This window comes from Chenopodium quinoa, unplaced genomic scaffold, assembly GCF_001683475.1.
Source record: "Chenopodium quinoa cultivar QQ74 unplaced genomic scaffold, ASM168347v1, whole genome shotgun sequence".
Classification (NCBI taxonomy): Eukaryota; Viridiplantae; Streptophyta; class Magnoliopsida; order Caryophyllales; family Amaranthaceae; genus Chenopodium; species Chenopodium quinoa.
Window position 1 is genome coordinate 1,595,014 of NW_018743919.1, and position 143,602 is coordinate 1,738,615.

The 143,602-nt window shown below is 36.0% G+C and overlaps 11 protein-coding genes and 2 long non-coding RNA genes across 18 annotated transcripts; 1 reads left to right on the plus strand and 12 right to left on the minus strand.

Moving 5' to 3' along the window:
• The first annotated feature begins 2,407 nt into the window (after positions 1 to 2,407).
• LOC110687178 lies at positions 2,408 to 7,479 on the plus strand. The gene is made up of 6 exons (XM_021863792.1): positions 2,408 to 4,222; positions 4,550 to 5,620; positions 5,717 to 6,040; positions 6,278 to 6,426; positions 6,607 to 6,827; positions 7,034 to 7,479. The coding sequence occupies exons 1-6, from the start codon at positions 2,408 to 2,410 to the stop codon at positions 7,477 to 7,479; spliced, it is 4,026 nt and encodes a 1,341-aa protein (XP_021719484.1).
• A 10,373-nt stretch (positions 7,480 to 17,852) lies between these two features.
• On the minus strand, positions 17,853 to 18,524 carry LOC110687179 (cysteine-rich receptor-like protein kinase 25). The gene has a single exon (XM_021863793.1). It carries the CDS (start codon positions 18,522 to 18,524, stop codon positions 17,853 to 17,855), a length of 672 nt encoding a protein of 223 aa, XP_021719485.1.
• Positions 18,525 to 23,205: 4,681 nt separating this feature from the next.
• Positions 23,206 to 29,011, minus strand: LOC110687301 (cysteine-rich receptor-like protein kinase 10). 2 transcript variants are annotated; one of them, XM_021863934.1, is made up of 7 exons: positions 28,030 to 29,011; positions 25,197 to 25,334; positions 24,977 to 25,098; positions 24,618 to 24,828; positions 24,252 to 24,489; positions 23,965 to 24,115; positions 23,206 to 23,867 (listed from the first exon to the last, which is right to left on the minus strand). In XM_021863934.1, the coding sequence occupies exons 1-7, from the start codon at positions 28,853 to 28,855 to the stop codon at positions 23,538 to 23,540; spliced, it is 2,016 nt and encodes a 671-aa protein (XP_021719626.1). In that variant the 5' UTR covers positions 28,856 to 29,011; the 3' UTR covers positions 23,206 to 23,537. The 2 variants fall into 2 exon arrangements, with proteins under 2 accessions (XP_021719626.1, XP_021719627.1); XM_021863935.1 differs by lacking the exon at positions 28,030 to 29,011 and adding an exon at positions 25,670 to 27,110.
• Positions 29,012 to 33,403: 4,392 nt separating this feature from the next.
• Positions 33,404 to 42,155, minus strand: LOC110687308 (cysteine-rich receptor-like protein kinase 10). The gene is made up of 8 exons (XM_021863941.1): positions 41,291 to 42,155; positions 36,536 to 36,546; positions 35,898 to 36,036; positions 35,673 to 35,791; positions 35,007 to 35,217; positions 34,653 to 34,890; positions 34,374 to 34,524; positions 33,404 to 34,284 (listed from the first exon to the last, which is right to left on the minus strand). The coding sequence occupies exons 1-8, from the start codon at positions 42,111 to 42,113 to the stop codon at positions 33,970 to 33,972; spliced, it is 2,007 nt and encodes a 668-aa protein (XP_021719633.1). The 5' UTR covers positions 42,114 to 42,155; the 3' UTR covers positions 33,404 to 33,969.
• A 1,119-nt stretch (positions 42,156 to 43,274) lies between these two features.
• On the minus strand, positions 43,275 to 46,255 carry LOC110687180 (cation/H(+) antiporter 25-like). Its single transcript, XM_021863794.1, has 3 exons — positions 46,019 to 46,255; positions 44,539 to 45,546; positions 43,275 to 44,441 (listed from the first exon to the last, which is right to left on the minus strand). The coding sequence occupies exons 1-3, from the start codon at positions 46,253 to 46,255 to the stop codon at positions 43,275 to 43,277; spliced, it is 2,412 nt and encodes an 803-aa protein (XP_021719486.1).
• A 2,234-nt stretch (positions 46,256 to 48,489) lies between these two features.
• On the minus strand, positions 48,490 to 52,209 carry LOC110687311. Its single transcript, XR_002504419.1, has 2 exons — positions 50,298 to 52,209; positions 48,490 to 49,480 (listed from the first exon to the last, which is right to left on the minus strand). It is a non-coding gene; the product is annotated as an uncharacterized LOC110687311 (long non-coding RNA).
• Positions 52,210 to 52,705: 496 nt separating this feature from the next.
• On the minus strand, positions 52,706 to 56,517 carry LOC110687303 (cysteine-rich receptor-like protein kinase 10). Its single transcript, XM_021863936.1, has 7 exons — positions 55,520 to 56,517; positions 54,587 to 54,727; positions 54,372 to 54,490; positions 53,819 to 54,029; positions 53,483 to 53,720; positions 53,192 to 53,342; positions 52,706 to 53,088 (listed from the first exon to the last, which is right to left on the minus strand). The coding sequence occupies exons 1-7, from the start codon at positions 56,367 to 56,369 to the stop codon at positions 52,789 to 52,791; spliced, it is 2,010 nt and encodes a 669-aa protein (XP_021719628.1). The 5' UTR covers positions 56,370 to 56,517; the 3' UTR covers positions 52,706 to 52,788.
• Positions 56,518 to 65,116: 8,599 nt separating this feature from the next.
• LOC110687307 lies at positions 65,117 to 65,983 on the minus strand. The gene is made up of 2 exons (XM_021863940.1): positions 65,586 to 65,983; positions 65,117 to 65,492 (listed from the first exon to the last, which is right to left on the minus strand). The coding sequence occupies exons 1-2, from the start codon at positions 65,724 to 65,726 to the stop codon at positions 65,292 to 65,294; spliced, it is 342 nt and encodes a 113-aa protein (XP_021719632.1). The 5' UTR covers positions 65,727 to 65,983; the 3' UTR covers positions 65,117 to 65,291.
• Positions 65,984 to 78,906: 12,923 nt separating this feature from the next.
• LOC110687297 (cysteine-rich receptor-like protein kinase 25) lies at positions 78,907 to 86,388 on the minus strand. 2 transcript variants are annotated; one of them, XM_021863927.1, is made up of 9 exons: positions 85,334 to 86,377; positions 82,805 to 83,492; positions 81,945 to 82,030; positions 80,856 to 80,993; positions 80,630 to 80,751; positions 80,312 to 80,522; positions 79,933 to 80,170; positions 79,688 to 79,838; positions 78,907 to 79,585 (listed from the first exon to the last, which is right to left on the minus strand). In XM_021863927.1, exons 1-9 carry the CDS (start codon positions 86,130 to 86,132, stop codon positions 79,229 to 79,231), a joined length of 2,790 nt encoding a protein of 929 aa, XP_021719619.1. In that variant the 5' UTR covers positions 86,133 to 86,377; the 3' UTR covers positions 78,907 to 79,228. The 2 variants fall into 2 exon arrangements, with proteins under 2 accessions (XP_021719619.1, XP_021719620.1); XM_021863928.1 differs by lacking the exon at positions 78,907 to 79,585 and having other exon boundaries at positions 79,720 to 79,821; positions 85,334 to 86,388.
• Positions 86,389 to 89,102: 2,714 nt separating this feature from the next.
• LOC110687310 lies at positions 89,103 to 93,169 on the minus strand. Of its 4 annotated transcripts, none has more exons than XR_002504418.1 (7): positions 92,478 to 93,169; positions 92,333 to 92,399; positions 91,281 to 91,460; positions 90,816 to 91,166; positions 90,481 to 90,563; positions 89,525 to 89,863; positions 89,103 to 89,431 (listed from the first exon to the last, which is right to left on the minus strand). It is a non-coding gene; the product is annotated as an uncharacterized LOC110687310 (long non-coding RNA). The 4 variants fall into 4 exon arrangements; XR_002504416.1 differs by having other exon boundaries at positions 89,103 to 89,863; positions 92,478 to 92,626; positions 93,020 to 93,168; XR_002504417.1 differs by having other exon boundaries at positions 89,103 to 89,863; positions 90,816 to 90,891; positions 91,005 to 91,166; positions 92,478 to 93,161.
• An 11,815-nt stretch (positions 93,170 to 104,984) lies between these two features.
• LOC110687304 (putative receptor-like protein kinase At4g00960) lies at positions 104,985 to 109,036 on the minus strand. The gene is made up of 7 exons (XM_021863937.1): positions 108,075 to 109,036; positions 107,296 to 107,427; positions 107,065 to 107,183; positions 106,667 to 106,877; positions 106,334 to 106,571; positions 106,071 to 106,221; positions 104,985 to 105,974 (listed from the first exon to the last, which is right to left on the minus strand). The coding sequence occupies exons 1-7, from the start codon at positions 108,889 to 108,891 to the stop codon at positions 105,645 to 105,647; spliced, it is 1,998 nt and encodes a 665-aa protein (XP_021719629.1). The 5' UTR covers positions 108,892 to 109,036; the 3' UTR covers positions 104,985 to 105,644.
• Positions 109,037 to 113,290: 4,254 nt separating this feature from the next.
• Positions 113,291 to 128,998, minus strand: LOC110687181 (putative receptor-like protein kinase At4g00960). Its single transcript, XM_021863795.1, has 8 exons — positions 128,766 to 128,998; positions 127,751 to 127,821; positions 126,989 to 127,117; positions 126,765 to 126,892; positions 114,538 to 114,748; positions 114,216 to 114,453; positions 113,734 to 113,884; positions 113,291 to 113,634 (listed from the first exon to the last, which is right to left on the minus strand). Exons 1-8 carry the CDS (start codon positions 128,996 to 128,998, stop codon positions 113,335 to 113,337), a joined length of 1,461 nt encoding a protein of 486 aa, XP_021719487.1. The 3' UTR covers positions 113,291 to 113,334.
• Positions 128,999 to 130,086: 1,088 nt separating this feature from the next.
• On the minus strand, positions 130,087 to 135,167 carry LOC110687309 (cysteine-rich receptor-like protein kinase 15). The gene is made up of 9 exons (XM_021863942.1): positions 135,006 to 135,167; positions 134,164 to 134,857; positions 132,982 to 133,121; positions 132,655 to 132,783; positions 131,769 to 131,899; positions 131,432 to 131,642; positions 131,095 to 131,332; positions 130,776 to 130,926; positions 130,087 to 130,635 (listed from the first exon to the last, which is right to left on the minus strand). Exons 1-9 carry the CDS (start codon positions 135,127 to 135,129, stop codon positions 130,327 to 130,329), a joined length of 2,127 nt encoding a protein of 708 aa, XP_021719634.1. The 5' UTR covers positions 135,130 to 135,167; the 3' UTR covers positions 130,087 to 130,326.
• Between the last annotated feature and the right edge of the window lie 8,435 nt (positions 135,168 to 143,602).

Here is a 143,602-nt window from a genome sequence, read left to right on the forward strand (position 1 = left end):
ATACTCACCAATCTCCTTCGTATGGTCGATGTACATAGGGGTAGCTCGCCCTATGAGATCGATTAGGTGGATTACGAAAATTGTAAATGGGTTACTCGTTGTTGGATTCACGAAGTCCAAGAGGCTAAATAGGCTAGCCACGCTTTCTTGGTCGTAAATGCATGCCATCAATCGAAGTTTAGACACATCTACTGTGTGTTAAATGGTTCTTTTCTTGTCGATCATGTATGGCTTTGTTGGATCATAAAGGTAGTTAATTATAGGGCAAGTTATGCTTGTCACAATAATTATTAAAAGCATCATCAGTGAGAAAGATGTTGTATTTATGATCTGCATGCATAATTAAAGAAAATCCATCCTCATATATATTCCGTAGAATATGAGTATATAAAGCAAAGTCTAGTAGTATCATTGTTATGTAAAATGAGCTATCACTATTCACTAATGTTGCTTTTGTCAATTGCAAGTATTATCCTATATAATGGGGAGTATATAATAAGTAAAACACTTTTGAATGTTTTTTCAAATCCACATAATTTTGAAGATAAATTTGATGCATGTTCATTCACATGTAAAATCAAAAGATAATTATTACCAGACACATAATCACTATAAGTATTGAGTTATTGATGAAAAAAATCACTCTAATTATTACGAGTATTTTGTTCTCATTTTAATGATTATTTTCTATTTAATCATTTAATGAAGAGCAAATACTAACCTTGGATTAGTTGGGTGTACGCTGAACCCGAGTGTATATATAACAAATTCTAGCTAAAAGCTAATTGGCAAAGAGGGTCGACATTTAATGCATATACTTTTCTATTAATTTAATTTAATTAGTATCTTTATCGTGTAAAGTATTCAAAGAGCAGCCCATAATATTCTTCTTTATTCCATTTGTTGCAATGTTTTTTTTAGAATTTTTGCCATCCTTGTTTTACACTACTTGCCCTGTATAGACAGTAATAGCCTTATTTCATGCTTGTTTTTTATTAATTTATTTATTTGCAAATAGAATTTAAAAATTAATGAACTACGTAATTAACCTATCATTTTTTTTTTGAGAGAGAGAGAAACTTACAAGAATATTAGAAATGATTCTAGGCTGTTTGAGAGGCTTCAAGACGAAGCGCAAAATGTTGCTAACAACAAGAACCATACAAATTTCTAAGAGGAGAACTGTTGAATTGACTACCTTATATTTTGATGATTGACTTACGTAAAACAAACTCCGACTAATGATGTTTAAAAAGTCTTGGTTAAGCAGAAGATTCAGGTTTGAAGTAATATGTTCCGGAGTAGGAACAACAAAGTTTGGAAGACTTGATGATGAATGCAAGCTTTCAACATGTCCTCACGACTCTATATACTTAGTTACTCAGTGTACGAACTTAAGAAACAAAAGTGTTGGAAGGAACTAAGAAGAAACTCGAAGTTCCTGAAGGAACCTGAAGTTCCTGAAGGAACTTGACGGATGACTCAGAAAAGTTTTTAACAGTTTTCAAAATCCTTAATTTAAGGAAGAGATAAAATCAGTTTGAAAATATTGGGATAAAATCAGTTGAAAAGATTTATTTTATAAATAAATAAAATCTAAATAATTCTTTAATTTAAAAGATAAATTTATTTTAAATTAATTAATTGTTTAAATATCTTTTTAATAAATAAATATTTATCTTTTTAATAAATATTCTTTTAAACTGATTTTGACTTGGTAAAATTCTGTTTGCTTAAAAACAGGATGCACGTTGGACTTGGGAGTCAAGTTAGTGAAATCATGTTTCTCAACTTCCTCCACTTACATCCCAACTTCCCAATATAGGTGAACGTGGGATTGAGGGGGAAGTAGGAACATGATAGAAGCTTGGATAATCTCCCTATAAAAATAGATCAACGTGGCTTTTTGAAAGTGTGGAAAAACAATTTAAGTATTCTGAGCGTAGAGTTTCAAAGTGTTTAAAACGAGAAGTTCCTTCCATCCTTAGTCTCTTAAGTTCCTTAGGAAATATTTGTAATCATTGTGTAATTCGGATTGGGTCGTGAGAGTTGTAAAGTGTGAGACTTGAGAGAGTTCTTTACACTGTACAAGTGATTCGGAGTAGAATCACAAAGTGTGAGAAACTGTGATTGAGGGATCACAGTTGGATAACTTGAGTTCCCCACGGAACTTGAGTCTAGGCAACGTATTAGTGATTGTAAATCATTTTTACATAGTGAATTTATTCATTGCCTATCTCAGTGTCTTTTCTCTTAGTAGTAGATTTAATTCCGCAAAATTTACCATAGTCTACATACACTACAATTCACCCCCCCTCTTGTAGTATACATTGTTCTATCAATTGGTATCAGAGCAAGGAACTCGGAAAAGCAGGAAGCCCTGTCGAGTCAAGTTCCTGGAGGAACAATGTCAAAGGACGAGAGACTAGCTGAAGGTTACTTTACACAAAGACCACCACTCTTTAATGGGAAGTACTATGCCTATTGGAAGACAAGGATGGAGATGTTCATACAGTCCGAGAATTATCAAGTCTGGCGAGATATCGAAGTAGGAGATTACGAGGTAACCAAGACCAATGCAGAAAATGAGGTAATTCCTAAACCTATCTCTGAATATGATAGAAACGACTTTGAGAAGAAAGAAATTAATGCTACTGCTAAAAAACTCCTAGTTTGGGGTTTAGGGCCAGATGAACACACTCGTGTTATGGGATGTAAAACAGCAAAAGAAATATGGGATTTACTAGAAATAACCCACGAAGGAAATCATGAAGTCAAACGTTCTAAAATTGATATACTGCTTTCTAAATATGAACGTTTTGAAATGGGTTCAAAAGAAACTATTCAAGAAATGTTTACTCGTTTTAAAAATATTACTAATGAATTAGTTTCTCTTGGTAGAGTTGTTCCTATGGATGAACAGGTACGCAAAATTCTAAGAAGTCTTCCTGAAGATGAACGGTGGAGATCCAAAGTGGCTGCTTTGCAGGAATCAAAGGACTTTACAACTTTTAACCTTGAACAACTTGCAGGTTCCTTGATAACTCATGAGCTTCACCTATCAAACAAAAGTCAAGAAAGCTCAAAAAGCCGAGGAATTGCTTTAAAAGTTGCCCAACCAAGTGAAGAGGATTCCGAATCTGGAGAGGAAGAAGCGGCTATGCTAGTCAGGAAGTTAAAAAAGCTGTACCGCAACAAAAGGTTTGGTGACCAAAAGAAAAGGAACTTCATGAAGAACCAGTATTCCAACGAAACAAGAGGATGCCACAAATGTGGGAACACAGATCACTTCATCAAGGAATGCCCTCTCTGGGAATCAGAAAAAGGAAAAGGCAAAATGAAGGAACACGGAAAATCTCATACTCCTAACTTTTCAAAATCTGATTACAGAAAAGCCATGATAGCTGCGTGGGGAGACACAAGTTCCGAGGATGATGAAGAACCCACGGAAGAAGAGACTGCAAACCTGTGTTTGCTGGCTAAACACAGTGAATCTGCTAAAAAGTCAAAGGAGGTAAATCTCGAACCTAAATTTCTGAAATCCCTATCAAAAGACAAATTAATTTCTTTACTCATAGAAACATTGGATGAATATAAAGAAATATGTCTTAAATTTGGACAAAATGAAAAAGTTCTAGAAATCTATAAGGATCATATGAAATATTTGAATAGTTCAAGAACAGATGTTCAGGGAATATTCTTTGATTTGCTAGATAGAAACACTATGCTTAAAGAAACACTAGAAAGAGTCAAAAATGAAAATATCATGTTAAAAGTTGAATTGACTCAATATAAATTGCTATGCACTAACATTGATTCTAATAGTGCTCTTCAATTGCCTTTAGTAACCTTTAATGATGATCTTAAAAATTTGAAAAAAGAATTGCAGGTTACTAAAGACAAAAATGAGTTCTTTGAGAAGGAACTAGAGAGAGCAAGAAACAATGAGAGTGTAATCCACATGGGAGTTCCAAAGTGGATACTTGAAGCTCAAACCAGAAGGACAGAAGGTTTGGGTTTCAACCACAAAAAGAAGAGTAGTGGTAAAAAGAAAAACTATGTGGAACTTCCTAGTGAGACTGTGTGTTCCTTCTGTGGCAAGTCAGGACACAAAGATACTGAATGCAAAAGAAAGGAACTTAAGTCCACTAAAAATATAGCTTATGTATGGCAAAAGAAAAATGAGTCTGTTGTATCAACGAAGGAACCCATGAAAGATGGGGTTCCTAAATCTAACCCTTAGTTTCTTTTGCAGGTCGTAGTGAGGGGGAACAACCAATGGTACCTCGATAGTGGTTGTTCCAAGCACATGACAGGAGATGAATCAAGATTTCTCTCACTGACGGCCTATACAGGAGGAACTGTGACCTTTGGTGATAATAAGAAAGGCAGCATTGTTGCCGTAGGAAAAGTTGGAAGGTCAAGTTCCCAAGCTATTGATAACGTTTTTTTAGTCGAGGGCCTCAAACACAGCTTATTAAGCATATCACAATTTTGTGATAAAGGAAACTCTGTAAGTTTTGATTCTGAAAAATGTAGCATCATTCAGAATGACACTGGGAAAGTTTTGCTGGAAAGAACTCGGAAAGGAAACACTTATACTGTGGATCTCAATACAGTTCCGAGGAACAACTTAACTTGCCTCAGTGTCATTGAGGATGATCCTTTACTGTGGCATAAACGTTTTGGTCATGCAAGTTTTTCTTTGATTGATAAATTAAGAACAAGGAACTTGGTAGAGGGACTTCCTTCAATCAAGTTCCTATGTGACAAAATTTGTGATGCTTGTGTGAAAGGAAAACAGGTCAGATCATCCTTTAAATCCAAGAAAATGGTGAGTTCCACGAAACCTTTAGAATTAATTCATATGGATTTGTGTGGTCCTATGAGGATTCAAAGTAGAAGTGGAAAGAAGTATGTCTTAGTAATTGTTGATGATTATTCTAGATTCACATGGGTAATTTTTATGTCTAGCAAAGATGAGACTTTTGATGAGTTTGTTACATTTTTCAGGAGAATTCAAAAGTCCACCGGTCATCAACTGATACACGTTAGATCCGATCATGGCACTGAATTTGAGAATTTTAAATTTGATGATTTATGCAGGGAACAAGGCTTAAGTCATAATTTCTCAGCTCCAAGAACTCCACAGCAAAATGGAGTTGTGGAAAGGAAGAACAGAACCTTAGAAGACATGGCTCGAACCATGTTAATAGCCAGCGATCTTCCAAGGAACTTCTGGGCAGAAGCCGTGAATACAGCCTGTTATATTATAAATCGTGTCATGCTAAAGCCTATATTAAATAAGACACCCTATGAACTTATGAAAGGCAGAAAACCGAACATATCTCATCTGAGAGCATTTGGTTGTAAATGTTTTGTGCATAATAATGGTAAAAGGAACATAGGGAAATTCGATGAAAGAAGTGATGAAGCCGTATTTCTTGGATATGCTACTAACAGTAAAGCATATAGAGTTTACAATAAACGTACTATGTGTGTAGAGGAAAGTGTGCATGTTATATTTGATGAAACTAATCCACTTCCATGTACACAGGAACATGAGGACTATGACTTTGAAATTGGTCTAGTACGCTCTCAAGAACAAGAAGAAGATGCAGTAATTCCAAATAAGCAGCCAACTTGATTAAATGAAAATCATGAAAATCCAGAGAAGGAACTCGACATACTGACTGAAGTTCCTTCGATAGAACAGCCTCAGAATGAAGAACCTGCCAAGGAACCAATAACGCAAGAGGAAATCACTGAAGAAGAAGCAACTGGGTCAGGAAATCAGAATAGTCGAGTTACTATCCAAACCTTCCAGCCCAAACCTTGGAAGCACCAAAAGTCACACCCAATGGACAAAATTATCAGTGACTTATGCAAAGGAACTCAGACTAGATCGCAAATGAGGAACTTCTGTGCCTTCAATGCTTTTCTATCTACTTTGGAACCTTGCAACCATAAAGAAGCCTTAGAAGACCCTGACTGGATTATAGCCATGCAAGAGGAACTCAATGAATTCGAAAGAAATCAGGTATGACATCTTGAACCTAAGCCACTAGATAAAAAGGTCATAGGTTTAAAATGGGTCTTTCGAAACAAACTTGATGAATATGGTACAATTGTGAGAAATAAGGCTAGGATGGTTGTAAAGGGATATAACCAACAGGAAGGTATTGATTTTGAGGAAACATTTGCTCCTGTTGCTAGACTTGAGGCTATTAGAATTTTAATATCTTTTGCTGCTTTTATGGGTTTTAAACTGTATCAGATGGACGTAAAGTGTGCGTTTTTGAATGGTTTATTAAAAGAAACAGTTTACGTCAATCAACCCCCTAGATTCGAGAATCCAAACTTTCTAAACCATGTTTTTAAACTTGATAAGGCTCTCTACGGACTAAAACAGGCTCCAAGAGCATGGTATGAAAGATTGTCTAAGTTCCTTTTGGAAAATGATTTTAAACGAGGAAAAATTGATAAAACTTTGTTTTTAAAATCTAAAGGAACTCATCTTTTAGTTGTACAGATCTATGTTGATGATATTATATTTGGTGCAACTAACGAATCTTTGTGCAAGTACTTTGCTGACTTGATGTGCAGTGAGTTCCAAATGAGCATGATGGGGGAACTCAATTTCTTTTTAGGACTGCAGATCAAACAAACTGAATCAGGAATTTATATACATCAGCAAAAATATGTCAAGGAACTCCTGAAAAAGTATAACCTTGACAACGCAAAGACTAACCACACTCCTATGGGAACTAACTCTAGATTAGACGAAGATCCCTCAGGAACTTGTGTGGACCAGACAATGTACAGAGGTTTGATTGGTTCCTTACTATACTTAACTGCAAGTAGACCTGATATTTCTTTTAGTGTTGGTCTCTGTGCTAGGTTCCAATCCAATCCAAAAGAGTCGCATCTAACTGCCGTGAAAAGAATACTGAGATACCTTAAAGGAACGACTGACTTAAGTTTATTCTACCCACTAAGGATACATTCGATCTCAAAGGATTTGCTGATGCAGATTATGCCGGAGACTTAGTAAATCGCAAGAGCACGTCAGGTATGGTTCAATTCTTAGGCTCTTGTCCAGTTTCTTGGAGTTCCAAGAAACAAAACACTGTTGCTCTATCCACTCCTGAAGCAGAATATGCAGCTGCTGCTGCATGTTGCTCCCAATTAATATGGATAAAGCAACAGTTGCGTGATTTTGGCATAATTTTAGAATGTGCTCCTATATACTGTGATAATACTAGTGCTATATGCATCTCAAAAGATCCAGTACATCATTCACGTGTAAAGCATATTCATATTAGGCATCACTTTCTAAAAGACAATGTGGAAAAAGGCTCTATTAAATTAGAATTTTTACAAACTGAATATCGAATTCCTGACATTCTAACAAAGCCTTTGAGTAGAGAAAAAATCGAAAAGATGCAATTGGAACTCGGAATGATAAAGCTGAATTGAGCAGTTCTTCTTGGAACCCCAAGGTATGTCTTAGTGAAACGACTGAGCATTGCTATATATAACCTTGGTGTGAAAAACACAATCTCGAATCTTGCAATGAAAGAGTGTGTAATTCTAATGAGTGTGTGATCATGTGATTATGTCAATAAAGAAGACAAATTAAGCCATATTATTTTCCAAGTTTTTTTTTGAAAAGCTTTGTACAGGTCAACTAGTATTTTACTTTGAAGTAACTTACTGGAATTTTTATTTATCTTTAAATTTTTAATTTTATCCTTTTACTAATTTCATCTTATAAATTCCAAAACAACAAAAAGATTTTTTATTTTCTCAATTAAATTTTATCTTATTTTTTTTCCTTATTTTTCTTTTTATTGTAAATAAATCACACAACCTTTCAACCTCCCCACTAACACACTTTCCCACATTCACTCCCACATTAACTTCCCCTAATCCGTCACTTCACCACACCCCTTGAACCGTCACTTCTCACAAACCTATCAACTTTCCCCATTACCCCTCTTCAATATTCACATCATCATCTCTCATCACCCGTCACTCCCCATAAACCCATCCTCACCTTCAAGTTCCCACCAACCTCAATTTATACACTTCTCCCACTTCTCCTACTTTCTCAAAATTCACCCAACAATGAAAACCAACATCACATCCAACCCCTTAGAACGACGATCCGGACGGAACACCCCATCAAAACCCGTCCCTCCAACTATGATAATCCCTTCCTCCTCTCAAGCTCCAAAACGCAAGGCTACACAACCCAAGGAAAAACCAGAAAACACTAAGGCCCGTCGCACCTCGCACCATCGAAGAAAGCCCGGCAAACCCAAAACGACAAATTCTTACTTGGGTATGCAATTGATCACTCATGGTGCACGGATTGTAAGTTTTCCGAAATTTTAGAGTTGTTGGATTATCAAAATTGGATATATTTGTTGGATGTGTGTTCAAAGTTTCCAATTTATCCTACATTAATGGATGAATTTTGCTCCTCTTTTGTTTGCGTTGATGGCGTATGTAGTGCTACGGTTGGTGATGTGAATATTGAGTTTGATGCAGGTTATTTGGCCAAGTTGTTTAAAACCCCAAATATTGGATATAGAACCTATGTCAAAAACAAATCCAAAAACACCGTTGATGGCCACAATGAAACCGAAATTGTCACATTTATTGGTGGAAACCCGAAAGTTACTACAACTAACCACAATGCCTTAACTCCTTTGCATAAACTATTGTTCAACATCATTTGGAGAGGAATTCTTCCTCGTTCGCAAAAACGCAGTACTGTAACCCTGTTAGATGCATCCCTCATCTTCTGTCTAGCAAAGAAAGTTAGCATTAATTTTCCTGCCTTAATGATAACCCACCTAGACCACTGCATTCCCGACCTACACATACCCTATGGTTCCCTATTGACAGTGGTGTTTCAAGATTTGAAAGTTCCTTTGCCACAAATCGAGACATACACTCTCAAACCTGAACACATCCTTCAAGAAAAATCATTGTTAAAGCTGAAATTAAAAGTGGTGAATGGGAATGTTTGTTTTGCATCTGATGTGCAAAGTGATTCTGCGGGGGAACACAGTGAGGGGGAAGTAGAAAAGAAAGAAGAAGACCGTGAGCAAAATACAATTGATGAGAAAGAAACAGAGAAAGATAGTGACAAAGAGGTCGAAGTAGATAAGAATGTTGGGGCAGTAGAGAGTGAGAATGAGAAGGAGGAAGAGGATGATCAAGAGAATGAGAAGGAGGAAGAGGCTGATCAAGAGAATGAGAAGGAGGAAGAGGTTGATCAAGAGAATGAGAAGGAGGAAGAGGATGATCAAGAGGAATTACTGCAAGAGTTACTTCAGGAAGTTGGGGGCTCTGTCAAACACACCCCTGTACCAGGCAGACGAAGGAGAAGTATCAGACTTGCTACATCCAAACCCAAACCCCTGCAATCTGAGCTAGTTATTGTTGATTTGGATGATGATTCAACCAAAGTTTCTGAAGGAACTTCCACCCAAGTTCCTCAGGGTCCCTCCTCATCCGTTCCAGAAGGAACTCCATCACCACCTCCAGTTCCATCCCCTGCTCACCACACCATACCATCTCGACATGCTTCCCAGCCTTGTACTTCTGGTTTCGGATTCAGTGCTTTAAGCTCTGGTCCAAGTTCCTTGCAAATCCAGGAGGAACTTAATCTTTTGTCCACTACACTTACACAGAGTATAACTCATCTTTCTTCCACACTGGATAACTTGGCTACTAAAGTTGAGGGGTTGCAAACTCAGATGATTTCTCTGGAAGATAAAATAAACACTCATATGGACTCCTCAACCCAGGAAGTCAAAGCTACGGTGAAGGAACAGTGTTACAAGACCATTCTCAATGCAATCAAAGATGTTCCCTTACCATGAAGCTACTACCATTTCCTAATATTTGCCAACCATACCTACCCTACTATCTCTTGTGATTTTTGAACAATGTTCTTTTGTTTATTTTGGATCTTTTTTGGTTTGTTTTATACATTTCGTTTTGGTTCGGTTTGAAATCAACTGGCTTGATTTGTTTTTGAATGAGATATTCTCATTTTGGTTGCATATGAACTGTGTGCGCATGCTTAATCGTTCATGAATTCAGATTTACTACTCCCTCCGTAGTTTAGTACTATATATAGCATGCTCTTTCTATCATTTTGATAATGTCAAAAGGGGGAAGAGAAGAACAAACTCAGAAAGCTGGACTCAAACCGATTCCTCTTCAAGTCTTCATCGTTTAAGCAAAGGTATAAATTTCATAATTTATTAATTTCATGAATGATGCAGACTTCTTAATACTTAGTTTATTTTACTGTTTTGTTTATATAATTAGTTTATTCAGTTAATGGTTACGACATTTGCCTGGATGATTATTTTGTTTTAACCGAGTTTGTTTTTGTTTGTCATCATCAAAAAAGGGGGAATATTGTTGAATTGACTACCTTATATTTTGATGATTGACTTACGTAAAACAAACTCCGACTAATGATGTTTAAAGAGTCTTGGTTAAGCAGAAGATTCAGGTTTGAAGTAATATGTTCCGGAGTAGGAACAACAAAGTTTGGAAGACTTGATGATGAATGCAAGCTTTCAACATGTCCTCACGACTCTATATACTTAGTTACTCAGTGTACGAACTTAAGAAACAAAAGTGTTGGAAGGAACTAAGAAGAAACTCGAAGTTTCTGAAGGAACCTGAAGTTCCTGAAGGAACTTGACGAATGACTCAGAAAAGTTTTTAACAGTTTTCAAAATCCTTAATTTAAGGAAGAGATAAAATCAGTTTGAAAATATTGGGATAAAATCAGTTGAAAAGATTTATTTTATAAATAAATAAAATCTAAATAATTCTTTAATTTAAAAGATAAATTTATTTTAAATTAATTAATTGTTTAAATATCTTTTTAATAAATAAATATTTATCTTTTTAATAAATATTCTTTTAAACTGATTTTGACTTGGTAAAATTCTGTTTGCTTAAAAACAGGATGCACGTTGGACTTGGGAGTCAAGTTAGTGAAATCATGTTTCTCAACTTCCTCCACTTACATCCCAACTTCCCAATATAGGTGAACGTGGGATTGAGGGGGAAGTAGGAACATGATAGAAGCTTGGATAATCTCCCTATAAAAATAGATCAACGTGGCTTTTTGAAAGTGTGGAAAAACAATTTAAGTATTCTGAGCGTAGAGTTTCAAAGTGTTTAAAACGAGAAGTTCCTTCCATCCTTAGTCTCTTAAGTTCCTTAGGAAATATTTGTAATCATTGTGTAATTGGGATTGGGTTGTGAGAGTTGTAAAGTGTGAGACTTGAGAGAGTTCTTTACACTGTACAAGTGATTCGGAGTAGAATCACAAAGTGTGAGAAACTGTGATTGAGGGATCACAGTTGGATAACTTGAGTTCCCCACGGAACTTGAGTCTAGGCAACGTATTAGTGATTGTAAATCATTTTTACATAGTGAATTTATTCATTGCCTATCTCAGTGTCTTTTCTCTTAGTAGTAGATTTAATTCCGCAAAATTTACCATAGTCTACATACACTACAATTCACCCCCCCTCTTATAGTATACATTGTTCTATCAAGAACAGTGAAGGAAAAATCAAGATGATTATCACCATGAAATACTGAAAAGGCACGGCTTCCACGGTACCTTTGACAATTTATCACAACAACACGGTCATGATAATCTATCACAACAGATCCGTTTAATTCAGGAACAATTTGGTCCATAACATACAACAACTTAACTAGTTGATGACAATTTAACTTTAAAGGAGGAATTGAAAGAAACAATTTGTTTCAATTGTCTTTCAGTGGATAGGCCGACGTCGACATACATGTGTTTAGCTTAATGAAGATGATTGCCAAATATCCATAATATTATCATAATCATGCATGAAAACTAAGACCATGCGAGGAAAACTTTGCAGCTCTAACAAAACCAAATACAAACAATAAAATTGGATAATAACTTTATGCTATGTTATTTTTCTTTTTTTTCTCTTTACTTCTCTTTTTTGTTCTTCATACACTTGTATAATAATTTATAAAATTTCCTACCAAATTAGAAAGAATAAAATAAACAGGGGATTAATAAGAAAAAAAAAAGGGTTATTTTGTTTTTTCTGTGGGACAAGTCATGAACAAAGTAATCTACTAATTTTAGATATTTTAATCTTAATTTTAATTTTCAAATATCGCATTTATATATAGGTATAATTCTTATCAAACTAGGAGAAATATCAGAGTAGCAAGAACATACATAATCTTATCATCACTATCGTGATCCTTAATCACATCAATCACATAGTTAAAGATAGCATGTCATGACTCTCGAGCTTGTTGTAAAAAATTTGTTTTTATTATTATTTATCATTTAGATTTTTGTTCTTTGGTACTTATTTGTACCCGGAATTAGGAAAGAAACTAATAAAATTACCATAATGAAATGCATTTTACCAGCTTTCAAAATGAAATGCATTTTACCATCATATAGTTTGGTGTTCAAATTATCATTTCTACATCATAATTTAGCTATGTTCAAATTAACATTATTAACACACGATTATTTTACATATGATGAACTTCTCCTTTGAGAGAAGTAAGAATTGAAGTTTATATGCGATAGATACAGGAAAAAACTTGTTTGGACCTGGTTCACAATAATATTATTGTGGACTTATACACGTGTAAATAACGTTGTATTGAACATAATAACCCTAATTTTGACATAGCGACTTTATTCAAAACTCGTGTGACCTTTAATATTATTATGAAGCTGAAATACATATAAGTTAACTGATGCTATGTTAAACATAGTAACCTTAATTTTAACATAATGACCTTTATTATTCATATTGACCAGTATAAAAACGTTCATTTAAAAAAAAAAAGTTAATCTCTTATGATCTTTATACTAACACAATGTCTCCTATATTAACATAATAACCTTTATTTTAACACAAGGACCTTTGTTTTTAATTAATATAGCGACCATAGTGTCCCTAATAATAGTGGTTCACAATAAATTAATGTGAACCATGTCTATTTAAGAATTTTTAATGGATACAAGACATTATATTTATGAACCCTCTTCAATTTCACGGAGTCTAGCTCAATAGTCAAATCTAAGCCTAGCACTGTTTTCCTCTCAAAAACACAACAGTTTATTCTCACTACTGGGATATATTTCCGTGAAATTCTTTGACAAATAAATACTTCACAATGCTTTGGTAATTGCATTACCAAAAGGCTTAATAAAATGACTATAAATATCCAGTAATTTATAAAAAAACATCCTTGAAGAGTTGAAGGCTTGAACTATCTCGGTTCAACTACAGTCAGTGATACCTCATTGACAGATCCTGTATTGGAGTTGCTTGTCGACTGACTTGATGCAGTGTCTCGTCCACCTCTGATGAAAAAACCGGGTTGTTCAGGCTCCGGAAGAGTTTTCGAATGACTATCCAACTTACGAACTACAATTGCCATAGTAGGTCTTTTGTATGGTGATTTTTTAACACATAACAAACCTAGTGGAATCCATTTTATGACTTCAGTTGCTAGATCTGAATCTCTTATTCTTGGATTCACTAATTCCATGAGCGCACCATCTTTCCATTTCTTCCAAGCCTAGATACTCTAATTTTGTTAGGAATAATTGTCATTTTTTTTGTTTATTTTACATCTACATACATCAACAAATTAGTAATTAAGTTTCTTACATAGCTAAGAAGATCCTCCTCTCGTAGCTTAGTTGTTGGAAAGTAGTATTTCTCTTTCCGTACATAATTTCTAAAGCCAGTACACCAAAGCTATAAACATCTTATTTGATTGAAAATCGTCCCTTCAATGCGTATTCTGGAGCCATATAACCACTATAGAAGACATCATTTAGGGTAAGACTGCAAACATATATATACTTGAAAAAAAGTTACCCCTTCTCTTGGTAATGTTGTTAAAGAATATAATCAAAATATTTTTTTTTTAACTTGCTAAGTACCACCAACCCTATTTGTAGTGCCATGAGTCAGCAATTTTTGGATTCATATCCATGTCCAATAAGATGTTAGCGGCTTTGGTGTATGATTCTAAGCGGAGAATCTTGATGGAGATAAAGCATTCCTCGAGCAACTTTTACCATAATTTTGTAACGTACTCTCCAACCTAATTCTCCTTGCCTTTGGGGATCTGCACATTAATTATCATAAACGTATTTAGTATTAAGACTTTTCAATGGCCATATTAAAAATGTAGTCATTGTAACTACTTTCAATCTCAACCGTTTAAATATTAATGATTAATCTTGTCCATTTATATTTTTGACTTCTAAATTATAATTTATTTTTTTTACTACTTTATTTTTAACCAAAAAAAAAAAAAAAAAACAGAAAAATAACTGCTTGTTGCTGCCATTGATGCAGTTCCAAGTATTCAACCTAGCTTCAACCTAAATCTCCATTAAATTGATATGGAGGACCAATTAACATAGATAGGATTAATGTATGTATAACCAAACAAATAAATAGAAAACTGCCAACAAAACTAGAAAAAAGGAATACAATTTTATACTTTGGATATAAGAACTATAAATAATTGGATAGGATAATTACACAGTTCATAAGAATTTAATTATTGCTGTCCATAACTCTCTGTGGTCATTCTTGCACTAATTGATCGATTTTATGTTAAGTGGATCGTTATGTTATTCATAATTTGCAGAAAATCATCATGGGAGTAGTTTATTATGTACAGGATATTATGGAAAAACAGTTAAAGAATTTCTTGGGTATTTTTATGGTCAACTTAAATTAATGGTCCTAATTTACGTAATGATAATCAAGGGTGTAGATTTCGTTTTTGTAGCGATAACAATTTTAATGTAGTCATTGCAAAACTGTCCTTTAGTATTAATTAGGATATTAATTGATTAAATTTGTACATTAATAAACGTAAAAGTCAAAGTAAAATAATTTGTTTGAAAAAAACAGTAGGTAATATTTCCTTGATGAAAAAGTCAACATATCATACCAAATAGAAAATAGTCTAGGCTTTTGTTAGGCACATATCCATATACTAGCAGGTTTTCCTTCCCATCCAAACAAAATCCCAATAGCCTCACCAAATTTCTATATTGAAGTTTGGCTAGCAACAAAACCTCATTCTTGAATTCATGCAAACCTTGACTAGATCCACTAGACAGCTTCTTCACAGCTATTTCTTGTCCATTTCTTAATGTCCCCCGAATAAAAAAAAATGATAGATATTTTTCAGTATTAAATCACGATTCTATAGAGTATTTTCTCTTTAGGATTGATTGCTATAATCACTCTGTATTGTTAGTTACCTTATAGACTACACCAAATCAATTTTCACACGAAAATAAACTAGCCCGAGGCCTTGATGTATGTGTTGACTTGATGGGGTCTTCTCCTTTGACGCAATTTGGGTTGTCTGACTTCGTTTCTGATCGTGTTGTGCCGGTTGCGGCTCTGCGGAAGCGAGACAAGTATGGGGCGCGTTGCAGGACTATTGGCTATGGTTTTCTTCCTTTCTCCTTTTCTTCATTAGGGGAATTAGAGAAGCACGATGTTGCGTTGCTGAAGCAGGTTTCAGGCGTTCGCAAGGACTCAAGATATAGGTGCTCGTGCTGCTGCTCACATCTTCAGCAGGATCAAGTTCGCTATAGCTAGAGGAGTAGGGGCCCAGATTGTGTCTCGACTCCCCACTAATTTCTTGTAAATTGTTTAATAGGTTTTTGTTAATAATAATAATAATAATAATAATAATAATAATAATAATAATAATAATAATAATAATAATAATAATAATAATAATAATAATAATGTTGGGTTGATATTTGTTTTCGGTCTGGAATTTCTGTAAGAAAGAAGGTTAACGTTGGGTTGATTGGAGGGAACGATGAGCTCTTTGACCTACGGATGTATTACTTTATTCTTGGGATAGAGGCCTTGATGTGTGTGTTACTTGACGGGGTCTTCTCCTTTAACACAATCTGGGTTGTCCGACTTCGTCCCTGGTCGTGTGGTGTCGATTACTGCTCAGCGGAAGCGGGACAAGTATGAGGCGCATTGCAGAGCTATTGGCTATGGTTTTCTTCCTTTCTCCTTTTCTTCATTGGGGGAATTAGAGAAAGATGTTGTTGCGTTGCTGAAGTGGGTTCAAACGTTTGCTAGGACTCAAGATATTGGTGCTCGTGCAGCTGCTCACATCTTCAGTAGGATCGGGTTCGCTATACCTAGAGGGGTGGGGTCCTAGATTGTATCTCGACTCCCTACTAATTTCTTATAATTTGGTTGACTTTGAAGGTTTTTGTAATTTTTTATAATAATAATAATAATGTGGATTATAATAATAATAATAATAATAATAATAATTATTATTATTATTATTATTATTATTATTATTTTAAAAATGAATAAATAAATAAATAAAAATTAGTAAATAAAATAAATTAATTAAATGTTATTACTCCCTTTGTTTCTTTAACATCTAGCTTTCGGTTTTAATAATCCCTCTGTGTTTTAATAAGTGTTACACTTTGACCGACATGTAGTTTTAGGCAATTTAATTGACTTAAATAAAATAAGAGGTAAGTGGGGTAGTTGGATTATTAAAAAAAATGTAAAACAAAGATAGTGGAGTTGATAGTTTATTGAAATGTAATGAATGTGAGTGGAAATAAATAATTTAAAAAAAAAGTAGTAGTGGGTTTGGATGGGGACAATGAGAGGAGAAACATATAATATTAAAATGTAACGTTTTGCGAAAAGAAAGTGTAACACTTATTAAAACACAACCGTATTTAATAAGTGTAACGTTTATTAAAACATGGAGGGAGTGTTCTTTTTTATCTTCGAACTTTTGATTTATTCCCATTATGGTAAAGAAACTTTTAACTTTTACTAGTATCATCCTAATCCCTTCATATGGCTCACATAACACAACATTGAAATTAATAAACATAAATAATATAGAGAGAATGAAAAAATAATAATACTCTTATTAATCTCTGCAACTCAACTTAAGGCACACTACCTAGTTTTATAGGCACGTAAAATAACCAACCAAAGCTATAAAATAGGAAGATGTTATCACGATCACATGGTCAAAGTAAATGCATAAATAATCTCTCCACTATTAATCCTCTTAACATAACTACCTAAGACCCACTGAAATACTAATTCCTAATTCTTAGCTAGTCATCGTTGAAAGTAATAGCCACTACTAAACATTAAGAAATTGATTTTTTGGTGTTTAGTAAGTTATAAGGGTGGGTGATGAGAATCGGTTTCAAGATTTCCTGGAATTGAGAGGGGAACTCTAACCACTTGAGCTACACTTCACTCTCAACATTAAAAATTGATAACTTTGAAGGAATAAACTCATCATACAGTACTAATGTTTCTAAATATGGGGATTTTTCTGTGTGGTTGGGGTTACTCGAGTTACTCAGTCAGGGGCTACTGACCGTAACCCCTCGAGTAACCCCTAGCTGAGTAACCCCTCGAGTAACCCCTCAAGTAACCTCTGATCGAGTAATCCCCCCGAGTAATCCCTCGAGTAACCCCTGACCGAGTAACTCCAGCCACACGGTGTGGCCAGCCACGGCACATAAAAAATTGTGTTCTAAATAACGTCATCTCTCCTACCTACAACAACAACAAAAACAAAGCCTTAGCTTTAAAATAATTTGAGGTTGGCTAACATTAACCGTGAATCATGATAAGACTCACTCCTTCATTTTGGGTGATATTAAAACAACATAGGGAGTATGGGATGATATTGACTTACCCCTTGGGTTCATGCTAGATTTTTTTGGCGGGGACAGAGATGTCGTCCTTTGAGTAATTGAAGAAAGGCGACGTTGAATACCTAGAATTGCAGGTAGGCAGTATATAACTACCATCAGTTTGATATTTAAGATTGGAGTTGGTAATCGATAAACAAGTGTAACAAGAATCAGCACTTAAATCTGGTGTGCACTGCACCAACGCGTACAAAGTTTCGGAATCACTAATTTTCACCGCTTTTGTCCCATTATTTTTCCCATCTCCTTTTGCAGTTTCGATTAATATTTCTACCATAGTATTTCCTAATATTTCTTCGAAACGAGTTTCATTTCCTGTTAAATTCCGGTCGTTGGATACTGACAACTCCGGTCCATCCGGATCTAAAGATGTTATTCCGATCATAGGCTCGTTGGAGTACCTTACCATACATTTGTCATACCATATTACTGCTACCTTCTGGCTGGGGCAGTATGCTGGTAGGTCTGTAGTAGTCGCTATAGTAACACAATCACTGCACGAGGTGACATTTTGGTCACCACGGCAGAGGAATAAGCCGTAGACAGTATCGGACGTGGTGCTCCCCGCTGTGGTGTGATAAAAGCCGTTCAGGGAGGAAACGGAGTTAGAGGTTAGGTACTGGAAGAAGGTGTTGAGGTTAGTTTGGTACTGGCTATTGTTTGCAAACATGATGTTATATAAACAACCATTGCCTAAGTACGTTGGTTTAGCTTTTAATACCGGAATCATAAATAACGTGGTGGATAAAAGAATTGCCAACGACGACCATTTAAATGGTACCATTTTGGGTTGTGGATGTTTAGACGTATTCATATTCTTGGTCCTTACGTCAAAACTGAAATCTTCACAGTAAATTTAGAATTTTCTTCATGACCACTTTACTTTTCTATTAGATGGTAGCTGGTATTGGAAAATAATTCTTTAGTGGAACAAATAATCATATCATATATAGGTGACTTGAATAATTACAAATTGTAAAATTAAAAAAGAGAAATTTAATTTCTAAGTGGGAAATCGAATAGAAATCAAAGTTTTAAGATGGAGAATGGCCAAACATGGCCAAATTCTTTCTGGGATACTTGCATTAACTAGTGAAGTGGTGATAAACACAAGCACGCGCATACTGTAACAACCTAACTTTTTCATGTAAAGTCGTTATTTTGTTGTTCAATTGTACTTCGTATTTGATGACTACATATATAATGGTCATAGACTTGAATCATAAGCTTAATCTTTTGGTTAAATTAATCCTTTAATATAATATCAAATAAATTTATCAAAAATAGGTAAATAAATTATATTTTCCTTTAATTTGTTCCAATATGATTAGTTTGACTAAGTAAAAGTGTCAATAGATAATACTTTGAATATGGTAGGAAAAAATAAAAATTTAATGAGATATCATATAATATATTTTTGTGAGGATATCTTTTGGCAAATATTATCTATTGTATTTTAGTTAACTTCCTAGGATTCTAGCATATTTTTTGATTCTATTGTTAAGAGGTGTAACTATTATATATTTGACATTACGATCAATGAGAAATTCAAGCCATTCAATTCTATTTTCTATCTAATTTATCATGGTATCAAGAGCAGATTAAATTTTTCTTCTCCTCAATAAACATCCATGGCCGACGATGATACATCACCACCGCCGCCACCAGAAAAACCCGACCATCAATCTCCATGTAGGGAGGCTTTGGCCGGTCTTATGGGTAATACAAGAGTTCCAGAAAATCGGCTAAATGGTAACTTTGATGATACTTGTTGGATTATCGATACCGGAGCTACTCACCATGTAACCGGAAATAAATCTTGGCTTTTTGACACTTACGCCATTGAATGTCTTGTTGGCTTGCCCAATGGTGCAAGTGTACTCGCAACTTTGGCCTGCTCAGTTTACTTGTCCGATAAAATTACTATCTTTGGCGTTCTTTATGTCAATTGAATTGCAATTTAATTTCTGTTTCTCAACTCAGTGATCAATTAAGAGTTGTTGTGCAATTTAACTCACTTATGTGTGCCATACAGGACCCAATGAAGGAGCTGATTGGAATGGGACTTAGGTGCGACGGACTCTATTATCTTAGCAAACCGGATGTGGTGCAACGTGTGTCTGTGATCGAAAAGCCATCTGATTTGGATCTTTGGCATAGACGAATGGGGCATCTTTCGGAAAAAGTAGTTAAGTTGCTTCCTCATATTAGCAATAATAAAAGTAATTTAGCAAAAGGATGTGAAGTTTGTTATTGTGCTCAACATCCGAGAGATAAATTTCCTCTAAGTGATAATAAAGCTTCTAGAATTTTTGTAAAAATTTATTATGATTTATGGGGTCCATATCAACATGTTTCATCGTGTGGGGCTCGTTATTTTTTTACTGTTGTTGATGATTATTCTCGAGTTGTTTGAATTTATTTGATGCTTGATAAAACTGAAATTTTTCAGATGTTTATGGCGTTTGTTGCTATGGTTGATAGACAATTTAATCAAACAATTAAAATTGTGCAAAGTGATAATGAAATCGAATTTAATTGTTTTCATGATTACTTTGTTGCCACTTGAATTCTTTTTCAAACCTCGTGTGTTGGAACCCCTCAACAAAAGGGGAGAGTAGAGAGAAAACACAAACACATTCTTAATGTTGGGAGAGCCTTGAGATTTCAAGCACAACTACCAATTTATTATTTGGGGGAGTGTGTTTTAGCTGCAGCTCATTTGATTAACCGAACTCCTACTCCTCTTCTTCAAAATAAAACACCGTTTGAAATTCTCTTCAATATACCTCCTTCTTTTGGTGCTATCCGTACTTTTGGTTGTTTGTGTTTCGCACACAATCAAAGACGAGGGGGGATAAGTTTGCTAGTAGGAGTCGTAAATGTGTCTTTATGGGGTATCCATTCGGTAAAAAGGGGTGGAAGCTATTTGATCTTAAAACAAAGGAATTTTTTGTCTCTCGTGATGTGAAATTTGTGGAAGATGTGCTCCTTTTTTGTAGTCTGAAAGATGCTAATGTTGATCCGAATCTTTGTGAGACGGGGGATAATGTTCATGTTGATTTTGCGGATTTTATTGTGAGTGATGATGATTTGGTTGCTTATAATGCTGAAGTTGAGCATGAAATAATTAATAGGGAAGGAAATGATGTGTCTTCACCACAAGTAGATACGGAGACCGTACGATAGCAGTTCACGGCACAGCAGCATGATGAGGCTGCTGCTACTGCCTAGCCACAACCTGTCCCTACCAGACAGACCGTACAGCAGCATGATGAGGCTGTTATTGCGCAGTCGCAACACACTGACCAGCTCGCAGTGCCACAACCACCTGTGTTCGAGCCCATACAGTCACACAATTCCAGCCATGTTTCGCCTAATAATGATGAGATGGGTCGTGGTTTCCGAGCATCCTTCAGTTTTACTTCGGGATTTTGTTACACACACGGTTGTTGCTAAGAGTCCGTCTCGTTCTTCCAATCAGAGTCCAGGTACTCCGTATTCTCTAGCACATTATATAAATTGTAACACTTTCTCTGTGAATTATCAGAATTTTATTGCAGCAATTGTTCAAAACAAGGATCCAACATCTTTCAATGAAGCTATGAAGTATGATGGGTGGCGCAAATCCATGAAAGAGGAAATTTGAGCTTTAGAAGACAATGACACATGGACCTTGGAATATCTTCCCCCGGGAAAGAAGGCTCTTGGGAGCCAATGGGTTTTACAAGACCAAGTTTTTGTCTAATGGGAATGTTGAGCGTCTCAAGTCTCGCTTGGTTGTGTTTGGTAATCATCAGAGAGCAGGCATTGATTATGATGAGACGTTTGCTCCGGTGGCCAAAATGACTACAGTCAGAACTGTTCTTGCCATAGCAGCTTCGAAAAATTAGGAACTCCATCAAATGGATGTTTACAATGCATTTTTACTTGGTGACCTTGATGATGAGGAGGTATACATGAAGCTACCTCCCGGGTTGGTAAGTAAGGATCCCAACTTGGTTTGTAGATTAAGCAAGTCGCTATATGGTTTAAGCAAGCTCCCATATGTTGGTTCACAAAGCTTGTCAAGGCTTTGAATCAGTATGGTTTCCTACAATCCTACTCTGATTATTCATTATTTACATACTCTAAGACTAACATTCAAATAAATGTCTTAGTATATGTTGATGATCTCATTATTTCTGGGAATAATTCCGCTGCACTTACTGTTTTTAAAGCCTATCTTAGTGATTGTTTCAAGATGAAGGACCTTGGTCCTTTGAAATATTTTTTGGGCATCGAGGTTGCTCGTAGCTCTGTAGGCTTATTTTTATGTCAAAGAAAATATACTTTGGATATCATCTCTAAAGCAGGTTTATTGGATGCAAAGCCAAGTGGGTTTCCGATGGAACAAAATCACAAGCTCAGCCTAGCAAGTTGTGCGCCACTTTCGGATCCAGAGCAATATAGAAGGCTGATTGGTTGTTTGATATACCTTGCGGTAACACGACCTGACTTAGCCTATTCAATTCACATACTATCTTAGTTTATGCAAGAACCCCGTAGTGAACATTGGGAAGCGGCATTGAGAGTAGTGCACTATTTAAAGGGCACTTCGGGACAAGGTATTCTTTTGAGTCTGATTGTGACTTAAATTTGCAAGGTTGGTGTGACTCAGATTGGGCCGCCTGTCCTCTTACACGGAGGTCTTTGTCTCGGTGGCTAGTGTTTTTTGGCAAGTCACCTATTTCATGGAAAACTAAAAAGCAGCACACAGTGTCAACATCATCGGCATAAGCCGAATACGGGCCCATGGCGGCTATTACTTGTGAACTTAAATGGTTAAAAGATCTACTGTTGAGTCTAGGTGTTTAGCATCTGAAGGAAATTAAATAATATAGTAATAGTGAGTTAGGTTTGCACATAGCTAAGAACCCGGTTTTTCATGAACAAATGAAGCACATTGAAGTCGATTGTCACTTTGTTCGAGATGTAATTATTGAAGGCTTGATCTCTCCCTCTCATGTTCCAACCAACTCACAGCTCGCGGATATCTTCATCAAGGCTCTCGGCAAATCTCAGTTTGATTATCTTCTTTCCAAGTTGGGCGTTTCCAATCCTCACACTCCAACTTGGGGGGGGGGTAATGAGATATCGTATAATATATTTTTGTGAGGATATCTTTTGGCAAATATTATCTATTGTATTTCAGTTAATTTCCTAGGATTCTAGCATATCTTTTGATTCTATTGTTAGGAGGTGTAACTATTATATATTTGACATTACGATCAATGAGAAATTCAAGCCATTCAATTCTATTTTCTATCTAATTTATCAAAATTGCTCAAAATGATCTTTATAAAAAAGAATTACAATATATCAATCTTTAAGATATTGCAAATTAAACTTTCAATATTTCACATTTTCACTATATATAATAACCATGCATGATTTAACAGGAAACAATAGTATACTGCGAATGCTTAATTGAGGCTACCTATTAATGATTAATCGCTAACATGACGTTCATGGAGATAACTACTGTACTACAACTTGTTAAACCCTAATACTGTATTTAATATTGTATTTAGCTAATGGGCTAATGTATAAGGCCTACTCTCTTCTGTTAGGGTGTATAAATACCTTGTGCAATACAGTAATACAAACTAAGGAAAATCAATTCCTTGATCCATCCACGCCCCTATCTTGGTTCCATTTCAGAGATAGAGACGTCATTCACAGACCAAGGCATAGACTTGCTAGTCGACTGATCCGACCAAACCGGGTTGCCAAAGTTTGATCCTGTCCTATCTTTGATAAAGAAACCTGGGTTTTGTGGTACCGGTAGAGTGACAGAGTAACTATCTAACATGAGGACTATTGTTGCCATTGTAGGCCTATCGTCTACAGACTCTTGAACACATAGCAGGCCAAGGTGTATGCATCTTATGACTTCATTTACCGAGCACGAATCCCTTATATTTGGATCCACAAACTCCAAGGGTGCCCCATCATTCCACTGCTTCCATGCCTACAAATTCGACAATAAAATCAATTTCTCCTTCCAATATCATTAACAATATATTAGAGTGACATACACCAAGAAAAGGGGTAATTAGAATACTCACATAGCCTAAAAGGTGCTGCGCCTCCCCTGATTGGTAGAAACTAGTATTCCTCTTGCCACTTAGAATCTCCAATACTAGTACACCAAAGCTGTATACATCTGATTTAACGGAAAATTGTCCATGCATTGCATACTCCGGAGACATGTAGCCACTGCAAGGAAAATAAATAAATAAATAAATAAAGAATTATGTATATGTTAAGATTTATGTATATTGATTGCAATTTTGTAGTTATGATCTTATCCTTGATAATTAGCTTATAAAAAATGATTCGGAGTTATACTTACTAAGTTCCAACAACTCTACTTGTGTTTCCTTGGGTTTGGTCTACCCCGAAAATCCTAGCCATGCCAAAGTCTGAAATTTTAGGAACCATATCCACGTCTAATAACACATTGCTTGCTTTAAGATCACGATGTATGATTCTAAGCCGAGAATCACGATGGAGATATAGCATTCCTCGAGCAACCCCTTGTATGATTTTATAGCGTCTTTCCCAATCCAATAATGCTTGTTTATCAGGATCTATTTATATAGAATCAAGCCAAAAAAAAAAAAAAAAACATCAATCTAAGTATTTTTATAAAAATAAATCTAATTAACTTCTAAATAGTTAGAAGTATAGAATATATATAGGTTACGGAATATCATACCAAAAAGGAAGTAGTCAAGGCTTTTGTTGGGTACATATTCGTAAACAAGCAGTTTTTCGTCTCCTGCTATGCAAAATCCGAGTAACCTTACTAAATTTCTATGTTGAAGCTTGGCCACCAACAAAACCTCGTTCTTAAATTCTTGTACGCCTTGCCCTGAACCTCTTGATAACCTTTTCACTGCTATTTCTTGTCCATTTGACAAAGTACCCTGAAAGAAAAATGGATTATTAATTAGTATGACAGGTCATAGCGATTACATCAATACTCATTCCATCCCAATTTAATTGTCACGCCAACTTTCCACATAATTACATGGTTTTCGCTAAGTTATGATTAGTATCTACATATGATTTTACCTTATATACACCACCGAATCCACCTTCACCTAACTTATTCTCATCGGTAAAATTCGCTGTTGCACATTGAAGTGAACTCAGATCATACTGTAGGGAATCAGCAGTTGTGAAATCTTCATTTTCTGCACCACAATATAGTAATTAATCGAGTAGCTTAGTGTTATTATCACCAAAAATAATATGATCAACTTTGCTATTGATACGTTAATAGTGTTCTTACCAATTTGTGGAGGTAGACTACCGTATTTCTTGGAACTCTTTCTAATAAAACAAATACCTAAAGCAAGTACTACCAATGATATAACAGTTACTGGAGCAACAATGGCGGCAATAATCTTGTCTGAAAATTTTCTATGTCCTGCGTAGATAAAACAAGTAAGACCGAGTAATTAACTTATGTACGGAGTATAAGAAGTGCTTAATTACAACAAGTCATGACAGTAAGATCCGTTTTACTACTCTAATCAACACGTATTATAAATACGACGTACTTCTAGAGAATATTGTACAAATAATTTAAGCACGTATTATAAACACAACTACACGAATTTTCTGATGATTTATCTTTATTGTACAAAATCATTACGTTATCAATATAATTAAGTGTTAAAATTTTGACATATAATGTCTTAAATTATGACATATAATTTTGTTTTAAAGCAGCTAAAATATAAACTCTTAAGAAATTCGTACCCTTTGAGTTGGTATTGGGAACAATATAAGCCGGTATGAATGACATTACAGCGGTGTCACTCTTGTAAAAGGGTTGGTCGTACTGGTTGAACTCAAACCTAACAATACAACTAGGCAGCATAACTCTTCCACCGTACTGGTGTAGAAACTGGCGATTAGCCATCCTCAAGCACGTTGCACAATCGACATCGTTCAAGTCGGGTGTGCACTGCCCCAGTATATACAACCGCGGCAAGGTGCCTGTACTGCTGCCTACATTAGTCCCAAACTTTGCAGTACTATTTGCAACTTTCGGTACTAATTTCTCGGCAGTAGTAGTCAGTACCTCGACAAAATCTCTGAGTCTCATTAGGACTTATGCTTCGAGGGTTCCCTATAATCCACCTAGGATCGTATTCCAACTTTTGAAAAAACAACACGTTTGAATAAAGGAGCATACAATACTCGAACCATATAACAGCCCGATATTTAGAGGAACAATTTAAGAGAATGTAGTTATGTGCTTCTTCTACACAATCCCTACATTCAGTAGTCGAAGCGTCACCACGACATAGGTAAGCGCCGTAGATTTGATCGTCCCCTTGGCCAACGGAAGAGTTATAGTATCCATTTGCCGAAGAATGGGAAATCAAGTTGGTTAATAGGTCGTTAAGCTTAGTTTGGTAAGAACTATTTGGTTCGAAACTTGGACTATATGTGCAATTTGGATAATAATCGGCTAGGGCAGCCATGGACATAACAAATTGAACAAAAATTACTAGTAATTTAAGGTATGATTTAAGCATATTTCACGAGAGGTTTTGTTTCATTTTTGATTTGTTAATGTTAGAATAATTCGAATGAGCTTAATGCATTTATAATTATAACATTTGATGATTCGATAGTGAAATTGACAAATAATCTGTGGCCAATATTTCTTGCTGTCGACGTCTTTTGTAGGACCTTCATTCTTTGATTCACAGTTCAATGAAGATAGGAACAAGCACTTCTAATGTGCTGATTGGTTCTCATCATGCAATTTCTACTTTGATTGGATATTTTTTGAATGGATTTCAATTTACGATAAGATTTATTGTTTAGCCATTTGTTTACTAGTCTCCCCCCTACCCCGATAGTCCTTTTTTTATTTAATAATTTGTCCTAAAGTTGAGATTTGTTTATATTCACTTACAAAACTACAAAAATAAGTTTCTTTCAAAAATATAAAAATAATAAATAAATAAAATTGTGAAGGTTTAAGTTATTTGTGTTACTTTTTGACCTGAGGTCAACTGTTGGTGGCTAATGCACGAAGAGGCCACAAAATAAGTGATGGATTTGACTAAAAGTCAAATAAATGATGCCAACTACCCACCCGTCTATAATTGAATGCCCTTTCACATACGTAACTCTCCTAAGTGGTCCCACCCTCACCCATACACACTCCATTAGTCCAAATTCTCAATTGAATTTTGATAAGAGTCCGTTCGTGGAAATCTAAGTAAAATTTGATAAATTTCACAACAAACTCCCAAAAATTTGAAAATAGATATTTAAAAAAAAAATTTGGAATATTTTGGACATTTGTATCTACTCAACGACGACGACGACAACAACAACAATAATAATAATAATAATCCCTCCATCCCCATTTGATCCTCTCATTTGGATTGTGCACGTTTGTCAATACAACACTTTAATCATAAATATCGTTAGTTATTTGTGAAAAATATAATAATTGAATATTAATAATCTATTTATTGAGATGAATTAAATAACACCCAACATGACTATGTTATGTCTTATATATTAAGAGAAATTTAAAAGATTCTCTCACCTTATGAATAATGTCAAAATTACAAATGAGAAAATCAATTGTAATAATAATAATAATAATAATAATAATAATAATAATAATAATAATAATAATAATAATAATGCTTGCATCATGTACATAAATTGCAAATAGGATGTATGACTGATTGATTGTATGAATCTATGTGAAATGGATATAAAAACTTAAAAAATAAAGGAAAAATCATGATATACACCATGCCATCGTGATCATGTGTACACAAAGTCTATAAACCACAAAATAACTAAAAATCTAAAATATGGGTTTCCTCTAATTAATCATCATAGATAAAAATAAATAATTCAAATCAATAACTTTTATTAAGATTAATTGAACATGTTCATATGCAACATAAAGGAATGAATGAAATGTTAAAAATTAACAACTCTATCTCCAAAGTAAATTACAAAGTAGTTTAAACACTTTAAAGTGATATATATTTTTGGTAACTCAATAAACCAAGGCCAAAAGCTAACAAAGGTCAAGAAATAAGAATCTAAAGAAGTAGAGAAGTAAAATGACGTACCATTCCCATTATTAACAACAGGTTTAGTATCCGGCGACGGCGACGGCGATGACAACGGTGGCGTGCCCGAGAAATTAGTGGCACCATTATAGAATGGATAAGTCTCGTAGCGTACAAAACAACTAGGCTGCATTACACGGGCACCCATCTTAACGTCGAGCGACCCGATCGCAATCGTCAAGCATTGATTACAATCTGAGGCACTCAAGTCAGGAGTACACTGCTCCATTGCATAGAGCGTCTTCAAGCTGGTAAATTTCGCCACTTTTGTTGCATATTTTTTACCCGACTTACTATTCGAAGTCTCAGCTGCTAAACTATTCATTGTGTTTCCTAAAAGATCAGAAAACGCGGTTTGATCTCCGGTCATATTTTGAGTGTTGGTTAAGAACACTTTAGGTGATTGCTCCATTTTTCCAAGGAGCGATTCGTTAGAGTATCGTAGCATACACTCGTCGTACCATATAACCGCGACTTTTCTGTTGGGACAGTATGACTTTGGTAGGTCTGTTGTGGTTGCGGTCTTGACACAATCGCTGCACGCGGTGATGTTTTGATCACCGCGGCAGAGGAAAAGGCCGTAGACGGTGTCGCTTGTGTTGGTGCCGGCGGATGTGATGTCGAACCCGGCGGGGTTGGTGGTGGCGTTGGAGGAGAGGGATTTGAAGAGTTTGTTTAGGTTGGTGTGGTACTTACTATTTGTTGCAAATATAGTGGTGTTTGAGCAAAAATTATAGAGATAAGTTGGACTGGAAGTTGATTTCGAAATTAAGTGAAGTAAGAGGGTAATTATTATTTTTAATTTGGAATTTGTTGCTAGATTCATAGTATTATTACAGAATAATAACTACTCCGTATAATAATTTTGATGAAGAAAGTATAGTCTTGAACAGGGAAGGAGTAGGTAGAGAAAGGAGGATATGAAATATGAATGTGTGATAAACTGATAATAATAAAGAAATACTTGGTACAATGTAAATGGCTCAAGTAGTAAAATGGCAAAATTAGGCATTGATGAAGAAAGTTGCCCTTTGCCGTAGGGGTGGGTCCTTTGATTTCTTTGGTTGTTTTGCTTTCAATGCTTTGAAATTTCCACAATTTTATATGATGATGTCTCATTCTTTTAGTCAATTTTTCCAAATATCTCACCTTGCTTCACCTATAGGCGAATAGTATTGGTATAATTAACTGTACTTACCACCGAGATATTTTAGTATACGTATTCAAGGCGCCACGGCCCAAACGTATTGGCGTTGGATTATGATGTACACTTTTGCTTATGTAGCTGTAAATGTGCAAATCAAGTGTAGATTTGGGTTTGTGAGCACGTATCAATAAAAACAATATATGAATTTGAGAGAAATTAAAATCGCTCTTACGTATTAGAAACTAGCTAAGAGCGAAAATATGGATCAATCGGTGCTTGAAACAGCTAAATTGGCCAAGTGAGACATAATAATCGGTTTTATTTGCTTACCTTCATTCATGGCTCTTGGCCTCAATATATAATCAGAATACAAGATAATTATGGCAAAAAATCTAAAGAATATTATCTACTTAACATATATCTTATCTTTGCCAACTAAGTATCCTAACCAAATCATATCAAATCCTCAAAACTTTATCATATATCATAACACCCCCCCTCAAGTTGGAGCATGATGGGGATCAAAAACCCAACTTGGACAAAAGAAAATCAAACTGTCGCTTGCCAAGAGCCTTCGTAATAATATTTGCCAGCTGGAAATTTGTAGGAACATATGAAGGAGCGATAGTACCATCTGTAATAGCATCGCGCACAAAATGACAGTCTACCTCGATGTGTGTTGGTTCTTTCGTCGAAAACCGGATTTTAGCAATATGTAAAGTCGACTGACTATCACAAAACAATGGTATGGCTGTGGGATGCTGTACTCCCAAGCTCGATAATAAACCCTTTAACAACTTCAATTCACAAGTTACAGCTTCCATAGACCGATACTCAACCTCTGACGATGACGTAGAAACTGTAGGCTGCTTCTTTGTCTTCCAAGAAATAGGGGATTGGCTTGAGAACACTAGCCAACTCGTCAATGATCGCGCTAGTGAGGGGACAAGCAGCCCAATCCGAATCACACCACCCCTGAAGTGATAAGTCACTGTCTGCTTGAAGCAAAATCCCTTGCCCGGGTGTACCCTTCAAGTATCGTACCACACGTACGCAAGGCTGCCTCCCAATGCTCTGTACGTGGACTCTGCATGAACTGAGATAGAATGTGCACGGAATAGGTAAGATCTGGCCGTGTCACAGCAAAGTATACCAATCGGCCAATAAGTCGACGGTAAGGCTCTGGGTCCGCAAGATATTCACCCGTTGCGTGACCCAATCTATGATGCTGCTGTATCGGAAAATCACTAGGCTTTTCACCTGTCAAGCCTGCCTCAGAAATTATGTGTAGCGTATATTTACGCTGACACAGAAATAAACTCGTCGCACTCCATGCAACCTCAATGCCAAGAAAATATTTCAAGGGCCCTAGATCTTTCATTTTAAAACAATCTCCCAAATAGGCCTTAAAAGCCAATATTGCAGCAGAATCATTCCCAGATATAATCAAATCATCAACATAAACTAACACATTTATTTGAATCTGCCCTTTAGTGAATGTAAATAGTGAATAATCAGAGTAGGATTGAAGAAACCCGTACCCTTTTAGAGCTATAACAAGCTTGGCAATCCAACAACGTGGAGCTTGCTTCAAACCATACAATGGCTTATGTAATCGGCACACCAATTTCGGATTTTTACTCTCGAACCTGGGGGGGGCAATTTCATGTACACCTCTTCGTCAAGGTCTCCATGTAAAAATGCGTTATGCACATCCATCTGATGTAGTATCCAATTCTTGCAGGCAGCTATTTCTAAGAAAGCTCGGATAGTTGTCATCTTTGCTACCGGAGCGAAAGTCTCATTGTAGTCAATGCCTTCGGTTTGATGATTGCCAAAAATTAACAATCTTGACTTTAATCGTTCAACAGCACCGTTGGATAAATATTTGGTCTTATAGACCCATTGGCTACCAAGGGCACGTTTTCCGAGGGGCAACTCCTCCAATGTCCAAGTCCTATTATCTTCTAAGGCTCGGATCTCTTCTTGCATTGATTTTTGCCAACCTTCATGCCTCATTGCTTCCTTTAAAGATTTCGAATCATTACTTGAAATAATTGGTGCCAAAAAATGACAGTAATTGACAGAAAAATTATCATAATTAATGTAGTGCGCCATAGGATACGGGGTACCTGACTTTTGCTGCGGATGCGGTGTAGGCGAAGATGGACTATTGGCAAGAACAGTATGAGTCATATAATCTCATAAAAGAACTAACGGAGTTTTAACACGCAAACCCCTTCCTAATTACTCAGCCGGATCCGCTGACTGCTCGCTGCCTGGAGGGTCGGTACTGTGCGAGTGCAGGGGGCTGAGTGAGCTGTTGTGACTGCCCTTGCTGCTCTAGTTGGCCCTGCTGCCCCGATTTTGCAGACTGATTCTGTGGCAGGCCCTGCTGTCTCGGCTGGTGCTGCTGCTCAGAAGCTGGTCGGCCAGTGGGCTAGGCAGTGGTATTGCCCTACTGATCCGCCAGGCAGTCAGCAACTGATGGGGAGCCATGAGGTGTCGTATCCCCCGGGCTAGCATTATCAAAAAAATCGTCGTCTATCACAACATCATCATACAATGGAACAACCCTTTCTGGCTCGATATTCACCATATTTGCATCCATAAAGGGGAAAACATTCTCAAAGAATTTCACATTGCGTGACACAAAAAATTCCCGCTTCTCAAGATCATAGAAGGACCACCCTTTCTTACCAAATGGATACCCTAAGAAAACACACTTTCTACTACAACTCTCAAACTTATCCCCCTTCTTTTTTTGATTGTGAGCAAAACATAGGCAACCAAAAGTACAAATGAGATTATAAGATGGAGGAAAGCCAAATAGAATTTCAAAGGGTGTTTTGTTCTGTAACAGAGGAGTTGGGGTTCGATTAATTAAATGGGCAGCGGTGAGAACACATTCTCCCCAAAAATAAATTGGTAAATGAGCTTGAAATCGTATGGCACGGGCTACATTTAAAATATGTTTGTGTTTTCGCTCAACTCTGCCATTTTGTTGTGGTATTCTAACACAAGAAGTGTAAAATAATACCATTCAAATGATTGTCAGGAACCTTTGTGTTACTGTCCACTGGTCAGGAGTAAAAATAGAATTACAGGAGTTCGACTCCAAGGCACTGCTACTGCTGCTTGAAGTACCACTGCTGCTGCTACTTGCGGCATTGGTTCGCACTGAACCACAACCTCTACCATACGCACTCCCCCTGCCACGACCTGCACCGCCAGGTTTGGGCTGTTCAAACCAGCCTTCTAGATACCCATGAATCTCATAGAAGCCACTAACATCGTGACCACGCTTCTTGCAATGTGAGCACACCGGTTTGCTCCAACAATTGGAGGCATCGTGACCGGGTTTCTAGCACTTGGAGCCCACCGAGCTATCACTCCCTCTTCTTCTGCCACGGCCAGTGCCCGTGGTGGCTTTGAGAGCGAAACCCAGTGCTTCCAAGGACTTCTCATCGGGGATGGCTTTGGCGAGCCAAACTCGCTCATCCTGAATTACTAATTGGTATGCTTTATCAATGGAAGGTAGAGGATCTTGAGAATGAATGTTAGCACGCAATTGAGCATAATACTCAGAGTATAACCCCATGAGGAATTCGTGGAGTTCAGCCGTTTCTCGTCTCTGAACATGAAGTTCACCCACATCACAATTCGAACAACACGAACTAGTAATAATGGGTTCATGGCGATATAGTTCTTCCCACAGAGCATTCAGCCGACAGTAATATGTGGAGATAGACATGGTCTTTGTCTGTGCACACCTTGCAATGGAGGATTTTAATTGGTGAATTCTCGGACCATTAACCAACGTGAAGCGTTGTTAAAGATGATCCCAGAGCTTCTTGGCATCTCTATATTTAGTCAGGGTGGTTTTAACTTCCGGATCAATTGTATTAGTTATCCAAGATACTAACATTGCATTAATAGTGTTCCAATCAGACGGAGTACAAGGAGGAACTGGACCACGTATCGTACCATCCAAAAAAATCAAATTCCGACAAGCTTCCAATGCCATTCGAATATCAGCAGCCCAATCATCATAGTTATCACCCTTAAGGCGAGTCGGGGTTATAAAATCACCGGGACGATCTTGCGAACCTAGGTAAAACGGGAAGTTAGGTTCAATTTTCGTTTATGGTGGAGGTGGTGGCGGTGGCGGTTTATCACCAGCCATGGCTAAAGATTATGGTTTTTAAAAAAAAATTGGCTCTTGATACCATGAGAAATAATAATCGGTAATATTTGCTTACCTTCATTCATGGCTCTTGGCCTCAATATATAATCAGAATACAAGATAATTATGGCAAGAAATCTAAAGAATATTATCTACTTAGCATATATCTTATCTTTGCCAACTAAGTATCCTAACCAAATCATATCAAATCCTCAAAACTTTATCATATATCATAACACCAAGGTATATGTGGGTTCCGACAAACAAAGATTTATTTGTTTAGAGCAATACAGTGGTGTCTTCAAAAAAAAAAAAAAAAAAAAGGCGCAATGCAGTGGTGATTTAAAATAAGAAGCAACACATTAGTTATAAAAGTACACAATAATACATACAACACTGGTACTAAAGCAAGTCAGCGATGATTAGGAAGCTCTAATTCTTGATCGTTGACTTGTTTTTTTGGAATAATCATATTGTTTGCTCCATGAACACTGGTTTAATTACGACCTAATAATGAAATCTAGATACTAGAAAACTTGATAAGAAATCCTAGAAAGCATCTTGAACATTACAAAGTGTTTGTATTCAAACACATGGCCTATTGTAGCTATCTAGCTTCAGCTTCGGTCACCGATAAGTCATTCATTGACCAGGGCGTAGAGTTGCTCGTCAATTCATCTAAATTTTTACTCTTCATATAGCTTTTGATAAAGAAAGCCGGTTGTTTTGGCATTGGAAGAGTAATTGAGTGACTGTCTAACATGAGCACCGATGTTGCCATTGTAGGTCTATCATCAGTACACTCTTGAACGCATAACAAGCCAAGATGCATGCATCTCATGACTTCGTGTATTGAGCACGAGTTCCTTACGGTTTCATCCACAAACTCCAATGGCGTCCCATCTCTCCATTTCTTCCATGCCTACATAATCAATAATTCATTTGGTTGTTTACTTATTCATTTCACTTAATAGTTGTAGGCGAAGAAGAAAAAGAAAGTATGGCTCTTACATAGCTTAGAAGGTCCTCGGCATAGCCTGATTGGTAGAAGCTACTGTTCCTTTTGCCACTAACAATCTCTAAGACTAGCACGCCAAAACTATACACATCAGACTTAACAGAAAATTGTCCATGCATTGCATACTCGGGTGACATATAACCACTGCACACAAAAAAAGGTGTATTGTATTCATATGTTCTGATATAAAAAAGGTGTATTTTTGTAATATATATATTTATTTGATAAATTAATGTTTTCCAAGATGAAATAAAAACTAAATCTATACTTACTAGGTTCCCACAACTCGACTTGTATTCCCTTGGGATTGATCCACACCAAATATCCTTGCCATGCCAAAATCTGAAACTTTTGGGTTCAAATCTTTGTCCAACAATACATTACTCACCTTAAGGTCGCGATGTATGATTCTAAGTCGAGAATCCTGATGGAGATAAAGCATCCCTCGAGCTACCCCTCTTATAATTTTGTATCTTTTTCCCCAATCTAGTTGTTCTCGTTTCTCAGGATCTGTAGATTACAGGACATATTACACTTATATAATTAGTCTAATAGAATCGATCGTTGTAACATAAAAATTGATTTATTTTCATGAATTCTTAGCTATTGATATTGACTATTAGTACCAAAAAGGAAATGGTCAAGACTCTTGTTGGGGATGTATTCATAAACAAGCAACTTTTCCTCTCCTGCTAAACAAAATCCAAATAACCTCACCAAATTTCTATGTTGAAGCTTTGCCGCCAACAAAACCTCACTCTTGAATTCTTCTACACCTTGATCAGAACTTTTAGATAACCTCTTCACTGCTATTTCTTGTCCATTTGACAATATTCCCTGGAATAAACGTTTAAAGTACGTGATTGTGATTATTAAGAATGACAGTTTTGCATGATATACATAGAAGTTTTGCATGCTTTATGCAACAAAAAAATAAATAAATAAAATGATTCTAAATTATAGTTTCCTTGATGTCAAAAAAAAAAAAAATTAAATAAAGTTTCCAAATAAAATCTCCAATTTACATAAGTTTGACACTTAATTAAATTTTTGTTAACTATTTTTTTTAATCAATCAAATTCCACTATATTTCTTAACTTTTTAATCATTTTTTATCAATCAAACTCCATTTTTTTTCTTTTTCTTTTTCTTTTTCATTTTTAATCAACTAAACACTACATGTATTATTTTTTGTTTGTAAGCATTTGCCTTCAGACAAATACAAAAGTTTAACGTAACTTTTATTTGGGAACAAAGAGAGTATGTAACGTTGAATCAAAAAATATAATTACCTTATAGACTCCCCCAAATCCACCTTCACCTAGTTTATTCTCATCAGAAAAATTGTTTGTTGCAGATTGAAGTGTATCAAGACCATACTGTAAGGAATCAGCTATTGTAAAATCTTCACCTTTAAAAAAAAAACATGAAATACAATAATTACAACATTAAGTAGTGTAGACTATGTATTAAGGGATAATAATAAACTCAAACATAAACTTGTATCATCTTCTTACTACATCCGATGGGTATGGAATGATGATAATTCTTAGCTCTCTTTTTCATGAAACAGAAGGTTATCGCAAGTACTTTCAATGGTATTGCAACTACTATAGCAATAACAATAATTATGATCATCTTGTTTGATAGTTTCTTCTTTTTTCCTGCATCAAATTTAATTCCACTATTAGAATTATCAAAGAACCAATTTAACCAAAAGCTTTTGTGCTTGAAATTTTAAAACATAATGTACTTCTAGTGTTAAATTATACATTTGTAGCGTATTTATGTAACTTGATCAATGTTAGGATCAGAGTAGTGTCTTAAACTTTTTGATAACAAGTGCTAATTTTTAAATACCTTAAAATAAATTGATGTAAGTTTTTGTGCTTGAAATTTGCAAACATAATGTACTTCTAATGTTAAATTACACACTTGTAGCGTAGTTATGTAAGTCGTTCAATGTTAGGATCAGAGTAGTGTCTTAAACTTTTCGATAAGAAGTGCTAATTTTTAATAAACACCTTAAAATAAATTAATGTGAGACGTTATATATAACTAATAAATAGGTTGCAATGGCCAATTTGGTATTGATTTAAAAATCAGTACCAAATCAAATATTTTGGTATTAAATACTTCTTCTGTTCTTTTTTACTTGACCTATTTCTTTTATCAAGCTTGTCAATGCAAAACTTTCACGATCAATAACTTTAATTCTCCATAAGTAAAATATATAAAAGTTATATATTATGATATTAGTTATTGAGACGAATTCATAAAAAACCCACATGTATATGTTTTTCTGTTGACCCTTAAGAGGTTTTGATGATGATGTGGATGATTGAGCAAACTTCTATCAAGATTTTTCTAGTGTTTTGATGTTTGTAGAATGAGTAAACTCTAGGAGTTGAAGTGAGTTCTGGAACGAAGGAAATTAAGAAGATTAAAGATGGCAAGTAAGATTAGAGGAAGAGTTTTAGAAAGAAGTTCTTTGAACAAAGCTGGATGGAAATACAAGGTGTTCCCTAACAGGAACATATCAAGAGCTTCCTAACAGAAGCGTGATAGTAAGTTGCAACAGGACTTGGTCTACGAGTTCCAGTGTAATGCTGGAGATGTATGATAGCAGGTTGTAATGACTTGGTCTGCGCTGGAACGTGACTTCATAAATCAAGAACCAATACAAAGCTCGAGATATCAATTGCAAGATGAACTTCATAACTTAGGTTGTATTAAAGATAAGTTTGTTATTTAGGATTGATGTAAATATATAATTGATTGATATGCATGAGACTTATTAGAAATAAGATAAAACTTGGCAAGATAATTAATTCGTAAAAGATTATCTTGAGTTTATGAAAAATAATTTAATTGATTTTATCTTTTAAAGGATGTTTTACTTGGTTTTATCTATTCATATAAAACTCTATCTTTTATAAAAACAAATTTGACTAAGGAAAGGTTTTCTTAAAAACGAAATTAAATTTACTTGATTTCTGTTTTAATATGATAAGTTTGAAATTCTGATTTATCTTTAACTTATCACTTTATCAAAACCCTACTTTGCAAGCTGATGTCTTCTATATATATATGGAAGAAGTTCTTCAAAGTAAGGTGAGAGTTTTAGTGTGAAAACCACTAAGTGATTAAGAGTAAGTTTGCCAAAGGTTTAAGCTTTATCATCATTTTGATTTTGGGTTTCGTGTGTAGCTTTCCAATTATAGTTTAGAGTGAGTCTTTGTGTTGTAATTGGTTTTGGGGTGAGTGTGAATTCTCTATAATTCGTTTGTAAGCTGTGAGTGCACAATGAGTGAGCTTCTAGTGAGAAGCAGAGTGTAGGTGCTCTGGGAGTGCTGAGTGAACCTAAGTGTGGTGCTTAATTAGGTTGGGTAGGATAGGGTGCTATCAGGTAGCAAGTGTTCGGGTAGGAACTTGTGGGATAGGAACTTGTGAGTGTAGCAGGATTCCGGTTAGGAACTTGTGAGGTAGCAAGCTTACGGGTAGTGGCTTGAGAGTGTAGCAATTAAGTTGTCGGGTAGGAACTTGTGAGAAAGCTATAGTCCGTGAGTAATAGGTTGATTGTAACTAGGAGTTGCCCTATTATAGTGAAGTTTTGGTTTGCAAATCCCGACAAGGGTCGAAGTTTTACTTCCATTTAGGCCCTGGAAGGTTTCCTCGTAAAACTTGTTGTGTGTTTTAAGTTCCTTTTAAGTTTTGTTTTATATTTCGCAAAAGATTGACCTAACTGGAACCTACTACAATTCACCCCCTCTCGTAGTAGTTCATCTAAATTAATATTTTCTTACATTATTCACAAAAGACGGTCAAAGGAGAGATGGTAAATAGTGTAAAAGTCAAATCGAGTTAAATAAAAAAGAATAGAGGAAGTAGCAAATACAATAAAAGTTCATTGGTATCAAAAATAAATACAAATTACTAAATTCCAGTTGGTACCAAATATTTTAGTATAAAATAAGTATCAATTGGAATATTATACATTTGAAAAATCTATCACAATTATTTAGCAAGTACAAAATATAAAAATAAAATAAATAATTGGCGACAAGACAATACGATGACACGAAGACATATTTGTGCTATTGTTGGTCCACGTATAAATGATTAACACAAAGTATATAATGTTTGCTTTGCGACTTGGGATCAACGAAGTGGGGCCCATCATGGACTTTTAATGGGCATCATCCAGTCAACGTTGCTCTTGACTTGACTTTTACAGTTAGACACTAGACTACGAGACGTAGCTCACGTACTTGAAAACATATACTAGTAGAATCTCTTGATGATGGACTCATGTTTGATAAATAATTACGATCGTTTCCCATAATAAATTATTCAATATTACTTTCATTTATTATCTTTGTTTATTCTAAAGTTGGACCTTAAATATATTACAGTACGAGTAACTACAGCTTTTTATAATTTAAAACTAGTGTTTAGCCCGAACGATACCCTGGGTCATACATTATATATTATTGTATTATAATTTTCATGTATTATACGTATATAGCTAAATTTTATAGGCCTTTCGTTCCCAGGAAATATGAGGTAATAGTTATATTGAATACATATTGAGTTTATTCTTTGAGTATCTTACTACTTCTGTTACATATTATTTGCAACGATTAAACATTTCCTACTCATATTTTATGTCAAATCGCTGCAAATAATATGAAGTAGAGGTAGTATTTTTTTAATTTTTTTTTAAAAAAACAAATTAAAAACAAATTGAACATTGTGCTTTTCACTTATATAATTTTTTTTTACATATTGATAATGTGGCTGATAATTGGCTTGGATGGTTAAATAGTCATTGTTGTTGGGCCTATGTGGCACATCAACGTTCTTAGGAACACCTTTTAATAGATTAGTATAAATATTTATTTTCATCTAAACATCAATGGATTTATGACATTTAATTTTGGATCGGAGAATATTAGATAAACTATATATATGCAACAATTTCTAGAAGCAAAAAAAATTACTACCTATAAGGATATGGGTAATATTAGCTAGCCAGGCCATTATGCCAAGACTTCGTATTCATCTAGGTTAAAGCAAACGCCAGGAGGCCCTATTCTCTTTTAGTTTCAATGATGTGTTTATGACTACAATTGTATTAATATTTTATTGTCTGATTTTTGTTTTAATTTGTCTTATGTTAAAATTAATTATAAATAATTTTTTTCTTCTTATTTTTAAAATTTATTTCTTCTTATTTTTTAATATTTTCTCAATTAGCTTATGATTTATATTTTAATTTCAGTAATAATAAAAAAAAATTGAATTTTGTAAGTTAATTAGGAAAATTATAAAAAAAATTTCAAAACTTATTTGAAAATTAATAAATGAATTTTTAAAATTAGATAAATGAATTACAATTAATATTGACATTAAAAATTAAATCATAATCAGCTAATAAAAAATTAGTATAATGGTAATCATTTTAAGGATGACTACCATGGAATCATCCATGAGCTTATGTACATAGTGTAGTAAGCATAATACAATGATTTATAACAAGTTCAGATTTATGTAGATAATTAAGGTTAGCAATTAAAATATTTATTTATCTTAGTGTGTGTTAGCTCATATTTCTTCTCCCAATCAAATATGCTTTTCATACCTAAAGAACCTCACAATTTTGTTTGCGTCAATTATTAGATTAGATATGTGGGAAATAAGGCGGATAATTCTTTTTCTTGAACAATAGAATATACTTTAACAAAAATGAGATGAATAAGTTTCAATATTTTGACCAGAGATAAGGTTGCACAAAGAAGCAATGTGTGTTGACCTGGTATATAGTATATTTTTTTTTTTTGAGGCAAGGTATATAGTCTATATATACCATACTTATTGACAACAACAATTAAAAATTAATTGCCAACAACACATCAAAAATTAATTGCTGCTGCGTGCTAGTCCAACAAATCTCAACCCCTCTAATTCAGCAAAGGCCCAAATTATTAAACAATGTCTTACGAGAATATCACAACCGCTTGAAGGAGATTTGTTAAATTGACTACCCACTTTTGAAATAAAAAATAAAAATATACCTCCGATCTTTATTTGAATTTTCAGTTTTTCACACAATAAGATTTTAAACGGATAAAACAAAAAGAATTAGAATGACTTGAGGGAATGTTAATATGAAAACTAAGTTTTATAAATACCGAGTAAGTTAGTTTTAGACTATTTTTAATTTTTATATGCTCTAACTTAAGTTTTACACTTACATTTTGGAAAATTCTCCGGCCCAACCCCGTTCGTGATATTATATGAGCTCTAGACTTAATGTAAGAAAAAATCCCTTACATATATAATATATTTTTTTTTTAACAAAATAGAGACAAAATAACTTATTTTATTTTTATAATAAGTCTTAAATCTCAATACAAAATAAGAACTTTGCATGGAGTAAAAAAAAAAAAAAGTTGTGATACCTTTGTACAATCGGCCATGCACTAAAGGGAAAGATGACAAAGATCAAGTCGTTGACGGCCTTGACGCCGTGTCATACATCAGAAGCAACAAATAAAAAGAAGATGGGAGTTGAATATTTGGTGATATGGTATCTATTTTGTTAATTATTATCTTAATTGTTGCCATGATATTAATTTACCATATTAAAGTGCTTGATTATCGGTATTTAAAGAAGATGCTAATCGTTGTTATTGAAAATATTGTATTTTGGGTAGTTGTTAAGCATGGAAACCGGAGAAGAAGAAGGTGAAGAAGTAAAATGTTGTAATTTCCACCTAATTGATATATATGACACTTCACATTAGCAAATTAATGATATAAAGGAGTCAAAAACTCAAATGCTACACAATTAAAAACAACGTACAAGTACTTATTACTCTATGGAAAACGAAATAAATTAACTCACCAGTCGTCTCTACAAATGGCGGCACCGAGTTATTATAGACCGAAGACGCCGAGTAATTAACTGCACCATTTAAAAATGGATAGATTTCGTACCGAACATTACAACTAGGTTGTAACACCCTTGAACCTTGCATGACCGAGAGTTGCGTAATCGCACGTGTCAAGCATTGACTGCATTCATTGGGAGTCAAATCCGGTGTACACTGTTGTAATGCATACAGTGCAATTGACCTAGTGAAATTCACCGTTTTCGCGGTGAATTTAATTCCGGACCGATTGTTAGCGGTCTCAACCGCCGTTTCACCCATTGTTTCTTTCATAAAATCTCCAAACCGGGTTTGGTTTCCATTTATTTTTTCGGAGTTCATCATGCTCACCTTAGGTTCAATAGAAAGTTTACCAAAAATTGACACGTTGGAGTACCTTACCATACACTCATCATACCATATAGTTGCCACCTTTGAGTTGGGGCAGTATGTATGTGGTAAGTCGGTGGTTGTTGCGGTTTTCACGCAATCTCTGCACGCGGTGACGTTTTGGTCACCGCGGCAGAGAAAGAGGCCATAGACGGCATCGCTTGTGCCTTTTCCGGCTGATGTTATGTAGAAGCTGGTGGGGTTGGAGGCGACGTTGGCGGCGAGAGTGTGGAGGAGGGTGTTGAGGTTAGTTGCGTAATTGGTGTTGGGAGCGAAGGTGGTGTTTGGGCAAAAGTTATACAAATAAGATGGAAGGGAAGTTGATTTAGGAATTATAAAGAGAAGATAGATTGAGAAGATCATATAGAGTGTCATATTACTGTTTAGGAAAGGTGGCATTATATTCATGTACTTACGTACAAGAACAAATAATCAAGGAATCCATCAATTTGGTCCAATTTGTAGACTATATATATATATATATATATATAGTACAACATAATTAGATTAGACTGCACAACTGCACAACATTAATTTACACCCAAAGAATAAATGTACATATGTAAAAGAACATATAATTCTGATAAAGCATGTTACAAGACATGGAGTATATAGTATATTATCTGATTTTATATTTTTGTTATTATTATAATTTTATTATTTTATTTTTTTGGTTAAATCATGGCATGGCCTCAGCAACGAGAAATAACTAGAGTCAACATAATACTATGAACTTTGTAGTACGTAATTAATTGAGATTTTTTTTTACTACCTTTGTTTCGTTTTTGTTGCAATTAGTTGCAACAAAGTGGTATTATTTGTGAGAAATAAAAAATTCCTTTATGCAACTAAAAGAAACAAATGTAGTATTTGTTTTATAATTATGACTTTCGCCTTATTTACATGGATTTGTTTGACTGTATACCTAAACTAATATATAAGATTATTGTTGTCGAGTAAAATTTACAATTTGTCATAATATATTTTTCCAAAGTATCGGTATAAACTTTTAGAAATAAATAATCGATCCCACCTTTCAATTATTCCAAAATAATCCCACCTTTAACAGGGATCTTCTGAAATTTCCAATGGCTTTAACCCATTACAAATTATGTATTTTTTAAAGGTTTTACTAGGCTATCGGAAGCGATCCATCGAAAATAGCGTGTTTTCTTGCTTGTAGTGGTACCTGGGGGTTATCGTTAGGGATATTTATACTTTGGAAACTAGCTTATGTTTTTAAAGAGGCCTATAAAGTGACATATGTGAATATGGGATGAATCATCTCACCCCTATTTATTGAGTATTCCACTCGAGTATGGGTTGGGAATGCACCTGCTGCTATCTCTGATGTAATAACAGCTGATCATTATTGCTTATCTTTCAATAATAGCTAATTGCCTCGCGGCTTCTTATAAATAAAAAAAAAACAAAATTAATAATAATAATAATAATAATAATAATAATAATAATAATAATAATAATAATAATAATAATAATAATAAATGTTTTTGGTATCATCCAAATATAATATATTTAAATAAAAAAACATATAAAACAACTTCTAAACTAGTAACAAGCCCAAGGAATAGCATGTTGTTCTCTTAACACTTGTTGTTGCACAACTAATACACATCCTAAGACATTAAAATTAGCCGATAATAAAAAATCACCAATTAATCCTAATTCTGAATTTTCACTCCAGTCTGATAACCCATCCAAAAAAGTTGGATTTATTCCATTTTTCCTCCCTACGATCCAAAGATCTATCTTCGAAACACTAGCATTCAACGATCGTATAGCCGAAACTGTTTCAAAACCATTACTCACAACAACTTCCTTGTAAACTACTTTGTCATTCATCTCATTTTTTACCCAAAACCAAGTTACCACTCCATCATCCATCTTCCTTTCCGGTATAATATCTCCCGCCTGTTCATTTGCCAAGAATCGAATCACAATTAACGACACATCCGGATGTTCCACCATGCGGCTAGCCAACATGAGGGCCTCACGGGCATCCGATCCACCAAGGAACAACATGACAAATTGGCGCTGCGTGTTTTGGTTGTTAATAGTCCGAGTTGGACGTATATCCCATGCACTTGCCTTCTTGCATGCTAAAACTCCCACGGAACATGGTGCATGAGATAAAGTATTAGCATTAGTATATTGTACCCCTGGCCTAAGTATTTCAGTAAATAAATCATTCCCAACTTCAATATATTTCTTGTGGAAGGGTAAAATAATAAATACAGCCTTGTTCATCAAGGCCCTCTCACAAATGTCATGGTACATTGTTCGACTTGGGGTGACACAAGTAAATAAGTTCATAGCAATGCGATTATTACGATCCTTTTCGTAGAGCTTGATTGCCTTATGGACAGCCACATTGTTGTGATCCCAATACTCATTTGTTTGCTTCACATGGTCGATGAACATTGGGGCGGCTCGCCCAACGAGTTCAATAAAATAGATAGCAAAAACTTTAAATGGGTTACTTGTTGTTGGATTGGTGAAGTCCAAGAGGCTAAATATGTTAGCCATGCTTTCTTGGTCGTAAATGCAGGCTAAGATTCGAAGTTTAGACTCTTGTGCTGTGTGTTGTACGGTCCTTCTCATGTTGGTCATGTATGGCCTTTTTGGATCATAAAGGTAATTAATCATAAGACTTGATATGCTTGTTGCTATAATTGTTAAAATTACCATTAATGAGAAAGACGACGTCGTCACTATCTGCATATAAAATAAAATCCACAAAGCACATAAGGGAGATTCATATATAGGTAACAACATGATTAAGTACGGAGTAGTAAATATCATAGAATCATACCTTTAAGCTCCACCAATGAATATAAAGAAGAAACTCTGTTTGACCTCGAAGGCCGAGTATAAATCCCAAAGTAAGAGAGTCTCTATATGACATATTCACAAATCGTGCCATTATAACCACTGAAAAAAGCTTTGTAACAATGGACATAACGGCCAACGATAGCACGGGACTTGTGAAAGACCAACACTCGGCCATTGCAAACACGTCCGTTTTAAGCCCTACAGTAGCATACGCAAAGGGCATAAGAATGTGATTCACAACCACCTCAGTTTGTTGAATAATGCTTGCCCCTACTGGTGGGCGGTCGGGGATGGCTAACCCAAGCCAAAGAGGGCCAACCCCAATTGTAGCCCCAAAAAAATCTGTGAGAAGTCCTACTACAAAAACTCCTAACAAAGTAGCAACTATATATTCTTGATCCACCGGATTACCTTTTGGAGTTTGCCTTTTAATCCATCGCATTATCATTGGTACTCCATAAAATACCAAGGCACAAAGCAACAATGTTGACAACATGTAAGGTATCGCGTTAATCATTCTAACTTCTGATTGCTTCATCGCCTCAAATGAAACAATATCAACCAACCCAACAAAATCGGTTATGATCACCGTTGTAAGTGCCATACGCCCAATTTCCGATCTTAAAATTTGCATTTCTTTTAGAATGCTATAAATACTCGGGAATGTTGTGATAATCATAGTTGAAGAAATAGCTCCAACAGAAGATGGTTTTCGCACCATTGAATCGTCGATGTAGTGATCCACACAAATATCAAATATTAAAATGATTACATGAGCAATAAACATCCCTCCAATTGCAATCACCCAATGCTTCTTTCCGGCTTTGGCAACCACAAAAAGGTCCATTTTCACCCCAGTCATAAATAAGAAAAACACAAAGCCAAGAATTCCTATATTTTCTATTACAAAGTTTGAGCTCTTTGGACTAACATTATCTGCAAAGGTCTTGCTCCGACCTAGGACTGAAGGTCCAATAATTATGCCCGCCTATATACACAAACACAAAGTTCAGCACTAAATTTTTTATTTATTTATTTATTTTTTTAATAACATTCAAAGGTCAAATGATTATAATTTAGATAAACTTTGACCAATAATATCTTTAATGAGCAATGATATTTTGGATGAATTTTTAAACTTAGTATTTAAAATAATATGCATACTAAGTAATCCGATTGATGTATATATTTGAGAAGAATATATTGATGTATATATTTGAGAAGGCCAAATTCAGAAAGTTTTAATGTGAATTATATAAATTTAAACCAATTGTTGATTTTTCATTTGCTCAATTGTTATGTGCAGAAATTTTCACCATAAGTTGTTTATTTAACGTTTGCATTTCATTTTAAGAATATATGATGTACGAATTAAATCTCTTCCATATATAAATTTGTTACAATCTTAAAAAATAGGCCTAGCACTTTAAATTTTTAATAAGTTAAAAACATAAACTTACAAGAATATCACAGATGACTTTAGGTTGTTTTAGAGGCTTCAAGAGGACGCGCAAAATATGGCTAATAATAAGAACCATAGACATTTCTAAGAGGACATTGGTGAAGGAGAACTCCTTATGATTGCCATGAAATATAGAGAAGGCACTACTTCCAACATTTCTTTGACAGTATATCTCAACAACTTCATTATGATGATACATCACATTAGAGCCATTGATCACAAGATTTGGGTCCATAATAACAACTTAACTTGTTAATTGTTTAGGAGATACAAAACATTATATTTTAATTGTCTTTCAATGGATAGGACAACTCACATTTGTACTGCAACAACTTGTTATCACCAAAACCATTAAAATGAACAATTATGAATACAAATTCACAATTATGAATACTATGACCATGCAAGCAAAATTTGGAGCTTAGGCGGAAAAACGAAAACAAACCAAAAAAATGAACAATTATTTTGGTTATGGTATTTACTTTCTTTCCCCCTCTTTCTTTACCTTTTGATTTAAAAGAACTCCTTTAATATTTTTATTTTTAATTTCTACTAAATCAGAAAGAAGAAAGAGGGGTTTGATAGAAACTATTAATGATATTTTGTTATTGTTATTGTTGTGGGGATGACAAGTAACAAGCACAATATTTTACTATTTTTGAATATCTTAATTTAAGTTTAAAGTATCACATTTATAGGTGTGCTTTTAATCAAACTAGGATATTTTTACATTAATTAAGTAAGAAACTAAGAATATTTAAATTATCGTCACTATCATGATCCTTAATCACAGCAATCACGTAGTCAAAGATAGCATATCATGAGCTTGTTGTACATTATCTTGTAGAGTTGTATTTCCTCAAATTATTTTGATAATCATCATCATTTTTATTATTGAATGTTTCCTTAAGCGGTAACCTGTTTTATAGAGTTGTACTTATGATTTTCTTTCAAAAAAAAAAAAAAAAAAAAAAGAATTGTAGTGATAATTTACATTTCTATAATCTCTCCCTGAAAATTATTGATTTTTTTTTTTATTTTTTTATTTTTTTATTTTTAATTATCTTTATCTATAACTAATATTAAAGTAATTATCGCTGACATCACCTTTGCCATGTGTCACCTTCTTATTAAAAAATTCCCTCCAAAATTATAAATGGCATCATCCTTTTTTTTTTTTTTTTTTTTTTTCTCCATTTCAAGATAAAGCTTACCTTTGAAAAAGGTAGATTAATTTTTCTAAAAGCTTTTATGACTAAATTTACTAACTACAAAATTCTTTTTCGTTTTACTTCTTTCCTCCTAAATACTTAATATTTTTTTCCTGCTACATTTTATCAGTGATGTTATGAGTTTGAATTTTATACTCTTTATAAATTCTTCAAATTATGTATAATTAAACAAAAAAAATACTAAACTGATACAATGCTAACATTTCATATATTTTATTTAATTACAATTAATTAGAATATTTAACATCTTTTTTTTTAGCTCAATTTATCTAATAAGAGAGATCATTATTTATTATGTTTTTTTCTTAAATTATTTATAATGCACACATAGAGGAAATATTTTATTGCTAAAATCGTGCATCGCACGGGACTAACCTAGTTATGTTATTATTTTGGCTACCATTAATTGTCGAGATCGTTTGAAATTTTGTACATTCTAGGAGCGTACAAACTTTTAAATAAAAATGGTTCCCATTAATTTACTGTAGACTATTAATATTAAGATAACTAGGTTAAAATGTTATGATTCTATGGTAGTCATCCTTAAAATGACTACTATTACACTAATGTGTTTTTTGGTTGATTTTGATTTTTTAATGTCAAAATTAATTATAAATCATGTATCTAATTTTTAAAATTCATTAATTGATTTTGAAAAAATTTTGATTTTTTTTTTAATAATTTTTCTAATTAATTTACAAAAATCATGTTTTTATTATTACTGAAATTAACAAATAATTCATAAACTAATTACCAAAATATATAAAAATAATAAATTTTAAAAATAAAAAAAAACATTTATAATTAATTTTGACATAAAATAAATAAAAAAAATTAGACAATAACAAATTAGTATAATGGTAGTCATTTTAAGGATGACTAACTTAGAATTTTCATTAAATATTACTATTTTAATATAAAGGTTGTTATATTAATAAAATTATCACTATGTTAAAATAAAAATTATTATGTTAATATAAAAGTCATTGAGTCATAAGAGAAATATTATTTTTTTTTTTTTTTTTGAACAGTAGGTCCTAATAAATTAATAATACAAACTACGGAGTATATGTTTGAAAGTTTTAATATATTGACCAATATGAATAATAAATATCACTATAAATTAGCATCACGCTATATAATGTAACATATTATTGTAGACCTGAGTTTCACACAAATTTTAATAAATGTCACTATATTAAAATTAAGGTCACTGACAACGTAAGTCAAAGAGATATGTTTAAAAAGCAAAATTATTATAGAGAGAAAACCAAAGAAAGCTGATTGTTCATATATCTCAAAAAGCAAGATACAAGACTTTAAATAGGAAATGAATTAACAAACTCCAAACTGAACTGCTAAAAATTAGTGACATGTACTTCCACTAACGGCTAGAATAACTTACCACCAAGTCACTAATATAACAACAAGCTAACAACTACTTAAGAATCCTAGGCTACCAACATTCCTAAATAATAGGAGCAGATTATGACCATGTTACTCAACACTCCCCCTTGAGTCAAAATCACATACACCCAACAATGATCTGAAAAAAAGATGCTTAGCAGGGGAAAGCGATTTTGTAAATATATCTGCAACTTGCTCATTTGTGCCACAAAAAGTCAACTTGATCTTTCAAACATTTACTAGCTGCCGAATGAAGTGGTGATGGGTATCCATGTGCTTGGTTCTACCATGAAAGCAAGGATTTTTAGTCATTGCTATTGCTGACTTGTTGTCACAGAACACCTCTGTTGCTTCATTTTGCTCAAAATTGAAATCTGCAGGAACTTTTCTAAGCTAAATAGCTTGGCTTGCTGCTACAGATGCTGATGTATACTCTGCTTCACAAGTCAAGAGAGCTACAGTACAGTCTTCTGCTTCTTAGAACTCAATGTCACCATTGCTGAACCAAAACTAAAACAGTTGCTATAAGTGCTTTTTCGATCATCCAAACTTCTTGCCCAATCGCTGTGTGTGAACCTGATCAGCTTGCAACTTGACACCTTTGAATACCAAGGACCAAATCTGAATGTTCCAGCTACATAGCGTAGTATTCTCTTCTGAACATTACAACTTTAATACAAGGCTGAAAAGCTAACTTCAGCAATTTAGAGTCCTAAGACAAACCTTTACCCACTTGTAACAAACACCCAATATTCCATTGCTCAATATAACATTGCAGCAAACATAACCTAGGCTCAAACATTCAAGTACACACACTCACACTGAAATAGACAGAAAATAAAGAGAGGGAGAACATCATTTAGTTCACAATAGAATAGCTCAATTAACAAAGCGGTAGCAGAATTGTAATAACTTTCTTGTAGAGTTTTAAATGGTTGGAAACATTATCATATTTGTTAACATACTTGCCAACAAAATAATTCGAGTCTAAATACTGAAAAGTACAATCAACTTACCAGAAAGTACAATAACTAATAATTTGACAAGACTTACGAACTATCTTCTATACTTATTCAGATGCCAGGCTAACTGTAATTAGAAAGAAATTGCTGCCCCACAACTCAATTAACTAACACCACATCATTCCAGCAACCACCCACAACCATTGTCATGACAACTAACCAGCAGCAAATTAGGCTCAAAATCAGAATAAAATCAGATCAAAACAAGAATTCAATTAGAACTAGGGAACCTCAATACCCTCTAATGAACAGGAATTCAGAGCAAAACAAGAATTTAGAGCAAAACGAGAATTCAATAAACTAACACCACATCATTCCAGCAACTACACTCTAACCAACCAACCCCCCTTCTTCAGAAAATATATATTTAACAACTAATAGAGAAAAAAAAAGGGTCGAAATAACCAGAATTATGATTTTTACATTGAAAATAATAAGGGCTTTTTGCATACTCAATCAATTTTGAATGATTTTTAATTAATTGACTTCAATTTGAACATGGAAACCAAATTAAAATCAATAATTGGACAAAAAAAATCAATGATAACCCTAAAATTCGTAGTTGGCAAATTTCAATAATCGAAGGGTGGAAGGGACGTCAGGCATTTAAACTTACCTGGGAGGAGACGTGGTGGCGCAGCGGAGGAAGATGAAGAGCGACGGCGAGGGTTGATTCTCTGAAATTAAGCCTTCTGCGTGTGTTTTTTAGGAAGAAGAGTCTCTGTACTGTATCTTTAAGAGTGATTGCAACTCTTCATTATACTAAGGGTTTTTTTTTTTTTTTTTAATAAATATTAAAAACAATGGGACTACCGACTTAGTTGGAATATTAGTCACAAATTTTAAATTAAAAAGTTTTTCAAAATAAATAACCCTAGCAAGTAGCAACTACAAATTAGTCGCAAAAATTATAAGAGCGTCGCAATTTAGCTACCGCATTACAATCACTATAACATGAGTCGTAAAATTAACAACTACCCGTGTCTTTCAGTCGCAAAAACATTTTTTGCGACTAAATATTATGGTAGTTGTAATTAGCGACCGCACAGCAACTACCGCAAAATCAGTTGCAAAATTGTGCCTTTGCCATCAAATTGCATCTGTTTATCATCTCCAAGTCTCACCACGCCTTTTTTTTACCCATCAAGATCTTTGAATAATTCCTTTGCCCTGGAAATATGATTAGAGTAGCCACTGCCAAGGAACCATACATCGTTGCATTTTTGAGAGCGGAGAAGGTGAGTGAGCCACGGATAGCTTGCTCTCGTTACTATCATCATCTACCTTTTCAGTGAAGTTTGCTTGCCTCTATTCAGCTTTTTGCTTTGACCAACATTATCACGACCATTATCACGACCGTCCATCATCTACCATTATCACGACCTCTACGTCGGCCTTGGAAACCACCTCTGCCTCTTCCAAGGTTTCCAGTATTTTCCATCTTCCCCTTAAAGGAAGACTCACCCCTAACCTGAAATGCTTTCTCTTCAGTCTTAACATTGCCCTTTTTCATCCTACTTTCATGTGCTAAAAGAGAGCCCATTTATTCATCAAAGGTAAAATTAGATAGATCCTTTGATTCTTCAATTGCAGGAACAATATTATTCCATTCATCATTCAAACTCCTCAACACCTTACTCTCACAATAGTTTCATTGCTAATTTTTTACCATATGTATATGATCTCATCTGACTTACAATTTCAGTTACTCTAGATAAGTAGTTTTGAACAGACTCCTTGTCTCCCATGGATAAATCTGAAGAATCACCACGTAGAGTTTGCAATCGTACCTTAATTTCTCTCTGATCACCCAAGTACTCTTGCTTGAGTGTCTCCCATGCTTCATGTGCACTAGTGGCTGCTGCAATTCGGGGAAAGATGCTATCATCCAACGCCAGTTGAATAAAAAACAATGCCTTAACATCTTTCTTAATTGCGGGTTCTCCGTGCATTAGGAACGACCGGTGCCGGGTTTGGTTCATTATACCCATTCTCCACTAAATCCCATAGCTCTTGGGATTTAAACATGGTCTTCATTTTAAGACTCCATAAATGATATTTTCCCCTTTGACTGTGGGAATTAAAGGCTGAGAGGATGAATTTGTGCCATTTTCAGCCATTTTGTTCACTCAATTTTGTGGGTTTTGTGTTTCACTCGTAACTCTCAATTTGGGGTTTTTCTTTTGGTTTTTTTTCTCTCTCTTACTTTCCCTTTCTCAGCTCCTTGCTGATGGATGAAAGGTGGATCGAACCTGGTTTCTATTTTTTATTTCTTTTTAAGTTTCACTCGTGTAGTTGGTAGTACCTTTGACTTTTTAAGTTTTGACTTGGTTGCTCTGATACGATGAAAACACAAATCAAAGAAATATGTTTAACAAAGCAAAATTATTAAAGAGAGAACCAAAGAAAGCTGATTGTTCATATATCTCAAAAAGCAAGATACAAGGCTTTAATTGGGAAATGAAATTAACAAACTCCAAACTCCTACAAATTAGTGACATGTACTTCCACTAACGGCTAGAATAACTTACCACTAAGTCACAAACAACAAGCTAACAACTACATTATTTTAATTAAGGATCCTAGGCTACCAACATTTCTAAATAATAGGAACAGGTTATGACCATGTTACTTATCACTATTATTGTAATACTATTATTATTATTACTCTCTTTATTTTATAATGTTAGTCAATTTAATCACATAAAATAAGAAAAAAAGAATATTTGGAATCTAACATTAAATTACAAAATAATTTATAATTAGTTTACATTATTTAATTTTTTTTTTTTTTTTTTGGGAAAACATAAGTCATAATGCATAATTCAAGGTAGAGATCTCCATACTTAGCCATGTGATCAATCCACAACCAATTAATTCCAAAAAAATTAAGTTAAAAATAGAACACGTCCATTATGAAATGGAGGAAGTATTATTATTATTAGGAAAATAAACAGACTATACTATCTGTGGTCAAAGTATGATCAATTTAAAAAAAATTGAATCACGACTTGCAGTACAACATACATCATTAAACATCAATTAGGTATAATATGCTGTTTACAAACTTCACACTATGAAAGGTTATAAAATCTCTCTTCAACTATCTATCTAGGTTCAAGTTCAGTGATTGAGACATCATTCCTAGACCAATGTGCTGACTTGCTCATCTCCTTGGAAACTTTACTCTTTATGATGAAACCTGGAGCTTCAGGCACCGGAAGAGTGACCGAGTAGCTGTCTAACGTAAGGACTACTGTTGCCATAGAAGGTCTATCATCCGGTGATTCTTGAACACATATCAACCCAAGATGTATGCATCTCATCACTTCGTCCAATGAGCACGAGTCTCTTATCGTTGGATCAACGAATTCCAAAGGCATGCCATCTCTCCATTGTTTCCATGCCTGCGTAGATTGAATAGATTCTTGTAAAATGTTACTCATATCAAGTTTTTTGCCAACTATTTATTAGACAAGAAAAATATTACTAGTAATATATAGTACTTACAAAGCTTAAAAGGTCCATTGCCTCTCCGGATTCGTAAAATGAACTGTTTCTCTTGCCACTTATAATTTCCAAGAGCAAGACGCCAAAACTATAAACATCTGATTTGTTTGAGAATTGACCGTGCATTGCATACTCAGGGGACATGTAACCACTACACCATAAACAACAAATTAAATAAAAACTTTAAACTTCTAGACAAAAACATGCATTCAATTTATTTATTTATTTTAAACTTATATTCCAATAGCTAGTAATTAAGTTAAAGGTTTGTAGTTATACAGTAGTACTCACTATGTTCCAACAATCCTGCTTGTGTTGTCTTGGCTTTGATCCACTACAAAAATTCTTGCCATGCCAAAGTCTGAAATTTTGGCATTCATATCGGCATCCAACAACACATTACTTGCCTTAAGATCTCGATGTATAATTTTTAGTTGAGAATCATGATGGAGATATAGCATCCCTCGTGCTATGCCTCCGATAATTTTGTAGCGCGTACCCCAGTCAATTAGTCCATGACTTCCATAATCTGTACATTACAATTGGTGAATGGTGATCGATGTTATCACCTAAAGTTTAACTTTAATTAATTTGAACAGAATATATAGGTTTTGAAACTAAATATACCGTGAAGAAACTTGTCAAGGCTCTTGTTAGGCACATATTCATATACTAATAACTTTTCTTGCCCTTCAAAACAGAATCCCAAAATCCTAACCAAATTCCTGTGCTGAAGTTTGGCAACTAATAAAATCTCATTTTTGAATTCTTGTATTCCTTGGCTAGAGTTGATTGACAACCTCTTCACTGCTAATTGTTGCCCGTTTGGTAGTGTACCCTATCGGAAACATGAAAATATTTCGCATCATTAACGTAAGTATAGCGTGTTTTACATCCAAGCTAGGTTAATTGTTATTTTATGGACAAGCCGCCTTGGTATTGCTTGCAAATAACTTAGTTTTGGTTCAAATTAGTCGATACACGTACAAAACAACCGTTCATTATAGTTGTGTTCCTTATTTCTTCTCACTTAAGCTAATTTAGTAATGCAATTTTTTGCATCCAATCACAAACAAAACCTATTCTTGATGACAAGTTTCTTTCCGTACAAGGAGAGAACAAACTTTCAGCTAGAAGTAGTTAAAAGAAACTAACATAATCAGGACAATTGTTGGCTTACCTTATAAACACCACCAAATCCACCTTCACCCAATTTCATCGCATCCGAAAAATTATTTGTTGCTAATTGAAGCGTTGCTAAGTCATATTGCAAGGACTCGACGGTAGTGAAATCATCACCTTCAACATTATATACAGAATCATAAATTAACCAGCAAATTATATATATCGTTGATGAAATAATTATATGAAGTCCAGATAATTTTTTTTTTTTACCAGTTTCAGCAGCAACAGAGTCATAGGTCTTTGTTTTCTTGTATTTGGTTCTACAACAAATGGCTATAATAAGTAATGCCACTGTAACGGCCACAATAGGAACTACAATGGCAATAATCGCCTTTGTTGAAATTTTGTTCCCTGCATTAAAAACATGTTATTGTGTATATAACACGTGGTGAAAGAAGCGTAGCAACTAAAAAGAAACAAATGAAGCACTTAATTTAACAAAAATAAAAAAATGATCAATAGACTTCTTCCAAAAAAAATAATTAAAAAAAAGATTAATAGACAGTAGCACCAGTAAACTATAGAAGAATTCTAGATATTGAAGCATAGGGTTAATGGGCTCTATACTTGAATATAAGAAACATAATATCGGCATTTTGGGCTTATGACAGCTTGCTTTATTGGGCCTATCTTACAAAATATCTGCATACTGGACTTTGGTTTGGGCTAAGCCTCAACTAAATAGAACTTGTTCTAATTCATGTAGTACTTGGGACATGATAATTTAACTATCATTTTATGTTTGCCAGCCTATATAAAGACAATAATTAACTTATAAAAAATTAATTTATTGATTAATTTTTCTCATAGATATTTATTGGGATGCTTCCCTTCCAAAGGAGGAAAAAATAGATTGATTTTCTATTCCTAGGTGGCTAGGTAGTACCATTTTTTGTTTGTGGGAACTTACTAGTAAATGAGTAGAAAAAATAATATAAGAAAAAAAAAAAATTGGACTTATAAACATTTTTTATCTATTAATGGTCAGACTAATTTTAAATCAAATAATCTTTTTTAAAAAAATAAAATCTGTTTGCTCAATACTTGTATGACATTACCTTATAATCTATATGTTGTTACTTAATAGATTGAAGTATAATTATAACGAGCTCGAGGAGACATTAAGATAATAATTGGACTTACCACTAGAGACGTAAGAATTCGGTGTTGGTAACGATGGTGGTTGTGGTTGTGGTGACAGTGACGGTGATGGTGATGGTGATGGTAGTGACACCATGTTAAAAAATGGGTAAACCTCATATCGAACAAAACAACTAGGTTGCAATACTTTTCCACCTTGAGTCTCTCTAAACCCGCCAGCAGCGGCCACTAAGCACGTATTACAATCGCCAGGGCTTAAGTCCGGCGTACACTGCCCCATCCCATATATTGTCTGAAAACTAGTATAGTTCACAAAATCCGTAGCAAATTTCTTTTGTGAACCTCCGGTTGCAGCTCTTACCCCAATGTCGTTGTTCATCATGTTACTCACCAGGTCCATAAACCTTGTCGCGTTGCCGGTTATACTAAGCGAGCTCCAATCAATCCTCGACGGCGTAGTATCCAAGCTACCAAAAAATGATTCGTTGGAATACCTAACCGTACACTCGTTGTACCATATTATTGCATCTTTTCGGTTTGGACAATATATCTTAGGGAGGTCAGTGGTAGTGGCCGTGGTAACACAGTCTTGGCATGAGCTTATAGTCAGATCCCCGCGACAAAGGAATTGGCCATATACAGCTTCGTTTGTGGTGTTTCTACCGCCAGAAATGGCTTGATGGAAGCCGGTCGGGTTGGTGGCGTTAGAGGTAAGCAAACGGAAAAGGGTATCGAGATTGGCTCCAAATTGGCTATTGTTGGCGAACATAGTGGTGTTTGAGCATGACTGTGCCAATAAGTTTGGAGCGGAATTAGATTCGGAAATCATCATTAAGATACTGATCATAAAGATTAGGTTGATTAGCGAAACTCGGACTAGTTTTTCAGCCATTTTCACAATTTTTTGTTTGTTTGTTTGTGTTTTTTTTTTTTTTTTTTTTTTTTTTTTTAAGGACAATTGGGTTGATCACATAGCTTAGCTTCTTGGATTACTATTTTAAACGTATAATAAGGTTTTATTTATTCGTTCCTCAAAAAAAAAAAAAAAAAAAAAAAAAAGAGTTTTATTTATTCTGTTTACTTGACTTAGGAAAACGGGTCAAACACACCTTCTAGATCAACTTAGACACTATTTTTATAAATTTTCGTTAGGAACAACAATTTTTAATATTTATTTTCTAACAAAATAAAAAACATTGGTACTATTATTTATTTTTCATTTATTTTTGGAGATGTAAACAAAGGGTAAGCGACTAAATGAATCAAATTTTGGTTAAGTCAAGGCTGATTATTGAATAGTTATTGCTCCGGATTGGTTTACAATTGAATTGGAATTTTCCTAGAAGTAGTCCAATAGATAGTGACAGTAGTGGGGTTACATTTAATTAATTAATTCATCGAGTTACTAATCTCTTTAGGCTTGGGCTAATTCAGATTTGGGGTTCAGTTTTGGTGGTTAGGTTTTAGTTTCCTCTAAATTATTAGTGCGGGGGATCAAATACACGGTCCTCCCTTCCAAATTCAGCCCAATCACCACTACATACACCAACAACCAATTAATGAGTTACTAATCTTCTATAACTAATACTAAAGTAGCAACCGCTGACATCATTCTATTTTAAAATTAGACACATGTCATGTTGTCATTAAAAATTTTCCTTCCAAAACTATATATGATGCCATCGTTTTGTGATTTTTATTTTATTTTATTAAAATTTTGGTCTATTCTCATTAACAATAATAATTTAATTTGTCTTCCTTGGATACTCTTTCATCATTCAATTTTTCTATGAGCTTTATTTTTTTTTTAATATTTGATATTTTATTTGTTTTGGGAATATTTTTTTATTTTTAATTTTAGTATAAATAAATAAATAAATTTAGAAAATTTCATATGATCAAATCGTGCATCGCACGAGACTAATCTAGTATAATAATATTCTAGATCAGGTATTAATAATAGTTTTCATTTTTTTCGAACTATATCAAAGTATTAGGTCTTTTAATAAATTTTTTATTTTTTTAATACTAGAAAAATTTAATTTTTTTTTGCCTAAATGCTTGTACTATATGAAGCTTACATTAAAAAGCATTATATCAATGTAGTCTTTAATTTAGTACTGTATAAATTTAACATAGTACTCCATAGTATAGAAAATAATACTCCCTCCATCCCTTATTTTTTTTACCCCATTTGACTTTTCACGGTCTCCAAGACGTGTATTCACGATTATATCTCCATATTTATAAGTGTAAAAATTTAAAAAACTTGATGTTAATAAAATATACTATGAGACGATTCTAACAAGTTCACGCATGAATATATTATGACTTATAAATTATCGAGAATTCATGGTCAAAGTTTTAAAAGTTTGACCCATATATTTGCTATGGGGCAAAAAATAAGGGACAGAGGGAGTAATATGTATGTATACATTAGCAGACCCACCTTTGGTCGTGGTGGGTCACGTGACCTAGCGAAAAAATAATAATAAATAAATTAAAAAAAACAAAATGATGCTTCACTCACGGGAAAAAAAAAAACAGAACAGCATAAGCAAAACATAAAAATAAAACGTTTCTCTCTCTTCGATTCTTTCAAAAATCAAAACCAAGCTTAACGGGAAATCCGCCATCGCTGTCGCCGGCGTGCCGCACCTTCCATCCACCAGCCACCGCACGAACTTTGTCCCTATCCGCACCAGCCACCGCACAGCCGCACTCCAAGTTATTAATTCCATGTTTTCATAATTAAATTTTGATTTTCAAGTTTTAAATTTCTTATTAGACATGAGTTGTTGGGTTGATTTTGTGCTAAAATTAGTTTTTTATGCTATTTAATCTATCAAATTAGTGTGGATGTTGCTTGAAATTGATGATTTGTAATTTGACTTATCAAATTAGGGAGTTAGGGTTTTTGATTTTGTTAGGAATTGATAATAGTGATTTTCTGATTTCTTTTTTTTTTTTTTTCTTTGAAATTGATATTATAAATTTATGATGGTTTAGGGAAATTGATGATTTGTAATTTAATATACCAAGTTAGGGGAGTAGGGACTTAGTGTTTTTGATTTTTTTTTTTTTTTATAATTTTTTTTTTTTTGGAATTGATAATTTTAGATAATCACATTTCTGATTTTTTGAAATTGATATTAGAATGGGATTGGGATATTCGGATATATTGATTAGAATGGGATATAGTGTATATTTTTAGTGCTAAGTTTACTATTAGTGTTTTAGCTATAATTTGGTAGCAAGTTTATATGTAATGCGTGTATATAACTTGGATTTTTGAAGCAATAGTGGTTTGCTTAACCCATGAATGAGTGTACTTGCTTTTGAAGTTGGTTCTAACTCTTCCCGTCGCAACGACAAGTGTAGAAAGAATATTTTCTAGAATGACGCAAGTGAATGATAAATTGCGTAATAGCATGGGACATCAAATGTTGAATGATTGCTTGGCTACTTATATAGAGAGAGATATGTTTTTGAATGTTGACATGAATGATATTATAGATCAATATCCAAACATGAAAACTCGTAGGAGCAATTGTAATTATTTTTTTATTTGATTGTAATATAGAAATATAATACTTTTGGAATGTATTTTTTTTTTTTAAAGTATTAGCTTTTTGAATATATTAATTATTGATTAGTATACGGTAGTGACCCAGCACCCGAAAAATCCTGGATCCGCCAATGCATGTATATATGATATATTGTTAGATTTATTTCAGTATATAATTTCAAAGTGTCATTTTATAACGAGTATTTGTACAAAAACAAAAATATTATTAGTTTAACAGTTATATTGAATACCATTAATAGCCGGATAGAGCAACATAAAGGATGGGAGCGGAGAGATGATGATATGCTATTTTTTTTATTTATTTTTTCTTTTGAGACTTTGTTGCTATGCAATGCATGGATAATAACAACTTTGGTGACAATGTAACTTCATGGCTTATATCAAATTTTTTTTTTTTTTTTTTTTTTTTTATTATAAATACTTCATGGCTGAGTGTAATTTTTGAATTTTCGATTGGACTTTGAACAGATAGTCCATAAGTATTTAGGAAAGAAGTTAAGAGATTTGTTCTTTTCATGAAATGCATGTAGTAGAAGTAAAACAGAAACACTAAGCACTTAAAGGAATATCGATCTCACTGACCAAAATTAATAAGCCGTGATTTTATTTTATTTTTTTTTTGGAAAATTCTCTTTTTGATAATACTCTTTTTTTAAAACAAATTTCTTTGATAAATTTTGGAAAAAAAAAACTAATTATTTTTGATAATCTTGTATTATTATTATAAGTATTATTATTACGAAACTCTTGTATTACTATTATTAAGTTACTCATGACATTAGTGATACTTTTTTTTTTTTAATAAATCTTTAACTATAATAAGGTTATTTTTTGTGTTTTTAACCAATAAATCATTTTAGAAGTAGTTTAAATTTTAGAATTATATTTTTTTAAATCACCCCTCCCCGAACAACAAGCCAACGCTTCCTATGCTAGCAACCAACCTCATTCCCCACCGACGCCCCAGCTCCCCCCACCACCTGCAACCCCACCCCCTTATTGATGATTTTGCTAGATTGGCCATTGTTCCTCCCCTTCCCCCGTTTCCTGACCCCCTACCCCGACACTCCTTTTAGGGTTCAAACCCTGATTCTACCATTACCCTAGCGAAGACGAGATTTCAAACTAATTGCACAACGCATCCCCATATCTCAAATCAATGAGACTTGATTACAAGCCCTAGAAATTTTCCAAAATCAAAATGAAATTTTTTGAATTGTTTGTAATTTTTTTATTTTTTGAGAAAGTTTTTTCCAATTGTTTCTGGAATTAGATTAGAATGGGAAAAGGAGAGGAGGTAGGTCGCCAGCTGGGGACAGGCTAGGCACTAGCGGGGGGAAGGGGGCTGGGTTGGCTGGCGAGGGGAGGGGTAGCTAGCCAAGCAAGGTTGACTTTCTTTAGAAAATAATTATTTCTATTATGTTACATTTCCCTAAAAAAAACCTAGCTTAAATGTAAAAAATAAAAAAAAAACTAACCATGGTTAATGTTTTTGATTAAAATAGTTACTCTTTTTTTTAAACAATAATTCAAGATTATTAATGATAATAACTTTTTTCTCAATTCACCAAAGAGAAAAATCGAAAGCTAGATGTTACCAACGAGAATTTTTCTTTATTTTCTTTGATGTTGAACCTTAAGAAGTTTGATGATGATGGATATCTAAACTTCAACTAATGCGATTCCTCTAAGTATTAATTAGAACAGGTGAAGTTGACTTTAGAAGTGGAAGAGTAACCTATCTATGAAGATCCAAGGAGAAACAAAATAAAGACAAAAAGAATAGAAGAAAAGTTCCTCATTAGAACTAAAAGTGATCCCTAACAGGAACACAAAGAGAAGCTTCCTAACAGGAGCTTGATAGCAAGTTGAGAAGACTAGCTTGAACTGCGTTGTAGACAGAAAGTTCCACAAGAACTTGGACTGCGAGTCCCAGCAAGGAGCTGGAGAGTTGTAGACAGCAGGAACTTGGTCCTGGTCTGTGTAGAGCCCAAGTATTCATACAATGCGAAGCTTAAGGAGGCAATTCGACAATAGAGTTAAAGTCTTATTATTGAGGTTTTTGTTGTAAATATGTTTGGTTAATTATGCATGAAATCTATTAGAAGCGTGGCAAAGCTTGGCAAGCTTAATAATATAAAAAGTTTTAAAAAGATAAGTTCTAATTTATGGAAAAGATCTTTGAGAGGTTTTATCTAATAAAATCTGATTTTACAAAATGATAATCTTTTCCAAATTATATTTGTCTTAAGTTTTCCAAAAGATTTTCTTCAAAAGACTTATTTCACAATGGGTTTTATAAAACGGCAGTTTTGTATTTTCTATCACCCTACTTTACATACAAGAGTTCTTGTATATAAAGGAGCGTTCATTATTGATACAACTCATGAGTTTATACGTGAAAATCTGAAGAATGCTTAAAGAGTAAGTTTGCCAAGTTCATAGCTTTGTCATATTAGTTTCGGATTTTATGTGTAGCTTTCCAATCACATATTAGAGTTAAGAGTTTGTATTGTTCTGGGCATTAGGTGAGTGATTAGCTTATGCATACAGTGTGGCAGGCTTTGAGAATGAAGCCGAGTGTTTAGTACTTTGGAAGTGCTGTGAGAAATCTAAGTCCGGGACTTAGGTTGGCTAGGATAGGGTCCAATCGAGTAGCAAGTTCATCAGTCAGAAACTTGTGACAAAGGTCTATGATTGTAATAGGTTGTAACTAGGAGTGTTGCCCTATTATAGTGAAGTGTTTGGTTTTGAAATCCCTTGGAGGGTCGAAGTTTTACTTCCAGTTGGGCTCTGGAAGGTTTCCTCGTAAAATCCTTTCACTAGGCGAAAAATACAAATGGACACCGGTTCAAAACCCCCATTTAGCACTGGTTTTGAATCGGTCCTTATTTGAGGGATGCCAAAAACCAAAAGATTTCGCACCTGTTCAATACCGGTGCGAAAACTTAGATTTCGCACCGGTTCTTGCTGTGAACCGATGCGAAAAATGGCCCAAAAAAATTAATAAAAACCTTTTAGCACCGGTTCTGTTTCAAAACCGGTGCCAAAAATGCCCCAAAAATTAAATAAAAAAAAAAATTGCATTTTTTTCACTTAAATTGATATAGAAACACTAACATATATATAAAGTTACATATTTTCATTAAAAAAGGCTGTAATATTACAATTAATATTGCTGGCTACTGCTTTCTGTTTCTGGCCTCTTTGGCTCTGGCTGGTGTGTGCTAGTTCAGGCTGCTGGTTTCTGTGCTGCATGCTGCTAGCTTGTCTCTGCTTCTGCCTGCCTATTCTGTTGTATGCAGTGTGTTGCAAGGTGTTTTGGCTGCTATGTGTCTTCTATATGCACTGCTACTGCTGTCCTGCTTCTACACTGCTACTGTTGTTCTGCTTTCGCTTGCTGTTGTTATGACTTTTGCTGCTGTTGTTTTGTTGTCTGCCCTGTTAGCTGTTGGCTCTGTAGCTGATGTTCTGTTTCCTGCTCTTTCAACTGCTGTGATGCTGTTGTTTGGTTGCTGGCCTGGTTTTGCAAAGCATGTTGGCTATCTGCTGGCTGTTAGCTGTTGTCTGGTGCTGTGCCTGCCTAGTGCTACTTGCTGTTGCTGCTGTTTTGCTAGGCCTGGTGCTGTTACATTCACAAGCATAATCAAAATAAGGGATTAAACAACCAATAGAAATATTCAACACAAAACCAATCATTCAGAGGTAAACAAAAAGACCAATATCCATGTAATCCTAAGAATCTTGCCTAACTATCCAAACAATGTGCTACTATGGATCCATCATTAAGTAAAAAACAATAAAAATTGAGATTAATGTCAAAACCAATCTTCTATTCTAACTCAAAAGATATCTAACACATTGTTCAAATTCCCTAACCTCCTCCATTTGTTATTAGCTATTGCTACACAGGTTTCATCACGAAGATCATTAGGACTAATAAGTTTAGACAAAAATAATGCACCATTATAGTCGTTATAGATAGAGAGATGTGCTTATCTTTCATCTCTTCAATCAAAGTCGTATAAGACTTTAAGAGTAGTTTGTCTACTGTTATATGACTCTTAATCACTCTTAACCTTCTTTTTTTCTGCCTTCTCAGGCTGCTTACAAGTAATCTCCTCTGTAGCAAACCCTCAAAAACAGAGAACAACCCTCGCAATCAAACACATCTTACACAGGAGTATTCTAATCAGAACAGTCAATTCTTATCCCCAAAATGCCAGTTAAATGAAGTTGAAATATGAAATTAAGTTTTCTTGCTCAAATCTCACAGCCAGTACCAAGCAAAGGCTGGCACTGCTCATTATGAAAGTTAATGATTCATATCAAATATCCTCATATTACGCACAAAAAGAAACTAGAAATGGTTACAGGCCGGCCCATGAACTATTTGTGTGTTTGACAAAAAAATTAATACTGCGTAAAAAAGTCAGAAATTTGTGGCTTTGGCTAGAACACATTTTAGAATATTTTCTAGAACTTTCTACAAGAAATTAGAACAAAACCTCTTATGGATTATTTTGAATATTGTAATTTTTTTAATGCTAAATTCTAACTTACTAATTTACTATGCTATTGTAAATTTTGATTGTTGTAATTAAATTTTTTTACTTTTAAGTATATAACAAACTAAATAGTAATTGAGAAATACAATTTTGATGAAGGCCTACGGGTCAAGCCGTGTCGTACCCTTTTCAAAACTTGGCCTGTGCATAGCATTATAGCATACACCTTTGCCCCTCATTGGCTCATGCCCATGCTATAATGTAAACATCTATTATAGGTTGCCAGTTTTACAAGTTTTGGATAAGTTACCTTAAGCCAGCTGCAGCACTCCTTAAACTAAGTTCTTTCCCAATTTCATCACTGAGGTTTGGATTGGTATCAGCTCTAACTCCCTGATAAATTCACATAAATAATGAAATTTATAAGGAGACATAAACCAAAAAAAAAAAAAGAGGGGTGTGGGATGCTTTGGCCTTGAAACAATGACTATATCTTATGATGAATACGTTGAAATTTTTTTTACGATCACAACTTTCTTCTTTTTTTCTTTTTTTTTTTTAGATAACACAGATTTAAAAGCATGCGATCTGTCCAAAACTTACCAGGCAGTCCCCATAGAATCCTCGACCTAGCCGAAGTTTAAAAGCCTTTTTTAGAAATACTTTTGCAGCATCCTTTTGAGCTGAAATTTCAGAGTTTCCCTTGGTTAGCAGCTCCTTTACATTCATCTCCAATAGCTGCATTCAGATGGTAATTAAGGAATTTTTTAAAAAAAGGGAAATAAACACACACACGCACACACACATGATCAAATTCATATAATGTCACCAAGCACAATAATGCCACTCATTAGTACATTCACTTATTAAGGTAATCAATGCTATTTTGGAAGCCTTACAAATAACAAGCTTGATGTAATATAAAATGCAAGAACTTACAGAAAAGATACCTTTAGGCAAAGAATGACTTTATTAATATTTACAAGAAAAAGAAGTGCATTTAAGTGTTTATTAGGAAGATCACCAAAGATTGACCTCGATAAAAATGCCACAGATATGATTTTATCAATCTATTCCAAAAGGCCTTGCTAATAGCATATAAGAAGTATATTCAAAGGAAATCTATCATTCTTATCCAAACAAGCAAAACCAGAAAATGGCCAAGCACACCCAAATACAAAGAGACTTTCTCCCCTTATTCTTTCCAAGTTGCACATAGCTAATTTGCAACTAGCACATAGCAGAACATAGTAGGCTGGTTTATTCCCATGAAGCCAAAGCTATCAAAACAAATCTTCCCGTAAGCATAGGAGGTCACTAAAGTATAGGCAGGTACACTATGCAAAGACAAAATCCAGACCATCTCACTAGAGCTTATGCCACCAAACAAATTCTGTTACTTCCATTACATAAAGATGCCTATGCATTTCTTGTCAAGAAGTCAATGATTTTACATGTAGAATGTGACATAGGGTGTCCTTCAAGTAGCAATTTGAATAACTATACAAGGAGGACTGGAGGAGCAATAAGCTAGGTCCATATAGTGCTGATAAATATGACTAATGTGTTGCCTTAACCAATTTTGACAGAAGCAAATACACCATAACGACTACATGGGCAGACAGGCGCAACTAATTCATCTTTTTCCTCGAAGACAATTTCATAAAAAAGACTAAAAGAAACCCCATGATCAAAGATTAGACTTCAAATTTCAAATCTAGATTATTTCCCTACTCACCTGGTCATACATGTGAGGATTGATGATGCAGTTCAGCTTTGACCTCCATTCTGAAATCCCAATATTGAAAGCCAGAACGTCAGGCAATCTCCATTGGCGTAAATCTCCATCTTCAAGATAGTTCAAGAGTAACTCTATACGGCATTGATCATTTGAGTTTAGCAGACCATTAACCAGACCCTGCAAAAGGCAAAGTAAATGACGCTCTCTAATAGAATCAGTTATGCATATACGCATAATGAATATCACAAGGAAACATGTTTATAGACTAACATTTCCATCAGGTGATTTTGTGCATTCAATTAAACAGAGAACACCTTGCTTTCTCCAACCAACACTCTTGACAACACGGACTTCTTCAATTTCAACCAACAGGCACTTTGGCGCTTTCTTGTTATGAGATAATGTCATCATAAGTCCAAAATTTGATTCCCTGTAATTTCAGAAGAAGAACATTTGCATACACTAAAATAAGTATGAGCTGATGTAGCAAAGTATAGTACACTAAAAAAGAAAGTCCAAAATACACTTCCAAACAAAAAAGATTGGCTTTGAGATCCTCTAAAGTATGATTTCAGCAAGTACACCTATTTCAAAACTAGCATGGATTACCAAAAAATAAGAGCCAGAATTAATGCTACATATCGAAAAAATAGCCTTTTTATACCCTAAATTCAACCCTCTGACACATATCAAGGTTCATATATAAAGACTAGAAACAATAAGGCAAATATGATGCTCTATATGATTTATCAATCTAAACACAATAATATGCATAGAAACCTTCACTGACAAATAGAACCCTTCATAAGACAAGAAATGTACAACCAAGTTCAAAATTTTTTAGTAAAATTTGATTTAAGAAGAAGAATACCTTCACTGTTAAAGCCCATGCGTGGTTCCTCCAGCACGGCTTATACAACTACGAACACCATTTCCTCTCCTATAATGAAAAGTAGCGCAAATCAGAATGCCTTCAAGTACAGACCAATGATTATAATTAAGCTCAAAAAGTTATAAGCTAAGATTAGAAACAACGAGACATAGACCTCAATAATATTTGAAGGGTTAGAACAGAAGCAAAATGCATCCACACCCAAAAGAGAAAGAAACCTCTAATTAACCCAACAAATATGATATGTAAATGGCTTACCGTAATCAACAATACTACTCAAGAAACTTCACGAAATTGCATAAGAACATAGGCCATTTGAAAAAGAAAAGTACTTAAAAACTAAAGCAACTTTGCAGATGAGTTAATATTTTAAATTTGAGTGTGTAACAACAGACATGTAGCAAATTCTGATATTATTGAGCATCCAACTCAAAAAAAAACAATGAACATAATAACATATGATTACTGCCCATGAATCAAAATCTATTGACACAATGCCTTACCAATATTTTGTCACTCATATATCTTCTAAACTTCTAACCATCCAATTAAACAAAATAAATTTAAAAAATGAAGATATAGAACTAACCTGCCACCATTACAGCAACGCTTCCAGCCTTCCACCATCGGCGCACAAAATCAGAGCAACCACACCAAACACCCACAACCACACCATCAACGCACAAAATCATAACAAATCGCACCAAACAGAAACTTTAGATTAATTTTCAAATGAAAATCAAAAAAATTAGATCTAATATAATTGAAAATTAAAAACAAAACTAAACATGAAAACGATTAAAGGGCTAAAATGTTTGAGGATTAAAACGAAAATCGATATTAGAATTAGCATAAAATCGAAAACTTCAAATTTGAATCCGCAAAAATTCAGCACAAACTATCCAAAAAACCATTACCCAGAAACTTAAATCAACTCAAAACTACATAAATTTGAAAAAAGAAAAAGTTAAATCAACTTAAACAATCATCATTTACAACATTCAAACTGAAAAAACTTCTAAATTGATTTTTGATGATTACAAAGAGAAACATCTTACCTAGCATCATCAGCTTCAATTATAACTAATAGTGTTCAATAATCGATTGTAAAAGAATCGAACTGGCTAAGGAGGAGGACTCGAGGAAACTGAAAGGAATGGTGTCCTTCCAGCAAGTGTATTATTCCGGTAGAGGGTTCAGAATTATTACAGAGGTAATTCTTCAGTCAGGTCAAGTGATCGGAATGCCTAGGTGGAGGTCGCTTCCGATCAGTGATATCAAGATATAATTGATATTACAGCTTAATCTTAACTGAACCCTTCGGGTCGAACCCAATCGAATCTCCGATCCGAGACGTCGAATTAATCCGAAAGGATTTAATGAGTCGACAGAGTTTTACGAATTCAGACGTCGGATATCGAGCCTAGGGCGTCGAGACCGAGCGTCGCAAAATCACAAGCGACAAGTATGAGCGTAGCCGTAGCTAGGCTAGGCTAGCTCATCGCAAGCCTAAACGCACCATGGTGTGCTAGGCGCACCATGCGTGATAGGCGCGCCATGAGTGCTAGGCGCACTTGGCTGCCAATCGCAGCACCACCTGCGTGTGTGTGCGTGCCTTCGCGTGGCACAGCAGCGTGAGTGCATAGGGCCTAGGCACTATCGCATCATCGCAGGCCATGGCAAGTGCTATACGCACCATAGCGCCCCAGCACACCATCGCAACACAAGCACAGCCCATCGCATGGCTAGGCCAGTGCGTGTGTGCTTGTGGCTGAGCCCATCGCATCATCGTAGCTAGCATGCCTGCGCATATGCGTGCCTTCGCATGGCACTGCATCGCAGCATGCGTGCCTGGGTGCTAGGCACCATCGCAGGACCCTCGCATAAGCACAGCGCCTAAGCAGGCCTTGTGTGCGTGTGCATATGCGAAGAAGGCATCGCAGCAATGGCAGCAATGGTGCGAGGCCAGTGCGAGATGCGTGGGGTGATGCGTGTGGCAGTGCGCATAGTGCGATGGTCAGTGCGGCCAGCATGCGTGGCTCGCTAGCAGCACGCATGCTGGCTGTGCTAGCAATGGCGCGCGAGGAATGTGCGTGGGGCTGCTGGGGCCAGTGCTAGCACTAGGTGCTAGCAGCGCCCAGCGCCAGCACACAAGCACCAGCACCAGCCCAGCCACAGCCCGCACTGGCTGGCTGGCTGGGTGCTAGGCAGCAAGGCAGTGCTAGCTGGCAGCCCCAGCTGGCACGCTAGCTGGCAGCCAGCTAGCCCACCTTGACCCGGTTTTGGGCATGGTGTGTGGGGACCAATTCATGGCCTTGGGGATCAAGGCAATGGTCCCCCCCAAGCCTTGGTCCTCACTTGGCTTGCTCTATAAATGCGCCACTTGTCGTATTGTGATTGTATTTGTTTAATGATTTATTTTAGAAATAAATTAATTGGCAAATAAATCATTCTCCCACATTGGTTGGGGAATGAAATGCAAGGGCTCATTTCCCTATAAATACCAAGCTTGGTATTGGGAAATGGAACAACCTTGAGTGGAATTAAAAAGGCAACTCTAAGAAAGAGTAAACCTTTGATTCGTAAAACTCATAGTTATTTTGTCCGGGTCTTGACTAACCTTCAAGACTTAGGACGCTCGGGTTGGGTCGTGGGTACGAACCGTCGGAGATCTCGTCTTTTCGAGATTTTGAAGTAAGAGCTCCTTGGGAGCGAAGCACGCGTCAAAGGTATAATTCTTGTCCTAAATCTTGTTTGATTAAGTTTGTTATGCTTGTTTAATTGCTTTAATTAAGGGGCGGGTCTTGGTGGGTTTCCTTCCGCGTAGTGCCGGGTCACTACGAAACCCTACAGCGGTATCGGAGCCACGCTCCTTTTAATTTTTGCAATTATTGTTTAATTAAGGTGTTTTAAAAGAATTTAATTTTCTGGTTCATGTTCATCTAATTAGATTAGATGCTCGTTCTTTAATTATTTTAAAAACTCGATTTTATTATCGACTTGGCTGTCGAACCCAGATTTTGGCTCAAAAATAGTGAATTTTGGGTGGAATCGACATTCTGGAACTGTTTCAGTCCTTTTAGGGTTGTCCAGAAGCCAAATTCGAACCAGAAACCCATTTTTTCTGGGGTTTTTCGTTTTTAACAAAAGTTTTAATTCTTTTTAAGCCTTGATTTAATGCAAGCATTACAAGGTTAGATTAAATGCACATTTGCATCACTAATCTACTGGTTTTAAAATATCCTTGAGCATAATAATGGAGTGTTTATTAGTGCTTAAGTTGATATACCAAGTAATCACATAAACTAGTTTTTCACAATTTTGCAAATAAATTGCAATAAGGTGTGAAAACTTGTTGTGATTTTGTATTTTAAGTTCCCAAGTGATGTTAAAGTTCTAATCTTTAAAATGTTTAAATGATTGGAACCCTAACCCTAAATTCCATGATTGAACAAAGTTTGGATTTTTCATATTTTAGTTGATTAAAATCCATTAAAAGTTCAATTACTTGTGGGTAAAATTTGATTAATCTTCATATTGGAAGATGTAATCTTGGTATTTTACACAAGTATGCAAGTTGGAAAATTTTATCATTGGATGATTAATTTATTTTTCCAACTCCCTTTAGTCAAATCCATAATTAATTTGCATATTGGCAAGATTAATGTTGGACATAGCTCATTTTATTTTAAGCATAAAGTTTGACTTAAATTTGTTCAAAATTGAAATTTTGGATAAATTTAGGCTTGTGCACCAATTAAAATAAAATTTGTTTAAGTTAGACTTAATATTTGTTTTATTTTATTTTTCCCTCAAAATTAATTCTAAAATCTAATTTAGAATTGATTATTGTCACACGAAAATCGGGATTGAAATCCTGAGTCGTAGCACACAAATCAAGGCCACACACCCATGTGCCACCAAGGCTAGCCGGGCTGCCTAGCAGCCCACATGTGGCTGCCTGTGGTGTGCACAAGGGCGAGGCGTGATGCTGCTATGCGCTGTGTATGTGGCTGGGATGCGTGGCTGTGTGGCGTGGAAAGGTGTGCTGTGAGGTGCGTGTGCTGGCGCATAAGGGGCCTTAGGCTGCTGGTATGCTTGTGCGGCTGCTGGGCAGCAAGGCAGCAAGCCCCAGCCAGCCAGCCCTGATGCTCGTGCCAGCAAGCTGCTAGCGTGCATAGCATGCGTAGCATGTTGCTGGTGCTAGCAAGCTAGGCAGGCTGTGCTAGGCACAGCTGCTAGCTTCCAGCAACACGCACCATGGCGCAGGGGCCATGGGCTGCCTAGCAGCCATGGTGCGCCAAGCATTATTGGATGATGCCTTGATTTTGCTTAACGTTGAGCTATGTTTTTGCGATTTTTCGTATTAATGATTTAAATTAATTATTTTAACGAGGCTAAAAATCTCGATTTTGATTTTGCAAAATTTTGACAAATTACGGGTTATGCCGACTTAATTGATCGGATTAATTAAGTCCGGATGCGGAATTTAGTGGGAGCTTAATTAAATTCGTTAGCATTTTGCGTTTAGAAATAATGGATTAAACCACTTTGACTAGTTTTAATTAGGCGCGTTAATTGGATTAACGACCTAAGTTAGTTACTAGTTTTGCATGCTTAATTCTGTATTTCGTAAAATTGCATGGGCCGTTCACAAATAGTGAACGGGTGAATGAAAGATTGTTTTCAAAACAGGTCGTTTGAAAATGGCAACTAGTGGGGCCCGACTAGGATAGAAAATACGGACTGCGTTCCGTTATGTATTTTTGTAAATCTAAATACGGTCTGCGAACCGTCAAGTATTTTTGTACTATTTAGATTAATCTTAGTCGTTCTAGCTAGCTTCTTTATTTCATTTTGGCCGAGAAGTCTCAAGACGGCGTTTCGACGAAGACGAGCCAAGATGAAGACCCATGGAAATTGAAGATTTCAAGGGGCCATGCTAGTTGCCAAATGCATCTAATTTCATGCCTTATATATTGTTATATATATGTTTGCTAGATGCATGTCTAGGTTTCCTATGATGTTGCGATGATTAGTTAAGTTCACTTAAATCAACCAACATAGAAACCCTAGGTCCCTTAATAATATTGAGCTAAAATTTGCCATTCCAAGTACAACACTTACCGAACTAATGCGCGTACGTGATGGATTACGCCAAAGCGAGGCATCACTACTTCCCTAGGAACGTAAGGTATACTAGGTATACAAGTTGTCTTGGTTAAGCTCAACGATATCAGTAAGGAGTCCTTAGATGTCGTGGAAAAAGAGATGAAATGTCAAGTATGCATTAGATGCGACATTTTATCAAACCGAGAGTAGCTTGGAGCTATTAACAATTGGATTGCTTACCTTAAGATATTTAATGGTTAAGACAAGCCAAAGCATGCTTAGCCATTTCTTGATCTTTGGGATCTCGGAATCATTTTATTCTCGCCCATAAGGGACAATCTTAAAATGCGTGGATAAAATGTTCAATAAGTGTGAATAAGTGCATGAACGCTTTAAATTTCAACTTATTGATATATGAATGGTTTTTTACTTCAAATTCTTTCAATTGTAGAAATCATATCTGCAAGTAACTCGAACAACAACCAAATGTGCCCGGAACTCCCCGAAAAGTTGGCTTTTGCCTTAAACTTGGTTAACTTTAAGGAATGGGAGGAGGAACTCAGGAGAACTCTCCGGAATTGCTCCTTGGAGTATACTCTAGATACTCCCATTCCAAGCTTCTTTGCCAAAGGGATCATGACCGACGAGGCTCATGAAGAATGGTCTTCCAATTGCAAAAGGGTCTCACGACTCATAGCAAATTCCATCCCGGAAGACTGGAAGGAAACTCTTTCCTCCTACCTTCCGGACATGTTCCTCAAGGCACTTGAGGACGTTGTCAATGTAAGAGTCACCAAGAGTGACAATGGAAACTTTGATGGAATCGTGTTTGACTTGACTAGGTCACTTTCAAACATGAGGATAAAGCCTCCAAATGTTGGATGTCTTGCTAAGGAAAGGCGACGGCTTTGGACCAAGGTCTACAATGCTAAATTGAGACCCGGCATGCCCCTCCGACCTCATGTGCTTGGTATGACTAAGCTCTTCAAGCACATGCAGCTTCTCGGAATCCCATTGGAAGATGAGATGGCGGGGCATATCTTGCTTGCTTCACTCCACTCGGGCTACGATGCACTTAGAGTGCATATCGCTGCGGGAAAGGAGACATGCGCCCTAAAGGAGGTGGTGCAACTGCTTAGCCAAGCCACTGCCTGTGGAATGACCAAAAGGCCCTTGAAAGCCAAGAAGAAGGAGTTCAAGAAGGTTAAGGCTAAGATGCGTTGCTTCTACTGTGGCGGGCAAGGCCACTTCAAGAGAGAATGCAAGCTCTTTCAGGAGGAGGAGGAGAGGAATGGAGTATCCACCTCAGGTATCTTCCTTAAACACTTGTGGATTAAGCTTATCATAAGGTATTGGATACCAAGTATGACTCACTTAATGTTGCCTTTTTCAAGGACCAAGTGAGAAGCTTATCAAGTGTTGGTGCATGGGCAAAAGACGACGAAGATGATTTTTTTTCGGCCGTGCTTGCATGCACTATTTTGTCTATGACATGTAATTAAACTATTTTAGTTTTATCATGCTTTCAACATACTATGATCCATGGTGTTGGACACCTCGGAATTTCAAATGTGAAACTTTTAACAATAGTTGTTTCAAGTTTACAAATTAATGTTCAATTAAAATGCATGTTTTACATATGACGAAAGTTGATATCACTAGGCTAAGACCATCGAGTCGAATCGAACCTACTTGTGGCATTGTCGTCTTGGCCACATTAACATCAAATGCATCAAGAAACTTCTTCAAGGAGGTGTTCTTGACTCATTTGACTTAGAGTCATTTGAAAATTGCGAAGGATGCTTATTAGGCAAGATGATCAAACAGCCATTCTCCAAGTTGGGAGAAAGGGCAAGTGACTTATTAGGTCTAATACACACGGATGTATGTGGACCTATAAGCACACCCGCAAGGCAAGGTTACCGATATTTCATAACCTTCATCGACGATTATAGTAGATATGGCTATATCTACCTAATGTCGCCCAAATCTGAATCCTTTGAAAAATTCAAAGAATTTCAGAAAGAGGTTGAAAATCAACTTGGCAAGAAAATCAAAGCACTTCGATCGGATCGAGGTGGCGAATATTTGAGCCATGAATTTGACGATCACTTGAAAGAATGTGGCATTCTTTCAGAGTTGACACCTCCCGGAACTCCTCAATGGAACGGAGTGTCCGAAAGGAGAAATCGGACCTTGTTAGACATGGTTCGGTCAATGATGGGTCTTAGTGAACTCCCTATCTCGTTCTGGGGACATGCACTACAAACAGCAGCACTAACACTGAATAGAGCTCCGTCAAAAGCTATTGAAAAGACTCCATATGAATTATGGCCTAAGAAACCTCCCAGGTTGTCTTTTCTCAAGATTTGGGGATGCGAAGCATATGTCAAACGATTAATTTCGGACAAACTTCACCCCAAATCGGATAAGTGTTTCTTTGTGGGATATCCAAAAGAAACCAAAGGGTATTACTTCTACAATAAATCCGAGAACAAAGTATTTGTTGCTCGTGATGGTGTCTTTTTGGAGAAGGATCACCTTTCCAAAATGACAAGTGGGAGGAAAATCGAACTCGACGAAGTTCGAGAGGACGAGCAACAATGTCAACCTGACAAAACTGACAATCTAGATACTTTGGAAGCATCTGAGAAGATTAGTCAGAGTCAAACAGACAATGTAAACGCTCAACCGATTACCCTACGTAGGTCGCAACGACAAAGATCTCAGCCAGACAGATACCTCGGTATTGTCTTAACTGATGATCAGGACATCCTAGTTATGGATGATGATGAGCCGGCGACATACAAACAAGCTATGACGAGTCCCGACTCTGCAAAATGGCAAGAGGCCATGAAATCCGAGATGGACTCCATGTCTGAAAATCAAGTCTGGGACTTGGCGAATTTGCCCGAGGGTTATACTCCCATTGGATGCAAATGGATCTTCAAAATGAAGACAGACAAAGATGGAAATGTATCGATATACAAAGCTAGACTGGTGGCAAAAGGTTATAGACAAGTCCACGGGATTGACTATGATGAAACTTTTTCACCAGTTGCAATGCTAAAGTCCGTCCGGATTATCCTAGCGATTGCTGCATATTACGATTACGAAATATGGCAAATGGATGTCAAAACCGCCTTCCTTAATGGGATTTTGGAAGAAACTGTGTATATGACACAGCCATAAGGTTTTGTCGATCCAGGCAACGCTGGAAAGGTTTGTAAGCTGAAGAAGTCCATTTATGGACTAAAAGCAAGCCTGCAGAAGTTGGAATCTGCGATTTGATGAAACCATCAGCAAGTTTGGTTTCATCAAGAATCCAGATGAGTCTTGTGTATACAAGAAGGTCAGTGGGAGTGATATTGCATTCCTAGTCCTATATGTCGATGACATACTGCTCATTGGAAATAGCACAAAATTATTGGAGTCCGTAAAGGGCTGGTTGGGAAGGTGCTTTTCAATGAAGGACTTAGGAGAGGCACAGTACATATTGGGCATCAAGATCTACCGAGATAGATCTAAGAGGATGATTGGATTAAGCCAGAATACTTACATTGATAAGGTACTGGCTCGATTCAACATGGAAAATGCCAAAAGAGGGCATTTACCCATGTCCCATGGCATAACTCTCAGCGAGAAACAGTGTCCACAGACACCTGTTGAGCGAGAAAGAATGAATCAGATCCTATATGCTTCGCTAATCGGATCGATCATGTATGCCATGATATGTACAAGGCCGGATGTATCGTATGCCCTAAGTACAACGAGTCGATACCAATCGAACCCAGGAGAGGCGCATTGGACTGCGGCCAAAAACATCCTTAAGTACCTGAAAAGGAACAAGGATAAATTCCTGGTATATGGAGGCCACAAAGAACTGGTTGTTGAAGGTTACACCGACGCTAGCTTCCAGACTGACAGAGACGACTTCAAGTCACAGTCAGAATATCTATCATGTCTGGATGGAGGAGCGTTCAGCTGGAAGAGTGCCAAGCGAGGCACCATTGCAGACTCTACAACTGAAGCCGAGTACTTGGCCGCTTTGGAAGCTGCCAAGGAAGCTGTTTGGATTCACAAGTTCATTAATGAACTTGGTGTTGTACCCTCTGTCAAGGGACCGATAGACCTCTATTATGATAATAATGGAGCTATCGCTCAGGCCAGGGAGCCGAGAGAACACCAGAAGGTCAAACATGTGCAACGGCGATTTCACATGATAAGGGAATGGAAATCCGAAGGTGAAATCAGAATTTGTAAGATCGGCACGGATGATAATGTAGCCGATCCTTTGACTAAACCTTTGCCTCAAGTGAAACACAACAAACACGTTGAGGCAATGGGAATCAAGCATGTTGGAGACTGGCTTTGATATTTCCTGTACAAGTGTTTTAATTAAACAGGGTTGATTTAATGTAAAACACTGTACTAAAACCATTCATTAATGGAGTAATTAATTTTATGCAATATTATCATTCACTCCATTACTATTTAATTTTGGTTTAGAATTAAATAATGAGTCCATTCGATTTACTGAAATATTCAAAACAGGGTATCAAGACCATGTCTTGGATAAAGAAACACCTGTTAAGTGAACGTTGAATATAAAATCAAAAAGTATCCCTAATCGAGGTCATCTAACAGGTGGACGATTGTAGATTAGTGTGTAGTATGATTTACAGCACCGTTTCTTGTGCTGTGAGGACGTGACAGTCATAAATCATTTGTACAGGTACAGTTTAGAACTGTACTGGATAAGACCTATGAGAGTACTTTAAGAAAATTTAACTTTTGTCATAAGTACATTTCTCATTATGGCTATCGGAACTTAATTCCTCAGACCATGAGTACTGTGAAGTTTTCTTGTTTGAGTACTAGGCTCTTTGATGTTTCCAAACGTCTGCCGTAACTGGGGATCATAACGGGAACACTCGGGAGTCTTTGTCCTCTTAGTAAGAAGAACTTACAATACAAGACTGGGATTGTCCCCCTACTAACAATAGGGAAAATGTTTTGTTGTTTAAAAGGCCGCTCGAAGAGTGAGACTGTAAAATGCATGGCCATGCTCAGATGGATTTTAGAAATCATCTGCTTATTGACAGTCGAACTCGGAGATCAAGAAACACTTCTGAACGTAATAAGGATGACAAGGAATCTTACCTTATAGTTCACGAAGAAACATTAAGTGACAAAGGAAATAAGCGATACACAATATGCACACTTGTCCGGAAGGACAAGTGGGAGATTGAAAGGAATGGTGTCCTTCCAGCAAGTGTATTATTCCGGTAGAGGGTTCAGAATTATTACAGAGGTAATTCTTCAGTAAGGTCAAGTGATCGGAATGCCTAGGTGGAGGCCGCTTCCGATCAGTGATATCAAGGTATAATTGATATTACAGCTTAATCTTAACTGAACCCTTCGGGTCGAACCCAATCGAATCTCCGATCCGAGACGTCGAATTAATCCGAAAGGATTTAATGAGTCGACAGAGTTTTACGAATTCAGACGTCGGATATCGAGCCTAGGGCGTCGAGACCGAGCGTCGCAAAATCACAAGCGACAAGTATGAGCGTAGCCGTAGCTAGGCTAGGCTAGCTCATCGCAAGCCTAAGCGCACCATGGTGTGCTAGGCGCACCATGCGTGATAGGCGCGCCATGAGTGCTAGGCGCACTTGGCTGCCAATCGCAGCACCACCTGCGTGTGTGTGCGTGCCTTCGCGTGGCACAGCAGCACAGCAGCGTGAGTGCATAGGGCCTAGGCACTATCGCATCATCGCAGGCCATGGAAAGTGCTATACGCACCATAGCGCCCCAGCACACCATCGCAGCACAAGCACAGCCCATCGCATGGCTAGGCCAGTGCGTGTGTGCTTGTGGCTGAGCCCATCGCATCATCGTAGCTAGCATGCCTGCGCATATGTGTGCCTTCGCATGGCACTGCATCGCAGCATGCGTGCCTGGGTGCTAGGCACCATCGCAGGACCCTCGCATAAGCACAGCGCCTATGCAGGCCTTGTGTGCGTGTGCATATGCGAAGAAGGCATCGCAGCAATGACAGCAATGGTGCGAGGCCAGTGCGAGATGCGTGGGGTGATGCGTGTGGCAGTGCGCATAGTGCGATGGTCAGTGCGACCAGCATGCGTGGCTCGCTAGCAGCACCCATGCTGGCTGTGCTAGCAATGGCGCGCGAGGAATGTGCGTGGGGCTGCTGGGGCCAGTGCTAGCACTAGGTGCTAGCAGCGCCCAGCGCCAGCACACAAGCACCAGCACCAGCCCAGCCACAACCCGCACTGGCTGGCTGGCTGGGTGCTAGGCAGCAAGGCAGTGCTAGCTGGCAGCCCCAGCTGGCACGCTAGCTGGCAGCCAGCTAGCCCACCTTGACCCGGTTTTGGGCATGGTGTGTGGGGACCAATTCATGGCCTTGGGGATCAAGGCAATGGTCCCCCCCAAGCCTTGGTCCTCACTTGGCTTGCTCTATAAATGCGCCACTTGTCGTATTGTGATTGTATTTGTTTAATGATTTATTTTAGAAATAAATTAATTGGCAAATAAATCATTCTCCCACATTGGTTGGGGAATGAAATGCAAGGGCTCATTTCCCTATAAATACCAATCTTGGTATTGGGAAATGGAACAACCTTGAGTGGAATTAAAAAGCCAACTCTAAGAAAGAGTAAACCTTTGATTCGTAAAACTCATAGTTATTTTGTCCGGGTCTTGACTAACCTTCAAGACTTAGGACGCTCGGGTCGGGTCGTGGGTACGAACCGTCGGAGATCTCGTCTTTTCGAGATTTTGAAGTAAGAGCTCCTTGGGAGCGAAGCACGCGTCAAAGGTATAATTCTTGTCCTAAATCTTGTTTGATTAAGTTTGTTATGCTTGTTTAATTGCTTTAATTAAGGGGCGGGTCTTGGTGGGTTTCCTTCCGCGTAGTGCCGGGTCTGTGGGGAATTAGAGTGACAACGGCTAATTGCAAAGCAAAGGAGTTAGGGTTTTTTTTCAGTGTGAGGAAAGAGAAGGAGAGAGAAGGAGAGAGAAGGAATTTAGGGTTTCCATTGTTGAGAGGAGGAGAGATCGAGGAAAGAGAAAGAAAAAAGACAGAAAGAGTAATCAAGAAGATAAAAATGGCCGGGGTTTCTTTTTTTTTTTTTAACAATAGCTTTCGCACCGGTTCGAACCGAACCGGTGCGATTAACTCATTTTTCGCAACGATTTGGTTAGAACCGGTGCGAAAAGTCTTCCCCCCAATCCCACCTATCTTCTTTCGCACCGGTTTTTAAAAACCGGTGCGCATTTTGCGGTGCCTATTTCATTTTTTCTACTAGTGTTTGTGCATTGCAAGTTCCTTTAATATTCTGTTTTATATTTCCATGAAAAGTTGCCACTAGGAACTCACTACAATTCACCCCCCTCTTGTAGAAGTTTGTGTCAATTTGACTTATTTCAGATGAAGTTATGCATCAGTGCACAAATAAATATAGAATGATATTAAAACAAAATGACTTTTTCAAATAAAAAAATCTTAAGCATTTAATTTGCTTAAAATAATGAAATATGAAAGAACACTTATATTAGCAACAAAAATTAACGCCAAAGATAGATAGCTATTTCATATCAACAACAAAAATAATACAGTGTTGCGTCAAAATCGATGAAGGATATGTGTAGAACTGTAGAAGTATGTGTTGAAAGATATACGCCAAGGATTCATAACAATGACCATATTTTCTCTGCCTTTTCCCTACATACCCTTTTGAAATGGTATATGAATCCATATGTGACAACTTGTATTTTCATTACAACATTGCATATGAAATTGCATAAGATTCCATATATGACAAATAAATTAAAAGGGAGTATAATTTTTATTTTTTGGTGCTCAGAAGTGATGTCCAAGATACTCTATCTACCTAGGATTCATCTCACTGATTGTTACTTGATTTTGTGTGTATGGCATTGAGTCGCATGAGGTGGATGATGTTGCTGTTGAATTTTTATTAGACCTTGTCATGATATGAGATGATTCTACACTACTATTGTAATAAAATCGAGGGCGTTGAGGTGTTGAAAGTGTACTTGTAGTAGAGTTTGTATTGCTGAGCATGAAGACGACTGTTGACATGGTTGGCCTCTCATGTGCATTCTCTTGTACACATAATAAGCCTAAATGAATGCTTCTCATCACTTCATCAGCCGAGTATGTGTCTTTCAATGTTGGAGCCATAAAGTTCAAAGGTGTTTCTTCTTTCAAGCTTCTCCAAGCCTAGAAGATAATAATTGAGGCATATAGTAGTAAATATATATTTCTCATGCTTAAAATCAAATCCAATTTCAAAATGAAAAAAAATAAAATTCTTTTACTCACATGAGTCAAGAGGTCTCCTACTCCCGAGGGGTTGAATTTGCTATTGATCTTCTTGCCACTTACAATCTCTAATACTAACACGCCAAAGCTATACACGTCTGACTTTACGGAAAATTGTCCATGCATTGCATATTCTGGGGCCATATAACCACTAAAAGACATTGTCAGCAAATTGCAATTATTATACTTAGGAGTGGTGACAGGAGACGAAATAACTAAGACAAGAAAGTAGAACCAGAACTTACTATGTTCCTGCTACTATATTAGTGTCATCCTCTGTTTGTTCAGCTTTGAAGATCCTCGCTAACCCAAAGTCTGCGATTTTTGGGTTCATATCTTTTTCAAGCAAGATATTAGCTGCTTTTAGATCACGGTGGACGATTCTAGGTTGAGAGTCTTCATGTAGATAAAGTAGTCCTCGAGCTATACCTGTTATAATATTGTAGCGCATAGGCCAATCCAATTCTCCTTGCTTTTTCGGATCTATAATGTATATGTAAATTAAATAGAATGAATTACTCATCTAAAAATCAAAAGACCTATAACTAATCTAATGTAGTTGAGTTCGTTATTGGCACGTCAAGTTACAAGACAAGTCTATGATGCATCTCAAAATAAACATACCAAATAGAAAATAGTTAAGGCTTTTGTTAGGAACATATTCGTACACAAGAAGCTTCTCCTCTCTTGTTAAGCAAAATCCCAAAAGCTTAACCAGATTTTTATGTTGAAGTTTAGCTATCAATACAGCCTCGTTCTTAAACGATTCTATTCCTTGATTAGAGACCCTCGATAACCTCTTAACTGCTATATCTTGTCCATTTGGGAGGGTTCCCTAAGGCACAAAAACAATCAATTATGAAAAACAATTTTTTGATCATTTGAACTATTTTCTTACGCATTGTACAATCTTTTCTTAATCCTTTACTGATTAGTTGTTACCTTATAGACATTGCCAAATCCTCCTCCGCCAAGCATTAGATCATCTGAAAAGTAGTTTGTTGCAGCTTGGAGGGTGCTGAATTCGTATATCAAAGACTCTGCAGTCGTGAAATCCTCAAGCACTATGATAGCGCAACGTACAATAAGAAATTAGATCAGCACATGATTTTTAACCTTCAAACCAATAGAGAGAGGAGTCAATGGTGAGTTATGACTCGATGATTACCATTTTGTATGTCTATGGAGAGAGACTTCTTTGCCTTCCAGCAAACATAATACGTGCATGATGCAATTAGCAATGTCAACACAACTATTGGAATAGCGATTGCAACAACTACTTTCGTTACATATGTTTTCTTCTTTCCTGCAAAGGCAAGATAGTTGATTGTACAAAAAATACTAATTAAAATTCAAGAAACAATCCCATTCTATGAATGACAAAATAAATCTTGTTCAAAATAAGAAACTTGTGAAGGAAGTGCAATGGATACTCTCGAGGTTTTCTGAATCAATAATTGCTCATGTCTTCTATGACAATAACAAAGTCCCGTTGATATTTTTAGATTTCATGTTGGTATAATTACTAAACCAATATGAGGTCTAAATATACCAACAAGATTGTTGGTATTTTTAGACTTTATGTTGGTATAATTACTATGTCAACATGAGGTATAAATGTACCAACAGACACTTGTTATTGTCATTCATGACAATAGTAATTATGGGCATGGACTGCAATATCCACAAGGTCATAGACAGATAGAGGATTTGCTTGCAACTACAACTACAGATAGTTTAGCGCCTGTTGTTAATTAAGGATATTTTCTATAGGCTTATGTTAAAGAAGAAAAAAAAACACTTCGTAGTGTTGCTTGTATAGAAAATTTCGTTACATATATTCTCTCCGCTCCAAATAATTGCAAACACTAGATATTACACAAAGTTTAAGGAGAATTATAAGGCCGAGACCCAAAGGGGAATTTTTATAGTGGAGGTATCTAATTGTAAGTAGAAAAAAGAAATAATTATAAAAAAAAATAGATTAAGTTTTTTTTAGTGCAAAAAAGAATAGTGTAAGCGGGGTTGTTAGTTTATTAAAAAATAAAATATTTCTACAATTAAGTTAGGTGAGTGGGAAAGAGAAATAATAAAATGGTTGTAGAAATCTTAGCAAATAAAGAAAGATTGCAATAAGTACGGAAAAAAAAAGGGTATTGCGTCTATTACTAAATGGAGAATAGTGTATGTACTATAGAGTATATCCCGTAAAAAAATAAGAAAAAAAAAATAGATGCAACACACTATTACTTATTACCTGATGGTGATGAAGTAAAGGGTGGCGCTGATGATGACGAAGGCGGCATAGGCTCTTGTACTGTTTGCAATGGTGTTGAGAACAAACTGAACAAGATTTATCAAGAAGAAAAAACAGACTATCTTAGAAGAGACAGTGCAAATTTATTCATTTAAGAGTGTATATAAATATCTGTCTCGTACTATTTTTCCACATGTCTAGAAAATAGGTTTAAATAATATCCTAATGAACCTCCATTACTGTTAACTTTTAAAGGGCTTCATCAGATTTTCGGTGGAAAGCCCCAACTTTGTTTCTTAAAAGTTTTCTGTTTGTTCTTAGGCTATGATAATGCTTCCTATTATTAAGAGCAACGTGTCTCCCTCGAAAGTAATGACTTTTAAGGGGTGTTTGGTTCATCAAATTGAAATGGATTGGTATTAAATGTCATACTAGAGAGTTATGAATTCTAAAACCCATAGTAGTCTGAAGTTGTTTGGTTTTATTGTAAAATTGGATTCTATACTCCATTAATAGAATGGATAGTGAATCTTAAGAGGAGCTGTGGGGTATACGAGAGTGTTAGAAGTCTTAGAACCCCTTGGGTATGAGATTTCATTACTAAAAACTTCAACCAAACAAAAAATTAGACAAATCCATTCCAACCCATTCTAAATGATCCAACCAAACGACCCTTTAACCTCTTTTGAAAGACAGGGTTTTTCCAATCACAATTATTGCATGTTTAAGCATTGATTTTTTATTTATTTTTTTTTTAAAAAAAAAAAAGTATAAGCATTTAATATGTTTACATCATGAAATACATTTTTGGAAAATAAAAAGTGGATGAGTGCGTGAGTAGAAAAAAAAAGTGTTCGTACCTGGCCATGTTGGGAGATGGGCAAAATGTAACTTTATAAGACGTTTTGTAGCTCTGACAAGTGAAAATGGTGTTGGTCATGTCGGAGGGATTATTATTTGCCCGCGGGCAAGACTTCCCGAAGAGATTCGATGATTCCACATAGTCACTACTCAAACACATTGGCCATGTTTTGCAACATTGTTTAGCATCATCACAAGGATTTCTACACCCGATCATACTCAAATTCTTATTGATCACTCTCAAACTAGGGGGGCATATGGAATTTTCGAGGTTGAACACGCAACCCGTGACAACACAACGGGCTCCGATCACCCCTTCGGGAGTTACCATCATAGGAAGATTGTAACCGGCTTCAACACTGATGAAGTACATGCATTGGTTCCCAATTTGACCGATACGAAAGCCAGCCACTGTCACCAGATTCGGTGAAGATCTGCCTTGGCATTCAATTTTACCCGTGCCACAGTCGCCTGTCTCCCAAGAGAAATTCCCATTGTGGTCAAATGAGCAAAGGGTCCTTCCCCATATGCTGCCCGCCCAATTGAATTGGATGTTAATGATCTTGGACTCCCCTTTTAGGAGAGGAAATCCTGTTGGGACTTTGACACTGCTATTGATGGTGGATATTATTCCAGGCCACACTGTGTAGGTACAATTGTTCACTATCGTAATTTTTGTAGCTTTGCCTGCCAAAATTAAAGGGGATCATCATACAATACTTCATTTTTCTAAGTGTCAAAAAGCTTTTTGTACATAGTTTTAGGAAAATTAAATATTACTTCAAGAGATGAGAGGAAATTAAGTACAATACTAGTTAAGATGTGAGGGAAAGAAATAAAAAAAATATAAAAAGTTTCTAGTTTGAGTGAGAACCATGAGAAAACTGAAAATTAATATTTAAATGGAGTAGTTTGCCAAAACAGAAAGTGTTAACATTTAAAAAACAGTTGCAAATGAAAAGCGTAACACTTTTAAAAAAATCGAAGGAGTAAAAAACATCATAAAATATTCAAGACTTCTTGACACTATTAGCTACTCCTATCTATAGTAATGGAGTATAGAAAGGTTGATGAAACTCCACTAATATAAAAAGAGAAGTTATATTCAGTACCCATGATAAAATTATATTTTTAATATGATTCTAGCCCAAATTAACCTGCAATAAGTCTCGTATAAGATGGATATACGTTTGTTTTATTGTAAGACGGTCAATTTAGAAGTAACTTTAAAAAATTTAATGGTAACTTTAATCCCTTTAACGGTAACGAACTTTTAATTTATAATGAGTTTGATTATATCTTATTGTTAATTTCTAATGGATAGATGATATAAAGGCTAATACAATTAATCTCACCATACCTTATAAGTGATTTTTTAAGGGTTAACTTTATGTTAGGAAAATGGTAACTTTTGTAGTATATAAGGTTAATTTTAAATACTTTTACTTTAATTTTAACCAGTCTTACAATAAGTTAATGAAAGTCCGCCGTAAACAAGAATTTGTGATTGTTCTGTTTTAGCTGTTATATATGTTTTTATCAACTCTGTTTTTTTTCCCTCGGTTGAATAGGTCAAACTTTCCTTTTCCATTTCAATACGGACTACTTCCTCTGTCCCTATTCTATTGCCCCCACATTCGACTTTTCACAATCTTCAAGACGAGTCTTAATAAAACGCATATAACTCTACTTTCATACGCATAAAAATTATGAAATTAAACTCGATATAAATAAAATATACGTTGAGACAAATCTAACAAGACCTCACATGACTATTACGGAATATCTCTTATAAGTTGATTGGAATCTATTGTCAAAGTTGATGAAGTTTGACCCATTTATTCGTCCAATAAATGAGGACAGAAGGAGTAAATGAGGACAGAAGAAGTACTTTAGAAATTATTATTTGAATAATTGAATTTCATTATCTCCATTCCAATACGGACTACTCTAGAAATGATTAGGAAAAAAAAAAAAAAAAAAAAAAAAAAAAAAAATGAGGTATTACATCATTTTCTTTAAGGTGTTGGTCAAACTATCTTCCTTTGAAAATCGGTATTTGTGGTTGTGTTTAATTTGGTAGACAAAAAAAAAAGGTATGGGAACTCAAAATTCCAAGGGAATTGCTATTTGCTTCAAAAGGTTGGAGATTTCTCACCCACCCCCCACCCTACGGCCTACGGTGAGTTTCAATTTACTATGTCAAGTTTTCATGAAAATGACAATAATATCCTCAAAAATTTAAAAAACTGAAGTTAAAGTAGTACCATGCCATAGTAAATAGATGTGTACACCAAACAAAGAAGGGGAAATGATTTCCTAAATTTCCTACAACATCAAACAAACAAATTTAGCCCAATTTCAAGAGATATACCAAATAAAAATATTTTCCATGAAATTAGAATTCCCATGGAGGTGTTTCCCATGTGAACCAAATATACTTAATGATGCTAAGAAGAAAGAATTTAGAGAAAAGGAGATGCAAATTAAGCATTAAACACTTCACTGATAAAAATAACTTAACTTACCAGGTGAAGGTGACGGCGATGGCAGCGGTGGTGACGAGACATTAGAGGCACCATTATAGAATGGATAAATCTCGTAGTGTACAGAACAACTAGGCTGCAATACACGGGCACCCATCATGACGTCAAGCGACGCAATCGCAATTGTCAAGCATAGGAAACAATCTGAGGCGCTAATGTCCGGTGTACACTGCTCCATCGCATATAATGTCTTTAAACTATCAATTGTTGTCACTTTTGTTGCATACTTTTTACCTGATGTCTTACTATTAGCCGTCTGAGCTGCTAAACTATTCATTGTGTTTCCTAAAAGATCAGAAAACGCGGTTTGATTTCCGGTCATATGTTGAGTGTTGGTTAAGAACCATTTAGGTGATTGCTCCATTTTTCCAAGGAGCGATTCGTTAGAGTATCGTAGCATACACTCGTCGTACCATATAACTGCGACTTTTCTGTTGGGACAGTATGACTTTGGTAGGTCCGTTGTGGTTGCGGTCTTGACACAATCGCTGCACGCGGTGATGTTTTGATCACCGCGGCAGAGGAAAAGGCCGTAGACGGTGTCGCTTGTGTTGGTGCCGGCGGATGTGATGTCGAACCCGGTGGGGTTGATGGTGGCGTTGGAGGAGAGGGATTTGAAGAGGGTGTTAAGATTGGTGTGGTAGTCACTGTTTGTAGCAAATTCAGTGGCGTTTGAACAGAAGTGAGTGAGATAAGTTGAAGTAGAAGTTGATTTGGAAATTAATTGAAGAAGTGAGAGTGAGAAGGTTATAATTAATTTGGATATTGTTGCTAGATTCATGCTATGCTGTATAAAAATTACTTCGTACAATAATTCTGATGAAGCAATTTTTTTCTATTCTTTCTTATTTTATTTATTATTAACTAGCTTAATAATGTCGATAATGTGTGATAATAAAGGCACACTGTATTTTGTGATTAGTGTGATCTATGTATTGGCAGCTACTAATGGACGTCATTTTCCTTGTATGGTTATGCAGTTAATGCTTTGAAATTTCTTGAGGAGAAATCCATAAATCGATTTTCTTCCCTATGAGTTCGAGTTTCAATAAGAATGCTAGTTCTTACTTTTCATATGTTATGATGAGTTTCAAACTTGCACTCCTATAATCTAAAAAGTAAAGTTGAATTGTATGGAATATGTCACTAAGCGGCAAAAGTGATAGATTGACATATTAAACAACTAAATTGATGCTGAAACGATTTTAACCATTAAGTTGTTTATTTATTATATTTCTCCTTGGTGTAATATCAAACTTTCTTACCTTGCTGGTACAGTTTAATTGACACACATGTTACCCACACCAGTATTAGGTTATTAGCTAGCTAGGTGTACGGTTTAAACCTATGGTAACAATTATCCTTAGCCTCCTCAAACAAAAACAAAGAGTGTTAAGTTTAAGTGATTCCTTTTTATAGTTTAACCAAACAAATAAAAAGGTAAAAGTTAAATGATTTCTTTCCTCCCTCATATTTAATTTATTTTCTTTCTACTACATTTTAAATATTCACACCTTTCACCCCTTAGTGTAATTTGTGATAATGGAATAAATTATTATGTAAATATTTAGGATCAAATAGAATAAGGCCTCGTTCACTTCACCTTATTTTTGCTGAACTGAAATTAATTTTACTGAACTGAAATTATTTTTACTGAACTGTAATTATTTTTTTTGATTTTCTGTTATATTTTTTCTTTAAAGTTACTGATTTTTACTGAACTGAAATTGTTTTTACTCAACTGAACTTATTTACTGAACTGAAATTATTTTTGCTGAATTGAAATTATTTTTACTGAACTGAAATTTTTACTGAATATTATTTTTTTAAGGTGAAGTGAACAGGGCCTAAATCATATTTCTTCGGACCTCAATTCTTCCCTTGCTTCGCTTATCTTACTGAACTAACTTAGTGAAAACCTAGCCTGTTGATAACTTCAATAACACATTAATTAGTTTAAAAGCTAAGTCTAGTTAATAATGATCCAACTAAAGCACCTTTCAAAATGTCACATCTGCTTGTCTACTTCCTGGAACATGCAATTCAACTTTCTAAACGTAGATTATTCATACATATAGTAGTCACAAAGTCAAAAACGACTAATCCAATTGCGAGTAGTATTCTAAATAGATTAGTTTGAAATCATGCAAATACACGTCACAAATAGTCGTTCCTGTGTTTTTAATTTCTCCGTGGGACCAATAATGTCACAATTTCAACATAATTTTAATGTAGAAAAATAACATATCATATATTTTAGTCAAACTAGTTGTGGTCTCGCATGCTTCGCCTGCGGTACTCAATGGCAGTGTTTATTATTAGTAAGTAATGTATCCGGTGGTTCTATTACACGGTAATTATGTTTGGGTAGTGTGTGCATGTTGTAAGAATTTAAAGTATTAATGGCAATCTAAGAGGGAAATATTGCATTCTAAGTTATTATGTGAGAAAGATGTAACTTAAATTATGTTATTAGAAAGAAGTAATTTGAATTATCATGTTAAAAAGAAGTAATGTTCTTAGATCGGATCAAAAGATCTTGTTACAATAAGAAGTATAAATAATTCTAATTTTAATATCATATTGGCTATAAAATTAATGATATAATGTAATAATAATCATTTAAATAAGAGTTTTAAAATTATTTGTTGGTTTGTGAGGGTAAGTGTAAAAGTTTGTTATATCTAATGGCGAAAGGGCTGAGGATGTATTAGATAAGGTGATCATTTGTGTTTTTAAATAATTGCTATTATTTTCATAAGTGTTCTTCTATTTCTTAAGCATTTTAGTAAACCTTTTCCAAAGCTAATTGTCCAACCGCCTTTCTCTCTCCAAAACTAATTACCCTAATTTTCTTAAGTGATCTTTCTTAAGTAGTCTCTCTCTCCCCCTAAACTAATTGAATTGATTTTCTTAAGCGATCTTTCTTAATTAAGTAGTCTATCTCTCTCTTTTCTAAGTGATATTTCTCTTTTTTTGAATGATCGATCTTTCTTAAGTGGCCTTTCTCTCTCATTCTCTCTCTCTCTCTCTCTCTATCTATAGCTTTTAGTAACTCTTTCTCCTAAGCTAATTTATCTTATTTTTCTTAAGTGGTCTATCTCAAATGATCTATGTTTCTTAAGTAGTCTCTCTTTCTCAAGTGATCTTTGATAAGTGTAGTCTATCTCTCTCTCTCAATTTATTAATTAGCTTTAGTGATCCATCATTTTAGTGATCCATCATTTTCTTAAGTAATCCATCCTTTCTCTATTCATCTCTCTATTTTGATCCTATCCTTTCTCTATCTTATTTCTCTTTTCTATATCCCTCTTTCTATTTCAATTTTCTTTTTGATCCTCCTCCTCTGTCTGTCTTTCTCTCTTCACGGGTGCCCATTGCTTGCTAACACTAGGCGAAAATTGCTAATCAGCACCAGTTCAAAACCCCCATTTCGCACCGGTTTTGAACCGGTTCTGATTTGAGGGATGCCAAATCCCAAGACTTTTAGCACCAGTTCAAAACCGGTGAGAAAAATAAGTTTTCGCACCAGTTCTTGATGTGAACCGGTGCGAAAAGTCCCCAAAAATATTTTAAAAAAAAACTTTTAGCACCGGTTTTTGCTTTGAACCGGTGCAAAAAGTGGCAAAAAAAAATTAAAAAAAAAAAACTTTTAGCACCAATCTGTTCCAAAACCAGTGCCAAAAATAAAAACAAAATACATTTTTTTCACTTAAATTGATATATAAACACTAACATATATATAAAGTTACATTTTTTCATTAAAAAAGGCTGTAATATTACAATTTTCGTCCAAAAAAATAAAATATAAATCAAAATAAAATACAAGATTATAGCTTCCCGAACACATACGGCAACTCAGCAACACAGCAGCACTGCAGCAGGTGGCAGCAGCCCCCCGCAGAACAGGCCAACAGGTGGCAACAGACCAACCTGCAGAAAACATTAGGCACCAGCAGCAGCTACACCAAAAGAAAAACAGCAATACCCCAGCAACAGGCAGCCCAACAACAGCAGCAGCAGCTTCAAAAGCCCAAGAACAGCACTAAACCCCACGCAGGCCACAAGCACAGCAGCACCCTGAAGCCAAAAACAGGCAGCAGCCAACCCAACATCAAACAGCAACAACAAAACAGGGAAACCAGCAACAAAAAGCAGCTGATCAGCCATTACCAGTTCAACACTGAAACCAAAACCAGTAGCAGCAGGGAACCAGCAGCAGCCATGAGCCAAAGCCAGACCAGGCCACCCAGCTACCCAAACAATGAGTAAAAACAGCCCCCCTCCCTCTCACATCCATACAGAATTGCATCAGCCACCGATTGAAGCCTGTCAGCACTACTACCTTGACTACCAACATCAGCCTCCCTCATCAAATGATCCCCTTGCTGACCTGCTTTTCCATTCTCCCTCTGATGCATAACTCGACCAGCCTGCAAGCGAATACTCACTCCCTGATCAGGAACTGGTTTGCCAGGAAGAACACCTTGCTTGCTAGATTCTTGCACCGGCCTGTAACAACCAATGCAGTACACAAGTGATAAAGAAGTCATGAATAAGACAATGACATCTCCACAAGGAAAACATTGAGCATGATGCATGAACAGAGAAAAGATGAAATTTTAAAAAGAACAAATTACACATCAGTAATATCAGTAGATGAAACTAATTCTTTGCCATGATCTAGCGTCCAGCCAAAAACAATTGGAGGCAAGAACTGGTGATAGATGAGGAGAGTGGCAACCACCACAAGCTGTTATTTCCAGTGTTACAAGGCCATTATACTATCAATTTTTCCAATAGCCCCACTAAAAAATATAAAGTATCAATCCTATAAATCTAAAAAATGCAAAACAAATGAAGAGATTCAGACATTAGCACCATTCATAAAAATGGAGACAGCCTCAACATCCCATTAGAATATAGAACACTTAAGGGAGATTAGGGGAAAATATTACAATTTTTGCATATCTAGACGATCTTTTGATGAGATCAAGTAGTACAAGTGTACAACATACACAACATGAAGCAACTATTTAGCTCAAATATACATCTTAGGAAACATGTATTCCCAATATAAGGATAAACTTTAAGGACTTGCATCAAAATCAACACATGTAAAATAGTACCTGTCCTCGACTAAGCATTTCGGATTTCTTCAATTTTTTCATGGCATATATATTTCCAGATTTCTTTCCCGGCACAGTTGGACCTGCAGAATGAAAAATTAAAACAGTATGAATAATGTAATAACATTATAATTCTTTATCTGTAAGCCAACAGAAGTTTTCTAAATAGGCGAAAAACAAGAAACAGAATATCAATAACCAAAAGTACATTAATGCAGGTGCAAATCAGTGGCTTTAGGCCTCTGGGTCAAATTCAGCCAAAAAAGAATGCTAGTTTACTCAGAATCACAGAACATTAAGCTCATTAATAATGACTCAATTTAAGATGTACTTACAACAGCCAACACACTTCCCAATGCAGTGATTAGTGCCGTTAGAACGAGCTGTAAAGACAAGGATCACTTGTCCCACCTAAAACAAGTAGCGCAGATCACGAAAGTCGCAATATGATAGGAAAGCATCTCGAATATCCTTGTCCCCTCCCTTTGACGGACAAAGTCATGTCAAACTCAAGCAGCACCTACCTTTCTTGAGATCACGAACTTGAGGTCCCTTAGGAACCCCGCCATAAATGCAGGTATTTTTAATCCTTGATGAAGTGCCAAACTTAGTGGCTTCTTGTTGTATTTGTACAACAAGTTCCCTAGTTGGAGCCAGAACTAACACAATTGGACCATCACCAGGAGCTGAAGAATGACACGAACTTAAGTTAAAGTTAAGGCAATTAAGAGGCAAAGACGGACAGGTTTAGCAGATCACTTAGAAATTTTAGTACAAGACTCAAAGAGAAGCATGCTTACATAAAATTGGCTGAGCATTGACATGTATAATAGCAGGTAGCAAGTAGGCAAGTGTTTTCCCTGATCCTGTTTCAGCAAGACCAATAAGATCACGACCCTTTAGGGCCATAGGCCATCCTTGAGCTTGAATAGCAGTGGGTTCAGTAAAGCCAGCTTTCTTAACCTCTTCCATGACATAATCTGCAGTCGAGAAGGCAAACCATTTATAAGTCAATAACTGGATCTAACACCCACAAATGCTCCAGAGCAGGGGAGAGAGAGAGATGGACACAGAACACTGCAGAAGCACCACATCAAAATGGCAATTTCTGCAAATCTAGTTTGTAAATTACAGATAAGTTCATCATTGAAAGCTCAGCAAGTAGCAGGATAGTACTCTGACTACAATTTGACACCCAATCCAAGAGATGATTGTTATCCAAAGACAAAAAAAAAAATTCAAGACATGGAGTATATTAAAATTGTAATCAATAAAAACTAAAGCACAATGCAAACTCTAAAAGCCTGTTTTTAATTAGAAAGTGTAATTAAAAATTAAGGTTTGTAAACGTCAGCCTCATGCAAACTCATTTCTTGCTCATTTGGGTAAAAGGACACATCATCTATCATCTATCATCTATAAAAATTAATTAGAAGATACGTATCTTTTCAAAAAGATCATCATTTAGATCCAATGCCAAATCCTCTGAGTTATTCCTATTGGTGAAGGTTGCTTCTATTCATACCCAACAAAGTTGAACAAGATTCATAAGCAAATTTTAACTAAGGATTACAAAAGTTAAATAAAATGTCTTATTAAACTGTCAGTCATTTTATATCTACAGTTAAATACTAGTTAAATAGTCCAACTCCTTACAATTGAGCTGTATTTCAAGAATGGACAAGCCATTCTCCTTATTATGAACATAAATGGGCATAGATTCAAAACTGGCCTAGATATTCATGTATTTAAGGTGGCAAGCTGAAGATGAAACGCAGCCTCCTTCATTCAACAACAAATCTTAGATCTAAGGATATAAAAAGCACGATAAAGAGTAAGAACCAAAGCAAACCTCATAAACTTTGAGCACAACGGCCTTGGAAGATCGCAGGTATCATCATTCAATGTTGGGTCCAAGCCTGCATGAAAAGACAAGTGATAGAGTTTCTTGCAGGGTAGACACTGATGAGAGACAGAGAAATGAGGATATTACGAACCTAGTACTTTAAAAACTATGAAACAGCAACTAATCATCAGTATGTCGACAAGGAAATTTGTGAATCCCGGGTACTAACATCTGAATGTAGATTCAACCACAAACCTTCCACGTCTCTGGTAAAATTTGGACTCCTTTTTTAATACAAAACTGCAAAGGGCAACAGCAACCAGTTGGTAAACATCAAATTCAACGATTCATCTCCAATTCCACGAAACCACCACCGCAACCACCACACCCACCACCGCACCCACGAAACCACCACCGCAACCCCTATCCATCTCAAATTCCCCCAAAATTCCACAAACAGCCTCGAGAAATCAGGAAACCCTTAATTTCTTCCAATTAACCTCAATTGGCAAAAATCACTCAAACATAGAACAAATTCACGAGTAAATCCATTACAAATCAATCCAATAACAAATAAATAATTGAGAATTAACGAAATTTTATTATGGATGAAAATATATAAGAAATTTGTAACAGAAGTGCTAATAGAGATCTAAAATAATTGAGAATTAATGAAATAACTCAATATCACACCTTGATGGAGGAGGCAGCGGCACCGAGCAAGAACCGAAAGTCGTGGCGGAAACAGCATCAACTACCTCACCACGGCACTCAATATTACTCTTCTTTTCCTTCTTCTCAAGGTTGTGCTTGGTTATGGAGAAGGAGAAGGAGATCGAAAGAGAGGAGAAAGGAAAGGAGAGAGAGACAGATGAGTACGCTTCAATGGTGGAGAGAGAGAGGAGAGAGGGCAGATGAGAGAGGAGGAAAGATCGAGGGGTTTCAAGAGAAAGAAAGAAGATTAAATTATAACCGGTTTTTTTATTTTACAACACTTTTCGCACCGGTTCAGTTTGAACCGGTGCAAAAAGTCTTTCCTTCAATCCCGCCTATTTTTTTTCGCACCGGTTTTTAAAAATCGATGTGCATTTGACGGTACCCATTTAAGTTTTTGTACTAGTGTAAGTACAAATTTGAAGACTTGTATTGATCATCATACCTGTACTTGACACATAATACACACCCGTATATATATGGTTCCGAAGTACTTTGATCTGTATATACTTTTAAGTATATTTAAATTAGACCCTTAAAAATCGGAATTTCAGACTCCCCACATTTGTTGATTGTTTATAAAATATATTATCAAGGGTTATTCAAAAATGCTCATGCTTGTTGCAAGCTTAGCGTAGGAACATTGCTTTGTAAGTTGTAATTTAGAGGTTACTTCCGAGGAACTTAATGGCGGTTGTCTTTTGTAATCACAAAGAAAATAGTAATTTTAATTAAGGTTAGTTATAAAAGGGCTAATTACGTTTACAACATTAAAAAGCTTGGAGCTAAAGACATGAGAGTGATCACTGATGTGTTTATTGGAAGTTATCAAGAGCCAATGTTATTGTAGTCATGTGATTTACCTTATTCAAAAAGTATTTGTAAGAGGTGCATACAAGAAAGGAATCCCCTGTTTCTTTTATTTCCCCAAACACTCTTTTTTTCTCGGTCTTGATATCTTTCTCCTTCCTATCCTTGCTCCTTTTTAATACCTTCATAAATTCTAAGTCATTCTCCTTCCTTCCTCACTCTTACTTTGAATTTCTTTAGATCTTCATTTTCTAATTATGCATTTTCATCTTGTAATGTCATTCTCTTTCAGGAATTTTGCAATTATTTGTCTTCTTAACTCTCTACTGTCGTCATCTCCTCCTTTCCTCCTAAACCTCTTTCTAGAAGTCTTGTCCCACTTAGCTCCTTCCCCTTTGCTAACTCATTCTATCACTCTCCTCTTATGGTTCCATGGCATTCACAAATAAATGAACGACATGTGTATTTTGTGAAATAGATATTAAGCACAACTCACAAATCTGCCATTCAATTTCCAAAAACCAGGGCATTAAGAGTCACCTGAATATCTTCACCAAATCCTGTATTAAACTATTTCATTACACGTATAACAAATACAATTCAGCATTTAATACTCGACCAAAGGAAAAAAGTCACAAATACCAACACTTATTAAAACACGGAGGGAGTATAACAAATACAATACGACATTTAATACTCGACCAAAGAAAAAAGTCACAAACACCGAATTAAAATTCCAAAAAAAAAAAATGTTTTTGAATTAAAATTCTAAAAAAAAATGTAACAAAATACCTAAAGCACTTAGAGCTAACAATATTGTTAAAATAAGCCAAATAGAAGCTAACAAATTTAGAGCTAACTAAATACCTAAGCACTTAATTCTCCTGTTATAATCTATGAAAACCATTTTGGTAACATCAAATTCAAAAGTCCATTCTTTGATGCCCAACATATTCTTGTGTAACTATCATTACAATTATAAAGTGTATATTAAAATAAATTTATTTTTTTTTAAAAAAAAAAAAGCATCCTCAACATGATTAGCTAGCAATGTACAACAGGCCCAGGAAGAAAACAGGAGCCTGATGCATGGGGGCTGAAGAAATAGCAGGGGCATCTTGAACAGGCTTTGGCTTTGGAGACCTTAATCTGTCCCTAAAGTCTTGAATTGCTGCACTCATGTTCCTCTATTGTCCTGCATTAGCAATGCAACAAAATAATTCACCACCTAATGGATATTGATATTAGAGAAAAATCCTATCAAACACCGAGTACACATAAGATGCAACAAGTAAAAGATTTAGGGACTATTCTAATCGACATTTGACAGAATGTAAAGTGGGACTACAACTTTTCTTATCTGAAATTATCTGAACATTAGAGTTGGAAGCGCACCTGCTTGATATCTTCATTAGTGAACTACAACAAGGGTCTGAAGGACTCTGAACCCTTTATTTGGTCCCACATTGTTTATCTACCAAGTATAATTGATAGTTTACAGTAATAATCAATGAATATTGTATGAGATGTAGAGACACATGATAAGTTTACCTTTTTATTTCAAGGTGTGGGTATAAATAAAAGAGGAGGCTCAGGTTTTTCGTTTATCTCAATGGAAAATTTGTGATTATAACCCTAGGTTTACGTGCCAACTCAATAAAAAGAATAAAAAATTAAAAAGAAATAGAAATTACATATTCATCGTGAACTCACGCCGTTAACATTATGTGGAGTTGCCGATTCTTTCTCTCACCTTCCCTCCATGGTTACCAGTATATCTTATGGAGAAAGCTTAATATAATGAAGAAATAAGAATTAGATGATCATCAGGAACAAAAATAGAATTGGGGAAAAGGGAGTAAAGACAGTAGTGTGAAACAAAGAGGAAAGAAAAGAAAACATGAGCCATGAAAGAAGACAGCAAAAGTAAGACTCCATCTTCAATGTTTTCTCAATCTTCAATGTTTTCTCAATAGTCGTGAGCTATGTGAAATTTGAGTAACCCAGAAAGTTCGTGATGAAATCCCGGCTCGCCGCCGAATTTAGAGAAAAACTCTATGAAAAATATGGATATTAAGGGAATTGTTAACCCTAAAGGAATGGGTGTTTATTATGGAGGGTTTTAAAAAATGGGGGAGAGAGAATCATGAAGAAAGATCTTCATCAATGGAGGATAGAGAAACAACTGCAAGCTTACCTTTTTTTACCGGTTACCAACTTCATAAAATCGGTCAAGGACCACTTGGAGAAGATATATGACAAAGGTTGGATTATTGTGAAAATATTGAAAGATGGGATTATTTTGAGCAGACCAGTAAAAGGTGGGATTATTAGTTTCAATATTCCCTTTAAAAAAAACAGTCACCTAAAATTCTGTTTATGATTATATTTGTGCAATAATGCAGAATATAAGAGAAGTAGATTGCGATACTCACCTGCATTCAACTGTTTACACGATGATGGTTTTTCAGTATATACTTTTCAATCAAGGGAGAGAATACAACTTTAGAGCCTTCTGCTGCTATTCTTTTCTTCAGCTTAATCAGTGGTTTTTCCTACCTCATTAGCTCAAAGGGTTCCATATCATAATCCGTCTTCCCTACACAAACAAAATAAGAATGAAAGTTAGTGTTGTGAGTGATAAGTTTTAAGCGCAATTCATCTTCTGAGGGTTAGCGGTGGTCATAGTTTTAAAGCTCCCATAATAGAGCCAAATAACTAACAATAGACCAAAGCATTAAGGATAGTCCACGTGGGAAGGAACCAGAGAGCACTCAATAGGATTCACAAATGCCTCGAAACCTTCTTCCACCTTTGCTAGCTCAAATTCAAATAAACAGTTAGAGCATCTCAAAACACATAGTAATTCATAGTAAATCATGAGTCTCAATCCGACTGGTTTCGAGTTATTATTCACTAATATATTGGCAGCATGCGTAATGCATAATTTAATAATTGGAGACAATTCTAGACTTCAATAAACACATTTGTGCACTATTATGATTAATCTTAGCATCATATATGTAGATAGCTTTAAATTAACCTCGCAACTAATTACGCAATGCTGAAAACAGAGGAACTAATTGTTTAAAGCTCCAAACATGTGAAATTAAAATCATACCTTTTAAGAGAAAATCATCTTCTCAAATCTGCTAATGATCTCACCAACCTACATATTATAAAAAGTGATTTCAGAATCATAACAAACAAGCTGACACTAAAATTTTCCTCATATGAGGAAAGCTGCTGCACATATAAACAATTATTTTTTGACGAGAATTAAGTTTGGAAAACAATGTTTACAAGAAACTGGAAAATTTTTAAGAAAAAGAAAATTAGAATAACCTGCACTACATAATATTGCAGTCATCAGGATGCAAGACAATGTCACCACTGTCAAAACCATATACTATACCTAAAATGGCATAAATAACATTGCAAGCTAAAAGTTATTAAGAAATCATGAAAAGAGCATTACATTCCATGAGGCATCGTGAAGAGCCTGATATTTTTCGCTGACCTTCCCCTGAAAATCAAGAGGCTCGTATCTTTCATCACCATAACCACCTCTTTCTGCAGCTTTCCGCATTTTTAAAAAAGATATTAGGATATGCTTTGACTTGACTTTTTAAGATTTGGTGGAGAACAACTTGCATTCACATTTAATTTTTATCAAATATAACAATTAGTTGTAACTTGTGTAACCTTCTTTCAATTAAGGATCATGATAAATAAAAATGGAAAGTAATACACCAATTGGCATACTTGTTCAACTTAGTGCATTAAAATTGTGCAGGCTAATGCAAGCTATTAAAAAAAAATAAATAAATAAATAAATAGAAAAAAAACTAAGATTTGGTTTAACAGCCAAGTCTCATATTCTTACCAAACAAATTGTATGTCCCATAAATTCTTATTCGTGAACTTAAGGCAAAATTCCTATAGTGCCTATTCAACAACCAATGTTTTTGCAAATAATATCCAAAATTCCAAAGCTTGCTTTTTGAATGAAAGTATACCTCTGGTGATATATCAAGGTACAAGACCATGTCTGGAGCCAGCAATCCCATCTCTAGTGCCTGCACAAAGAGAAATATGGTCATATTGCAACTAAATAGCAATATGCCTGAGTGAACTGGTTGATTACTAAGAGTTGGAATCTTCAAATCAAGTAGTCAACATAAATCACATTTGCTAAACGGCTCAACTGAGGATGGGTTTTCAATAATTGTGTAATTGTATTACTTCCTTATATCAGCCATTGTCTCTTTACCGAGTGCTTCATAGGATGCCATTGTTACCAAACCAAAACAGTTGAACAATACTTTCAGAAACAATATTTAATCCTCATGCTTTCACAAGTTATGGGATGATGAAAACTTGAAAAGTTATTAACCAATTTTATAGAAGATTTAACAATCACTTAAACAGAGATTATGGTAGCAACATTATACCTTAAACCAATCAAAATCAAGGCCTTTGGCAGATAAATGAGCTATGGTGTGTGAGCTCTTCTTGCGTTTTGTTTGACATGCTCAACATTCATTTGACATGCTCTTCCCCTTTCTGTTTTGTTCATCATAGCTAAACAACACAAATACAATAAATAGGAATAAAAGAGGAATGAAATGCTTATAACATAAATATGATGAGAATCAACCAAATCTAGAAATTTGCTCCAAGAGATTCCATAGAACAAAAGGCTACTAAAGCACTTATCATTCATATAATCACCAAACAGAACACTGCAGTACATAGCAAATCAACTACAAGCCTTAAAAAAATCAAACTAAGATAAGGGGCAAACAAGGCTGATATCAATAATCCGAAATATTGAGTCAATAATCAAAAGCATGTATAGCAGTCTGGCTGATATCAAGTTACCGTATAATAATATTGAGACAATTTGCAGGAGTTTGCTTTGTGCAAGGTATTGAAAAATTACAATTGAAACCATGAATGAATCTAAGTCCTCTCAGATCAAATTTTTATCAATCTGAGTACTTTTCAGAATTTAAAAGCTTGAGGTGAATCCTTAGGCAAAACATAACATGTGTAATCATCCAAGAAAGTCAATTAAATAGCTCTATAACTTTGAAAAGAGACTGTCTTATTATGGCAAAGAGAGTTTTAGCCCTATCTTATCCAATCTTAACAAAGGAGTAGCAACTTTAGCGAAACCCCTTTTAATTGATACCAGTCTAGAGTCTCACCCTTTTGACATCTCAAGTTTAACAAATAGTAGTCAACTTATCCCAGTATCTTCACGAGTCTCACTCCAATTAATGGTGGTAATGGAAATAGTCTTGTATATAAATATGCAGAGAAAGCCCCATAATAATGCAAATTTATTTTCAATTATCTCCCAAGTATGTGTTTTGCTTTGTAAATTTCCATCAGCACTTGTTACCTTATTAGAGATGGGTTCGAGAGCTAATGAATGGAAGTTTATGAAGAGCAAAACATGAAGAGCAAAACATAGAAATTGAGAATTGTTATCATGATCATTGTCACAAGACTTTACTGACAAATTTAATTATAAACTCATTACCATTATTGTCATTAATTATCACCTACAGATAATATAACTAAATTTCGTTCAAAATAAACACCCACATCCCCACCTCAAAATAAGAATAAACCAACAACATGATCAAAATGTTAGCAATTAAATATAAACCACAGCAACAGCAAACGATATATGCTCATCATACTATTTGTAAAAGAGAAATCAATCACTATTGAAAAATAAACAAAGCAATCACTTACTATCATGATTATGAAGTTAATAGTAGCCTAAAAGTCGCAATCTCAACCAAAAAATTGAAGTATGACCTAAGGAAAGTGTTAGAAACCTTTTTCTTTTTTAACACCTGACGTATATTCCCACCATCAAAACCAAACATAACAATTCAATTGTCACACTTCATTTCAATAAAAGCGAGCAACTCAAATATCTATAACTATATACAAAAGACGAATCAGAAATGACACGTGTCATCTACAAATTAAATATTTTCTCGCCTATTTTTTTTTTCTTTCTTTTATTTTTCCTTTGGTCAAACCTCCATAACTATTATATTTTCTTTCCATTTTTAAGGAACTACTTCCTCCGTTTTTTTTAGTTGTAACCGTTTGACTTTTACATTATTTACACAACACGCTTTGACTCGCTTTTGTGGTTTATAGATACGATAAAACATATTAATGTGGGATCTTGTTTGAATCATTTCAATGTATATTTTATTAATATTCACTATTTATAATTTTACAATGTTAATAATTAGAGATATTAATTGTTAAAAACATGCGTTGGCAAGCGTGATAATAGAAAGGTGTCAACTAAAAAAAACATAGGAAGTATATAATTAGAATAGTATTTTTAGCCAGGACGACGGTGTATAATCATTATTTTTTTTCCTCCAACTTTATTAATTTTGGCATCAAAGTCTATTTCAATTAGAGTAGAAAATATTTTAATAACATATATAAATGTATATTCTTTAATTTTCTACTCTTCATATTAATAATATCATGTGTCAAAATAATGTTAAAGTACGAACAATTGATAAGCTTGCCTGATCCACTTGCATACTCGTAATGTAAGCTAACGGTGAGCACTAAAGCAATGATCAACACAAAAAACAATAACCAATTATACTACAACCCCTATAGAATCACCTTCCATCTGAATCAAATCCAAAATGGAAATGATCGCGATAAAGTTAACACACACACAAAAAGGCATAATTAGAAAGCAAAATAATATGAGTAATAGTGATCCACAAACAAAACTCTGAAATCGTAGAACTCTAATCAAAGTAGGCAATGTTACTTAAAATAGGAACCGATTTAAAACACACTTTTCAAGTTATTATTATTATGCTAGCTATTCTAATTATCTTTTACAATTAGAATACTTTTCTCTAAAACTCACTGCTATCTCCCCAGATCTTTCTCTGCTATCTCCCCAGATCTTTCTCTCAAATATACTGCTATCTCCCCAGATCTTTCTCTCAAACTGCTATCGTTCAATTTTTATTTAGGAATAATTGGAGACAATTCATAAACATGTAATATCAATTCAAAGATGTTTATGTAATATCAATTCAAAGATGTTTATGAATTTACTACTACTTAAATTATGCATAATTTAATTGACTTTCAGGGGAATATACGTCAATTCAAAGATGTTTTTGAATTGACATACGTCAATTTCACAGATGTTTTTGAATTGATTAACAGGATATCGCTATGAACTTAGGGCTTGTTTGGTTCAACTTATTTTTGCTAATCTAGTATGGTATGATTTGAATGTCAAATTTGACCAAACTTTGACCTTAAATCATGAAAATTATGGTAATTATGGTCAAAGTTTGGTCAAATTTGACATTCAGATCAGATCATGTAATATCAATTTCCATGATTTATGCCAACCATAATTTTAATAAGACCGGGTTGTTTATCAATTTTAATAAGACCAGGTTGTTCATGTAATATCAATTTCCATGATTTATGCCAACCATAATTTCCATGACTTATGCCAACCATAATTACTGTAAAAATGTAGTAGGAATCATAGGATCATAATTACTGTAAAAGATACTACTATTCAATTGGGTAAGATTCCTAAATTTAAATTCATAGATGTCTATGTAGTAAATTCACAAACATCTTTGAATAGTAGTAAATCATACATGCATAATTTAAGCTACTATTCATAATGCATAATTTAATAATTGGAGACAATTCATAAACATCCTTTTTTCTAGAATTTATTACTATTATGGGGGTGGGGGGGGATAAAATTACCCCTCGATTAACCTTACATAATGGTCGTTCACTGTTCATAAGCTCTAAGACAGTCATTCTTTGTGTGTTCTCTTTTTATTTTCTATTGAATATATTCTAGTTTTGTGTTATTTTAATTATGATTCGAAAGGATAGGAAAGGAAGAAGTGACCTATTTCATAAAAGAGCTCATTGACTTTCTGTGCTGTTTTAGCAAAAGTTTCATAGAAATGCAGCCCATTTTCTTTTGCATATTCATAAGCAATCTGCAACAGTCACTAGTAGAAAAAAAATAAAATATGCACCGCACTTTTTGCACCGGTTCTTGAATACCGGTGGTAAAAGAAATGGGCGGGATTGAGAAAAAGACTTTTCGCACCGGTTCCTATCAAACTGGTGCGAAATTATCTTTTTCGCACCGTTTCAAACCGGTGCGAATTAAAAAAGAGGGAAAAAAAAGGGATAAAGGGATTTCGCACCGGTTCAAACCAAACCGGTGCAAAATAAAAAAAAAAATCGGGGTATACGTTACTCTGCTTCTGCTTCTTTTCTTTCTTTCTTTCCCCCTGCTTTTCATTTTCAAGTTCTCTCACTCTCGTTTTCGCCCTTCTCTTAGCTTCGAGTCTTCGACCACCTTTGAAGTTCCACCTTTCTCTGTATCTCTCCTCCATTACGCGTGCTCGTAGTTCTCCTTTGAAGTGCATTCTGAGCTTTGTCCATATCACTCCTCCACTACGCGTACTATTAATTCTCCATTGAAGCGGATTCGAGCTTTCTCACCTCTATTGAAGCAGCTTCGAGGTAAGAATTTGTTTTTATCCTTTTTAGATTGTCGATTTCAGTTATCGCAATCTAGGGTTTGTCGTTGATTTGATTTTCGAATTTAGGGTTAGTTTACTACCGCATAAACTTGCTGTGCATTGAGTTGCTACCGTAGTTCTCCATTGAAGTTGCAACCTTTGGCCTGTGTCTTGAGATTCTAGGGGTGGGGGAATGGTTTCAGGGGTAGGGGTTTCGAGTCTACGGCGATTTCGGGTCGGGGAAAGGGGTGGGGGTTTCGGATAGGGAAAGGAATAGGAGTTTAGGGTGGTTTCGGTTGGGGAATTCAAGTTTTGGGCGGTTTCGTTGGTGGGGCTGGGGCGGGGGTCTTTTACGCTCATGTGGTTCTGGAAGGAGGGTGGTTTCGGTGGTGGTGCATGGGGAGGGTGTGGCTGTCTGGGCTGGGGAGTGGCTGTTAGGTTAGGGAATTGTTTAATTAATTTTTTTGATTTTAGAATTTTAATTAGATAACTGAATTTATTTTCGATTTTGGGGTTTCATTGTTGTATTATCGAAGTTAATATGTTGGATTTTAGGGATTTTTGAATTCAAATCAAATGAGTAGGCAATTTAATTTTTAGTTTGAATTTAAATTTTATTTATTTGTAATTTTATGTAATTGAGATTGGATGAAATCAATTTTTTAGTGGTAATTCGGATGGTGAGGTGAGTGGTGGTGGTGGTTGGTAGATCTGGGCGGCTGGGTGGGTGTTTTTTTTTTTTATTTTGGGGGTTCGGATGGTGAGGTGGGTAGGTGGTGGTGGGTTGAGGATATGGGTTAGGGTTAGGGTGGTGTGGAAGGATACAAGTTAGGGTGGTGGGTGGGTTTTTCTGCGCAGGCAGGGTGGGGAGGGGTTGACAATGGGTTTTTTGGGTGGCTGAAGGTGGTGACAGGCCGTGCCAGTGGTGGTGCGGCATGTTTTTTTTTTAATTTAATTGCACCAGTTTTCGACGGAAATTTTCGGCGGATTTGTATTCCGTTGAAAATTTCCGACGGACTTTTCGGTGCCGAAAAACCTCTTCCGACGAAAAAATTCCGTCGGAAAAACTGTTCCGTCGGAAAAGGTCGTTTTTCCTACAAACGGTTTTCCGACGACCGGTTCCGACGGAAATTCCGTCGGAAACGGGTTTTCCGACAGAATTCATGTGATTCCGACGGATTTTTTCCGTCGAAAATGGCCTGTTTTCTAGTAGTGTCAAAGACATAGAGGGTGTTCCTCTTGATACCCTTAAGCACCAACTCAGAATCTCTGTAAATACCCAACTCCCCATTCGAAAACACACCAATGTACCCCAAATCATCTAGGGTACCCAATGAAATCAGATTCTTTCCTAAAGCAGGAACATGCCGCACCCTAGTCAAAGTCAACCTCCGCCCATCGACGGTCCTCAATCTCATGGACCCAATACCGGTAACCTTACAAGGGGTATTATTACCAACTATAAACCGTACCCCTATTGCAAGACTCATATGTATCAAACCAATCTCGACGTGGACTCATATGGAACGAACACCCCGAATCTAGAACCTAGCTATCAGGTAGATCGTCAGGCCTAGCAGAACTGACTAATGCTAAGTCTTCCTCTGAATTATAGTTCTCTTTCGGTTTTTCCTCGACTACAGCAGCTTGGGACTTGTTTTTTCTCACTGGACAATTAGCCCTATAGTGACCCGGTTCTTTACAATAATAACAGGTCTTAGTAGCAGTTTTACCAGATCCATCCATGTCGTTACCAGCACCCGACCCAACATTGTTCCCCTTGTTAAACCCTTTTTTCTTTTTAGGCTTCTCGGACTTAACAAGCAACCCACTACCATTATCCCCATTATCACCTATAGCTTTCTGACGAAGTTCCCTAGTATGAAGTGTTGTCTTCACTTCTTCTAAGGTCAGTGAGTCTTTTAAGGACTCTACAAAATTCTCAAAGGTCGACGGTAGAGACACAAGTAATATCAACGCAGCATCCTCATCATCAATTTTAACATCTAAATTACGCAAATCAAGTAAAATAGAGTTAAGTTTTTCTAGATGTTCCCATAAGGAAGTACCTGACTGCATTTGGAGGCTAAACAACCGCTGCTTTAGTAATAATTTGTTGGTCAACAACTTAGTCATATACAATGACTCCAACTTCATCCACAATTCAGTCGCCGTTCCCTGATCAGCAACCTCCGTGATGATATGATCATCAAGACTAAGTAATATGGTAGAGTGAGCCTTCTCTTCCATAACTTCTAATTGCAAGTCAGTCAGTCCGTCTCCTGACCCCAAAGTAGTACTCTTTGGAGCCAACGGACGCCATATCTGCTGTTGTTTTAACAGAGCCTTCATCTTAATTTGCCATAGCCCGAAACTATTTTTCCCGGTAAACTTCTCAATTCTTATTGTTGAATCTCCTACCATTGTTTCCCAAGACTTCTCCAAGGATTAAACCTGGCTCTGATACCAATTGTTGTGCGATAGAGGAAGCAAAGATCGAAAACAATAAAGAAACAACAAAGAAATTCAATGCAAACAACAAGAACAACACACCAAGAATTAACGTGGTTCACTATCAATGTGATAACTACATCCACCGGCACCGAGATCAAAGATTTCACTATAAACTGCAAAGAATTACAAAGATGAATCAAGTCTTTCTCAAGAACGGCTCTTTGTACCCTCTCATTACCCTAACACTAATAAAAGGAAGGTTTTATATTAATCCCTAAATAAAAGATACTTGGGCTCCAAGATAAAAAAAGAAAATAAGATAACTCTAACTTCCGCAAAAAACCGCGTCTCTATCATATTCTTCATCCGCCCGGTCAGACCGGGCATTGAGTGCCCGGTCGGACGTGCGAAGCAACTTCTAAATAGAGGTACTTTGCACTGCAAGTCCTCACCGCCCGGTCTGCCAGGGCATAGCATGCACGGTTGGGCAGTGGAAGGCTGCAATATTGTTCGAGTCACCTAATCATCTACAAATTGTAATATACAATTGATTAAAATTGCTTAAGAATACCAAAGCATGTTTAGATTAACAACAGTATAGTACTAAAAGTGTGTAGCTATATCAATAACGTGGAAAAAATAAATACTATGTTTAAGAATATGTGTATAAGAACCTGTTGACAAATTTTAAGGCTTGAGAATGACAATTAATTAGTCTTAACAACCTATCTTTCTCAACCTTTTCCCTACTACCGTGGTTCAGGTTCGGAGATTGAGACATCATTGACTGACCAACGTGCTGATTTTCCTGATGATTGATCTGAACCAATATCCTTAGCAAAATTTGAGTCCACTCTACTCTTTATGAAGAAACCCGGAGCTTCAGGTACCGGTAGTGTAACGGAGAAACTGTCTAGTGTAAGGACTGCTGTTGCCATAGTAGGTCTATCATCTGGAATTTCTTGAACACATATTAAGCCAAGATGTATGCATCTCATAACTTCGTCCAACGAACATGAGTCTCTTATCATTGGATCAACGAATTCCAAAGGCATACCATCTCTCCATTGCTTCCATGCCTGCAAATATTAACATTTTATTGTAATTTAATAAGTTAGTCAAGTTGTCTTAATCTTTCCTATTGATCAATAAAGCGAAAAATTCGTAGTACTTACGTAGCTTAAAAGGTCCATTGCTTCTCCTGTTTCATAAAATGAACTGTTTCGCTTGCCACTAATTAATTCCAAGACTAAGACACCGAAACTATATACATCTGATTTGTTAGAAAATTGTCCATGCATTGCATATTCTGGAGCCATATAACCACTGCAAGAAGCACAAAAAATTTAAAACTTTCTAATTAGTACATAGTATATACTCTACCTTTTTCCTTTAATTTTGAAAACTAGTAAGTCGAATTTGAATAATATATACTCACTATGTTCCAACGACCCTGCTTGTGTTTCCTTGGCTTTGATCCACTACAAATATCCTTGCCATACCAAAGTCTGAAACTTTTGCGTTCATATCGACATCCAACAATATATTACTAGCCTTAAGATCTCGATGTATAATTCTTAGTTGAGAGTCATGATGGAGGTATAGCATTCCTCGCGCTATCCCTCCTATAATCTTGTAACGTGTACCCCAGTCCAGTAGTCCTCGATTTTCAGGATCTGCACATGGATAGTAATAGTCAAGCGCTTAGATTAAATTAACATGGTACATGACCAAATCAAGATACCCCAATGAGATATAAGATACACCGTACCAAAAAGAAAATTGTCAAGGCTCTTGTTGGGCACATATTCATAAACCAGTAACTTTTCTTGCCCATCGAAACAGAATCCCAATAGCCTCACCAAATTCCTATGTTGAAGTTTGGCTACTAGTAAAACCTCAGTTTTGAATTCTTGTAATCCTTGACTAGAGTTTAGAGACAACCTCTTTACTGCTATTTTCTGCCCATTTGATAGTGTACCCTGTAGAACAATACATACATATATTAAAGCTCAGATCTAATCAAACATATATGAGTATTAATTCCACACTTCATGTTATTTTTACTAGTATAACAAGGTGCGCTCGTACTCTAAATTTAATTTAATCGTTACATTGGACCTAATAATAATGTCCTGTATTGTAAACAAGAAAAAATTGTTATCTTACCTTATAGACACTACCGAATCCACCATCACCCAATTTGTTCTCTATTGAAAAGTTATTTGTTGCAGATTGAAGCGTCGTTAGATCATATTGTAAGGACTCGACGGTTGTGAAGTCATCACCTTCAACATCATCCAACGAGCAAAATTTAGCTATGAAGTTTTTCCAATAATATTTGCATTTCTATTTTTTATTATAACGAGGGTAAATTGATTGGGATCATAATCAACTTACCAGTTTCAGAAACCACACGAGTCTTGGTTCTCCTTTTTTTGGCATAACAAATCCCGATAGCCAGTAATGCCACTAAGATACCCACAATGGGAACAACAATGGCGATAATCACATTTGTTGAGATTTTCTTCCCTAAACAAACATATTTTACATCAATAAAAAAGAAATTTTAATACAAATTAATAGAGTTCATTACCAACTATTAAGCTCATATATCAATACAACAAGATGTCCACATTATCATATTTTTCCTGCCATATATATAAATCATTAAAAAAAACAGTCAAAGAAATTGAGTGATTAGAGGGAAGAAGTCCAACATTGCGATTGCAAGAGAGCTGATGAAATATTATATTACTTACCAACAATTTACGGAGAAACTACCAAATAAAATCCAAAATTTGTGAGAAATATTGGACATGTTTTGAAGGTGTTTTAAGGTGGGTCAATGCTGAAAAAGTCGGTCAAAGATTAAAATCCAACCAAAGGTAATCAATTACAACATTTTACCTTATATTAGTTAGTTTCTTACATATTATGGGTTTTATTAGGTAGTTTTTCACAAAAAAAAACCCTAAATTGCAAAGTCAAACTTATACTTCGTATTTTAGTTCATAATAAAGTTGGTTACTTAAACATGCACGCAATCTGTTCATATAATCTATTTCAATTAATTGACAATAATCTTAGGGACAAATAAAGAGATAACTAATTATTTTACAAAAAATAATAAAAATTGTCACGCAGAAAGTTAGATATGGAGGCATAAACCAACGTACCACTAGATTGGTTGGAATCACCGGTGGGTGACTGTTGTGGAGGTAGTGGCAACGGTTGAGGTGGTGGGGCCACCGACGACAAATTGAAGAAAGGATACATCTCATATCGGACAACGCAGCTATGCTGCATTACTTGTGCACCTCGATTCAAATGAAACTGCCCAATACCATTTGCCAAGCATGTGTAACAATCAGTAGGGCTCAAGTCCGGTGTACACTGACCCAACCCATATATCGTTTGGAATGTCGTATAATTTACAAAATCCGTTGCAAATTTCTTCTGTGATCCTCCACTGGGAGCTCGGTTTGCAATCACGTTGTTCATCATGTTACCCAGAAGTTCCTCAAACCGTGTTGTATTCCCTGTTGCATTAGCCGTATTATACAACAACATCATGAGGTTCGAGTCCAATCTACCAAAAAACGACTGATTCGAGTATCTTACTATGCACTCATCTCGCCATACAAGTGCAATTTTTCGATTAGGACAGTTTATAGGGAGGTCAATTGTCGTGGCATTGCCAACACACGTTTGGCATGCGCTAGCGTTCAAATCCCCGCGACAAAGGAAGTGACCGTAAATAGGCTCGCCATTGTTAGAAACCGCTTGATGGTAGCCGTTTGGGTCGGTTGCATTGGATAAGAGATAACGGAAGAGGGTGTTGAGATTAGCTTCGTATTGGCTATTGTTAGCAAAGATTGTAGTGTTTGAGCCGCAATCGTAGGTTTGAGCACTTGTTGATTTGGAAATCATCAATATGATAATTGGCGTATAGATTGAGAATATTATCGAAGACCAACTTATTTTCTTAGCCATTTTTTTGTATTAATTTTTTTCTTGGTTGAGATCAAAATAGCTTTGATACTAAACGGCCTACTATAAAGCAAGGTATTTTAAATGTTTAGTTGGTTAAGGACGGGTCAAAGAATTCATATACTACGTATATGAGCAATGCTATAATTAACAAGTATGATAACTACACATTTGACTAAAATATATGATATGTTATTTTTCTACCTTAAAATTATGTTGAAATTGTGACATTATTGGTCCCACGGAGAAATTAAAAACACAGGACCGACTATTTGTGACGTGTATTTGCATGATTTCAAACTAATCTATTTAAAATACTACTCGCAATTGGATTAGTCGTTCTTGACTTTGTGACTACTATATGTTTGAATAATCTACGTTTAGAAAGTTGAATTGCATGTTCCAGGAAGTAGACAAGCAGATGTGACATTTTGAAAGGTGCTTTAGTTGGATCATTATTAACTAGACTTAGCTTTTAAACTAATTAATGTGTTATTGAAGTTATCAACAGGCTAACTAAGTTAGCTTAGTTTAGTAAGATAAGCGAAGCAAGGGAAGAATTGAAGTCCGAAGAAATATGATTTATTCTATTTTATCCTAAATATTCACCTAATAATTTATTCCATTATCACAAATTACACTAAGGGGGTGAAAGGTGTGAATAATTTATTCTAGCTAACTAATAACCTAATACTAGTGTGGGAAACAAGTGTGTCAATTAAACTGTACCAGCAAAGTAAGAAAGTTTGATATTACATCGAGAAGAAATAAAATATAAACAACTTAATGGTTAAATTCGTTTCAGCATCAATTTAGTTGTTTAATATGTCAATCTATCACTTTCACCGCTTAGTGACATATCCATATTTCCATACAATTCAAATTTACTTTTTAGATTATAGGAGTGCAAGTTTGAATTAGTCAAGGCTGAATAACTGATGACTAAATTTATTTGTTCTTTATTTCATGCCGACGTGTCCAATTTATGTACTCGTATCTTTCCCAAAATATATCTAAATGTCTGCAAGTCTTTGGACTTATATATAACACGGTTAGTTAAAGATAAAATTATCAAGTAATTTAATAGATAGATGTAGTTAAGTCGATCGAAGATGAAGTCTAATAATTGTAATACTAGTTTAGGTCTCGTGTCATATACGGTAATTTTAAAAGTTAATATCAACTTTTCATGTTAAAAAGTTCAAAAAAATCTTTAAAATATTAAAAAATATACACACTACTTTGATGTGAATTCTAATCAATAAATAAACAACTATTTTTTATTAGAGAATAAATATGAATACTTTTCTGAAGTAAATCAAAGTATGTCGCAAATCATGTTAATATTTTTTTTATTATAATCATAAATGTCTGTGTGGAAAGGTATATCAAATCTTATTTATTTCAAGTAATTACCTTTATTATTAACATATATAAAATATTATTTTTGTATAAGATTATTTTATTATTTTATACTATAATTGATTTTTTTTCAAAAAAAAAAATATACTAAGGACATACCAGGAGATGACACGTGTCATTGCTGGTGTGTCTTTTAGTATATAGTTATTGATTGATTGATTGTATGTTAGGTCTCGTTCATTTTACCTTATTTTTGCCAATTTAAAATTATTATCACTGAATTGAAATTATTTTTGCTGAATATATCTACTGGACTAAAATTATTTTTGCTGAACTGAAATTAATTTTACTGAACTGAAATTATTTTTACTGATTGTTTATTATATTTCTTCTTTGAAATTACTGATTTATACTGAACTAAACTTATTTTTCTTGAATTGAAATTATTTTACTGAACTGAACTTATTTTTACTGAACTGAAAGTATTTTTACTAAATATTATTTTTGTAAGGTGAAGTGAACAGGACCTTACTCCTTAATATGTAGTTCATTGTTTACTTAACGAACTGTTATTAATTAACATGCAAATGGTAATCGATAGATAATCACTACAATATTTATTTGAAAAATCTATTATGATGGAAACAAATAACATTCTCTTAAAAATAAACAATATTTAATTGCATATCACATTATGCATTACCAATAGAATAAAACATCCATTAATTAATGATAAAACTATGACACTAATGTCGTACGTATTAAAATTGATAAACCCGGGATTCATTCTTATAAGAACATGTCAAAATATTATTTGAAGCTTACAGTGGCAATGATTCATAACAACCATATATATCTTCCTCTACCTTTCCCAACCTTGGTTCGGGTTAGGTGAAGGAATGAAGGAGAGGCGGTGATAAGCCACGTATATATATTGTATTTAGTTTCTTAGTAGGCTAAGTTTAGGCCCTTGGTTTAGGTTGTATATATACCTTGTTTACACATCAATACAAACTAAGGATTCACATTTTTAACATGGTATCACGCCAATTACACTCTTAAAACCCTAAAACTTTTTCTTTTTTTAACGCTTAATCATGCACAATGGATGAAGATGGTAAGCTTGATCCTTCGTCTCCATTCTACTTTGGTGCTGGTGATCAGTCGACGAATTTGATCATTCATGTGGTCATGAAGGGAGACAATTACTTGGCATGGTCGAGGGCAATTACATTGTCTTTATGATCTCGTAGAAAATTTGTGTTCACGATAACACAAACGGAGTGAGAAGAAGAAATTAATGGATTGGGAGACGGTGAATTCGATGCTTGTCTCGTGGATATTGAGGTATATGGACCCTAAAATTGCTGCGTCACTGCCCTTTTTTGATGAAGCAAAACGCCTCTGGGATTACCTAGTACAGAGAAATTGTGTCTCTAGTGGACCATAGTTGTAGCAGCTACGGTCCAAGATCACCGATTGCAAGCAGATCAGATCAAAGGCATTTCGATTCAGGACTATTATACAACGCTTATGGCCTTGTTTGATGACCACACGCGACTCAAACCTCTTCATGGCTGTGAGTGTGGGCAATGCTCGTGTAGTGTTGCGGGTAAGTTTTCTGCGGATCGGGAGGAGGAAGTGCTACACCAATTTTTGATTGGTGTTGATGATGATTTATATGCTACTGTGCGCACAAACTTGTTGTCACAGCAACCACCTGTTGATTTGAACTATGCCTTTCAGGCTCTTCTCCAAGAGGGAGAGTCACGCGGCATTGCTAAAGGAAAAGCTGAGAAAGAGGCGGTGAAGGATGCTCACGCTTTAGTCGTGTCTGCTGCTCGCTCGAAGGGGATCCTGGATCGCCAGGATAAATCAAAATTATTTTGTTCTCATTGCAAGAAGATAGGACATGACGTCGAGGGTTGCTTCGTTCTTCATGGCTTCCCTGACTGGTGGCATGAACTAAAGCGGGCTAAGGGGGCGAGTGCTTCGTCCTCTAAACCTGCTGCCAAGCCTGCTGTTGCTTCTAATATGAGTTCGAGAAAGGCTCATGCTGCTGCTATTCGTGCCAATGCCGTGAGTGGGCTGCCCTCTTCAACAGTGACATCGTCCAAAAGTGGCGAAAATTATTCTCTAGCTGATTTAAAACCTGAAGACATTCGGGTTTTGCTCAATATGGCTAATCATCAACAACAAGAGAGGATGCAAGGTGAGCCTTTGTCTTCTTCTTGGATTATTGACAAGGGGGCATATCATTAGGTGACCAGTAATGAAACTTGCTTGGTGGATGTGCATACGATCTCGCCGTGTCTAGTGGGTCTTCCTAATGGTGATCAAGCCGTGGCTCTGAAAGAGGGCCATATTATTTTGATTGGCGACCTAATCTTGAAACATGTCTTATTTGTTCCCAAACAATTTAATATTGGTGTCTAAAACAATTGATAATAATTCACATTATTTTTTTTATGATCCACTGATTCTTTATATGCTATACAGGATGAACGTTCAGGGAGCTTGATTGGAGCCAGCGAACGACGAGAAGGACTCTACTATTTTCGACGAATTCCTACAGTATGTGCGGTGCAAGCTCCTATGGTGTCTGGTTTTGAGCTATGGCATAGAAGACTTGGGCGTCCGTTGAATAGAGTGGTCAGTTAAGTTAGTTCCTGATGTTCGTAATAGTTTTGTTAAGAAATCTTTGAATAAAGCCTGTGATGTGTGTCCTCAGGCTAAACAATGTAGGGATAGTTTTCCTAATAGTGATGTGTGCCTGAGTTCCAATCCAACCTGTGATGTGTGCCTGAGTTCCAATCCAACCTGTCCAAACTAACTTACGTAGTTTTATTCCAAAAATACCAAGTCCTCTTTATATACTTCTTCCGTTCTTTTATTATTTATTACTATAAAAATTAAGTATATTTTTTTTGTAGTGGGAAAAAGTAAAAGAGAAAAAGGTAAAAATACAAAATTATCCCAACTTAAAAATCAAGTGCTAAAAGTAAGCATATATATATATATATATATAATTGTAGGATAGTATTACTTACAAACAAGGATCAAAAAATGAATGAGATAGGTTAATTAATCGCGAGGATGCAAATTTGTAATCGTCTTATTTCGTGTATATACACTACCTAGAGAATCATTATCTTCTAAAATCTTAGCACCAAAGTAATTAGGTGGCTTCGGCGTTGGGAGACAAACGGCTTGGCCATTGAGGGCTGCAACAATGGAGCTCATTCTCGGCCTTAAGGCGGCATCATCTTGAATGCATAGTAGAGCAATATGGATGCATTTAGTTACTTCATCTATTGGAAAGTCATTTTGTAATTTTGTATCAACAAAATCTAAGGTCTTGTTATCATTCCATAACCTCCATGCCTATTCAATAAACAAGAGATACATTATTGACATTTCAAAAGTTAAAAATTTTGAGATGATTTTTTGATTTATATGAACCCTTATAAAATAGAAACTTACTCGATGTAGTAATGCCTCTTCAAGCTGCAATTGCTTGCAAAATCTATTTCTTTGACTGCTCACAATCTCAAGAACTAAGACTCCAAAACTATAAATATCTGATTTTACTGAGTAATGACCTGTTATTGCATATTCTGGAGCCATGTAACCACTGTATTTCAAAAATAAGAAGATTGATCTAATTAATAAGATCAGGTTTTTCAATTAAATTAAATTAAATTAATTATAGAAATCAGTAGTTTAAAAAAAATGATACACCACTAAATAATTCAGAGCTAGATTTCATTTAAAAAAAAAAAAGAAAAAGAAAAAAAAAGGGTATTTCAAAATAAGTTCTTGAAATATAAGTGTAGAAAGATAATAATCAATAAGTTTTATACCCATATATAAAAGGTAACAAGGGACTATATAATTTAAGTATTACTATATAGTTTGTCTATATACAAAGATAATAAAATTTATGGAAAGGTTTGAGATCTTACTAAGTTCCAATAATCCTTTTAGTGTCACCTTGAATTTGATCAACTCCAAAAAGTTTGGCAAGGCCAAAATCTGATATCTTAGGGTTCATATGTTCATCTAGTAATATGTTACTTGATTTAAGATCTCGATGAATAACCTTAAGTGGGGAGTCTTCGTGAAGATATAAAAGCCCTCTTGCAATACCAACTATAATATTGCACCTTATTTGCCAATTTAAAGATGCTTGCTTCGTTTGACCTGCAATACAAACAACTAGTAATGAGGTGCTAATGCACAAATTTACAAATTGTTTATTTTTAAACCTCAAAACTTTGTCGTTACCAAATATAAATTTGTCCAAGCTTGAATTAGAAAGAAACTCATAGACAAGTATCTTTTCTTCTGGTGCCACACAAAATCCCAAGAGCTTGACCAAGTTCTTGTGTCGAAGTTTTGCAACCAAAACAACTTCATTTTTAAACTCTGCAACTCCTTGTCCGGAGTTTTTTGATAGTCTTTTGACAGCAATTTCCTGCCCATTTTCGGGTTTTCCCTGATAATAAAAAGCTCCAAATAAATGTTAAGAACAATAGGGAAATGACATATAGTTCTGAGGGAGAATTCGTCATCCGAAGTCAATACTTAATCATTCTCCCCTATAGATCGAGTTTGTAATGTGATAATCCTCAATTTAAATTGTATTTGTTTTCTTTTCACGGATGTGGGGTGATTAGGGGATTTTTATCCGCCACGTGTCCTTCACGTAGGCCAATAGGAGCCTGCCACGTGTCAATCACAGATACGTCCTCTACGGACCAATTGAGACACGCCATGTGTCCACCCATGCCAAATGGGAAAATCGGCCAACAAGGCCCAATCCTGTTTAGAGGCCCGGTCAGCCCTAGGTTTACCCTAAACCTAGAGAGTGGCACGCTTCTCAAGACTATAAATACTTAATTAATCCTCATTAAAGAGGATCAAGCAATTAATCTCACCTGAAGAACAGAACAGAAACATTACGGAACACACTAATAACCGGCTGATCTCGCTAACAAAGCAGATTACCAACATTAAACACTCTCACCTAGAGAGATCTTATTACTTTAATTTCCGCATTAATTACTCCTTAATCAGGTACTAACTTGACCGTTGGAGGCGGAGCTCTCAGGAGTCTCCGTTATTTTGCAGGTACAGGCGTCCGGTTCCAGTCTCGGAATTGTAACTCTCCCGCAGGACATCAGAAAACCCCGAAACATTTGGCGCCGTCTGTGGGGAGAGTACTTCAGAGATGGCATCCAAGTCTGTACCGACTCCTGAAGAGAGGCGTCCCCTAGACGACCCTCAAGTTCAGTCGGACCATGACACCGAAAGTGAATTTGAAGTTGAAACTCATACAGCTCCAGACGGGACCCTAAGGGCCCGACGTACCCGTCATACCGAAAGGAGGGAACGGGAGCATCTTCAAACAGGAAGCGAGCCAGCAGGCGCACCGCCTGCTCGGCAACAGCCGACTGATGGGTCTGCTCCCATCACAAGGAACGAACTCATGACCTTCATGAGGGACTTCAAGGGAGAGATTCAAGAGTTGATCAACAAGAAGCCGCCTGCTTCAGTCAAGGAGCAGTCGGCCAAGAAACCTTCCACTTCACTGAAGAGGAAGCCAGTTCAAGGGCGAGAGGCGACTCCTCATCCTAAATCTAGGAAGCGGGAGCCACCTGCCCTTGATTTCACAAAATTCCGTTATCCTACAGGAAATAGGAAACCGGTTCGTCATATTCAGGCGGACGGGTCAAAGCAAACGTTCACAGATGCTCGGCTACTGCTAGAGCAGAAGAAGAGTGACCGATTGTCCGAGTCGGCTTCTACTTCAGACTTTCAAGACAGTTTGCGAAATGTCTCGATGAGGCATACTCAGTCGTACCATGAGAGTCAGTCAGGCGGCACCTCCCGTCAGTCCGGCTTTCATAGTGCCCAGGCGGTACCAAACTTACCATTTGTGCCGCAACAACAGTATTTTATGCAGCCACCTCCATTTGGTGGACCTACAGCAAAAAACGTCCAACCTATGGACTGGCAGCTACGGTTGCTTAGACTTGGTGAACAGCCGTCGGCCTTCTCCAAGGAAATTACTGAAGCCGCTCAGCCGGCCAAAGTGAAAAATGTACTAGTAGGCGCCTATGACGGCACTACTAACCCAGAAGACCATCTGATGGCATTCACCAACCTGATGTACCTTCAAGGGTTGGATGATCCCACTTGGTGCAAGTGTTTCCCAGCGACTCTCAAAGCAATCGCACAGCAATGGTTCGGCAACCTGCCGACTGGTTGTGTAAATAGCTTCAGGACGCTTGCTTACTTATTTGCCTCCAACTTCGCCATGAACATCCCTTCGAAGAAAACGACCCTTGATTTGGGAACAATTCAGCAGGGCGAGAAGGAGGGGCTTCGCTCTTACATCAGGCGGTTCAACCTGATGAGAATACAGATTCAAGGGTTACCGGATGAGGTAGCTTATACCGACTTTTTTAGAGGTCTCAAAGACGGGTCTACCTTCAAATTTGATTTGGTTCGAAAAAGGGTGGCGACTCTTCAAGAGGCCTTGATTGAAGCAGAAGCCTATATACAGGCGACTGATCTGTGTACGATAAAACAGTCGGACGGGAAAAGGTTCGACAAAAGAGAAGGACGACAGAAACAGTCGTCAAACAAAGATGAGAAAAGAGAAGAGGTCTGGGCGGCTGATTCCTCTAAACAGCCGGCCCAGAAAAAGAAAAAAGAATTCAAACCATACTCCCCAAAGTATGTGTTTAACAAGGATAACCAGTTTATCCTAAAAGAAATAAAGGGACGGATCTCAATTGAGAAGCCGGTCCCCATGAAGGGTTCTGCAAACAACCGGAACCAAGATAAAATCTGTGCTTATCATGATGACGTTGGTCATCACACCAATGACTGCATCAGTCTCATGCGGTACCTAGACCGCCTGGCTGAGCAAGGTGATCTTGACATTTATGTCAGAAAATCTACGGGGAACACTTCCTCAAGAAAGCTGTCGGCCAAAAAGAATCAACAGGCCGACAGCTCCGATACAGATGATGCAGTCGTCTACACCATTGCAGGCGGCTTCTCAGGAGGCGGCCCCACTATTAGGGGCAACAAAGATAATATAAGGCGGTTAGATGTAAATTCCGTTCACCAAGGACGGCCGTCCAAATATACATTTCCTGAGATTGTCATCACTGAAGAGGATCTAGGAGGGGTAAGGGGGCCGCATGACGACCCTCTCGTTATTGAATGTAAAGTGGCCAACCAGAGAGTTGGCCGAATCCTCATAGATACCGGGAGCTCCTCAGATCTCATCAGCAGCAAATGTCTGTCGAAACTGAAATATCAGACTGACTGCATACATCCGGCCTCCCACCCTTTAATAGGGTTTGGAGGAGGAGTCGTCCACCCATTGGGACGAGTAGATTTACCCATTCGCCTGGGCGAAAAAGGGGAAGGACGACACATGGTAGTCCGGTTCCTAGTAGTAGAGGAACTCTCGGCCTACAACATGATTCTGGGTCGACCAACCCTGAATAATTCCAAGGCTGTTATAATCCCGTCTCTTATGTTGCTTAAGTTTGAGAGGGATAATGGAACAGTCGGCTCCCTAAGGGGAGATCAGAGGATGGCCCGAGAGTGCTATCTCTCGGATGTCAAGCCCACTGTTATGGCCACTGGGTCAAGTGGAGAAAAAACAGACCTTGACAATGTCAAGGAGAGTGCGCCTGTTCAAGAAGCAGGCGGCAAAAAGAGAAAGGCGTCCCAGACAGAGTCCGCAAGAAAAGCAAGAAAATAGCAATCATTGGCAGAGGAGCGGCCGGATGAGTTCCGCCCTCATCCGGCTGGTGAGCATGCGGACCTGATCTTAGACGACTCACGTCCTGATCGAACAGTCAAAGTTGGGACGACTGCTCTGAGAAACCTTGGTGACGACTTTCACAACCTATTGAAAGAATACAAGGACATCTTTGCATTTGAAGTCCATGAAATGCCAGGCATTAGTCCTGATCTGGCGGTACATAAACTCGCTGTGGATCCGAAAAAGAAGCCGGTACGGCAAAAGAAGCGGAACCATGGCGAAGAAAGAAGTCAGGCGGCAGCCGCCGAAGTTAAAAAATTACTTGATGCAGGGTTCATTCGGCAATGTTACTTCCCAGACTGGGTTGCAAATGTAGTGCTTGTTAAAAAGCCGAATGGCACTTGGCGAATGTGTGTAGACTACACAGACTTAAACAAGGCGTGCCCCAAAGACAGTTACCCTCTGCCTAAAATTGATAACCTGGTCGACTCAACAGCCGGCCATGCCTTGATGAGTTTCATGGACGCCTATTCTGGTTTCCATCAAATTCCCTTATGGAAGAAAGATCAGGAGAAGACGGCCTTCGTCACTGATCAGGGGTTATACTGTTACACGGTCATGCCGTTTGGTCTTAAGAATGCCCCGGCTACCTTCCAACGAATGATAAACACTGTGTTCTTTGATCAGATTGGGAGAAACGTCGAGGCATATATTGATGATATGATTGTCAAGACTAAACTTCAGAAAGATCATCTGTCGGACCTCCGAGAAACTTTCGCCACACTCAGGCGGCACCGTGTCATGCTCAATCCCAAGAAGTGTGTATTTGGAGTTGAGTCTGGGAAATTTCTCGGATTCCTTATCAATCAGAGAGGAATAGAAGCGAACCCTGAGAAGGTGCAGGCGGTCATTGACATGCAGTCGCCTCGTACCATCCGAGAGGTTCAGAAGTTAACAGGTTGTCTAGCGGCCTTGGGAAGATTTCTAAGCCGATCAGGCGACAAGTGCCTATACTTTTTCCAGGCAATTAAGAAAAAGGCAAGGTTTGAATGGGGGCCGGATGCTGAGGCCGCCTTCCAGAAATTAAAAGTTCACTTGCATTCCTTGCCGAGGCTGGTCAGCCCTTTGCCCAAAGAGGTTCTCTACATGTACCTGGCCGTCTCTGATCATGCGTTAAGCGCTGTTCTCCTTGCTGAAAGGGACGGTTGTCAGCTCCCGGTCTACTTTGTCAGTCACGTACTGAAAAATGCCGAGTTGAGGTATCCCCTAGTGGAGAAATTTGGTCTTGCACTCTTCATGGCTGTTAAAAAATTGAAGCCCTACTTTTTGGCACATACAGTCGTCGTGTATACAGACCAACCTATCAAGCAGCCGCTGACCATCATGGAGTCGTCAGGCCGAATGATCAAATGGGCCATAGAAATACAGAGCCTCAAAGTTACTTTCGAGCCTAGAAAAGCAGTAAAGGGGCAAGCCTTTGCTGACTTTATTGTAGAGATGACTCGTCCTCCTGACTCTCAAGTTCCAGACCAAGTATGGAAGGTATATGTGGACGGAAGCTCTACTTCAAATGGTTGTGGAGCAGGCGTCGTATGTCAGTCTCCAGAGGGCGACAGGTTCGAGTATGCTCTACGCTTCAGTTTTCAGGCTTCAAACAATGAGGCAGAATATGAAGCTTTACTAGCCGGGATCCGCATGTGCAAGGCGGCAGGGGCAAGAAAAATAGATGTCTGTTCCGATTCACAATTGATAGTGAGTCAGTACAATGGCGAATATGAAGCAACCCATCCGGCCATGATCAAGTATTTACAGGCGGTCCGACAAGCAGTCGGCTCCCTTGAGGATTTCCATCTGATCCAAGTGCCGAGATCAGAAAACAACCAGGCGGATGCACTGTCAAAATTAGCATCATCCGCCTCCTCTGATACTCCTCGAACTGTTTTTTGGGAAGTAATGGAGAAGAGAAGCATCGAGGAAAACCCTATTGGAGTCCTAGACAGAAGCTCAACCTGGATGGATTCAATCAGGGCATATCTGACAAACGGTACACTGCCGGATGATCCTCAACAGGCGGCATCACTGAAAAAACGAGCCACCTGTTTTGAAATGATTAAGGGAGAACTTCACAAGAGGGGGTACCTTCAACCCTTCTTAAAGTGTGTTACTCCAGAAAAGGGACGAGAGATACTAGAGGATCTTCACTCTGGTTACTGTGCTTCTCATATAGGTGGTAGGATGCTTGCTCAAAGGGCAAGGCGGCAGGGCTAATTTTGGCCTACTTTGGAAGCAGATGCAATGGAGATGGTAAAAAAATGTGACAAGTGCCAAAGGTTTGGCAAACTAATTCACCGTCCGGCTACTGACCTCACTACCATTCACAGCCCAATACCGTTTGCTAAGTGGGGCATGGACATTCTGGGTCCATATACGCCTGCTACAGGCGGCAGAAGGTACATACTTGTTGCCGTTGACTACTTCACTAAATGGGTAGAAGCGGAGGCTGTAAAGGGAATCAAGACGAAAGATGTAATTTCATTCATTTGGAAAAATGTCATCACTCGGTTCGGGGTTCCCATGTCTATGGTTTTTGATAATGGTCCCCAATTTGAGACGCCTGTTCTCAAAAGCTGGTTGGGAGACCAAGGAATTGCAAACTACTTTGCATCTGTCGGCTGTCCACAAGCAAACGGCCAGGTAGAAGCCTTTAATAAAATCATCTCAGACGGTCTCAAGAAAAAGATTGAACGAGCAGGCGGCCTATGGGCGGATGAACTACCACATGTTCTCTGGGCCATTAGGACGACTGAAAAAGGGGCGACTGGAGAAACTCCATTCCTCCTAACTCATGGTGCGGAAGCTGTTCTTCCAATAGAACACTACGAGCCGACTCTTCGAGTAATGCTATATGACGAAGAGGCAAACTGGGAAGCCATGCGCCTGGCATTAGACTCACTTCCTGAAAAGAGGGGCAATGCTGTTTTGCGCCATGAGATCTATCGCTTGAGAATGACTAGATCATACAACAAAAAAGTACACAGGCGTCCACTCAAAGTAGGGGACTTTGTACTTAGAAAAATGGAAGCAGTTGGTAAGGCTAATGAGTCTGGCAAACTAACTCCCAACTGGGAAGGACCCTACCGAATCTATGAGGAAGTCAGGGACGGTACCTACCGTCTGGAAACACCAGACGGACAACCGTTGCCTCGAACTTGGAATGTAGATAATCTTAAAAAATATTTCTTCTGAATGATGTAAAGTAAAGAGCTACTTAATAAAGTTTGCACTTACTATTCAATTTTGTATTACGAGGGGCATGTCGTCTGTACCTTTACAGTCGGCTACTCTCCATTGAGTTTTTCACTCTATCTTCAGAGGGGCATGCCGTCTGTACCTTTACAGTCGGCTACTCTCCATTGAGTATTTTACTCACAATACTTAGCTAAAAAGATTAGGGCCTGGCCGACCCTGTGCCTAACAGGCGGCTACCCTTCTTTTATTTAGCACCTACGTTCACCAAGAACTTACCAAGGCCACCGGCCGAATGATCAGACCAGGCGCCAAGCCAACTGATCAAATCTACAAAACTAATACGACCTGTCCCAACATCATAGCAGGCGTCCGACGGCATCCCTCCGGATGAAATTCGTCGCAGAGAGCAGCTCCCTTTTGGGTGGAACATTGTTCTATAAACTAATTACACGGCACCTATACGACTGTCCCCAAGGGCAACCACGTAGCCGTTTTTGAGACAAGGATAACTCTATCACTAACCAAACCAGTGGTAGCAGTTGACATCTGAGTCAGATGACCGCCTGTATTACTTGGGATAAATGCAGGGGGTACCTATTGAGTTAATAGCCAACAAACATTGGCGAATCAAGGGGTCTAGCCGGCCTACGCCGCCTGGTACCTCTACTTCTCAAACAAAAGTGACGGCGACTGAGTAACTCCAACGTTAACTCATAGTCACTCCCTCAAAATTTGGTATGGAACCTAAAAGGTTTGAGTCGTCCGCCTGTTTTTAACAAACAAGGGCACTCAAACCCCTATTCCTACTAGGTAACCTATTGAGTTAATAGCCAACAAACATTGGCAAATCAAGGGGATCAGCCGGCCTCCGCCGCCTGGTACCTCTACTACTCAATCTAGATTGTGACGAAGACTAAGTAACTCCTATGTTAACTTAACAGTCACTCAAACTTAGTATGGAGCCTAAAAGGTATGAGTCGTCCGCCTGTTTTTAACAAACAGGGGCTCTCAACCACTACTCTTGCTAGGTTAACAAATTATGAGTTAAAAGCCAACATTGGCATAAAAAGAAACAACCGGTACCCGCCTCTTGCTATCTTTACTAAATTCCTTGGCGACTAGGTAATACTCTATTTACTTGGTCAGACCACTTTCCTACTTGGTTAAAATTACAAAAAGACAGGCACGCCTGCCTAAAAAGGATCCAGACAAAATAGTTCGAATACCGATTGAATAAATGGCCGACTGATCGTCTATCCTGGAAACAGACAACCAGTCGTCCAGGGGCATAGGCGGCGTACTAACTATCCGTACCTGTCTGCAACGTTCGGCCATGTACAACAGTCGGTCTAGTAAACAATGGGATATTAGATATGGAATACTTGGACAAATTTGAAGCAAACAAAAATTCATTAAAAATAAGCCGGTCATTAAAGACCAGCAAAATATTCAAAGCCCCGGCCCCCTGGCCGGGTAAATACAAAGCAAACGGCACGCAGGCCGTGGAAAGAATACATTAAGCTTAAGAAGGGGGCAGTTCAGTATTAGCAGCTGCCGCCTGGTCAGCACTCTTCTTGCTGGACTCGGCTTCAGCTGCATCCTTTTTTGATGCCTCACCCCTAAGTGGCACAAGCGCCACAACCGGCTCCTCCTCCTCTAACGCATCTCCCAACGCCTCTTCTTCAGCAGCCGCCAGGATCTCTTGATTATATGTTTCCGAACACTGGCGGTACGTTCTTTCCCAAGAGGCAAAGTCGGCATTGGGAACAGGCGGCCCCATGTCATGCGCTGGATTTGAGCGGAGTCTTCCATCATCTCCTGGACGAGCTCTTTCTTCTCTTGCTCGACCTTTTCCGAGAGCTCTTGGGTAAGACTCTTCTCTTGGCTCACCAGGCGTTCTTTTACGCTGGCCAAGGATTTCTCCATGGCTTCGTAAGAGTACATTTTTTGGCGAAGAGGTTTCAGCTCGGCCTTAAGATTTGTGATGGTCGCCTCCAGCTTGTCATTCTTCTTCTGGGCCGCCTCTAACTGAGCCCGAACAGCGGCGGTAGCCTGCGCCTGATAATAAAGAATATCAATGGTCAGTACTTCATTTTGGGCAATTTGAAACATTGCCTTGTCACAGTCAGAGGCGGCCATAGCTTTTGCAGCCTTTACCTCTTTGTCCTTCCGATCAAGCGGCTTGCGAAGGCCGTTAACTCGGAGCAGGGCCTAAGTACAAAATAAAACAACAGGCGTCAGTTTCTAAACAAAAAAGATAACAGGCGTCCTGGAATTCAAATACTCAAAGAGTATACCTCAGCAAGGACCCCTGCAATCCCATCAAGGTCAAGGGTGCCGACACCCCTGACCGTCTCCCTTTCAGATGGAGGAACTACTTTGATCATGGACTTGGCTACCTCTACCAAGTCAAGCCCCTGAGGGCCGGCTACATCAAGCGTAAAAAGCAAGTTAGACCTAGTCAAGAAGGAAGCAAGTGTAAAAGTTTTTACAAGTAATTGTCCATACTTCTAGGCGGCCCCGCCGGGGTTTTAGAAGAAGTGGCCGGCTGCTTCTCAGCCGCCACTGTTTTCCTGGAAGACCCAGGAGAGCTTGCAACAGTCGTCCTCCGGGCCTTGGGGTCCGGCTGTTGCGAGGAAGAAGCTCTTGGAGTGCCTGACTAAAAAAAAAAAAAAAAAAAAAAAAGAGTTAGTATATGCATAAGACAACTCCTAAAAGAGGAAGAGTTTCGAAGCCTACCAAGGGTGCCCCCTTGTTGGGGGAGTCGGTACAAGACTGTTGCATGAGAGAGGCCCGCAACATGGCCGCCGCAGTCTTGGATGCTGTTATTTTACTCATGGCGTCAGCTGCAAAAAATAAACAGCAAAGTTGGTAAAAATCCCAAGTAAACAAGGCGTGAAAAAACAGAGTATTTGTCAGGCCGGCTACCTCTAGAGCACCGACTGTTGAGGCCACATGCGGCCAAAAAGTACTCGTCATAGAGCCACTTGAAGCTCGGGACGCAGTTTAGGGGTACTTGCTCTCGTACCCCTGAAGTAGAGTTCACCCTAGTCTCTACTTTGAAGAGTCCTTTGTCTAGGATCTCTTTTTTAGCCTTTGGGGGAACAGGTGGCATGCTGCGGCCGCCTGCGAGAAGAGGCGGATCCCTATTCCACTTGTTAAAGCGTTTGTTCAGCTCCGTGTCTGAACCCTCGATAATAAGGAAGGTGTTCCGCCAATCCTTTTATTTGTTCGCCTTACCTCTCGTCATGAGGTAGCCCCTATGGCTTGTTAATTGATACCAGCCGGTACCTCCCGACTTAGGGGTCCGGCTGAGATAGTTCATGTGGGCGAAAGCCTCAAAGCTTGGCTCCACCCCGTACATTTCGCACCCGGCCACATAGCCGAGTACGTTTACCCAAGAGTTGGGGGCTAACTTCCATAACCCCAAATCATACCCATCTAAAATCCGCTGAACAACCGGATGTAATGGGAAGCGCAGTCCAGCTTTGATGGCCGCCACATAGCAGCCAAAGCAGCCGTCATCATAGCTGGTACCAGCCGGCCAGACGACAGTGTCTTCTGGATCCGGCACGAACAGTAAAAATTCGGGGCCCATTCTGTGGTTAGCTATAAAGCTCTCCACTTTGTCTTGCATGGCTGCGATCCGGCCCCGGGGTACCGTGCAGTAGTAGGGGGTGTTTTCCTCTCTGTAAGAGGAGGACGGCTCCGCCCAATTGTCCCCCTTCTCAACTGCATGAGAAAGCCTCGCCTCTTGTAGGCGGTTGTTTCTTTCTTCTGAGCCTGGAGAAGCGTGGCCAGAAGAGCTGGACTCGGACTCGTCCTCTGACGAGTCCGAAGAGGACGACTCCTCCCCTCTCCCAGAGGGGCCCGCCTCCTCTCCCTTAGAAGAAGAAGGAGGAAAATTAGACATATCAACGGTGAAATGGGAAGGGACCACCTTGACCCCTCCCTCAAAACTGTCGGCTTGGCAGCCGCCTCGTTTCACTTCTACATCTGGCGCCTGGTCAGATGTTTCGCTAATGAGCACCCTTTGGGAGGAGCCGTCCGAGTTTGAGATCATAGCAGTCTTTTTTGTTCTGGCCATCACGTTCTGCATAGACACAGATACAGTCGGACTTTGTATAAAGGGCAAAGATGGGTCCAGAAAAGGGCAGGCGGCACTCCTAGTCCTAGATTCAGCCGTCCCCGGTGACCGGCTGATCACTAACTTAGGTCGTGTCGTGTGCTTCCGTGGTGCCATTTCAAAAAATAAAAAGAAAATTAAGAGTAAGAGAACTGAGTTACCTGAACGAGTGACGGTTGATGAAGTTCTGAAAATCCTGTGCAGTCGGCTTGTCAGAACAGGCGGTAGGCAGAAAAGGTCCGAAATGTCAGAGCAAGTTCAGGGGTCCGAATGTTCTCACAAAGTTCTCAAATGTGAAAATGACCGAAGTCAGCACTTCCTTATATAGGCAAAGTGAGAAGGCGAAGGGTCGCTTCCAAATTCAAAATTTGGGCGGGAAAATCTCTCGGCCATTTATAAGGTGACACCTGTAGCAGGCCGTCGCCTGTCACCGTGCGGCAGTTGTCACAGGTGACACGTGACCAGTCACGTGCCACCTGTGAGGGGCAAATGATTAGGGGATTTTTATCCACCAATCACCGTCTGACAAGTGGACCAACCAGGTTCCGCCACGTGTCCTTCACGTAGGCCAATAGGAGCCTGCCACGTGTCAATCACAGATACGTCCTCTACGGACCAATTGAGACACGCCATGTGTCCACCCATGCCAAATGGGAAAACCGGCCAACAAGGCCCAATCCTGTTTAGAGGCCCGGTCAGCCCTAGGTTTACCCTAAACCTAGAGAGTGGCACGCTTCTCAAGACTATAAATACTTAATTAATCCTCATTAAAGAGGATCAAGCAATTAATCTCACCTGAAGAACAGAACAGAAACATTACGGAACACACTAATAACCGGCTGATCTCGCTAACAAAGCAGATTACCAACATTAAACACTCTCACCTAGAGAGATCTTATTACTTTAATTTCCGCATTAATTACTCCTTAATCAGGTACTAACTTGACCGTTGGAGGCGGAGCTCTCAGGAGTCTCCGTTATTTTGCAGGTACAGGCGTCCGGTTCCAGTCTCGGAATTGTAACTCTCCCGCAGGACATCAGAAAACCCCGAAACATGGGGGGTGAAAAATTAGTGATAAACTCACATGTAGAACCCGATCAATTTAGTAGAAAAGGTCTAAATAATAAAGAACTAATATGGAGTGATAATGATAATGTTAATTAAGATCTTTTTGAAGCATGTTAAACAATATCAATTTACCTTGAATGCAAAACCCATAGCAAGCATGTTTTACATGGAAATATCATAAAAATCTCTTTATTCTTTCAATTATTTTGGCTAATCAAAGGATACTAGATTTTGGGATCATATCAAAGAATTGAAAAACAGTTTTGTTTTCATATTACCTTATAAACTTCACCAAATCCGCCTTCTCCAAGTTTGTTTTCTGCAGCAAAGTTTGTTGCTGTTCGAATCGCGTTTAGATCAAATTGCAAGGAGTCTAGTACAGCATTTTTAATCTCACACACTTCCACTGAACAAAGGTTCAAACAATAAATAAACCAAAAAATGTTATCAAAGTTGGTTAACAAATGTGCATGTCCATTGTCCAAGTTCAAGCCTTACATACAACAATTAGATATTTGGGTGGCCTTCCTCTTGCGCATACTACTCCACACTCCATACAGCAACATAATTGATGTTGCAGCGAGTATTGGTAAACTAACTAAAAGAATAGTACGCTTCCTCTTAGCATCACCTGCATGTTCAATTCACCACAATCACTGTATGTAATTAATGAGGATGTCAACTAGCTTGATTGGTTAAACTTTATAATTCTCTCTACAACAAAAAATATATATATATATGTATAGTAATTGTGGATTGTTGAGATTAAACATGATGAATTTCATATAAAATGAAATCTCAACATAATGTTAAATCAGGTGCATCAATTATTTATATATGTACAATCTCAATTGTACGTTAAACTGATATATGTATGAGTGCTTTAATTATTCCCTCTGTTTTTAAATAAGAGTCTCACTTGATCTAACATTATTGATCAAAAATAAAAGTCTTATTAAATTAATCCATTGTCTATTATTTATTCACTTTTGATTAACTAAATCTCATAATCTTGGTTTTTACTTTTCAATTCTAGTCAATCAAACCTAGCCATATTATTATTCTCTATTCACATTTAGTCAACCACATCTAATATTATGGTTAAATCTTTAGCTTTAATCACCAATAATCTAATCTAATCATCTTTCTTACTCTATGTTCCTCAAACGTTTGCAAAACTCAAATGAGATTTTTAATTGCCAACTTCATAATGCCAATATGCCATACGTATAAAAATTATTGGCAAGTGAAAATTTTAACTTACTCTTAGAAAGTGATGTTGCAGAATTTGGTGACAATGAAGTTGACAATGATTGGAACGGCTCACACACCACCCTGAATATTAACAAGAAAAAAGTAGTGGTATTTAAATTACTAAAATACAATTCATACAACGTATTTGATAAAATTGTGTTACCTACACTCGGACTATTTCTTTGGATTGGACATATTAATTAAATTTATTAATTTAATAAAACAATAATGTATAATTATAACTACTTATTTAAATGTGGTCCAAGTGAAAACTAAGTTATTAGAAAAATACTACATATATTTGATAAACTATTTATTATGACTACTACATCCATTTCTTAGACCTTTTATATTAAGCTTTAAATACATAAATTTTTGATTTTTAAAAATTTAAAAATCCAATCATATGGTATACCATAACTATGGAGTACTTCGTATGAAATTTACAAATCAAAGTCTTAATCCTATAAGTGGGGTCGACTACATGAACCAAATTTGATTATTCGGTGTAGTCATCGGCCAAAATCTTCCTCCTTCATCCCTTATGGTCCAATGCATCATCTTCATACAAATCCATATAATTCATATCATTCCTAACTCTTTCAACCAAGTCATGAAATTCACAAAAGAAAAACGAAAAAAAAAAACATGACTACGGAATATGATGAAAATAGCAAATTATAAACTATTGTCCAACTAATTGTTCCTATTTGGATAGTTTTTGTAAAACAAGCCAAGTAGAAAAAACTTTCAAAGACGGATTAAGTATGATATTTTAGTAAATTGAAAAAACAACTAGAAAAGTCATATGAATGCACCTGGCGAGGCTAGGTGACGGGCAGAATGTAACGGTATACGACGTCTGAGGGCTGGGACAGATGAAGGTAGAATTGGCAACATCCAACGCATAATTGTAAGCGCGAGGGCAGCCCTTTTTGAAGATTAACGAGCCTACTGAGAAGCTATTACGTTCACAGTCGTTGCCATTTGTACAACAAGACTCATTTGTATGAAATGCGTCTCACGAGCTTCTACATCCTATTATGGTACCATTAGTAATCACTCTATGATCGTCGGGGCATCCGTATTCATAGTCAAACACGCAACCAGTCAACGCACAACGGCTTCCATTGCTACCTTGTGGAACCATCGTCACTGGGAGGTTGTATCCAGCAACGACGTTAGCATTATACAAATCTTGGTTACCATTATGAGACGTATTCAAATCGATAAAATTTACCGGGGTTGTATATGACATGCCCTGGCATTCTATCTTGCCAGTGCCGCAATCACCGGTGAGGCAACGGAAATTTCCTGTCGAGGTATTAGTGGTGCAGAGGGTTCGCCCCCAAAGCCGGCCCGACCAACCTGGTTGTATGTTAATCACCTTCGAATCATTTCGTAGTAAGGGAAATCCATTCGAGACGTTAATTTTCGAGCTAGCCCCATTGGTTGTGATTATGACCGGCCATACCGTGTAGTCGCAGTTGTTTTCTACCTTCAATGTGATTGCCACTCCTGATATAAATTCAGTCCCTTAAAAAATAAGCTTATGAACCATCAAAATGTACAAATATAAACATTTGTTGGTAAAATTTAATACCTGAATATAGCTGAATCATCGCGACAACGGTAAGTACAAGCAAAATCGAAGCATAGTTGGCCATATAAAATTGTTGAATTAGATGAAATTGAAAGCTGTGTTTATTAAGTAGATTTCACAAGCATATAAACGAATCACATATAATAGTAAACCGTATTTCAGAAGTTGTTAGTTGTGAAAGATGTCCGATACATTTGGGTCACCGACTATGACCGTCGGCTTAATGATCTGGGTCATACTTTTCTTAAGTCAACAATGTAGGGGTTATTATTTATTCATTGATCCTAAATATATAATATTGATTAATTAATTGCTAGAATTGAAAAGGAATGATGGGAATTTGGGCTGGTGCTTTGTAACATAAACTTAAACTACGACGTACAATATTATTTTGACCTCTTCTAGAGGAATTTAGTCAATTACATTACGTTTGTCGATCAAGAATAAAAATAGTTTTTGTATTTTAAGATGTAATTCCTCCATTTTTTTATGCCAACGGTAAGAATTTTACTATATTCACATATATTTTTTATCATCTTTTGTGATTTATATATTAGAATAAACCTAACATACATATTCATATAAAGTTTTGTTAGACTCATAAACCATGTTTTGTTTACTTTAATTTCACTTATAGAATACACCTAATATATACTTTTTGAATATTAATTTTTATAATTTTTTTATCACAGTATAAATATAGATATTAATGATATAAAATTTGCATTGACAAATGTGAAAACCACTACTTTGCAATTACAGAATAAAAAAATAATGAGAAATACATTATCTATTCCCTTATCATTTGGACTATAACATTTCCTCGGTACCATGATGTAGTACATTTACACGATTTTTAAGACATGCCTTTACTATCACTAGTCCGTATCATTAATTACATGATACCAAAAATTATAAAATGTTGATATTCTTTCTCTCGTATTAGTGCAATGTAAGGAAAAAAAATGAAAGAACAAAGCAGGCTAGTTGCGAGGATACAATTCTGTAATCGATGTAGTACCTGTGTATACATCTTGAAAATTATATTGCATCTCATTATCTTCTACATTATTATCAGTACCAAAGAAATGGGGTGGTTTCGGCACTGGAAGACTAAGTGCTTGTCCATTAAGGGCAGCAACAATAGAGGCCATTCTTGGCCTTACGACAGCTTCTTCTTGAATGCATAAAAGACCAATATGGATGCATTTAGTTACTTCGTCGATTGGAAAGCTGTCCAATGTTGTATCTACCAAATCTAATGTCTTCTCCTCATTCCACAACCTCCATGCCTGTTCGGCAAGTGATCGAAAGGTTAATTAATGATCTTTCAAAAAATTGTTATTTTATACGGGTCGATCATAAATCATCATTAATTATTAAGTATGTGAAGATAGTGTACATGAATTATGTGATAAATTAAAGTACTTACACGGTGTAGTAATGCTTCTTCAAGCTGCAATCGTCCAAAAAATCTATTTCTTTGACCGCTCACAATCTCAAGAACTAAGACTCCAAAACTAAAAACATCCGACTTTACTGAGTAATGTCCTGTTATTGCATATTCAGGAGCCATATAACCACTGCATATCACAATGATAAATAGAGCTAATGATTAAAAATCGATATACAGTGGAATTTATCATGAATACTAGCATGCTTAAATCTAGGTATAATTTATCAACCAGGATTACAACAAAGGTGGCAATTAACTAAATAATCAGTAAAATAGTTGAGTATAGAGAACTTACTATGTTCCAACGATCCTTTTAGTGTCACCTTGAGTTTGATCGACACCAAATAGTTTAGCGAGGCCAAAATCCGATATCTTTGGGTTCATATCATCATCTAGTAATACGTTACTTGATTTTAGGTCTCGATGAATGATCTTAAGTGGGGAGTCTTCATGAAGATATAATAGCCCTTTAGCAATACCAATTATAATCTTGAACCTTGTTTGCCAATCCAAAGATACGTTCTTTGTTTGATCTGCATACAATACAAATATGTACACAAATTATTAATGAGGTTCTGATGCACAAGTGAATTTCGTTTTGTTTAATTTATGACTTCAATATTTGTAATTACCAAACAAAAATCTGTCCAAACTAGAATTTGGGAGAAACTCATAGACAAGTATCTTTTCTTCCAATGCTACACAAAATCCCAAGAGCTTGACCAAGTTCTTGTGTCGAAGTTTTGCAACTACATCAACTTCAGTTTTAAACTCTACAACTCCTTGTCCCGAGTTTTTGGATAGCCTTTTGACAGCAATTTCCTGCCCATTCTCAATTTTTCCCTAAAATCAAAACCCCAATGCAGCTAGTTACATATATTCGTCTTTCTTTCTTTGGGCCACTAGATAAATAATAATTCGAGAAATTGCTAATTTTATTGAATGAAAAGTGATTTTTCTTCATATTACCTTGTAAACTTCACCAAATCCTCCTTCTCCGAGTTTGTTTTCTGCTGCGAAATTGTTTGTTGCAATTCGAATTGTATTTAGGTCATATTGCAAAGAGTCCACTACAACCTTTTTTATCTCAGACACCTCCGCTGTTATACATTTAGATAAAAAATATATAGTAATAAGGAAATTTTATGGAAAATTACCTTATAAAAAACATTTTTTGTGAAAAAACTACCTTATAAAACAAAAATTTTGCAAAAAAAACTGTTAAAGCATAAAATATTGTAAAGAGGTACATATTGTCGGATTCCAAGAGTTTGACTATTTTCGAGCGTCGACATTTTTTTTTTTTTGCCCTTTTTACTTATTTTTTTCCTCCGTTAATAATGGCCCCAAAGACATCCTTCCTAACTCGCTACCTTCTATTCTCACTCTTCCGATTCAAATAATAGCAAATTTCTCTTCTTAATCCTTTAAAACAATTCCTTAGCTTCTTTCTATCTCCTTCTTTATTATGGCTTGGTCTTCTTCAAGGACATAGGAGAGAACGAAAATTTGGGGTTTAGTGAGTAGTTTATGAAGTAATGAGAAGAATAACATGATGAGAGCTCCGAGAAAGATATAATTTTGGGTGAAAATGAAGGGGAAGTAGAAGAAAAAAGGCAATAAACAAAAAGTCAATGCGGGAAAATAGTCAAACTTTCCGGAATCTGGCTATAGCTATCTTTTTACGATATTTTATGATTAATCGGTAGTTTATTACAATTTTTTTTTTAATAAAGTAGTTTTTCACAAAAACCGATAAGTTAGTTTCCCGCAAAATTACTTTATAATGATAATCAAGCATTTCCAAAATAAAACAAAGAAATGGTTTCAAAGGGAATATAAGTCTTTTACTTACAACTAGTAGTTGTTTTGATGACTTTCCTCTTGAATATACAAGTCCAAATTCCATACAACAACAAAATTGATAATGCGATCGATATTGATAAGGCAATCAATAGAATAGTACGCTTCCTCTTAGAAACACCTGCATGTTTGTTGCATTTATTGTTAATTTTTTCATCATTGATTGTATGCAAACTTTGAGGATTGATTGTTTTGGAGTTTGTATAGCTCTTTCACAATAGCCTTTTTGTTAGGACACCCAATAGAATAGTAAACTTCCTCTCAAAATAAGGGACGGGGGAGTACTAAAAAGTACAGGAAAGTAAAAATTTTAACTTACTTTTCAAACGAGGCTTCGTGGTATTCCTTGGAAATATATTTGTAGGGGAAGAATTTGTTGTAGGTGTTTTTGGCGTTGGCAGTGATGATGGTGATACCGATGGCGAGGATGATGGTGATTGTAATGGTTGAGATACCGCACTGGACATATTAAGGAAAGTTAATTCACAAATTAGTAATTGATGTACATGAATAATCAGTGAGTACTCTGATGAGTTTATCAATTACAATAACAAAATACGAAGTAAATTAATATAGTGTGAAGCTATAAAACACCTTAAGACTATGTGAAAGAACCACTTTCTACAATTCTAAGCCTAAATCCCAACATCAATAGCCAGACAGAATCCATGATTATTGGTCACATTGGAAGTGAGACTACTTAATAATATTTTAGCTTTTGAAAGATTTTGTGTATTGCATTTGTATTAGTTATAAGTACATACTCTACTAAAAGCGCCTGTCAAAAGAAAATTGTGGACAAATATGAGAGGGGATGAGCCTGGCCATCAATGAATTCATGGATAATACAACGCTTTTTCTATGCGGCTAACTACACTGTGTGGCTGCTCATTAAACAACAGAGTAACCCTTATTTTACTGACAGAATAACCCCTTATTATTATATTTATTGTGTTATCCTTAAATAAGAAGTAATCCCTACCGCACTTGCATGGTAATTTCTGTTTGATAATGCTACAAATATTTGTTAGTTATTTGTTTCCTATTTTCTAGTATATGGTGTTAGTGGGTCCCTTTGTTTTTTAATTAGTCAAAAGCATGTTTCATGTACTTGAGGAGTATTAGGTGTTAGTGGGTTCACTACACACAATAATGTATCTCACGTTCCTATTTTACAGGTAGTAGTTAGTTATTTTGGAGTACTATTTAAGGCCTTGTAAACAGCTTTGTTTAATGCAATTTTTCTTAATTTGCTTTCTTCTAATTTACCTTTTGCAAACTTTAGTCTTTATATCCAACAATTTCTATATGATTACTAATTAAGTAACACATATAACTCTAATAAAATAATCACTATAACACTAACTGAGTTATCCCATGGTGAGTCAGTGAGTGGCTAGCCATATGTAAAAGTTAATGCTATAATCGATTATTCCAAATTTGAAAATAAAATGGGCAAATAATTATAAAAAAAAATGGAGGCCGGGAAAGTTGAATGCACCTTGCAAGGGTTAGTGACGGGCAGAAGGTAATTTCATACGATGTCTGATCACCGGGACAGTCAAAGGTAGATGTTTGATCATCCAAAGTATAACTGTAAGCGCGTGGGCAAGCCTTCTTGAATATTAGCGACCCAAGTGAGAAGCTATTACTTCGACAGTCGTTCGCATTCGTACAGCAAGACTCGTTCGTATGAAATACATCACACGGACTTCTACACCCAATTACAGTTTGATTGGTGGTCACCTTTAATTCGTCAGGACATCCGTGGTCGTAGTTGAACACACAACCTGTCACGGCGCAGCGGCTTTTGATGCCACCTTTTGAAGAGGGAGCCATCGCCACCGGGAGGTTGTAGCCGTCAACAACGCTAATATCGTAAAAGTCATAGTTATTAATCTGGTTAGTAGCAAACTCGACCAAAGTTACTGGGGATGTGTAAGGCCTTCCCTGGCAATCCATCTTGCCAGTGCCGCAATCACCTGTTAGGCATGAGAAGTTTCCTGTCAAGCTATTGGTTGTGCAATGGGTTCGCCCCCAAAGCCTACCCGTCGAACTTATATTAATGATTATGACCCTAGTAGAACCATTGGTCAGGGAAAATCCATCATTCAAGCTAGCCCCGTTGGTGCTTTGTATGACCGGCCACACAATGTAGCCGCAGTTGTTTGCTATTGTAAATGTAGCTGCTTCACCTAATTAATATTCATCCCCGATTAGAAAAGAAAACACAGTCATGGATAATGCACCTAGAGAACATTTTAAAATTAACATTTGCATTTTATATGAAGTACTAAAAACATGCTTCTATAAAAAAGTAAAAAAAATAAAAAAAAAAAGTACCTAGAAATAGGTGCATCTGCACTGCAAGGGCGACAACAGAGAAGATTATAACATAATTGGCCATGTCAAAATTTTTGATTAAAAAAATTCTCGAGTGATAATTTACACAAGTATGTAAATTCATTTGGGTTGCCAATTCATACCGTCGGTTTAATTACCGTGTAATACTTTTCTTTAATTTTGGAAACAAGGTTACAAATTGTTTGGAAATTTCGTGGATGTTATACTTGTCTTTGGTCAACATGTTTATTGAAGGAATTCGGTCAACATCTTTGGTATCGTATAATATGGTCCGATCCATTATTTTCCATTGTCAATATTTGGCCAAATAATCAAATTTAGTGACTGAAAACTAAGAGTGTTGAACTGAAGTCCATCTAAATAGTACTCCTAATAAATGTGACTGCTTATCTCAAAATAAATAAATGCTTCCTATTATTATTTTTCATTTTTGCATTACTTTGATTAGTATATACAAACATACAAGAGACACAATTTTAATCATTAATAAAAAAAATAACTTTAAAAATTTTAAATTAAAAAAGTTGACAATCATGTGACCAATCAAAAAAAAAAAAAAAAAACAAAAAACAAAAAAGTTTAAGTATCTAAATAGTATACAAATCTAAGTGATGGATTAAAAAAAAACGAATGAAATAAATGTTTAATTATAACTTATTCCCTTTATTTATTGAATTCCTCCTACTCATTAATACTCGTAGCTCCTAACACAGTGGTAATACCTAGGAGTAAGGGAAAGGGATTTGCTCATGATGAGACATGAACCTCGAACCCCGAGGATGCAAGGCAACCCCTGGCCTAGGCCATTGAACCATAAGGTCTTCTTCATAGTCACCATTTTTTTAGGTCCTTCAATATTATTGATAATTTTCAAATTGGCTCGCCCACACTGGCAGACCTACGTTGGAGCAAGGGGTAGCACGTGTTACCCCTCAGAAAAAAAAGAAAAAAAAAAAAAAAAAAAAAACCCTTTAAAAATGCTACAGAAATGTTTTTATACAATTATTATACCTTGCATAGGTACTTAAAGTAGTCAGCGATTCTCCGGTGGTATAGGGGTTGTAAAGATATTTTTGCATGCGTGCAGGTCAGGGGATCGAATCCTCATGGGCTCATGGCAACAAATATAATTTTTTAATTATTTTTTTTAATATGAAAGCTTCGTACATACTACATAGTATTCATTTTCACATTTTTATTAAGAGGAAAACTAGCTTTCCGATCTAGAATACTCCCTCCATTCATAGAGTTCTTGCCATTTTCATGCATAGCTTGTTTTCCAATGCTTGTATTTGACCATTAATTTACTTAGTTTTATATTTGTAACAATAATGTATAAGTATAATCTATTGGTCAAAGTTTTATATGATAAGTGTTGAACATAGGGAATACTTTTTAATTTGATTGTAGTATATTGAAAACTAGAATATAAACCATATTATTTGTAAAATAAATTTTAAAAAAATAAATGTTTAGAAATGGTTGATTATTACTCTCTTCATTTTGAATAATTCAGCATGACTGGCATATATATCAACAAAGAACATTTAACAATTTGAAACTATCAACAAATACAAAATATAAAATTTGATATTGGCCTGGGAAAGTGTACATTAATACTATTATAACAAGTATTCACGCAACTATATTTAATTGTTGGATAAAGCACCAATATTAGTCAATGTGGCTTTTTTTTCCAAATCAATGTATATATGAACAGTGCTTTTTTGGTACAACACGTTGCACCATGCGGCACGCTGCCAAGTCAGCATAAATAACGGGATTAACGCGCGCATAACGGGATTTATATACATGCGCATTTCTTTCCCAAAAAAACAATTGAAACCAATAAAAAGCTCCAGCACGAATCTCTAAACCCTAAAAACCCAGAAAATACATTTTTAAGCGACGATCAATTCGAGAAAACAACCACCAAAATTTTAACTTGGTTTTTTTCAATCTAATATCGATCAACTTTTTTTCCCAGAAACTTCAACTCGATTAATTCGACCTAATATCGATCGATTTTTTCCTAGAAATTTCAACTCAATTAATATGACAGAAAAATCACAAAACTTACCAGATCCACAAGAATCAATGGGGATCAAAGAAATAGGAGATTCATTGATGAATCTGGAAATCGACATAAATGAAGAATTTGATGTAGAAGACGAAAACAAATGCAGAGAAATCGAAGTATCTAATGTCAGTAATGAATTCCAAGGTAAATAAAGTAACCCCTATAAGTAATCAAACTTGAAATTTTTAATAAACTAAAAAGTAACCCCTGGTTATAGTAACCCAAGTAACCCTTATTTTTAAATAACCTATTATAACTTAAGTAACCCATGATTATATAACATGTAACCCTTGTATACTTTAATAAGTAATATAAGTAACCCATGTACATATATTGTAATGATAACCCAAGTTACCTTTATTTTTAAGTAACCTCTTATAACTTAAGTAACCTCTTATTTTAATACTTTAATAAGTAACTCAAGTAACCCCTGTATATATATTGTAATAAGTAACCCAAGTAACCCTTTATTTTTAAGTAACCACTTACAACATAAGTAACCCCTGATGTTAAAAATTCTTACAACTTAAGTAACTTGTTATTTTAGAGTAACCTCTTATAACTTAAGTAACCCCTTATAATTATGACTAAAGTTTAATCTAAGTAACCCTTTATAACTTAAGTACACCTTATAATTATGACTAAAGTTTAACCTTAAGTAACCCCTTATAATTATTATGACTAAAGTTTAACCTTAAGTAACCCCTTATAACTTAAGTAACCCCTTATAACTAAAGTAACCCATTGTGTATTGTAACAAATACATACTACGAACTTTAATTTTTTTTTTTTTTTTGGCTGAAATAAATACAACTATTACAGAAACAAGTCACAGTACATTGACAGAAGAAAGTGGAGTTCAAGATGAACTTCAACAAAAGAATATTGCTAAATTTGCAAGAAGTCTAGTAGGGTTTACAACAACAACTTTGAATGAAATTTATGATCAATATAAGCTTCATGCTACAGTTATAGGATTTAGTTTAAGAAACTCAACAACAAGGTACTCACAAGAGAAAGACAGAAAACTTATAGGAAAAGATATTGTTTGTTCTAAAGAAGGATTCAGGTGTGCACCAAAAGTTATAAAAACACCACATCCATCAAATGAAAAGAAAAATAAAACACCAATTACGTATTACCAGAACTGGCTGCAAAGCATTCATTAGAGCAAAAATAAATAAAGATGGAATGTTTCAAGTAGAAGAGCATGTTATGGCACATAACCACGAGTTGAGAAGAAGTGTATAACAACATCTACGCAGATTAGAGAGAAAAATAACAAAGGACAAAGCTAAAGTCATTGATATAATGGCAGAGAGTGGATTAGGAACAACAAGAGCATTCAGATTATTAAGTAATGAAGTAGGTGGGCAAGAGAATGTTGGACACACTATGACTAACCACTACAATTACATTTCAAGAAAGAAAATGAAAGAAATTCAAGGAGGTGATGCACAAGATGTGATAGAAGGATTATAAAAAAGGCAAACTAAAGATGGAGATTTGTTTTTCAGGTAAACCCCCCTATAAGTAACCCTGAGTGATAACTTAAGTGACCATTTTTTTTAAGTAACCCCTGTTTATTAACAAGTAACTCCTATTCTTTTTTAGATTTAAGTTAGGAGGAGGTGAAAACCAAAACAAACTTAATGTTATTTTTTAGAGGGACTCTGAAATGAAGGAAGATTTTCAAATTTATGGAGATGTTGTAATATTTGACACCACATATATGACAAACAAATATAACCTTATTTGTGCCCCTATTGTTGGTGTCAACAATCATTGGCAGACTGTTATGTTTGGTTGTGCTTTTATTGCTGATGAGAAAATCGAGACATTTGAGTGGCTGTTATCCACATTCAAGAAATCAATGGGTTGAAGTGAACCTGCCTCTATATTCACTGATCAAGACATGGCTATGTCTAAAGCAATTGAAAAGGTAACCTCAAAACATGTATTATAACTAACGTACCTTTAAAACTTAAGTAACCCCTTACATTTTATTACAACTTAAGTAACCCCTTACCTTTTGTAACAACTTAAGTAACCCATGAATATGTCACAACTTAAGTAACCTCTATATTAATACTTTGCAGGTATTTCCTCTATCAAGACACAGATTATGTAATTGGCATTTAAAAAATGATGTATCAAGGTTTGGAGCCTTAAAAAGGGATACATCATTCAAAGATGCCTTCAACAAATGCCTTTCTGGTTGTGTCACTGAAGAAGAATTTCAGGTAACCCCTAAAAACTTATGTATCCCTTATTTTAATTAATCCTTTATAAATTAGCAGATTTTAAGTAACCCCTAAAAACTTAAGTAACCCCTTAATTCTTAAGTAATCCATTATAATTAAGTAACTCCTTATTTAAAATTTGTGTTAATAATTATGTGTTTATAACTGAGTCATGTGTTATGTTAAATTAAGAAAAAATATTAGATTTTAAGTAACCCCTAAAGATTTAAGTAACCCCTTAATTCTTAGGAAACCCCTTAACTTTTAATTACTATCAGATTTTAAGTAACCCCTAAAAACTTAAATAACCCCTTAATTCTTAAGTAGCCCCTAAAAATTTAAGTAACCCCTTAATTCTAAATTATTATCAGATTTTAAGTGACCCCTAAAAACTTAGATAACCCCTTAATTCTTAAGTAACCCCAACTAAACCCTATAAGTTATCTATGTACATTATCAACTAAAATATTATATGATTGAATTTCAGACATGCTAAGATGATATGATAGAGAAATATAAGCTATAAAACAACATATGGTTTAATAGGTTGTACAATTTGAGGGAAAAATGGCATACAACTTTAAGTAAGGATTTCTTTTCAGCTGGTATACTATCATCACAAAGAAGCAAAAGTGCCAATAATGTAGTTGGGTTTAAGGCCAACAAAAACACAAGCCAACTGATTTCTTCAAAATATTCAATCAAACAGTGAAAAGGTGGAAGAAGAATGAGTTTGATGCTGATTTCAAGTGTTCAAACTCTCAGCCAAGTTCAAATTTGCCATTTTTGGGTTACGAAAATATGCATCTAAAGTTTATACACCGACTATATTCAGATACTTTGAGAAAAATTTTCTGTACTCAATTGGATGCTTAACTCGTCTCCATTCTATAATGGAAATTTTTTACTTTAATGAGGTGCAGATTGAGTACGATAAATTAAATAAGCAAAAGGTTACATATAACTACGCTGAAAATACAATATCATGTTCTTGCAAGAATTTTGAAGAGGTTGGTTGGCTGTGTTATCACTGTATAAAGATCTTACAGAATCATAATGTGACAAGGATACCTACCTGTTGCATTCTTACAAGATAGACCAAAATAGCAAAAGAACATGTCTGGAGAAAAAGAGATGAAATGGCAACTGAAAATGAAACTCAGACATAGAAATTCATGCCTTGGCGTCACATGCATGATGGAAAGAAAAAGCTACAGCCTAGTTCTAAAATGTCAAGAACACAAAGAGACACACAACTTGATGGAAGCATATTTGAAAATGATAGAAGAGAAGGCAGAAGAATTTATAAAGGAGTTGGAAAAGAACAGAGAGAAGGAAACTTTATCTGAACAGCAGGCAACTTCATCTGATCAACCAGCAACTTCATTTAATCAGTAAGTTGATTAATCTAATCAGCAAGCAGATTCATGTGATCACCAGCAAAATAAAGAAGAAATCCCTGCAGTCGTGGATCTAGAAAAAGCAAACACAAAAAGAAGAAGCAAAAGAATAAAAGGGCACTTGAGAAAGGGAAACAACCAAAAACAAAGAGAACAAAAGCAATGCAAGCCAAAGGAAACACTAGAGAATTTGGAGCCATAAGTTCAGTTCAAAATCCGAAGTCATTTTAAATTTTGTGTTTAAACTATATGTTTGTGACTTTTTTTAAAGTATATTTCAATGACTGAGTCATGTGTTATTTTAAGTTATTTTTTTTTGAAATTTTTGCATTTATTATACTTACATTATTGATGACAAATAACTTAAGTAACCCCAAGTACTAATTAACTTAGGTAACCCCTGAAAACTTAAAACTTATGTAACCCCTTAAAACTACTGAAAACTTAAGTAACCCCTTAAAAATGAAAACTGAAAACTTAAGTTACCCCTAAAATCTTAAGTAACACTTAAGTACCGAAAACTTAAGTAACCCCTGAAAACTGAAATCTTAAGTAACCCATTCAAACTGAAAACTGAAATCTTAAATAACCCCTACAAATTTAAGTAACCCCAAAAACTTAAGTAACCAACCCTAAGTACCCAAAACTTAAGTAATCCCTGAAAACTTAAGTAACCCCTAAAAACTTAAGTAACCCCACCTAAGTTAAAAACTTAAAAACAACAATCTTAAAACTTAGGTAACCCTTAAGTAACTCCAGAAAACTGAAAACTTAAGTAACCCCTTATAACTGAAAACTTAAGTAACCACTTATAACTGAAAACTTAAGTAACCCCTTAAAACTGAAAACTTAAGTAAAGTAACCCCTGAAAACTTAAGTAACCCTTAAGTACCCAAAACTTTAGTAACCCCTGAAAATTGAAATCTTACGTAACCCCTCCAAACTGAAAATAGAAATCTTAAGTAACCCCTGAAAATTTAAGTAACCCCAAAAACTTAAGTAACCAACCCTTAAGTACCCAAAACTTTACCAGCCCTTAAGTAACCAAAACTTAAGTAACCCCTGAAAACTTAAGTAACCCCACCTAAATTAAAAACTTAAAAATAACAATCTGAAAACTTAGGTAACCCTTAAGTAACCCCTGAAAACTTAAGTAATCCCTTATAACTTAAAACTTAAGTAACCTCTTAAAACTAAAAAATTAAGTAACCCCTTAAAACTGAAAACTGAAAATTTAAGTAACCTCAAAAACTTAAGTAACCCTTAAGTATCCAAAACTTAAGTAACCCCTGAAAACTTAACCCTTGAAAACTTAAGTAACCCATTAAAATTGAAAACTTAAATAACCCCTCAACACTTAAGTAACCCCAAAATACACAAAACTTAAGTAACTCCTTAAAACTTAAGTAACCCACCTAAGTTAAAACAACAATCTCAAAACTTAGGTAACCCTTAAGTAACAAGTAACCCCTGAAAACTTAAGTTATCCTGTAAAACTTAAGTAACCCTACTCAAACAGTTAATATTATTCAAAAATAACAATTAAGAATATAAAAATGCAAAACTACAAACATCATAAAAAAATCCAAATCCAAAAGAGGGCAAAACCCCAATATTATAAAAATCCAAAACTCTTATATTATAAAAGTACAAGATTAATAAATTATAAAATTTAAATGTCATTACAAAAGTTACTATATAGAAATAAAAATAAGGCTTCTTACTTCTTTGCAGATTTTGCAACAGCCTTTACCTTGGCTTGCTCTGCCAATTTTTCTGCTGCAATTGTAGCAGCAATCAACACTGCGTTTTCATCTTCCTCTTTTGAAATGTTTGCAAACTTTGCAGCAGCCTTTACCTTAGCTTGCTCTGCCATTTTCTCTGCTGCAATTGTAGTAGCAACTAACTCTGCATCTTTGACTTCCTCTTCTTCTTCTTCTTCTTCTTCTTCCTTTATTGAAGATTTACCTTTATTCTTTCTTCCTTTTCTTTTTGACTGACTAATCTTCTTAGCCTTCATACTTTGCTCAACCATCTTATTAACCTTGTCAATTTCCTCATTAAACCTGACATCAACATAAATTTCCTCGTTGTTGTCATCGAAAGATTGCATACTTAATATGACATAATCACGTCTTAAATTGAAATTGCATAACACCAAAGAAGCACTTATTTCTGCTCTAAAACGACGTCTCTCCAATGCCTATAAAACAATACATAAGTACAAGAAAGTTAATATCAACCAACAACCACTTATTAGATTATTTAGTAAAATAAAAAGGGAAAATACCTGAGTCAAAGCTTTACATTTGAACACTTATCCTTCATACTTAGCACAATGATACAAACAAAAGACTCCACAATCATTATTCTCATCTATACACTTTTGAGAATGAAGTGGAATAATTTGAATCTTAAAATCTCTAACAAATTCTCCCATGTCATGGCCTTTTAAAACCAAATATTTTAACATGTAAAGTTAACAAGCTTAAGTCGTATCACCTAATCAAAAGTAATTCCTATAACCACTAAATAAAATATATAGGGAAGTAGGGTCGAATCCACAGGGAAACAAGTCTTTCTACTCCTAAATAATTAATATAATCTAGATTATTAAGTAACAAGTAAGAATTGTGAGAATTATACTATAGACTATAATTAAACTAATGGAATATTCAATAATAAAAATCCTAGGGTATAGGTTCACCAATAAATAATATTCCAAGGTAAAACACAACAATCAATCATCAATGCATCAATTAATCAGATCATAAAGGGCTTTCGCTACGTATTACAATTACAGAATTAATCTACCGGTATTAAATCGCATCTCTCGAATCTTGACTTACCATT

Coding starts and splice junctions, on each gene's coding strand:
- LOC110687301 (XM_021863934.1), bottom strand. CDS start 28,855: ATGAATCTAGCAACAAATTCCAAATTAAAAATAATAATTACCCTCTTA. Junction 25,335..28,029: donor TGTTGTTAATAATGGGAATG/GTACGTCATTTT, acceptor TTATCTACGCAG/GACATAGAAAATTTTCAGAC. Junction 25,099..25,196: donor TAGTCTACCTCCACAAATTG/GTAAGAACACTA, acceptor ATTGTGGTGCAG/AAAATGAAGATTTCACAACT.
- LOC110687181 (XM_021863795.1), bottom strand. CDS start 128,998: ATGTCATATACAACCCCGGTAAATTTTATCGATTTGAATACGTCTCAT. Junction 127,118..127,750: donor TGCAACATCACTTTCTAAGA/GTAAGTTAAAAT, acceptor TTGAACATGCAG/GTGATGCTAAGAGGAAGCGT. Junction 113,635..113,733: donor AAGAGGCATTACTACATCGA/GTAAGTTTCTAT, acceptor TTTATTGAATAG/GCATGGAGGTTATGGAATGA.
- LOC110687180 (XM_021863794.1), bottom strand. CDS start 46,255: ATGGACCCAAATCTTGTGATCAATGGCTCTAATGTGATGTATCATCAT. Junction 45,547..46,018: donor AAGTCATCTGTGATATTCTT/GTAAGTTTATGT, acceptor TTGTGTATATAG/GCGGGCATAATTATTGGACC. Junction 44,442..44,538: donor TTCATTGGTGGAGCTTAAAG/GTATGATTCTAT, acceptor TTTTATATGCAG/ATAGTGACGACGTCGTCTTT.
- LOC110687303 (XM_021863936.1), bottom strand. CDS start 56,369: ATGGCTGAAAAACTAGTCCGAGTTTCGCTAATCAACCTAATCTTTATG. Junction 54,491..54,586: donor CTCTGTTGCTGCTGAAACTG/GTAAAAAAAAAA, acceptor ATAATGTTGAAG/GTGATGATTTCACTACCGTC. Junction 54,030..54,371: donor GATTTGGTGGTGTTTATAAG/GTAAGCCAACAA, acceptor TGTTTCCGATAG/GGTACACTACCAAACGGGCA.
- LOC110687308 (XM_021863941.1), bottom strand. CDS start 42,113: ATGAATATAATGCCACCTTTCCTAAACAGTAATATGACACTCTATATG. Junction 35,792..35,897: donor TTCCATACCCATCGGATGTA/GTAAGAAGATGA, acceptor TTTTTTTTAAAG/GTGAAGATTTTACAATAGCT. Junction 35,218..35,672: donor GATTTGGGGGAGTCTATAAG/GTAATTATATTT, acceptor CGTTTATTCCAG/GGAATATTGTCAAATGGACA.
- LOC110687304 (XM_021863937.1), bottom strand. CDS start 108,891: ATGGCTAAGAAAATAAGTTGGTCTTCGATAATATTCTCAATCTATACG. Junction 107,428..108,074: donor TGATTCCAACCAATCTAGTG/GTACGTTGGTTT, acceptor ATGTTTGTTTAG/GGAAGAAAATCTCAACAAAT. Junction 106,572..106,666: donor CCTTGACAATTTTCTTTTTG/GTACGGTGTATC, acceptor ATCCATGTGCAG/ATCCTGAAAATCGAGGACTA.
- LOC110687307 (XM_021863940.1), bottom strand. CDS start 65,726: ATGATGACATTATCTCATAACAAGAAAGCGCCAAAGTGCCTGTTGGTT. Junction 65,493..65,585: donor CAAAATCACCTGATGGAAAT/GTTAGTCTATAA, acceptor TGCCTTTTGCAG/GGTCTGGTTAATGGTCTGCT.
- LOC110687178 (XM_021863792.1), top strand. CDS start 2,408: ATGTCAAAGGACGAGAGACTAGCTGAAGGTTACTTTACACAAAGACCA. Junction 6,041..6,277: donor ATGAATTCGAAAGAAATCAG/GTATGACATCTT, acceptor AAACTGTATCAG/ATGGACGTAAAGTGTGCGTT. Junction 6,427..6,606: donor AAACAGGCTCCAAGAGCATG/GTATGAAAGATT, acceptor CTTGATGTGCAG/TGAGTTCCAAATGAGCATGA.
- LOC110687297 (XM_021863927.1), bottom strand. CDS start 86,132: ATGAATCTAGCAACAATATCCAAATTAATTATAACCTTCTCACTCTCA. Junction 82,031..82,804: donor CCATCTCCCAACATGGCCAG/GTACGAACACTT, acceptor AATCTTGTTCAG/TTTGTTCTCAACACCATTGC. Junction 79,586..79,687: donor TAGGAGACCTCTTGACTCAT/GTGAGTAAAAGA, acceptor ATTATCTTCTAG/GCTTGGAGAAGCTTGAAAGA.
- LOC110687179 (XM_021863793.1), bottom strand. CDS start 18,524: ATGTTTGCAAACAATAGCCAGTACCAAACTAACCTCAACACCTTCTTC.
- LOC110687309 (XM_021863942.1), bottom strand. CDS start 135,129: ATGAATTTACATACTTGTGTAAATTATCACTCGAGAATTTTTTTAATC. Junction 134,858..135,005: donor GCAGATGCACCTATTTCTAG/GTACTTTTTTTT, acceptor AATATTAATTAG/GTGAAGCAGCTACATTTACA. Junction 131,900..132,654: donor CATCAAAACAACTACTAGTT/GTAAGTAAAAGA, acceptor AATGTATAACAG/CGGAGGTGTCTGAGATAAAA.